The 132,397-nt window shown below is 40.8% G+C and overlaps 3 protein-coding genes across 10 annotated transcripts in view; all 3 read left to right on the top strand.

Moving 5' to 3' along the window:
- Nucleotides 1-28,010: 28,010 nt before the first annotated feature.
- Nucleotides 28,011-109,774, top strand: PHLDB2 (pleckstrin homology like domain family B member 2). Of its 8 annotated transcripts, XM_027680956.1 has the most exons (21): nt 42,442-42,489; nt 51,619-51,728; nt 55,026-55,661; nt 56,151-56,374; nt 65,250-65,633; nt 67,948-68,091; nt 68,959-69,096; nt 79,511-79,639; nt 83,923-84,078; nt 84,565-84,675; nt 85,432-85,521; nt 88,685-88,828; nt 89,655-89,828; nt 90,529-90,669; nt 91,174-91,273; nt 98,593-98,800; nt 100,639-100,729; nt 101,048-101,194; nt 103,646-103,865; nt 107,015-107,100; nt 107,809-109,774. In XM_027680956.1, exons 2-21 carry the CDS (start codon nt 51,680-51,682, stop codon nt 107,947-107,949), a joined length of 3,513 nt encoding a protein of 1,170 aa, XP_027536757.1. In that variant the 5' UTR covers nt 42,442-42,489; nt 51,619-51,679; the 3' UTR covers nt 107,950-109,774. The 8 variants fall into 8 exon arrangements, with proteins under 8 accessions (XP_027536751.1, XP_027536757.1, XP_027536758.1 ...); XM_027680950.1 differs by lacking the exon at nt 42,442-42,489 and adding an exon at nt 28,011-28,066 and having other exon boundaries at nt 55,026-56,374; nt 107,809-107,949; XM_027680957.1 differs by having other exon boundaries at nt 55,533-56,374.
- A 1,959-nt stretch (nt 109,775-111,733) lies between these two features.
- Nucleotides 111,734-119,542, top strand: ABHD10 (abhydrolase domain containing 10). Its single transcript, XM_027680958.1, has 5 exons — nt 111,734-111,837; nt 115,301-115,484; nt 116,224-116,335; nt 117,267-117,404; nt 118,470-119,542. The coding sequence occupies exons 1-5, from the start codon at nt 111,741-111,743 to the stop codon at nt 118,809-118,811; spliced, it is 873 nt and encodes a 290-aa protein (XP_027536759.1). The 5' UTR covers nt 111,734-111,740; the 3' UTR covers nt 118,812-119,542.
- An 8,384-nt stretch (nt 119,543-127,926) lies between these two features.
- The window catches only part of TAGLN3 (transgelin 3), an 11,920-nt gene continuing 7,449 nt past the window's right edge, over nt 127,927-132,397 (top strand). Inside the window, exons 1-3 of the mRNA XM_027680959.1 lie at nt 127,927-128,310; nt 128,731-128,912; nt 129,748-129,922. Coding sequence (XP_027536760.1) covers nt 128,733-128,912; nt 129,748-129,922 — 355 coding nt within the window. The 5' untranslated portion in view covers nt 127,927-128,310; nt 128,731-128,732. The remainder of the gene's footprint in view (nt 128,311-128,730; nt 128,913-129,747; nt 129,923-132,397) is intronic.

Raw genomic sequence — 132,397 nt, 5'->3', positions numbered from 1 at the left:
CCATGCAAAATGGGATCCAGCAGTCCCCGGGGACTTTGCTGTGTAGAGATCAGGCTTTGTTAAGAAGAAAGTATGTGCTTTTTCCTTGGGAGACACATGGCTAAATATGGGCTGTGTTAATAACAAATGAGTCTGTTTTCTGGCAGAGTTACAGATTCCCAACCTCCCTCAAGTTAAAAAGGCAGGCATGCAGCAGCCCTTTAGCATCAAGCTTCGAGTCTGACAGCGACTGCATTGAAAGGTGGGGGGAGTGGAGGGATGTGCCAACATCCGGCAATCATGAAGCTTGTCTTGATTTCAGTGAGAAGTAGTTTGGGTACAAAATAGCTACAGTGTTCTAAAACAACTTGAAATGAAACTGAAGCGGCCAGAGAATGAGAGTCAAATGATTTTTGTGAGCTTGAGACTGTATGTCATATTTTTTCTTTTTTTGCTATGTTTTTCTCCTTTTTTTCTTTAATAGTCTTTCCTGTGCACAACCATTCTCCATCTGAAAAATACAAGAAGACAAAACATAAGGTGGCCAAATAGTATACATAGCTTTAGGGAATAAATATTGACTTAAGATCTGATACGATTGAGGTGTGAGTGATACGGTTGAGGTGTGCCCTATAAAATGTAGCTCTTGGGACAGGAGCAGTATCAGATTAAAAATTGCTGCTGACTGCATGCTTTATTTACTTATTCAAAAGGATTCTGACTAAAATATTGTACCTCAGTGCTTTTTTAGGCATGAAACCTGTTGATGTAAGGTGGAGAGTGTAAGGCATACAGCAATGGAGAAGCATCGGTGTATTAAAGCATATGTTGTATAAAGCATTAACTGTATAACCACTTTTTTTTTTTTAAATCTAACAACAAGGTTGAGGAGTTCTTGCAGGAGCAAGCCAGAGGCTGTCAGGAAGTCATCAGGACTGGAGCAGATGTTAAGGAAAAGGTGTAGGTAGTGAAAGAGCTCCTACTACTTGCTTGGGCACTGCTGATGGGACAATATGAGCTAGATCCTCATGCTAGTTGAACAGTTTTAGCTCTTCAGAAATGGTTACAGGCCAAAATCCTCATAGATGATTCTCTGCTCACAAAAAAGAAAAAAGGCAAGCCGACTTAGAGAAAAGACAGCAAAAGTTTAACTTTTCTGTTAAGTTGGGACTTGAGGTGAATCATGGAGGAAAGGCAGAGAGGGCACGTCCCAATGAGATTTTGAATAGGAAGGCATTACATCTCAAGCTCAGTTGCTTCATGAGCTTACTATGCAGGTGACAAAAACACGAATTATCTGAAATGCTTCTTGAAGATGTTGAGAACAGGACAGCCACAAAAGCTTACAGGCATGCTAATGACATGGTGCCTGTCAGTGTGGCTGCGTCATGAAGAGAAGCAGATGGGGGGCAGTTGCACCACAGTTGCAGCCCTGTCTTGATATCTGTTCCTGAGAAAGTAATTTTAAACTTGCCACAGTCTCCTCTTGTGTTTATATATTACCACCTGGATTATACAAATATTTTGACTAGAGAGCTGGTTGAAATTTTCTTGTAGGAAGAGTCTTGCAGAAAAGGATTTTACTTAAAAATAAAAATATCACATGAAAAAGGAAAACTTTTCCTGCGACATTGCTTTGGAGTGCTCTTGCTCTCCCTGTTCAAAATATTTTCCATGAAAAGAGAAGGATTTTAAAGTTAAGGAGTCTTGCTTTCAGATTTCCTCTGAATATTTGTACTTTGTGGTGGGATGTAGGGGAATATTGGTTCCCATAAGTGTTGTGTGGATTCAAGACTTGGCAGACCTTTGAACATGTGAAGTGTTACAAAACTGTTGTTATTTTTGACATGAATGACATTCTCAGTCATCTTGTAAATAGTTTTGAAAGCCACAGAGCAAAGAGCTCCAAAAAACCAAGTACATTTGCATGTCCAAGAGCAACTACTGACCACTGGGGTTTTTTTACTTGGTTGGTGGTTTTTTGCTGGGTTTTTTTGTTGGTTGGTTTGTTTGTTTGTTTTTCGGCACTCAGGTTTGTGCCTGAATATTTTACTTTGGTTGGAGTTGAAGGTGGTTCAGAACTATCTCAAGTTATGCTGCAACTTTTTCTTACAGCTGGTGCTGTTTTTTTACATCACCTGTGCATGATGGTAAGCTGATATTAGGAGAAGGTAACTGTGACTGCTGAGGACTGATTTCATTTGGCTGTATGCTTGCCCTAATTTGGAAATGTGTGAGCAGTTCAGGAGTCTGCTCTGAACTGAAGTCCTGAGGTGGATGGAAAGTGAAGGACTGAGAGCTGAATATAGTTCAAGTCCCCTTAAAATGGTGGCTCATCTTGCTCTCAATGGCCTGTACCCAAGGCTAGTGAATTTAACTATTCCTTCTGCATCCTATCTATGGACAACTAATAGGATTTTGATAAGTTATATTTTCTCATCCACTTGGAGACTGTCAAGACACTAAGTACCTGTGCAAACATGGGGATGCAGCAGGCTTTTCACAGGGGCAAGGTCTGAGCAGGAGCCAATCTATTCCTCAGGCTTGGGCAAGACATGCTGCAGAAAAGAAACCACTCCTGGAGCCCCTGTGGGCTTTTTAGTAAGATTCAGTAATGCAGTTATCAGATTTCTGTAATACTGATGTTATCGCTGTTCATGCTGCCTGTGTTTTGAATCTGAGCACCGCCCACGTTCTCAGAGCGTGGTTTGTGAGGCTTCCTCCGCCGGCTGGCTGTGTCCACGTACTGGGGTATGCTGGGACAAGGCTGAGATTCATGCCTGAAATGCCTGGTGCATACCAACAAACCCACTCCCACTGCCTGTCTGTTTGGAGGAGGCACTGGCAGACCAAAGGACACTCGTGGCCTCCGATAAGTTAATTACTGGTGGCTTAAATGTTTATAGGGTGGAATGTGCCTCCCATTCAGCATCTGACCTGTGCTAAGAAGCTGCCTTGGACGTGTTGTTTCATGGGTGAATGGTCCAAAGTGTCTGTGCGAAGTAGAAAGATGTTTGAATGATGTGTTATCAGTGCTCCTCTATAACACTGAACCTTCTTTAGTGTCCGTTTCAAAATACAAATAAGCCCAGTGCATTGGAGCTGGGGATGTAAGCTCACCTGGCACAAGGGCTCCTCTGAAGCAACCGTGTAGCCCCTTCAAACCCTGTATTTTGTAATCGTGTTGCTGCTAATTACAAGGTAGTCATTGTTTATAACCTCATCTACCCTTCCGGCTTCCTCTCGGAAGAACGGGCACGGCTCCATCTCCCCGAGGCAGCTGGAGGCAACGTGCTGTGGATGGTGGTGGTTGGCGGCACCAGCCAAAGCATGACACTTGAGAGGGGAATGTCTGAGTCGGGATCCGGCACTTGCCCTTCAGATAGTCCTAACCAAGAGCAGAACAGGGAGGAACAGCCCGTCATGTGGAAGGGGAGGCTTGCAGGATGAGCAGTAGCCTTAGGGAATGAGATCTTGTGCAATGTACAAAACCCCCTTTATTCTGTAGTAAAGTAGAATATGAACTCCAAGCAGAATAGTTGATTGGAAACAACTCCATGGACAATTGAGTGTTGGATTCTTGAATCAGGGAATAGTTTTGATTTTAGTTTTCCTAAAAAAAAAAAAAAAAGCTTTTCAGGAAATGAAAAGAAAGAAGGGAAGCATGCTTTTCTTTTGGAAACAACAATGAGGGATTTGGATTATCAGATAGCAGCTGTATTGATGCAGACACAATAGCTGTCTGTCAAGAGCATGCAGACAGCTTAAGGATGAAATTGCACTGCTCCCAGCAAACACTGGCATCTACTGTGGGAGGAATTGTTGATGGCTGTGGATGAGGCATCTCCTGAATGGAAGGTTTCTGCAGCACTACAGCTCAACATGCTTGGAAAAGTTTTGATGAAAACACTTTCTGTAGAATAGAAAATGCAATTTTATCAACTTCTATGAAATTGTGGATCTTGAAAAAAAAACTATTTGGCAAAAATTGGAGTGATTACTTTCCTCTGTTTGGAGGAAATGAAATGTCTATACCTCATAAATCATGTTTTGGGAAAGTTTCATTTGGTTTGTTGAAGAGAATACTCGACCCCAACTGCATTTGGTATTTTAAGATGCATTTGAAAGCGAAGAAAAAATGTTTGAGACAAGGTTTCCCTTGATTGAAATTGGAAATGTGACTCTAAAAAAGATTTTTACTGGTCTTACTCAGAATTGGGAATTTCCCAACCTTTCATGCTTGTTAAGACTGAATTATTCCTAAATATCATGATGTTTTTCAAGAACAGACACTGATTCTTGACTGGCTTATCCACAATAAATCATTAAATCCATATAGCTACAGAGCTGCTAAAGAGTCTTCAGGACACTAGTCTTTTATTTCATTTAGGCTGCTAACCTCTAGACTTGAAATAGCCTCCTGCTCTCCAGTCACAGAGTTTTGGCAGAACCTTATCGTACCACAGGGGAAGAAGGAACAGGCAGAGGAGACATAACCAGCCCAGCATCACGTCTGAGCTTGATTTGCTTTAGACTCCCAGGAAGAAAAAACAACACAAACGGTGCAGTCCTGGTAAGCTGTATGAGATCAAAACCCCCATTAGTGATCAGAGGGGCACATGGGGTAGCTTTTTGTCAATGTGACTGTGCTAATGCTCAGGTGTCCTGGGCCCCTTGTCTCCCTCTGATACCTGGTGGATCCACCCAGTCTGCTGTGTCTCTCAGGGGTGGTTAACATGGTAAGGCACAAAAGAGGGGAAGAGGGATGGACATGGCTGTAAACACTGAAACAGCACCCATGAGAGACCCTGCAGGTCTGTGACTTGCTTTCTCCATTCTTCTGTGAAAAATGGCATTTGTAATGGGTTGATGGTTATATTAGTGTTATGGCAGGGCACCTGTGTACAGACTTGATGGTGCAGCTCATGCTGGATGGAGCTGTTATTCTGGGCTTTGTTCACATTGTCCTGCTGAAAGTAGAGGGAGCAGAAACCTTAATGGAGAAGCAGAGCTTTTTCCAGAGCTGAACCTTGGGGGAGCAATGCAAGCATCTGCTAGACGTGTTGCTGGGGAAGAGTGGGGAGTGTGAATAGGACTCCCTTTCAGTACCTTCCTGCAACATAAGGGAGCATACTTAAAAATTATCACAGTTGTGGGCACTTCTTTGACTACTTGATATGCTCATTGTTCCTCAGAAGCACAGGAAATATAACAAGGAGGAGGGTCTTCTGTTGTGCTGTAGTGGTCCTGGAGGATACCACGGTCAGATGGAAAAACCGTGAGACTAAAAGATTCAAAGTATGTTTTTGATGGGGAAATGAAGTATGAGAGACAAATCAGGAGTGGAAAGGAGAAACTCCTGACCGGCACACATTGCTTTAGAAGGAGTCAGTGAAGGTTCCCTGGCAGCAGGGCCACTGTCCTCCAGCAGATTGGAAACTTATTATGGACTGAGCAATAAGCAAAACACAGGGCCTGGGAAAGGGCATGTTGTTCTTCAGTAGGGTTTGAGAGTTATTTCCCTCTCTCTATTCCTGTCTTGCATAAATACTTTACACTGGCACCAGCCAGTTACAGCCAATGTTGCATATTTTTCATCCATCGGCTTTTTGAAAATGTGACACAGAACTGCTTAGATCTGAAATTTAAGGTTAATTTTAAAATTGAGAGGAGTGGCTGCTTTTGTGTATAAGGAAAATATACACAAAAGAAGCCTTTGTGTAAAGGAAATGTTTTAGTACACTTTATTTTTAAACATGTTATGGCATTGTAAAGTGGTGCGAATCAAGTGTGATTCTCACATTGTACCCAGAAATAGGAAAGGCTCTGTGGAACAGTCAAATAACACTGAAATTTAGAAGGTTAAGTGAGAAGCAAAAAGAGGGTTAATGCAAGTAAACATTAACATGATTTCTAGGGACGCAGAGCTGTTTGATCAGACCTGGTACTGTATCTGCATGTCTTTTTCTGTCTGAAAACTGTTTATATCTGTTGTGCAACTTTGATTAAGTGTGATAGAGGGAGGAAGGTACTCAGTGTAATTCATTTCTGTCAATGAAATGCAATGAAAGGGTGGAGAAGCCACTGCCATCCCCCAGAGAGAGCTTAGAGGTGATTGCAACTTTTCATAGACACCAGAGGATCAGTGCAGGGCAGCCCTTGTGAATGCCTCTGCTGCAGGGAAAGCCACCTTGGGAGGTTGCAGATGTTCCACCTTTGTACTGGGGTAGGCTCTACTTTTTTAGCATATTTATTGAAAACATCTGTAGTGGTATAGTCACACAACGATGTGCTGAGCAAAGCCCTGTTTGCTGGAGAATGGAGATGGTAGAGCGTGGCAATGGTGATGGGCACTGACCCCCCCATGCAAGTCTGAAGTTAACACATTCCCAAACACGGAGCTAAGACTGCTCAGTTGTCTGAACTCCTATCAGCAACATGGCAGAGGGGGAGAATTCTGCCTCTAGCAACAAATGTGAAGTCAAGATGTGCAAATTCCCACCTTGGGGATTGCTGCTTTAGGGTATAAAATGGTTATTAAATTGCAGAGATTTAAGGCTACTTCTGTGTTTAAAAGTTCTGTAAATGTGTAAAAAAACGAAAAAGAGGAGGGAAAAGAAAGTGTGGCTTTTACAAAATTGCATTTCACTGATGCAAACTGTGACATGTTTCTGCAGGTTTTTCCTAGTACTGGTTTCCCATTACTAGGTGGTGGAGTTGTTCACTGGACCTGCTAAGGAGAGGTGCAATTTAGAAGTCCTGCATAACTTGATTCTCAAGCATCTCATTGCAGGGCTTGGTTTCAGAGCACTTCTTTCTTCTTGCCATGGGGGTTGGCCATGGCTGCTTTCAGGTGGCATGTGTGACTGCAGATTTTCAGTGGGAGAGGACAACTCTTTGGGAGGGGTAAAAATTAATTCTTGCCAACATGTACTGGCTTGTCAGGAGCGTTGGATGACGAGCCTGATTTTGGTACTGAATCTTCCTTGCAGCTGATCTAAGTCTCATCTTTGTGTTTGCAGGGAAAAAACCTGCTCCAAAGTGTCCTGTAGACTGTGAGGGTGGGATGTGACAGTGCTGGGATAACACTCAACATGAATGAACTTCAGGTATCCCACACTATGGTGACCAAGTAATGAAATGGCATAAAGCCTATTCTTTAACAAGCAGAGCTTGCATATATCCTGATGATGGCCAAAATAGGAATATTTTGCTGTGGCAGGAAATCCTCTTAAAGCAGTGGTACAGTGTAAATGGCAGTTTTACTGCTGACAATTTTAACTGTGGAAAAGCTGTGCCCTCTTTAAAGATTCTCAAAGAGGCCAAGTTACTACTTTATAGTTGATTTCCTATACTGTGGAAGTGATGTGTTAGCCATTTTATTTTATGGAGGAATATGTAATGGTGTTAAAAATTTGGTTTTAGCAAAATAGGAAGACTTATGGAACATTGAAGTTTACAAGTGAAGGAAAAAATCATAGGGAATTGCAGTAGGCAGTTTTTAAATCTCCTTGAAACTGTAATGTTCTAAAAGTTTTTGTTATGTCAAGGTGCCTCTTCATTTCCAGGTTTAAATGCCTTTTGAAGGCGAAGATAATTGTTTTTTCATGCAAATCAAATGACCATACTTACTTTGGTCTTCAAAGTGAAAGATCCACTGACCAGTATTAACAAGAAATGGTGTTATTAGAGTCAAGAAATAGTTTCTGCAATGCCATGCTTGACTGTAGAAGAGAACAGTACAACTGTAAGCAGTAAAACAGAATATTGCTGCAAAAGGGGTTAATTAAGTGGCTTTGGAAATCCAGATTTTGAGTTTCTCTGTGTGTGTCAAATAATGATTTTAGATCCAGACCACTTAGATCCTTGGTTTTATTGTGCTGTTGTAACACCCTTGGAAATTAATGGGAAATAAAACTGAGCATGGGCAGACCATGTTGACCATTGACACTACCAACTGATGTTTTTCAGCTTAAGCTGTACTGTATTTTGGCACTGTTCCTTTCCTATTCTTTTTATGTTTGGTTTTTTGGTTTTTGGGGTTTTTTTCTGATCCTGGCTTCATTGAAACTGGTCAGACCCTAAGCCTTTCACCTTAGGGGTGAAATTCTTACACTCTGCCTTTTGCAAGGTGCAGCAAGCAAAAATGTTTTTGTTCCATCCAGCACAAACACCAGATATTACCTGGCTGTGTGTGTGCAAAGGGAAGCAGAATTTGGCATGCAAAGGAGCAGTGACTGCCTGTGAGTTGGGATTGCTCCTTGTGAGTACTGCAGGCATGCCCTTGGTCTGCAGTTAGTGTGAACTGGGCAGTCAACCAAAATCCCTTGAACTGGGGAAAAAAAACAAGTTTTGTATGATGCAGCAGCAAATCAGTCCTCTGTGGTCCTCTTGAAGAATGATGATTATGATGAGGGTGGTGAAGCACAGGAATAGGTTGCCCCAAGGTGGTGTGGATGCCTCATCAATGAGAGTGTTCAAGGCCAGGTTGGATGGGGCTTTGGAAAACCTGATATGCTGGAAGGTGTCCCTGCCCACAGCAGGGGGGTTGGAACAGGATGATCTTCAAAGATTCCTTTCAATTCAAACCATTCTATAACCCTATAAAGAGCATTCTGGGGCCCGTCCTTCAAGGGGACAGTAGAAATAGATAGGCAATGGCTAACTTGATTTGCTTCAGAGATGGCTTGGGAAGAGATGTTAGGAGATCAGGTTTTGGAAAAGAGGGTAAAATGTGGCTGTGTCTTCGGAGAGAGATCATGGGAGACTTGTCACTCTTCCTCTTCTGCTTGGTAAATCCATGCTTGCTGAAGATGTTTTAATCTGCAGCTTTTCAGTCAGTCCTCTGCAGAGGGAAGCAGTTTGATCATCCCTTTTCAACACCACAGTAGCTTACATCAGTCTTTAAAAGATGATACAGCTAATGTGAATGTGTCCTCTATTAATCAAACCTTCTTACTAAGTATTGGTATTGTCTTGCTTGATAAGTCTAGGGAAATATGATATAATCAAACAGTGGATCAGAAAAGTGCTCTTCAAGTGCTAGTCAGGCTCATTATCCAAATGAAAGAATTCATCAGAGAGGTCTCATGTCACTTAGTATTTTTCCTGATGACCTGGATGATGGAACAGTGATTCATGATTAAATATATTTGAGAATGAAAAATTTGAGATGGGAGTGGGGCTCAGGAGTTCTAAGCAACAAGTTTCTGGTTCAAAATAACTGAAAGAAACTGAAAAAATTATTTGAAAATAGATTATAGTCCAGGGAAGACAAATGTGAATTTCTGTATTGTAACAAGTCATAACTTTTCAGTTGGTTACAAGGTGGGAAACAAATGGATAGACTGCAAGTCTGCAGAAAAAGATCTAAAAATGACAATGACTGAGGTGATATATATATATATTATCAATAATATATATTATCAGTTATTCCACAAGGTTAAACAGACAGAGGTGATAGGACATGCAAAGGGATCATACTCCCTGTGGAGGTAATAGTGGTAAGACCAACTGGAGAGGCTTGAAAAGAATAAGAGAGACCAGGGTCCTATACCATGAAGAGAAAGGTATGGGGTTGCGTAATTTAAGCAATGGTAAAGCTGAAAGAAACCAAATGAGTTTTGTGAAGACAAAAGCAATACTCTGTTCTCTGGTCCACGGTGGCCAGAAGAGGAATTAAGATGGTTTCGCTGAAAGTAACAGTCGTGGGGACAGGCAACTTCCAGTAACTCTGTTCATATCATGTAGATGACCATGTCAGTAAGGGGTGGTGTGTGTGCAGCTGATCCTGCCTGGGGGCATGGCTATGTGTTGTGAATTCATGAGGGCCCATTTGGTCTTGTGCTTCTGCAATCAAATTGAGACATGGGGGGGAGGGAGGAACTCTTAACCGGTAGTGATCTAACATTTTGGCCAGTGCTTGCTTCTGCCTTTCTTTGACCTTGTGCTTCGTATTCCTGAGCTCAGACTCTGCTCTGCTTGTGTGTTGACATAAATTATGCAGCAAGTCCTTTCAAGCAGGGGCTTTGTTTACCTGCCTATTTGTCTGGCATCAGTGGGGCTCCAGTGTTGACTGGCGCTCCAAGCATAAACAATAACCATTGTCAGAGTAGGTTATTCAGAGCAGAGCAATCATGAAGTCATTTGCTTATGAAAAGCTCCCCAGAGCATGAGTGCTTGCTGTGACCCAGAAATGTTGGCATGAAAATCGATTACATGGTAGGATTTATGTGGCAAACTCGTGGTTCTTCCTTGTGCAGACAGTGCATGGTGTCATGGAGATGGTGCCTATTGTGTGAAATGTATGTGCAGCCTCCCTAAAGGGAACACAAACTCTAGCCACGGGAAAGAGGGCTGAAGGAGCCCATTTGTTGGGAAAGGCGGTGATGAAAAGTCTTTGGAGTTTTTGAAGTGAGATGATATGAACAATAATTGTTGGGGAGGGAGTGAGATATAGGGGCCAAAGATGTAGGGTACGAAGCCGAGTGACTCCCTTTGGACACATTCTCTGAAGTCATGGCAGCACTGTTGCTTGAGAGCTGATTAGACAAAGCACTGGAGAATACAGAACTGTTTGAAATGGGCCCAAAGCCCTTTCCCTCTTCCATTTCTCTGCCCTGCTGCTTTCTGCCTCTGATGAACATTCCTGCCAGATCCTGCTTGCTTTTTGGTTGGTAAGGAGAAACTGGGCATAATTATTTCATATCATCTGCCCTGTTTCCACAGCTTTGCTGCTGTTACTGCTGCAGCCTGGCAGCAGCTGAAGGTACAGCATCTGTTGAATGTGGATTCAGGCCCTGCGGCTGCGTTCCCCACCAAAATTTTGGAAACTGTTGAGGAGGTCTCCAGCTGTTTTACCTAGCAGGTTACTCAGAGCTGTTAAGGACAGCCACCTGGGCAGACACATTGTGGGAGCATCACACACACAGCCCCCAAAATCTTTATGAAAACTTGGATTTCTCTAAAAATAGCTTTAAAATGTAAAATTTGTGCTTAACAAAAAGCAAAAAAACCCAAAACAATAACAAACAACCCACACACACACGCACACAAACAAACAAACAAGAAAACAAAGCTAACTAAAACCCTCAAAATGGCTAAAGGTCCTAATGGGAACTATGTTAAATCTTAATCTGAAATGAAAAATCAGCCCCAAAGACTAAATGCATCTGAAGATGATCAAAGCCATTCTTCCACTGCATTCTAACTAGCACAGCAAGGGTATTTCCTAGCAAGTCATTATTGGTATGTGAAAGTGCAATGTGTGAAATCTCAAAAAGGCATGCTCAGCTCAGAGCAATGAAACTTGTCTTGATTTCTGCTCTGGACAGGTTTCAAAAGCATAGAGCTAGAAAAACAAAGCAGCAAGGAGAAGATATGCATATCCAGCATTCACACCTCCAGCTGGGGCAAGTACTTAATTCTTGAGCCTACAGCAAAGAAACCACTAACAGAGCTATGAAGTGGTGTGATAGTTTCATATGCGGTGAGACACAGTTTCATTCCTAATCCATATGGTGATCAGTTTAAACCATGAAGTGTGAAATGTGATTACCCTTGTCCAGTGTTTGAATTAGGGGGCTGCAAGTAAAGGCTTATTGCTCTGACTTGCATGAAGGAGGGGAAAACAGGCACAAGGACTAAGAGCAGCTTCTGCATGTCTCTGTGAGGCAGGGCAGAAATAATCCTCTTCCATTTATTCCCTGAGATTTAAGTATGATTAAATAGATAAAATTCTCTCAGGAGAGCTTTAATACAGATCTTTGGTAGGGGTAACAGCTGCTATGGAGGAAAAAAGAATGACATTTCATGTTAGTCTTTCTCCATAAATTGGAAATCAATTCTTGGGAAAAAACAAGACACTTTGAAGTGAACATTTAGCTAGTGCCAGCCTTTTGGCAGTTCATAACCACTTATGCTATAGGTAGGGTCACAGTCTTATATTGGCTTTACCTGAACATGTTAGTTGGCACAAAACTCAGAGTGCAGCTGCCTGTGAATTAACTTGCATTTGCAGATTATTTTCTTCCTCTGGTAAGCTCGTCCATTCTGAGTGGGCCTGCTGGTTATATGAGGAGAGAAGCTGATGGGAACCCTTCTTTTCTTTTTCAGCAGTTGAAGAGATACTTTGATACTGATGCTTTGGCACAGGTTGATGCTGTGAGTAGGAGTAGAAGCCATGATGTGGAAAGACTACCACTTCTATCTGCTGTACAACAGAATTGGGGATTCCTTATGGTAATGCTTTGAACTGACAAACAGGTGTCAGTTTTGCTCCAAAAAGTGTTCCTCACCATGTCTAAATAGGACAAATACAAGTGTTTCTACAGAAGTACAGAAAAGACTATTGATGGTGGGCTGCAATGCGTGACCTGGAGCCCCTACTCTGCCCCAAAAGGTTTTCTAATTAATAGAAAAGCTTCTGTGTTTTGCTGATCTAGCACTGGTACTTTTCACACTACAAGGCTGAGAAATTCAGTTTGGGGTTAGATAAGCTTTTTTTTATTTAAATCTGTGCTGCCAGGCTGTTACCTTCATAGAGAAACCACAGTATTCACTAAACTGCATGTCAGGCTAGAATGTGTAAACAAAAACAGCTGAAAAACAGTGGTGGGTGTCATTGAAATTCCAAGTGTAATTTTCTGTTGCTTCTTCACTTGTTTAACTTCTATAGACCAAATTCCCATTATCTAACCAGTTCTGGTAGCTTTCTAGAGTCAGAAGGGTTGCTGCCCTGCTCTGGAAGGAGCTGTATGAAACGTTTTGATTTTAACAGTGTGGCTTCATCTTAGTGCACTGGCATTCTTTGATTGCCTTTTGAGAGACAAATCCCATCATAGCTCTGTGTGCTGTAATCAACTGCTTGCAAGCGCTTGACTCTGCAGTTGCTTGGACTTGGACATGTTATAATATTCATGAGATATTGATGGTCTGTGTCAAAGGAAAAGAATTCATTATGCTAGCCAAGTCTGGAAGATAGACTTGAAGAAATCTACACAGTACAAAAATCTCAGCTTTAATTTTAGTTTTCAGTTGGGCTCCTAATATGTGGTTGGTCTATTGAATTCTAACAGAATTATCTTCTTTGCCTGCCTATAAAATGCTACAGAGCAAATACATTAGAGTGGTAAAGATTAGTAGTCCTTATTCTTATTCTTAAAGGCTTTCTACTGGCCTTTGAAAACAAACTTATTTTCAATATTTCAGTATTCACTCCATGCAATATCCACTCCATTGTGTAGACTATTGGCAAGCTACCTACAAAGAAATTCCATTCTGGTTGCCTGTTGCCCTTTTCTGTCACATTATTGATGTATTAATATCTTTCTAAGCATAAGTCTGTGCACTGGGGTTTTTTTTAATGGCATTTTTTCCCAGTCTGTTGTGTCCTTGAGGAAATTCTGGAGGGATGCTGGAGAGCTGTTGTCATACTGGGTGTGTCTCTGCTGAGCACAGGGATTTTCACTCATGAGCTGAAGCCTCCTTGACCCAATTCTGTGACTTTGCTGCTCAGTAAGAAAAGACAGTGAAGGAAAGAGTGGTTTCAGGCTGGGAGCCAGGAAAAGTGGGGAGATCCCTGTGTTTGGCCCACTGGGGATTTGACTGGGGTTTTGGGGTGCCTTTTAATGAGGCCCCCTATTCAGCAGCAGCAGGGTGTTTTGTTTGATTTTTTTTTTTTTAGAATGTCCAAGTACATTTCCTTTCTTTCTCTAGTGCTCTTCCATGTATTTCAGTCATGTAGTGGGGGAATAGAAGTAGCATAATCAGGATAACTAGACCAAGACTAGAGTCTGCCCTGTCCTAGACTTGAACTGCCAGCATGGAAGTGCAAGGCTGTGGATCTCATGAGAGTTAGTATTTAAAAGGCCCATTTTTTATTATAAAATAAGCAAGTATAGATAGGAATGACATAGCTTGAGCTATGAATCACACCTGACTCACATTAAAGGTTACAAGTCCAGTTCTACTTTCATCTGTATTGAGTGCTGTTCTGCTATTGGTGCTAATACATGCAAAAACAGGTGTTAGTACAAGAAAGCATTTAATATGAGGGATTCATCTTATCTTGTTTCAGACTAGGTATTTCAACTGTGTCATCACTTGTATTTAACAGTTGTCAAAACAGTTGAATAAGGCAGAGGGGTTGTTTCTCATCAGCAAACTTTGCAGCCTGCCTGACTTCACATAATAAATCCCTTCATAGCATAAGATATTTTCCTATGGAGAAACCAGTTATTAACTTTTGCCTTCCTCAACATTTTAATAATATGCTGCATACAGGAGATATCTGTGGTTTGGATGGGAGAGAGATGAGAAGAAATATAGCAATTTATTTTTACATATTAGGCAATATGTCTGGATGATGGGGGATGTGATAGAATTATTTATGTAGAGCTGCAGTGACAACTAAAAAATGGAGCATACAAATATGGATGAATGTCTTGACTGTTGCTAGTGCTGGCCACCACAAATAACAGACTATGAAGTTGGGCCTGCTTGGTTAGTTCATTATTTTCAATTAACTCTAATTTCCTCCAGATGTATGTGGCATTAGTCATTTTTGTATGGTGTATATATAGTTTGCTTAATATTTTTGGATTATTTGCTCTTCTTACTCTGGGCTTGGTCTAGTTATCCTGATTATGCTACTTCTATTCCCCCACTACATGACTGAAATACATGGAAGAGCATTAGAGAAAGAAAGGAAATGTACTTGGACATTCTAAATTTCATAACCTTGTTAAAATTGATCAATGCTTTAGGAGCCACAAACACTTTTACAAATACTTGGTAATCTTCAAATATTTGCAAGCAATTAATATTCTGGTTTGGCAAATGAACACAAATTAAAGTTGGGTTTAATTGTTTTTAAAGCTCTGTATTAATTTAAGCTTTCTTTTCTGTTCTCATGCTACTGTATTTGATGAAATTGTTGCTAGCCACAGGGGTTTGTGTTTGTCACAGGGTATCATTTTCCACAGGAAGTTAGAAGCCTTTGGGTTCCTGAGGCCAGGAGCTCTCCTGCTGCATTGCTCTGCTTTGTTCCCAGGGTCTCTGCCCTGAGCACAGCCACGCTCACCACTGCTGCCCTGGCTGCTTTTCTTTTTCTTTGCTATTGCACGAGCTCAACATTATTAGATTTGCATGGCAAGGGTTTGGTAGCAGTGGGGTTACAGGGGTGGGTGGCTCCTGTGAGAAGCTGCCAGCAACTTCCCCCATGTCCAATGGAGCCAATGCCAGCTGGGCTCCAGGATGGACCCACCACTGATCAAAGCTGAGCCCATCAGCAACAGCAGGAATGCCTCTGTGATAACATGTTCAAGGAGGGGAGAAAAGTTATTCTGCAGAAAGAAATTGCAGTCAGAGAAGAGAGGAGTGAGAATATGTGAAAGAATCAGCTCTGCAAACACAAAGGGCAGTGCAGGAGGGCAGAGGAGTTGCTCCAGGCACTGGAGCAAAGATTCTCCTGCAGCCCATGGTGAAGACCACAGTGAGGAAGGATGTCCCCCTGCAGCCCATGGAGCAGCAGATATCCACCTGCAGCCTGTGGAGGACCAGAGCAGGTGGATGCCCAGAGCAGGCTGTGTTCCTGTGGCCAGCTGGGCCTTTTGTTATATTTTCTGTACCCTGTCCAGCTGGAGAAGGGAGTGATAGAGTGGCTTTGATGGGCACCTGGTGTCTAACCAGGATCAACCCACAACATCAGCTTAGTGGAAATAATATATTTTTTGGCATTGGCAGCCCCTCTTATGGCACTCACTGGCAGTCACTCTTGTGCCTACTGGCTGGTGTACAAAGCATGGGAAGCTCCTGACCCGTGCCTCCAGGCAGCTCTCGTGACTGGTACCAGCAAGTACCACCTTCCCATATAAATTCTTATCTACTTCTGCCCTCCACCATCTCCTAATTTTTCATCACTGATCCATCTCCACTTAGAAGCATGGTTCCCAAAATTAGTTTACCTCAGTATTGAAACTGGTAACAGCAGCAGGCTCTGGACTCTGGGCTTTGTACACAAGCAGTAAGAGATGGTTGCTGGTTCAAGCAGTTTCTGTAATATGAGAAGTATCTGGCATGCAACTTGTCTGGGAAACCCTAATTAAGACCATTCAGGTCCTGCAGCATTGTTCATCTATGGCTGGATGTAGAGTTGAGGAGATGTCATGGGCCTACCTGGAGCCTCAGCAGTGAACCTCTCACTCTTGGTACCAGATTTCTTATTTCTGCTTTTCTTGAATCCTTGAAAGAAAGTTAAGAAGCAAGTGACATCTGTCTTGCACATCTCTTCTTCACACACTAGTAATGGATCTAATAATTATCAAAGTAGACTTTGAGAGGAACAAGCAACAGAGAGGCACAGGCTCAAAACTTTGCAAGCATTTTAACTGTGTAGCTCCTTCAGATGTTGGCTTCATTTGTGTGGCTCCTAAATTTTCAGGTTAATTACTTTAAATCCAAGCTAAGCAGGACATATAATTGTGTAGCCTTAATAGCCTTTGGAAATAAAAATTGTTTTGCTGTTAGGCCCCTCTAACCTTGTCAGGAAAATCCAGCTTCATAATATCAAGCAAAAAAATTAAACTTTACCCTAGCTGAGGCCTCTTTGGATATTTGTACAACTTTGCGTGATGTTTTGGAAATATCTGATGTAGATGAGCCTAATAAATCTCCTGCAGTGTCTCAGCTGTAGGCAAATGGCTTTGTCTCTGAATGGTCCACGCAAATGATTCGCTATCCTTGAGGGGCAAATTGTATGATTAGGCAATTAATACTAAAAACTGCACTCTTCCCACTGGAGAGAAACAATATTCAGCTGAATGTATTGCTCATTTGTTCCTTGTAGTTTGGGTTTTTTTCTTGCTTCTTAAACAGTCAGCACTGGTTGAGTAATCACTTTTTCATATAAGAAAAACAGCTCTGATTGCAGAGTCATCGCTTTCTGTAGCCCCATATTGAATGCATCTAAGACTCATTTCTCCTTTTGGACCTACATGTAGAAGAGTCATCAATACAAGATACTTTGCAATTACCTCTGCTTGTTCAGAGAAGGCAATTAAGCATGTGATTCTTCATCTTGTAAGGTGATGTTTTGTCTCAATGGACCATTTTGCAAACAAATTCTGAGGATCCATTGAGCACATGGGTTCAAGTGCTGCAGCCATAGGTGGTAAATAAAGCAAAGGAATATATAGGGAGTAGCAGCCTTTTCATGAGGGTATATGATGTGGTTAAGGGAGAAAATATTAGCACTGGGGAAAAAAGCAATCTTCCATTCCTCACAGAGTCACTGATATCCAGAAGTAAATACATCACTGTCTCAGTCTTTCCAGTGTCATCAGTTTTGATAATATGGGCCTGTCTGTAAGAAGCAGTAGAACTTGCCTAAAACAGACTATGCCTTTGACAAGCCATTACTTCACCTTAGAAAGGATTATGTGTATTTGCTGACTCATTTGGCATAGGTATGTGATTATTTTACTTTGTTAGATAGTATTAAAAGATTTTTTTTGAGACTTTGGTTGGTGAGTTTAAATGTCCCTGTGACTCACACAGGAAATGAACAGTCTGGAGAAAGATGTTTAATGTGTTATCATTTTTCATTAATAAAGCAAAATCTAAAGAAAAGTGTGAAGATGGACCCTAGTATGGCTGACTTCAGTCTAGTCCTGAGGTATTGCCTGTTCACACTAGCTTGGGCTTCGCTGGTACCAATCAAAAGTTAAGATCCCCAGCATATGTAAGCAGAACCCCTGCCCAGTGCCTCCCAGCCTCTAGGTATGGCTGCTCCTGATTAATTAAAAATATATATATTTTAGTGATGATTAAAAACTCAGTCAGAAAACCAGTCTCTTCAATTTTATAAGAAATGAAGGTACACCTGCATAAGGACTGCAGCTGACTTAGGATTTGAATATATAGGAATATTCCTTAGGCTATTAATGCTGACAGATTATTTTTGTGTAGGAACAGTTCTTAGCTTATAGAAGATTGATTTTCAGCTTTGAATATAATTTTGTTTTTTTTAGCCAGCTTTAAATATTGACACTTCTAACACATTTATCTTCTTAATATGAATCTTCTCACCCCACCTCCTTTTCTTTGCATCTCCAGAAGATGTTCCAGCATGTCTGACCATGTTATTTGGGCTGCTGGTCGATGTCTGAACACGGGCAGCCCTGGCATATGGAGGAAATAGAAAGGGAGGTGGTTGAACAGCCCCTCTCACCCTGGCTTACAGGACAGGGATGGCCCGAAGCTGGCAGAAGGCAGCACATGTGTGCACACACCCCCGTGTCTCTGCCTGGCCTCTCTGTGGCCCCTCTGTCACTTTTAAGGCCATGGGCATGTAAGAGCTGTCTGTGAGGACAGAGAGGCAGAACAGACATGAGGGGTGGTGGGAGAGGCTGAAACACCCAGTAACTCCCTGCGCACTTTGGGTGCTGTCAAGGTCAGTGACTACACTCCTAAAGGCAAACGTCAGCTGGCCAGAAAATCCAGGACTTGGGCTGGATATCTGCAGGTGTTTTGTATCACTAAGGTAAGTGCCAAGGGCATTCAGCCCACCTAAATAGTGGGGCAAGGCTGGGAAAGCCTTTCCTCACATAGGCATCTTGGAGCAGGAGCATTGCTTCAGTGCAGTATTTGGCCATTCCTGACATCCTAAACATTATGGGCTTTCAGTAGCTGCTGTACAGCAGGAAAGGGCTTAGTTTGCCCATGGCAGCCAGCAGCCCCTTGGGGTTCACACACAGGGTTCAGGCCATGGCTGTCCTAAGCAATCTATCATGAATGAGCTGCAGAAGCAGCAACTTCAGGCTGTCTTTTCCCCCAGGGAATTAAAATCCCCCTTAGACTAAAGCTGTCCCTATTCCATGGCATGGGACGGCTGGGTGGGTATCTGGCAGTTCACAAAGGAAGAAAAAAAGAATTCCCATGACACAGCTCCCGAATACTGAGTTGTCCCTTCTTCAAAGGTGTATTGGTGTCACCAGCTGCTTACATATCCCTGATAGAAAGATCAAAGAGGGTGCATGAGGAGACTGGTCCTGTAATGTAACCTCCTGAGGTAGGTCCCTCAATTAGGCAGTGAAACTACCCCATCTTCCCCTTGGCAATGAAAATAGCTGTTTAAAATTTACTTTGAGAATTGTGACCAAAAACTGCATGTGGATTATGGGTGATCCATAATGTAGTCCCTGCTGAAGCACAGGCTGAAATTGCATGGCATAATTTTCTACAGTGACTATTGGTGTTGTCCTCCCAGTGGTGTCTTCTTAAAATACACCCTGTAGGATCTGGGTTTTCAGAGGGAAAGTCTTCAATACTGTCTGAAAAACAATGCCATCTGAGCTGCTCTGTGTGTTGCATATGCAGAATCAGAGATCCAAACTCACAGTTACTTTAGAAAATACAGACTAGAATATTTAAAAATGAATTCTTCATATTTTTATTTCCAGGACTAGTTCTCTTGACTTCACCACTGACATAGATGTTGTCAGTCTTTCAGTTTTATTACTATTGCTGTGGGTACTTAAGCAATGGGAGCTTTATAATACTTGCAGTTCTTATAGTGCAAGGAAAATCCCAGCCTTTTTTAAGAGACTTGTTTGCTCTGACTGAATTCTGGGAAAAATCCTAGCCTTTGGCTTGGGTATCATAATTAGAATTTTGGTTAACTGGTGACATGTTGCAGTCTTTTTATGGAATCACAGAACCAATTATGTCGGAAAAGATCTCTGAGGTTGAGTCCAACTTTTGACTGAACACATGGTCACCTAGACCATGGCACTAAGATTTTTCTACATGTTTCTGCAAATCTAGATTTTCTGGTATATCACAAATCAAAAACTAAATGAAGTGGAGCAAGACTTCAAAATATTAGTTTTTCCAGATGTGCCAATTGAGCCCAACATGTTCAAAGAAAAAGCTTTTGGCTCTCTACCAAGATGTCAATGACATTTGTGATGAATTAAAATACATTTTGTTAACTGCCAAAAACCAAAAGCATTTTGTGCAAATGTAAAAAATTATTCTGACTCCTTCCCATTACACTGGATGGTAAGATCTAAATTCCCTACTCAGGCTGAGGCAGATCCATAGCTGTTCTTCCAAAATCAATACCTAACTCATATTTAAAGGCAAGTGAACTCAATATTGCTCAGGCGCTTTCTGCAACTTGGATAAACATTCCTGTTTTTGAAGAAGAATCACTTCAGATTAAACTTTTAAAAGGTTTACATAAGTCTTAAAATGTATATTTATTTCTTCAATATTTCAAATTGAAAGTACAGAGCAATCTGTTTGTGGAAAATAAAGCCATGTTTTAATTGATACTAACTCCATCTTGCTAAAATATTTTCTGAAATTTAACGATAAGTGGAACTTTATGGTTTAGAAAAAGAAAAGCTGCTTATTTAGAGATACAGGGAGTTAAATTTAACAGCCTAGTTGCTGGCATGAAGCATTAGAAGTAGTAACCAATAAGCAGAAAGACCTTAATAGTGAAATTTCATTTTGGATTAATCTCTAAAAGGACAACCTGCTAATTAAAAACAAAATACTGGATGTTTCTCCCATTGCAATGCTTATAGTGCTTCCTAGAAAATGGGAGTTACTTCCTTCAAATAAGTCCCTGACTACACATGCTATTACTTTACCAAACTGCCCAGACCCAGCAGGATACACATTGAGCTCCTGTGCTGAGATAAAAGATAACATTTGAAATTCTCTTAAACCACATGGGATGTCAGCTCAGCCAAACTGAAAGTACCCTGTTAATGTTTCTCTGGGGCCAGTCCTTTGTGGCAGAATCCCTGCTTGGTCCCCTGTCTCCCTTTTTGAGCAACAGCAGTACAGCTGTTTGTGTGGTGTCTGTTGATGCTGTTTGTCTGAATAGTTCCTGCTTAAAGATAATAAAAATCAGAGGACTGCTGCTGGAGATACTGATACAGAGCTTCATCCTTCTGAAATGTGACTCTAGTAGACTCTGAATGAGTCAGGCAGTATTAAAATGTCATTAGTTTGCCTTCTAGAAAGTGGATCTAAAAAATTTCCATAGTTTGCTTTTCTTTCTAGTAGCATGCATTCAAAGTCCATCAAGAGAAGCACACAAACATTTTGTTGCTTCTTGTGCTCGTTTGTATTGGACCTGAAATAGTTTAGCAGATTTGATCTGAATTTGTATTTTTAGTTCAAATAAATTTGTAACTGTATTACGTTAATACTTATTTCTCTTGCTAATACTGAGTAAGAAAAGAATTTTATTTGTGCATCAAACTTCATGAAGCAGGAGTATAGAGCATACTGTGGGATTAAATCATTAAATTTAGTGTAAAATACAGCTGACAGAATTAGCAGAGTAAAGCACTTTATATATAGTATTTATTGTATATTAAACAAGAAAAATACTTCAGTCATTATTAATACAGTGAGAATAAAATCAAGCATCAGAGAAAAAAGGGACACAAAACTAGTTTTTTAAATATTAGCTTAAGTTAATGATTAAAAAAACTCCAAATATCTGTGGAATAGGTCATGGTGGGAGAAGAAACAAAGTAATGGTAGATCAGTGGCTGGTATACTCTTAATATGACCTATGGCTCCTTGGGCCCCAAAACTCATCTTTGGAAGGAACAAGTAAGGCTTTTCAGTGAATCTGTGCTGGTTTCACAGGGTCCTACTGGCTTGAGAGCTTCTGGAAATGTTTCCTGTCTTGGTGCCATTTGGGTGCCTGTTACTGATGATTAGGTTTCCAGACCACTTTGGTGTTTTGGAGAAAGCTGAGAATAAAAAACAACTATCTCATCTTTTGTTTTTTTTTCTCTTGAAATGTTTTTATAGAAACTAAAAGAGCCTGCTTTCCAGTTTTAGCTACGGAAGAAGCTGGACTTTTCTGAGGGCCAAAATAGGATGGTGTGAGAAATGGCATGTTTTAGTACTTGTGTTTTACACTAGATGAAGATGACAGATATCACTTTTTTTCACTTAGAAGCCTCCTTCAGTTAGAGCCACCCTTCTTTCTGTGTGGCCTTAACCTATATGCAGCAAGTTACTGTGTGAAATTAATTAATTTAAAACATACTGTTTGTATTAAGGCCACACAGGACAGTTTTTAATCTGAATCTTCAAAAAGTCTTTGACCTGAGCAATCAATCTCTTTCTTGTCCTTTACATTCAATCCAGTTTTCATTCCATTCACCTCACTGCCTCATGCAGATACTAAACACATACTCTTCTTGTTTACCTTTGGCTGCAATTTCTGTATCTCTGTGGGGTTTTTCCCCCCACCCAGCCAGGAAACAAAAAGCAGGGTGTGCTTTTAAAGGCAGGAAAGTGGCTTTAAATATCCTGTTGGAAGAACTGTGAGATTATTTTTTTTTGCTTTAAAAAAGGCATCATTTTCCTGAAGACTCTCAAAATTTGTGGCTTTGTGAAATATTTATTTTAGAGTCTCTTTCTGAGTCTAGCAGTGAAGCTTCTTCTAACAACATAAGCAGGACTTCCTTTTCTCCTCTCATCCCCCTGCCTTCCTGGGGCCTTACAAATAGCATTTTTCCTGTAGAATAAATAACTTCACCAAAATAGATATATAAACCCACTCTAAAACTCAGTTTGTTTATAGGTAAAACCCAACTGTTATTCTGCAGCTGGTCTCTGTAGTTCATGTTTACAGTCACAGAAGGTTGTTAACTCCTCTGAGATCTTTGTTTTACACATTAGTTCCTTTTGAAGGAGAAATCAACCTTGTTCCTGACCTTTCTTAATGATAATTTCTACAAGTAATAGGTACAGGAAGGCTCAATAAAAATAGCTGAGGGTTAGTGAATATTTACAAACTGTTCAGCACATAGACTTTCCAAATGGGGAAGTTCACCAGAGGCAGGAGCTGGAGTCAGGGCTGGAGGCAGCTCTTGCAGTCATCGAGGCAAGGAGAGGAAGGTGATGTGACTGTGTGCTGAGATAATACGGATCAAGGAAAAGCTCCACGTAATTATCATTATTCCTGCTCTACTCAACTATGCTGCTTTGCTTTTTCAGTTTTTGAGGTAGGGGGAGAGAGACAGGCACAAGATTTATGAATTAATCTGTGCAGGGCCTTTTGTGGGTGAGTTCAGGAGAGAGCTTCATTTTGTAATAAACTGTAACTTCTAAGCTATAGGTCATGGTCATAAAAGGTTCATGATCCTGGGGGTGATGTTATGAGCCTAGAAGCATGAATAAGAAATGTATTTACAAAGCAAAAATTTTGGGAAGCAGCCCTCTCTTTCTGTTAGAGCTACTTTTAGGTTCTGACCACAAGAAAGCAAAGTGTGGAGACAACTGTGAAATTATGTTGCTGTTCCAGTTCAGGTGGTGGTGTCAGAATATGCAAGACCTAACAAGATTAGAGCAGTTTTGCCCTTTAATTTGAACAGATGCAAGTTGAAGTCACTAGTAGATTTACATCATAACTCTGGTTCAGCCCTGAGTCATGGGTTTATTTCATTCTGCTATACTCATTCTTGATGAACCACTTTGCTCCTTTTTTTTTTTTGTAAGGGTGGGTTAAACAAATGCTAATTCCTTAGAGAAAAATTTCTCCCTTGTTGAAACTTGAATGGGATATTTTACAGAGTGCAAGATCAGAAACCACCCTTCATGCAATAGCTGTGCCAGAAATGGCTTACCAGGAAAGCAGATTGGCAAGGGGTGGGTAACATTAATGAAATGGACAAGGCGAGGGCTTTTTAAGGAGTACTTTTATTTCGACGTTTTTCTTGTCTTGTGATATTAATCTAATTTTTTTTTTAACTGAAGCAAGTTGGATGTCACGCGTTTCTTTTATCCAAGTTGTTCAAATTCCCAGCTCTTGCTCAAGCACACTGTCATTTCTGCTTTTCATTAAGGTTGTTTGACTATTTTGTGCCATAGAAAAATAGGTTATTCAGGTCACAGCTTTGCTAGCTGTGAGCACCAGATGGGACCATATCTACCTGACTGCTACAGCAAGTCCAGGACCAGGTAGTGAATCTAGATTTTGATAGGAACCCACATGTTCAGCCGCTGACAAGGGCAGGAGTGCAGAACCACAGCATCTACCTCAGCCCAGCTGAGGAGGAGTCTCAGGCCATTTGCGATGTGCGGGTCATCTGTGCAGCTCCAAATTGCAGCTGCTACAGAATCATAGGAAAGCACTAAACTGGAGCTTAAAAACAAGGGAAAAGGACAAACTCTGTGTAAAAAGAAACTGCAGGCTAGCTGAAGGATGCAGAGAGGATTTTAAGAGAGACCTATAAGATTTTCTTGTCATTCCTACCCTATAATGAATAGAAGCATTTGTCCCAGGATGGAGAATAAGATACAGCTATGTATATAGTCAGACTAGGCTTGACTGTGGATTTTATTCTGCAAGGCACTGTATTTAAACCAGAGTTTAAAGTATTAAGAAAAAAGACCATTCGTGCCCAACACTGATTTTCCCCTGTACATTTTACCTATTTTTAAATCTGTCGAGCTTTCTCTCCTAGAAATTAAATCATCCCCAAAGCAGACTATGTAGCTATAGGAGCAAGACTGCACTGCTCTTGGAAAAATCTGCATGCCTTTGTGCTTACATTTCCTTGCTTTTGCGTCTGAGCTGAGCCCCTGACAACTGAAAATATTTAAAGAAGAAAAACTAAAACCTAATGAATGTGAAAGGCATCTGCACAAAAACACAAGCCTTCTTCCCTCTGTTTCAATTGAAATACCCTAAAAGGTTTGTGTAGGCTAAACAAATAAACACATCTACTCATTCCCTCTGTGCTCTTGTGTGCCAGTTTCTGTGTCCTTATTCTTTACCCTAATAAAGATCCCCAAGTAAAATTTCTGCCTGTGTAAAAGCTCAGCAGCTACGTGGTCACATCTTTTCCGTATCATTTTTCCTGTGAACTTTCCGTTCCTTCTTCTTTACTTGGAATAAAATCAAGCACTCTGTTAATGGCCAGATGCCTGCAGCGGGAGGGCCATGCCACAGCTCATCTGGGCCTGTGGATGCAATAGGTGAAATGCTATCAGTCTACTGGAACGGTGATTAGTATCTTTAAAGTCACTTTCCTATAATAGAAACTTAGTTTAAGAGCAGAAAAAGCACAGGGCTGCTTCACGCCTTCTCAAGACCTGCTTTTGCCATGTAAAGTCAATTGGCTGTAAGCTGTGGACCCAGCTTGGCTTCCAAGTGCTCCTGGCTCTTCATTCACAAACTAAATGCTCTAGAGAGCTGCCAAATTGGGGAGATTATTCTGTCTCATTTTCTGGCAAGCTGCGGCTGCGTGTACCACTTAATTTATATGCTAATTGAGGCCAAGCCTCCAAATACACTCCGTACAATATCAGTGTGACTTGGCTTTGACTGTATGGTTATTCTGCCTTCCAGCAGCCTTGGTGTGTGCACTCCGAGCCCGACAAGGTTTAGTATGTTTTCATCAATGAAGTCCTGTGTCCTGACCCCAGCTTTTGGAAAGCGACAACTAAACTTGAGGAGTGCGGGTCATTCACACTGAGGATTTACCACGTCGCTGTGAAGGTGAGTTCATGCCATTTCTTGACTGGGGCTCTACACATTTCAGGTCTGAGGAAATGTTGATGTTTCTCAGGTCAGCTGGCCTAATAAGAGGTTGCAGAGGGCACAGCTAATTACGGGGACAGTGTGTTGCCAAGCCAGCTAAGTTGAACAGCTGGTTTTGTTACCTCTTCTCCTCTGCCAGCTCATGCATGACTGAATGGTAAAAGCTCACTCTCTCCTAGACTGCCCATTTTAAAAGCATAGTAAGGATCCATGCTTTGTCAGTCGTTCCTTGAGGAGCACTGTACTGCTACAAAAAGAGCAGATACAAATATATGCATTCAGGGCTACTGTAAAAATATACACATTAAGGGTTCTATTTGACAGTTTAGGATTTTGTGAATTCCAGAAGTCAAGGATGAACTAGCCAGTAAAGGGACACGTGCCTCATGCTGAATATAGGATGTTTCACTGAAGGCTTCTGAACTTAGGTTGGGAAATGTACATACCTTTTCAGAGAGAAGGATTAGTACCTCATGCTTTAAGGCAGATATGTGACATTGGCTCTCACATGTACTTTACCATTAACTCCACAGATCAGAGGTCTGTACTAGGTTCTGAAGTTTCTATGTGATATTACTTCCATGCTTTTTTAAACTTTCTTTTAGAAACATATCAAGGTGTATTTTTAGAATCTTGTTAAAAGAGAAATGATTACTTGAAAGTTAGAAAATTTCCAGCTGTCAGCCACCTTGTGAATCTTTTGTGGGTCTACACGGCAGTATCATATGTCATTTTGGACAACAGCAGCATGGGAACAATGATTTGCAACATACCTAACTTTTAAAAAGCAAGGGCTCACACTGCAATTCCAAGTCCTAGTCCAGGTGTTCAAAATGGGGCTTACTAGCCATTACATACTGGAGAGAGAGCAAAAAGCCATGGAAAGGCTGTTGACAGGAATAAAAATGTGCCAAAAATTCCTGTGCTCTCCCAAGCTGAATGTATGCTTACAGATTTGAAATAAGGGATTCATGGCTTGAGCTCAGGCACCTGTATTGTGTCTTTATATATGGAAGAATTGCTGTTCTCTTCTGAGTTGTGTCAGTGCCCACCTCTTGGCCAGGAAGCAGGAGTATCACTTCAGCATGAGCCCTTTCCTGAGGCTGCTCAAAATTACACCTCCCGTGCAGGATAATTAGCTTATCCAGTTAAAGAATTGACATAGAGAGGCTCTCCACCTCACATGTGGATGTGAAGTCATGATCTGGTCAGAAAAGGAAGGAAAGACTCATCAAGCCAAAGAGTAAAAACCAAGAGGTAGCATGACTCCTCTGCCTAGTGATGAGGCAATTTCCTGGGATGGAGCAGTTATGGGATCTGGTACTTCCCAGAAGTATTTAAGCATTTTTGTGATCTGCTCGTCATTCATCAGGTAAAAACTTCATGGGATTTCCAAAGCCTGCCCATGCATTCAGTTTTCTTTGTTCCTGTGAACAGCTTGTGCCTGTTCTCAATAGTGTGTTGCCTCCAGGTAATGACCTGTTGGTTGGCAAAAACAGGTGCCAGGTGAGGTACCTGCCAGGGCACGACCTGAAGAATCCCAAGGAAGTGGCTCATTTGTTTCCATGACACTGTGCTGCTTTGTGTGCTTTGTGCAGCAGGTCTTGGCAAGCAGCATTGAAGCAAGTCTCTCTGTTTAAAGTGGAAAAGCTCCAAAGCTGATAAATTTCCTCTGTCAAGTGGGTCAGAGAGAGGACACCCCTGTTCCAGGCAAGGCCGGTGTCATTAGGCAAACAGGGATTGTTCCTCAGCCTTGGAGCTGGCCCAGCCTAGAGTTCAGCATTCAGAAGCTGTGCTAAAGGAGGTGATTGCAAAGGGCAGGATCAGGGTGGGGGATCAGCTGCACCACAGGGAGGAGAACTTGCTGCTGTGCTCAGAGCACCATCCTGTGCTTTGGGAAGCTGTGCAAGGGCCAGTAGTCCTTGTTCCATCACACATCGGCTTTTGCCCAGGAAGCAAAGGAAGTAAAAAAACTGAACAAGCTGTGGAGTGCCAAGTTGGCTCCTAGGAGACTCATATCTGAAGAACCACCCAAAAGTCTGAAAATACCCTGTGAACAGCGGAACCTTAAAGGTTTCTGCCCAAACTCCACTGGTGCTAGTGCTGTGGTTCTGTTACTGCTGGAGTACAATGTTTGGTCCTTAGCAGTGTCAGAGGCTTGAAATTTGTTTATTCCCTGCTGGAGTGAAAGGAGAACTGTTTGAAATGTTCCTTTTTTTATGTATATATTTTTCCTGTTAACTCAGTTATGTTAATGTTTGCTTTTGGATGCTAATGGGATGTTTTAATTCGTGAACCTTTTTTTTTCTGGTATCAGGCACTGACCTGACACAGGGTCCCACTTAAAAGTTCTTCCCAAGTTGGAGCAGAGGTTTTTACACCACACCTGCTCAGATGAATACATCAGGAACTTGAATGTGGGTGTCTTGTTGTCAAGAGCTTTCCAGAGCATGAAACCATCTTCTACTCATTGCCAAAAATGCCAGCTTTGACCAAAAGGTAAAAATGTCTTTATTCCCCAAGATACTCTGGCTACTCTGTCTTACCACATTAAGGCTAGCTGACAATACGGGTTAATTTTGAAATGTGTAGAGTTGTGTTTCAAAGGTATGAATCTATGGTTAAGGCAAAATCCAGATTTTCAGCCTGTTGGCATATTTAACTGGAAAATTGAATTTATTGGGGAGACGAGAATGATTTAAAGAGCAGGAAGAAGAGTGGAACAATTCTACCTTTGTCAAGGAAAAGGGGGCTGCTGCATTTAAACACAGAGCTTCTCTACTGCAGGAATATAGAGGAAGGTGTTCTGCAGCTCTGGCAGTTTCATGGGAAGCGATCTGTGTGTCTGAGAAAACTTGCCATCAGTGGTTAGTGTCCTGTTGAGTAGTTCTGAGGCACACAAACACAATGGCTTGCCTGGGTACTAAAAATGCACATCTTGTGATGCTGGCAGTTGCTGAAGGTAGTGGGTGTAACAACCACTTTTCATTTAAGTCAACTGCAAAGTGCAATTAGGCTTTAGGGAATAGATAGCTGAAACAATAGGAGCCACCACCCCGAAAATGAGGGTATGTACAAAGCTGTTTAAGAATGTGTTGTGTAGGTGGAGGGTTTGATAACAGGCAGAGTTAACATGCAGGTGGCTGAATATTGTTCATGTGTAAGAGAAACCAGAAAGACATCAGGGCAGCATGCACAGAAGGCATCAAGAAAGTCACAGCCAAACAAATACTTTCTGCCTGACTGAATAAAAGCTGAGTTTTCAGAAGTCCGGCACCTGGAGTTCCAAGCAAGCAAGGTGTTATCTGCTCTGAATTGTCACTGATACGTGAGAACTTGTGTTTAAGGAGTTGCTCTGAAATCAGAAAGCTTTGTATCAGAAAAATGCAGTACCAGTTTCCAACATCTGTCTGTCTGCAAGAGAGAGATGATACAAAAGTACTGACCAGGTAGAACGTGGCAATGCTTTATGGATCTCATTATTGCAGTGGCAAAGAAGCAGGTATCTCTGCTTCTAACTGTAGTTAAGCAAGTTTATATTTTATATGGAATGAAACTTCAGATTTCAGTGTGGAAAATATAAATGAACATCAGCTAGAAGGGAAAGGCCAGATCAGAATAAAACTCAAACTAGGCCCACCTGGCTTAAGTCAATTCTACTGGAGCTTTCTACATAGGAATATTTACTTGCTGCAGAGTTGAACTTGGCAAAGTAAGACTTACACTTGGCTTTGGAGGTTTGCTTTTTCTCCCTATTATACAGTCAATTTGCTCACAGTTCACCTTTATTTTTTGATTACTACAGTGTCCCACATGCTCTCTCCACTGAAAGAGCTTTACTTGGTTATTCACCTATCTTATTGCTTAGAAGACACCAGATTTTTTGCACGTTTGCTTTGCTGACTACATTTAGCATGTGAATAGGTTGTCTGGCTATGACAGAAAGGTTGTTCCTTATGTCTTTATTTAAAAAAAACCCAAACTTTTGACAGTCTGTTTATAAGCCTGACCTTAAGAGATTTCTAACATTATGAGTTTGGGCTGCAACTGAGACAAAGTTCAAGACCATCCAAACTGTCCCTTCCACAGATATTTCCCCTGGTTTGAAAGTGTCTGCAGACTCCGCATAATTTCCCGTGCAACTGAGTCTGACTTTTATTAAAGCACTGTCTGCATCTGACTTTCATTAGTTCCATGAATGATCACTAAGTGTAGATTTAGATTCTTCTTATACTTTCATTGCAGAAAATGAAAAGCAAATGGGTTCAAGCTAAAACTGAAGCCAGGCTGCATGTAATTCTGCTGCATTCTCCTGAACCCCAGCTAGCTCTCTGGTGATGCACTGGCCAGACTACTGGCTTTTCTGAGCTTTCCAAAATGCATTATCTAGAGTTCAACCTCCAGACATTCTTTCATATGTATTAAAGAAGTTTTTCATCAACTTTCAAAGTGAGAATATAATCAATGCAATAATTTATTTCTCATAAAATAGTGAGCAGTGTGAGATATCACGCACTGTACATGGAATAAGCCACCACGGCCATCCAATCCAATGCCTCACAAGTGCAGAGGTAATAGTTGGTTAGACCCAAAAGGTCTACAAATCACCCATTCTGCATATACCACAAGCCACAAAACACTCCCCAATGCTCTATAACAGCTTTAAGAGGTACAGTACAACCCATTCAAAGCCGCAGACCATTGTTTGCCACAGTCAGGCTGTTGCAATCACGCCAATCCAGCGTCTCTTATCACATACCACAAGAGGATAGCAAAGAAATCTAAGGCATTTTCAACATCCTAAGCACCAAACACCCTGAAGGCCTCTAAACAAAAATGCACTAAGCAATGTATCCTGCTCCACTCTTTAGCCAGACTTCAGCACCCTGCTGGTGTTACATACACTCAGTACAGGATGCACACCTTGCCCTTGCACATGCCTGCACACAAACACGATACCTGCTGAGCTTTCAGAAACTGCTCTTCTGTCTTCATGGTACATTTCTATTGTGTCTTTTAGCCTCTCCAGAGCCAGAGCTTGTCCTTCCCAAGCACTTCCAAAACCTGTCAGCAAGGCAACTGAAGGTTCAGCAGCCTTGGCCATGACCCAGTCCAGAGGCTAAAGGTTTATTGGTCTCTTTGGTCACTGGAAAAAGACAAAAAGCTCTGCTCTGTGTTTGAGGTGGAGCAAGTTTTGGGTCCTAACCATCTAAGCAGAAACATATCCTAGGATTTTCACTGCTCAGATGCAGAGCTTTTTTTCCTCTCACGTCCTGCTGGTGACTTTTATTTCCATGAATAATTAGGTGTGAATTGCCAGGGATATTTGTCCTCTCATGCAAAACCACCTTCTGTCATTTCAGAAACAGCTGTGTGTGTTAAATGTCACCATATCTGGATGCTTCTAGCAGAGTTGCTGTGTCCTGCTGTCTGTACATGTGCAGAAGAGATACGGAGTATTATAATTTGCTTTTCTTCCCCTCTCAGAGCAAAACATCAGATATAGTACCCAAAAAGATATGTGCTATGCAGGACCCTATAGAAAGTAGGTGTGCTTTCAAAAAGATGCTTGGTTTTAATGTTGAGATTTAGTCCAGTTTAGGTCTTCACTTACCCAAAACAGCTGCATCCATCTTAATTTAATAAATGGAAATAGCAGCTCTACTAAGGACCTAAAGCTAGTTCCAAATGAAATCTGAGGAAAAAAAAAAAAGAAGAAAATCTGAGAGCAGTACTATTCTGATAGCAGGTAGATGAGAGCTTTGCTTCAGATGGAGGATAGGCTAGGACTATTGGCATCCAGGCAGAGCAGCAATGTGACATTTTTTTCTCACAGGAAAATCCTTTCCCTAGGGTAGAGACAGGAAATCCAAAATGAGAGGAGGTAAATACCAAAGGACCACTGAGGAAAGGGGAGGAGAAAGAGCAGAAAGCACGGTGTTCACTTGTGTCCACTAAGGAAAGGCTCAGGAAAGAAAACTGCATGAGAAATAAGTGTTTATTTTGATGTTATATGAAATGCTGTGACTGCAGGATGAACCACTTCCATGCTGCAAAGCTGTAGTGCAGATTGTTGTCCCACTCAGTGAAGTCCTTATTTACTCTGTTCTTTATTTCTTTAAATACCATTGAATTCCTTTGGGGAAAAAAAAAATCAAAATTCACCTTATTCAACTAATGCATGAGACAGACCTTTGAGTTTGTTCACAGCAGTTGTTTTTCTGACTGCTGACCATTGTAGCTTCTGTGAAGTCCTTGACTCTTTTGTGTTAGAAATTTTGGAGCAAACCCAGTGATCCAGTAGCGGGTGAGGATTACAGCAGCACACGTATTTAACTTGGGGAGCTTTTGCCGACCATAGCTCTTCTAGGATAACACAGCCTCCTCAGGCTGCTTGCCTCCGAGTGCAGGATGCAACGCTTCAGATGTAATGAGGGGTGGGAGGAACAGGGGCCAACCCACTGAGCCTTGCAATGGCTCCTTGAACCCACTGATGGGAGCTTCGTTTTGGACCGATGCTGTCACATCAGCCTCCCCCAGAGCTCAGCATACAAATGCTGGGCAGACATGAGTGGGTAACAAGAGCTAATTACTTAAGCATGAGGAACAGGGTAAGGATAATTCACCTTGTAAGGAAGGGCCACGCAAGGCTCTGCTGTGTGGTGCTATTGAGGTGTTCCGTGACAGGGAGACTGTGAAACAGGGACTCTGAAAAGGACATTCTTCACATTGGATTTGCTGACTTGAGGTTTTTGTCAGCTGGATCTTTGGGCTTCTTGCCAGCCCAGAAAAAGCTAACAAAGGCCGTTTCTACTGTTGCACATGATCAGAGAAGAAGTAAAGGAGGAAGAAAAGAAATGAGGGACTGTAATACTTTTAAAAGAGAAACATTTTTTTCCAGAGAAGTAAAAATGTCTTCTTTATATAGATACTCAGCCTTTGGTTACTGTGAGCCCCAGCATAATTCTTAAATCTTTGCAAAGTGGTACAGACCACACTGCCTTAACATTCTTCATATGCCATTTGGTACTACATGGAAAGTTAGGACAGCCTGGAAACTGGAGCTACAATCTTACTGGGGTCGAAAATTAGAAAAGATACAACATTAGGACTCAGAGGGAATTGTTTGAACTGCATTTGTTAATCAAAGGCAAATTTATTTAAAGTGTTATTTTCACTTAAAATTTTTTTCACTCAGTTTCATATGTTTGTGCTGCCTTAAGACAATGTTTATCACGGTGGTGTGATTTCTGTGCTTTCCAATAAAAAAATAGATCGGATACTCATATATCGCTATTTTTCAAAGCTCCCATTTCAGTTTTTCAGCCATTTAAAAGCTGTCCAACTGAGCTCAGTGATTTCATGGTGCTCATAGCCCCTGGCAATGGCATATTTGATGAAAGTTGAGCTCTTAGATAGCATTTCCCAGACAAATTCCAGTACAGCTACATTTTGACATTCTCTTCCTGAGCTGCGACCAGATACAAGTGGCACCATTTCATTGCCAAATTCTATCCAACTTCTCTTAAAAAAAAAAAAAAAAAAGGAAAGAAAGAAGAGAGGTGAAAACAACATTTTTAATAGTGAAGTATAACAAACTGTTGCTGTCCCTTCTCTGTATAAACTGTTATCAAGACTTTGAAGTTCTGCCAGCTTGTTTCCATTACAAGGAAAACCTGATACCAGCTGGAATTTTTGGAGTACAGAGGGTGCAATGGCAGTGGTCCTGCTGACTTAAAAACTGTGCATAATGTCCTGAGGTTTAGGAACACAGAATAAAGAAACTGGAAACAATTTTCTTTTTAGAGGTCTTTGCTTTTTCAAGACCCCTAAGAAGCTTCATCTGTTAAAACTTCTTCCTAACGTGACATCCACAGGAACTTTTCTCATGCTCTCTCTTGTTTTCAAGGCTTTCATTTCTTGTGTCTCCTGCCCATAAGTACTTCAGGCTATCAAATATTCCAGTCCTGTGCTTATCTGCCCCACGAGAAGCTTTCCAGCTCACATAGCGTAACTTCTACTTCACATTTTGGGTGTTAGCTTCTGGGATTTTTCAGACATCACTACCCCTGAGCGTCTTCCAGTTTGCTTAATGCAAGCCTGGGACCGATGAAAAGGGTGATTAACACTTTCAGTCTAACAGCTGGCTGCAGCTAGAGACATAAAAACCAGCTGCCATGTTCTGTTGATTGCACGCATCAGCGGGCAGGTAAAGCTTTATAATCAAGATAATCTGCAGTAAGGGTCCTTTCTTGGATACTCAGTATGCACAAACAAGCTATAGCCCTGCTTCATCTCCAAAACAGCCTTCAGTTTCAGCATGTGTACCATATTAAGCTTTCTTTGCATCAATGTAAAAAAAAAATCTTTTGCAATATGTCATGATTTCAGCCATATGGTGTGTGAGAAACAGGTGGAGCAAAGGCTGAGCAACAAGCACTGAAAGAAAAAAACAACCACTATTTTACCAGTCAAGATAAAGGACTATATTTGTGGCCATCACCCTCCAAGCAATTATTATCAGAATAAATAGACAAGGCCTTCCTAATAAAGAACTTATCTAGAGAATGGAGGCTGAATATAAGAAGTTATCCACTGGTGTGCTGCATGCCTGAGAGAGGTGTTGCTAACAGTTTTGTGGTGTATGTTGTCTATGGCCATAAACTGCTCAGGACTGCTGCCTCTGACTTATATTTTGAGTGTTCACAATCCGCTCCTTTTGTTATGATTTTTTTTCACCTCCATCAAGGAGATTTATTTCAATGCCCCGATTGTGTGATTCTCAAACCCACTAATATCCTTTTCAAAGTGGTCACTGGACCACTTCCCAAGTAAATATTTGTTGAACTGCTTATTAGCAAGACGATTTCCTTGGATATTTTCTGTTTCCATAAACATTCTTATTAGAAATGTTAACAGAAATGAGAGGTAATTTGAAAAATTTGTTGATATTTCTAGTATAGTTGAATAGGATGGTTTAATCAAAGTATTTACAATTGCAAGCCTACTTATTATTTTGCCTTTTGCTTGACATCTGTTTTCTTTTTGTAACAAAAAAATAGTATGCAGTTGTATGTTCCTATGGCGAGTAAAAGCCAAAGCAGTCATCCAGCTGTTAAAATTAGTGTTAAATCTGAATTTTCTATGGATTTCTCACTGCATGGCAGGAAATCAGCTTTCATTGCTGCTTCCCCCTCCTCCCCATCCAGCCTCCTGTTAGATTAATACCAGAAGCATGAAGTAACGTTTAACAGAAAGTTGTTGCTTTTAGCTCTGGGAAAACTTGGCAGCCTCTCCAGAAATGAAGGGGGAGGGGGAACCTGAAACCTCCCTTAACTAAAGAGGAGATCGGAGGCAGAAAGAAGCATTTATCTCCCGTTAAAATCCTGAGGTTTAAAAAAACATGCTAATGACAAACTGTTCCTAAGTTTAATGAGGATCTGCTGTCAGCCCCTCTCTCTCTCCATGCACTAATCACCTGGCTCCTAGGGGCTACTTTTGTGGCCCCATTTCATGTTGCTCAGTAATTTATGTCCTGTTAGCAAAGTGTATCACTGAGATAGTGCATTTCTCTTCTTGGTTAGAATGGGCTTCTAGTTTACAGGATGGTTTGGGAAGCCTGCAACCAAAATGAAGGTTGTTGCTCACCAGCACTGGGATGCCTCCCCCTGAGTGCTGTAAGGTTTCAGTAGTACGAAGAGAAAGAAAAAAAAAGCAACGTGCAAACAAGGCATTATGAAAAAGAAGCCAGACTACCCCCAGCTTCCTATCTCAGATTTCGCAGTGGTCTTTAAACTACAGTACAAAATTATAATTTATTAAAACAATGTGTTAAATATTGTCATATGTTAATTTCCTGTGATACTGTGGGATCAGCAAGCATATTTTATTACTTCCTGTGGGCCTAATCCTACATCAGTCAGTGGAAATTTCATGGGAAGCATGTGGTGTCATGGCCACACCAGTGCAGGCCCAGAGTGAAGAGCACATATAGGGTTCTGTGGCAAACAGGCTACCCAGGCTGCCAGGAACAGTGCTGTGGGATGGGGACGGATGCTCTCCAGCAAGCAGTGTAGACAAGGATATGTGCGTAAGTCAGCAGACTTCTCATGGTCCAGCTCCTGTAAAATAGCATTTCCAAACTACTCGTATTCCCAACATCTCTGTGTTTATTTGCTTCTCAGTTTACCTTGTACTGTTAGCTGGGTGCTGCTCTGTAAATCTTTAGCTTCTGGTTAAAGTGCAGGGTTCCCAGCCGCCGCAGGCTGGGCGGTAGGAGAGGTGCAGAGCTTTGAATCTGAAGTACCCAAGTGCTTTACTTTCTTTACACAAAGATCATGGTACCAAAAGCTCTTCCAGCAGTTTGCAGCCTGCACAGAGGCTGAGGTCATCTGGAGCCCTCCCAGCTTCATCCCCTGCCCTGCCTGCCAGAGCCCAATCCTGTAACTAGCATGAGGACAGACTCTGTGAGGAAGGTGGCACACCCAAGAGCAGGCAGAGGGAAACAGCGTTACCAGTAGGATGGCTGGGCATGGTCCCCCATTATTCCCCAGGGTAACCCAAAATGGGGCTGACATAAGGCGGAAAGGGAAGGACAGGATACGGATTAATCTGGCACAGGGCATATATGATGGGTATGTGCCACATCCTGTCTTATAGTGCCTTGCACACCAACAAGCTCTCTGGTACAGAAGCTGTCCTGGCCTCAGGAGCCAGATTTCTACAGCACCCATCAGTTAAAAACCTGTGGGGAGATGCTGAACTACCTTCCCCCTTCCCCTGCATATTCTGATGGGAGACTTGCTCTTCCTTTGTGCTGACTGCCCAGCCCAGAGTATGACTGTATTCCATTCTGTGACATTCTCTATTACCCTGTTATACTTTTAGGATTTTGTTGAAGGGGGTGCAAGCACAGCGGGGAAGCTAGATGGTAGGTTTTCACTTGATTTCTATTTTGGTTTAGGTTGATTTTGCCTTGGGTATTAATGCATCTTCAGGATGTTTGTCATTGGGTTTAGTATATTTTGTCTAAGCATTTAAGGCAATTTTAAGTAGACGCTTCGCAGGGAGAGAATGGTTATAATTTGCATTTTGCAGTTGCCTATAATCCTTCCTCTATTAGGAGGAAAAAGAAACAGAAATCTGAGGCTAAAATATATCTCTGCATCTTACTCTGCCCCTACTAGTGTGAGAAAGTAGTAGCGGTACTGTGTCTTCCTTTGTGCTGTTAGTGGGACATAATTCCACATTTGGGGGCCATCTGCTGAGAAGAAAATCTCTACAGCCCTCCTCAATGCACATATAAAAACTTGCCAGCAAAGGCAGCTTCATGAATCAGTTGTGAGAATATATTTTATCTCAACTTTGTTAGGCAAAGCTTTTTACTTTACAAAAGACCAAATTACTCTTAATAGAATGAAGTAAGTTTTGGCAACCATCTTTCCTTTTGGTACAAATACACTGGTTTACCTCTTTTGACTGTACTAATTAATTTAATTCCACTTGAAGGGGATGAACACTTTTTGCAGGAGGAAGAAACCAAATGAGAATTTATTTCAGCACAGAGAGATCTATCTTTACAAAGATTAATTGTGAAATTAAAGTAGTAATGTTGGTTCTTGTGTTCCACACTTTGCCCCCACTGAGATTTCTCATGTAACCCTGGGCAAACAGCTTAAATTCTTTCAGATTTCTTCTCACTTCCTACTAAAGAAAGTACTATCTCACTGACATGATCCACAATATTGTTATATATGCACGCAGATTTGATAAATAGAGACCAAAGGAGAACAGAAAACTTCCTGGCTTGGCATCAGAAGCAAATCATAAGGCCCCAGACTAACGTACACGTAGGAACTTTTGTCCTGTGCAGGGTTAAGATTTGGACTCAATGACCCTTGTGGGTCTCTTCCAACTCCGGACATTCTGTGATTCTATGAGTAGCTTTACTGCTTGCTGGGAAGAACACAAGACTAGAAGGGGCAACTGTAAAGTGAAGGTGCCCATGTATCCAACCACTGAGTACAGAATGATTAGCTGCCCTAATCTATGACTATAATTGTAAGCCAATGCAGCTACAGAATTCGCACCATGTCTTCTGCCAACTGTTTTCCTACTGTTTTGGCATCTATGAGGAGCGCTGACCAAGGTTTTGCCTGTAGACCTGATGCTTGCAGTTTTCAACATGTTTTCTCACAGATCATATGTCAAAAATGTACTTGTGTACAGGAAAAAAACACTTTAGTACCACTGTAGAGAGCTTAGCTGCTGTAGCAGCTAATGAAGCCCTAAGCCACCCCCACTCACCAACACACCCTGATTGTAGGAAAGGGAAGCAATTAATCAGCAGTGAAGACAGAGAGCCATACACAAGCTAACAGGGGAATGCTCTTGTGAGCTGAAGCAATGTCTGTCCTGTGTTAGCAAAAATTCTTTTGATCGCTAAAATGCTCTATTTAAAGAAGAAACAGCGTGATCTTTTATTGCATTAAATGGTCTAGTTGCTTAATAAAAATGGTTACCTCTCCAACAAATCTTGTCTTGTTTATATCTTTAGGCCATTATGGCTACAACACTGCTGCTACTTAAATGAGTCATTATGAGTTGTGCAATTATTGACAGAGAGATTTTTTAAGGTAACTACTCATTATTAACAGAAAATTAACTGCCTAAATTAGTCTCGCTTTAATGGTAGTTCTGCAACCCAGTCATACTCCGGACTAGGCAGTCAGCACAAAGGAAGAGCAAATCTCACAACTGCACTGCAACTCCAGGCAAAGCCTCACAGAACTGCAACAAAACCCACCTACCAGACCTGTCCCTTCAGCTCTGAATTCAGCTGCAAAAGCAGCCAGTGCCCAATGAATCAGAGGAATGCAAGACCTAACTGCTTTCTTGCCTTGCAATTACAACCTAGTTAATTGTGTACAACTGTGCAAAGGAAGAGAGTGAGGAAATTCCTTTCTTGACCCTTCCAGCAATTGACTTGCGCCCTGGAGCATGAGATTTGATTACTCATGTAACTTATTTTCCCCAGGCAGTTTCTTCTTGATAGCTCTTGTGTGACGACTTAGGTTTCAGGCCGAGTCATAAGAACACTCCTCTGGTTTGACACCAACTTACATTATTATATTATTGTTTGATATGCATCCCCTACTGTGTGCTGCATTTACAGATTTTTAGATTTTTAACTAGGATGACCACTGTAACTATTGGGTGTGATTTTTTTTTCCCATTGGAATGGTACTGATGAATGCAGTACCATTCATGTTGCCTTTTGATTTTGCAGAGATTCCCAACGACCCATAACAATCAAGTTTCTTTCAGTATCTAGCATCCAGTCTTCTACACTGCCTCAAAATGTCTTTGAGGAAGTTATAGCGGAAGAATCAGTGCTTGCTTTGAAGTTTCACCAGAAGTTCTGATTGTGACGATTGTTATTATTTTCAAGCTATAAACAATTGTATAATTTTATTCTTCAGTGGCAAACAACAGCTGGGTTTCTTCACAGTGGTTCAAAATGCTCTGGTTAAATGATGAAAAGCACTGAACCTTATGATTTCATTTGTTGTGACATGTTTGTTCAAAAAGGGTGCAATTTAATAATCCATTAGTGTGTTGGTGATGCCAGTTCAAGAAACAGAGGTTTGGTCTCAAGCACAGCAGCTCAGATCTATTTGTTTCTCTTCTCATCAATCACTCTAATGCAAGTACTGTTTGGAAATTTGTTGGAAGGGGTAAAGGTGCAGGGAAGGAAGAGGTTTCTCCTGGATCATTTTCTTGGTCTGGTTTTCACAAATAACTGCATCAACCCTCCAAAGAAGGTCACAAACCATAAATCAGGAACCCAAATTAATAGTTAAGGCAGGAAAGGGAAGAAACCAGACCAGTTTTGCCACCAAAGAAAAGACTGGGTGTAACAGCACCCAGTCATCAATGGGTAGCTTTATCTCAACCAATTTTGTCAGGCTCTCCTCCTGCAGGTAGCATAAAGCCTGAACCAACTCCCAGCTGTGGGCTCTAGCTCATTTGACAGAAATGCAGTCATGTCCACACCTGATGTGGATAAAATCTGTAAAGGTAAGGGACCAGGTTGTGATTGTGGGTGCCTGCTCAGAGGTTCTGAAGCAGCTGATCTCTCCTTCCCTCTTACAGGAACATGACATTGAAATATGGTAATAAAATATTTTATTACCATTTGCAATGCTCCCGATTAAAGCATGATTTTTGCAAACATTCCAACATTTGATTTCTACTTATATGAATTACCATGGAAACTAAACTTTTATTGGGCATGCTTGCATGCTGAGGGGTGGAGAATTTTAAAAGCTCTATAATATGCAATACAGTTGTTGTAGCTGAGCAATTGCCATGAAAACAGTTTATACTAGCTAGGTGGATTGTTGAACCCATCTATGGCTTGTAGCTCTTGTGCCAGGTTCCATACACTTTTTACTGACTTTCTTTAATAGTAGCATTGTTGCTTTTATTTCAGCAAGAGTTTTCAGCTCTTTAGTTTTTGGAGTTTCACTTGTTTGCTAATTTTTAAGTGTTTCCCACTCATAAAAATTCCAAGACAGGGGTTTTTTTGTTGTTGTTGTTTTAAATTGCCAGAGTCTTACCTGTTAGACATTACAACCCACCAAGTTATTTTAGGGCCTCAGCTATGGCTGGTTTTAAGTACGTCTTACTATTTAGAGATAAGTCCTATTCCTTATTTTTATTTCCTTTGCTGCCAAGAAACAGATGACATTTATTCAGATAGAGTTGTCGAATCATAGAGGTATCAGGGGAAGCACATGGTCTGCCTTATCCAGGTGTGCTGCCACCTCTTGTGTTGTGTAGGAACTAACTGAAGTTGTGTTTCAGCTGGCATATCCAAAGTCCTTCAGAGTAACAGTTTAACGGCAAGAGCAAAGTTACAGCTTTCCGTACTATTAGGCTTCGTTTTCTCCAGGGAGCTTTTTGCAGACTGTTATCTAGAGTTTTCCCACTTAAAAGGAAAAAGAAGATCGTGTTAGATGAAGGGAAGGCTGGCTGCTTTTGGTTCTTGCTATGGCAGGGTTAAGAGTCATTCTCACCTCTACCAGCTGTGAGCATGCCCTTAACTCTGCATTAATTACATCCATCTACTTTTATTTTTTTAACCATGTGTACTCCTTCTTTCTTGTTCAATGAACTAAACAGAAAAGCCAGGTTCAATGCTAGTGATAAATGAAGCATTGGGATGTTTGTAGAGGCATCACAGAAGAGCCCATCAAGGTTCTGGCCTATTAGTGTAAGTAGTCTCAAAGCGTGTCTTTTTGCATGTAAACTACAGTAGACATCAGGACAGCCAAGGCTGTTGGTGTTTTTTTTTTTGGTTGGTTGGTTTGGGGTTTTTTAAATATTCTCTGGTATTTTGGGTGTTACTAGACAGATTCCAGATATTAATGAATTATTAAAACATTTATATTGTGGTAAAGTAACCATTCTAGCCAAGTAAAATATCCTCTGGAATATGCCAGGTAGGAACTGGATCACTAGGGCCCCCATTTCCTCGTGGCTTATAGGAACAGTGAGCAATCACGGTAATGGGTTACCTGGCCAAGGGCTGTGTGAGCTTTGACTCATCCCACAGGACCCTTGCACAGCAGGTGTGTGCTGCGACGCCCGAATTTCCTCTTTGAGAAACAAACGGGAAAAGGTAGAGTGACAAGGCCACACAGCATGAAACAAGATCGCTATGCAGGATACTCTGGCTCACTGCCCTGAGCACAGCCCTCCAGGCTGGCTCGCATCTCTCATCGCCGGGCTTTGCCTTACCAAGCTGACACTACACGAGAGCTTGGAAAGCGAAGGTTGCTTATACGCCCTGGGCTCCCAGCATCCAGTGATCCCAGGGATGGCATGACACCTCCCTGGAGGCTTTGTCCACTTTTCCCTGTAGCAGCTGCAACCCAGTGGTCAGCCTCGCTGCCTCTGTCAATGAGCAGCCTCCAGAGCCAGGAACTCTGAAGGGTCCAGACTGGCATCCCCAGGCACTTGCCAAACATGGGATGGGTGAGATATGCTGATCTGGCAAACATGCTTTGCCGAGCCAGTGCTGGTTCGTAGGCTTGCTTTGGTGCGAAAACCCCTTCAGCAAGGGCCGGACGGGCTCACCGGCCCATTGCCCACTTTGGGACAGCGAAATGCTGGTGGTGGACAGCTGCCACCTGCGTGCATCCTTCGCTGATGCATGGGGCCTGGATGGGGGTCTTTTGGGACCCCTGTGTGTGCATACACGCACGTGTGTCTGTTTGCACATACACACGTTCAGGGGCGTACTTTCCTCAGGTAAGACTGAATCGCGGGACGCCTCTGGCAGGTGGCAGCAGGGTGTGACCCCGGGCTGGGTGAGCGGCAGGGACACCCCAACCAAGGCACGGAGGCAACCCGGCTCCGCTCCGGAGTCAGGAGGTCAGAGGGCAGCCCCCTCTGCAACACGGCTCCACCGGAGATGATGAAGAGAGGAAGATGAGGTGGAGGGCGAGCGCAGATAAAGGCAGCCGCCGGCACGGAAAACCGGGCCCGCGCCCTGCCAGCGCCGCCCTATTTGCTCAGCTAATCTCGCGGGCAGGAAATTGCCTGGCGACTCATATTTATGGATCGTGAAGAGCCCGCGGCAGCCCCTCCGGGGGTATCCCTGTGCCCGTTTGCCCCTTCTAGCCCGTCTACCCCCGCCCCCGGCACACCCCCATCCCGGCTGCCCTTCGGCCGCCCCGCTCCCGCGACCCCGGCCTGAGGGGAGCGAACCATTCCGCCCGCGGGGGTGTCCCGGCCGCGCCGGGGGGCGGGCGCTGCGGCGGGGGGCGGCTCCCGGGGGCGGTGGCGGCGCTCCCAGAGCCGGGCGGGCAGCGGGGACCGGGATGCGCGGGGAGCGGCGGCGGCCGGAGCCGGCGGTGAGTGCGGGGGAAGCGCCGTCCCGCGGGGCGGGTGAAGCCCACCCGGGGCAGCGGCGGCCCCGCTCTCGGCGGCGGAGCCCCGCGGGCGTGGGGAGAGGGTCCCTCCCGCGCGCGCAGAGCCCGGGCTGACGCCGGCTCAGCCGCTCGCAGTCGTGCCCTGGTTTTGGCTACTTTTAGGGGAGTTTGTGCCACCCCCTCGCCTCCGGCCCCCTCGCACGTCTGACGGGTGTGGGCGGCGGGGTCCCCCGCTTGCCGCCCATCTCGGCAGGGACCTCGCAGCTGAGAGAGACGGGGCTCCCCCCGTTGTCCCTTTCGTCACCGGACGCTTCTCCCTCCCTCCCTCTTCGTCCGGGTGTTCCCCCCGGTTCTGCCGCGTCCCCGCCGATGAACAAAGCCTCTGACCCGGGCGGCGGCGGGGACATCCGTGGTCCGAGGAGGCAAGGGAGGAACGGCAGGGCTTGGCTTGGCTTGGCTTGGCTTGGCTTTCCATCGCCAGTAGTCTACCTGATGGAAGACGTGGGACAGGGCTCTTTGTCCGCGCTCCTTTGTTCGGCTAGTGGCTTTTAAAGGCTCCTGCGGCTGTGCGAGGGCTGCCGTGCCCGGCGGGGATGGGTTCCCGGGGCTGAGCCGGTGATGGATGCCGTCTCGGCATCACTGGAGTTTAGCAACAGGAACCCGGCGTTACGGCTGATCGGTTTGCGGACGGAAATCGAGGGGTTTGGGCTCGGTCTCCCCTGACAGATTTAGACCTCGTAAGTCCTCCCTCGTGTAGCCCTGTCAGCAGCCGGGGTGGGATTCGGTGGCGCTGGGAGCCGCGCGCTCGGCGGTGAATTCAGCTTGGAAATCAGAGCTTTCTCGGAAAGATACCTGCTGCCCACCAGCAAAAAGAGGAACGGGATGAAAACTACAGCCCCCACTCCTTCTCCTCCTGCTCCAAAGCTGCCCGAGGAATTTCCCCCTGTGCAGAAGTGTGAATAGACTGAGTGTGCTTGCATAGAGGCTCAAGAGATGGGCTTTCTGCTCCTGCCACAGTGCTTCCGTGATCTTGAACACATGGCTTTTGTCACCAGTTCCTTTTCCCCCAAATGCTCATCTTGTCAACCTGTCATCTTGTCTCTGAGCCTTGACTCCGCACGTGCCCAAATTCTCTGTCTGCATCTCCAGGGCATCTGCGTGAACATGTTGCCAGTCAGAACATGGTGAATATTTCATCTTTGTGCCACACCTTCCCTCTCTTTTGGGGGAAGAGGGACACAGGAGCAGCCCTTTTTGCAAGTTTTCATGTTGATGAACTTCTCAGTTTTTCCTTTCACTATAGTCTCATAGATAATGTCACCAAAGATAAGGTATTAACATGGGAGGAGGTAAAGCATGATAGTGCCAAATGGAATTTCAGAGGATGAGGATGGGATCGCTTTCCCGCAGTAGAAGGAAGCAATGTAGGAAAGAAAGAAGATGAAGTAATCAGAAGATGGGAGAGTGCCTACCTTTGCTGTCATGGGGAAGGGAAGTCTGAACTGAGAGGATAACAGAGATTCTTTTCAGGCTGTCAAATAGTAATACTCTATCATTTCTAGATAGTTCATTTTGCACACTTCCTTTTCCACACCAGCAATTTATTTCCCTTCTATTTTGACAAATGCTAAATGGACTCACTTGTGTGTCAACATTTTTACTGAGGGAATGGAAATATTTGCCAGCAAGCAGGAGGGGAAGAGTAGTAATTTTTTCCATATCAGTAACTGTCTACATTTATCAGATGCAGTTATCAAACAGCTCCTTGAAAGTAGGCAAAGGCACCAGTTGACCATTGTTGGGAAGGAACAAAGACCATCGTGAAAAATTTGAAGTATTTTGTTTGTAGATAGGAAGCTGAGAATATGTGAGGTAAAGATTGCAGATCTGTCTTGAGGCTGGAGTTGGATCAGAAGGACTAAAAGGGTTTGGATAGGAAGATTTTTTTTTTGTCTTTTTCACTTGAAGATCCAGAGAAAAGCTGAAATAAGCGAAGTGGATGGGGGGAAGTGCTGGTGATTGTTAATGCTGTGTTCACTGCACATGGAGTGTATTCTTTCCATTTTAATTTGTTAAAACAGTTAGTTCTGATGTGTAGTAGCTGTCAGTGTAGAAAGCAGTGTTTCCTGTTGAATTAAATGACTACCTATAAGATGATGCCCTGCTCTGGGGTGTTCAGAGCAGGTGCTGTTCATTTAGGTTTTCTTTTAGACCAGTGGAACACACCCAAGATGCCACAGAAATTGAAGGGGAGTTTTCTCCTGTAGAAAGGAGGTCTTCCAGAGACTGTTATATAGAGTGAACTCCATAAATGTGACCAAGCTTGGTTTTTTCTCTACTTAGATCTCATGCAGGGATCAGTTGTTAAGTGAACCATTTTGTTTAAGTTCCTTAATTATAGTAAATGGTGTAACTGCAGGTATAGTACCCACATTCCTTGCTTAAGGGAAACACAGTCCTGGGGCTTGCTGATAAATGCTCTCCTGTGTTTGTGCAAGAAGACCCATGGCTTGGTAGCACAGCAGCTACAGCAGATGCCACTTGAGCTATCACTGTCATGATGGGGTTTGCCAAGCAAGTGTGATGAGAAGTATTTAGTCTGGGGGCATGCTTGCTACCCTGAGAGTGCTGGAAAATGAAGAAGCGTTAAAGAGCTAGAGGGGACGTTTGCAAATATGGGGCAAGCATTTCAGAAAGGAGACAAATTGAGGAGAAACGGAAGAACAAAATGAGGGACAGAAACTGTCAGAATAAGTGGGCACTGGAGAGAACTGATTAACGAAAGGAAGTGACAGGCACAAAGTGGCAGTGAAAGAAATCAGCACAGAGGAAAGCAGATCGTGGGAGAAATTTGTCTGAGAGAGTGGGAAAATGCAATATATGGGGGGAAAATGGTAAGGCCATCGAAGATAGAAAGAAAAAAGAAAAAAGAGTAGATGATCTGATTAGTTTTTCTATCTGCTTAGATTTTCTACAGCTTACTTACGTGCTTACCTTACTTACCTGTAGCAAGCTCTCACTGAATTTGTTAGGGGCGTCCCAGAGGCAAGTTGATCATGTCAAGTAGGATGGGAAAAAAGGGAAACTTTTCTTTAAGGCCTTTGTGGTCTTGTACAGTGACAATTGCTGCTCCTTTATGGTATGAATTTGGATACATAATTGTTTTGTGCTCCATCCCCTTCCTGAAATTTTAGATGACGAAAGTCTGTATTTCTTGGGCTTCAGGAGTGAGAATTATATTGATCTAGATATTACTACGCCAGCTATGTTGTTTGGTTTGTTAGTGGTTGTTTTGTTTGTTAGTCTGCACAATGAGATGTGAACAGTCACAGCCCACCAGACACCAGCAGAGCTTACTATTTGCCACTCTGTGTGAAATTTTAAAGTCTCAATTTGCAAATCTTTTGAGCATGCTCACAATTTCAATAGGAAAGGAGTTAATGAAATAGCCTCAGAACAATACCAGGGAGCTTGTCATTACTGTCATGAGATGAATCAGTCATTGGTCAGATTCTTTAGCTTAACTACTAGAAAGGTTCCGAGATGGAAAAGAGGCGTATGAGTGGCATTAGGCTTGTCCAACCTGTTTTTCTGTGTGAAGAAAGGAGTTAAGTGTTTAAACGGAGATCTCTTTTAGTATGTTTCTACCCTCGGTGGCCTTTATTTGGGCAGAAAAGAACTAACTCTCCTTCTTCCTTTAACTTCTCTCGATGAACTAGTCCAGATGAAACAGTGGTTTGTGTGACTGTAAGATAAGGAGGAGACAGTGATGTCTACTAAAATAATGTGATCTGAGTAGGTGGTATAGTCTCTCGTCCTACCAAATGCGTAGGAATGAGGTTAAATTCATTGAAATGTGTACTTTAACAATTTCAATTTCAGGTAAGAGTACCTATTATGGCACAAAAGTTATAAAGCTTCAACTTTTCCCCAGTCATCACTCAGCAGTTGGTGTCTCTTATATCAGTGGCTTAAATCTCAATTTGTAGTCACCAAACCATAGTATTTACATGATAATGAATTTTTTCATTTTTGATGTGCGTTTAAAATTGTCAGCTGTCGTGACCTGATTAAAATGATTACATCTGTCTACTGGAAAGAGCAATTGATGTGACAATGCCTACAACATCAGTCCTTATCAAATAAGAGAGAATCATGTTTTAACAGTAAGAGAGAATGGTTAAAAATGTCGTATTTAGGTGCAGGTTTTGGAGTAGCTGGGGTGGTTATTACAGGAAAATAGATGTGGTTTATGAGGGGAGTAAAGTTATTTAGGGTGTTTTCTGTTGTATTGTTTTATTTCTGCTCCTTCTCCAATATCCAACACGATAATTTCTCAGAGGAAGAGGTAAGCCATAAGAGCAACTTCCTGTGCCACTCCCTTTTCCACATCGGAAACCTGCAGGATTGCAAGAGAATGACTTAGTCAAATCTGATTCACAGATATTTGATTTTTAACTTATTTAGTGTTGCTGAAGGTGCCAAACTGTGAATTTTAGCAACTAAAACACCCTGTGCCTGTAACCAGACCTTGTGCTCACTTGCATGCAGGGACCTGTGTGTGGCAGGACTTATATTGTGAAAAGTCAGGGACTGAGCAGATTTCAGGGCTATGGTGGGAGGAATTAGCTGTAGCTTTTGGGGTCTAATGTACTGTGTTGTGGGGGAGGTGGAAATGAAGAAGGTTTAAGGTGATCTTTAGATAATGGCTTTGCTGAGTTGTCCAGTTTTTGGCAGAGATGGCTTTGCTCTCTCTGAAGGATGTGTCCATTCAATAGTTCACGGGTACAGAATCTCCACCAAATTATGCAGGTGCCTTTCTGTGAATATATTGTTTTAGTTTGACAGTGGGCTTCAAGGGGTTGGGGAAAGATGGATTTTCACCTAAGTGTTTTGGAGGTAAACAGTAGATCCCAGTGAGTTTTACTTTGCCATCAGATTGAGCCTGTCAAGACTTTTGTTTGTAAATAAGCAAAGTAAGTCAGGAGAGGGAGGGAACAGGCTTGATTTAATCAGGAGCAAGTACATTGTCCTCAAATTATGCAGGAAAAAGGTAAATCAATTTGGTAATGGAACAGTCTGTTTATGCACGTAGGTGTGCTATACTGTGGAAAAACAAAATCTCTGGATACTGAAGCTATCAGCACTCGTTCACCAAATTTTGTTCAAGGTGTGAAAATTCAGGAGCCTTTCTTATTTCCAAAACAGTGTGTGTTTTATTGGAATAAGTGGAACAGACTCTAATAATTTGAAAATCTTGTTGCAGAACAAATGAAACTCTAATGATGAGAAGATGGTGCCAGTGCTGGGCTTTTGTCCTCACTCTCCACCACGGGGTTTAGTCTGTTTCTAAGAGTGGCAATACACTGCTGTAGGAGTTTCTGAGAAGCGTCGGAGATAGAGGTAACAGGAGCTGTTTTGAGAGAAACTGAAAATGAAAAAACAATGAAGAACAGAAAAACCTTAAAAGAGAGATGGTCAAGTTTGAGAGCTTTGTTTAAAACTGACTATTTTCAGTCAGAGGATTGCTTTAGCGATGCTTGAGGCACTGCAACCCACTCCCTTGGTAAAGTAAGAGCCAAGTGGGTGCTAGAGCAGTCTCTGCTAAAGGGAAGTGGGAATCAGTCCAGGCAGAAGTAAAGGAAGAGGTGAGACACTTATGCACTGAGAAACATCGCCCTAAATCTATGGACTAACTGCTGTGTAGAGCTGTACCTGTAGCTTAGTTGAGCTGCAGCTTTAGGCTCTTAAGCCAAAGTGTCCTGATTTTGGCTGGTATTTCTTCCTAGTAGCTGTTACAGCATTGTGTTTTGGATTTAGAATGAGAATAATGTTGATAACACACCAATGTTTTTAGTTTTTGCTAAGTAGTGTTTCTTTTAAGTCAAGGACTTTTCAACTTCTTATGCCACGCCAGTGAGAATGCTGGGGACCACAAGAAGTTTGGAGGGGATGCAACTGTGACAGGCTTACCCGAGGGATATCCCACATCATATGGCATCATGCTCAGCATATAAAGCTGGGGAAAGACTGAAAAAGGCAGTGCAACATTCAGAGTGATGGGTTTTGTCTTCCCAAGTCACTCTTACATGTGATGGAACCCTACTTTCCTGAGGATTTAATTCCTTGTTTTGCTTTGCCTTGTGCTTCACTTTTGTTTTACCCATTAAACTGTCTTTAACTCAATCCATGAATTTTCCCTCTATTACTCTTCTAATTCTCTCCCCCATCCTGGGGGGGAAGAGAGCGAGCCAGTGGTGAGGCTGAGTTGCCAGCTGGTGTTAAACCCTTGCACAAGGGAAAGGAGTTTTTACTGTAGAGCCACCTGGTGTTATAATGCCTTAAAATTGGAATCCTTTGTTAGACTTGCTGCCTGTTTGAGTCGTGAATCACTGTTTCTTCTGGTCGTTAGTGGAACAAAACTTAATTTGGCCTGGGCTCTGTAGAGATGAAACATGATTGGTAGTGCTGTATACATTCACTTCAGATGACTTTATAAATCCCAGATGAAATCATTTTGCTTCGTTCCAGACAACGCAGAGTGCAGCATGTGCTCTGTAACGAGAGTCAGCCTTGCTGGAGGCCTTGTTGGAGGCTCTGTATAACCTCATCTGAAAGCATATGATTTCATGAGAGCAGATATACTGTGGATTTTGAGCTGTTATTTTGTTTGTTATTTTAGCTCATTAATTCATTAATTGTTTCTTTTTTTTGCTCACAGTGGAGAGTTTTTAGAAAGTTCTCCCCCCTCAAATCCAATTATTACGAGGTGATGACTTCTCTGATCTCTCATCCTCTAAGAAAAGAGATGTGTAATGAGTTCTCAAACTCGAACTGAAACCATATAAATATTTAACCTTAAAAAAGACATTTTTCCTTTTAGTTATTAGCAAACCCAGGTATTCACCAAACTGAATTGAAGATTGAATTTTCAATTGCATAGAAACCCTTCCCTTCTAGCCGTGCTCTCCGTAATGTTTGTCACATTGATTAAGTGGTAGTCGTCATCTCACGAGATAAAAACGATGGGGTTTTTTTGGTGATCTTAACCATAAAGCAGCAATATTAGAGACACAGGAAATGCAATTATATCTTCCTTTCTTCTGTCTTCCAAGTTGCCTATATTTTGGTTTTTTCCTGTTCAGTGATATAGTGACACTTTTTTTGCAGAACAGTGTGAAATGTTGAGAGTCACTAGTTTTCTGTGTCAACTTGAACACGTTCTAAAAAAGTTAAAGTTTTGGTTGTTTTCTGGGGAGCTCTGGGCTTGAAGTGCAGTATTTTTAATAGAGATTACACAAGCAAGATGGCAATGTATTGGCAGTATTAACTGGATTTGTGTCCTAGTGCTTCACGTTTGGAAGGCAGACGAAATGCAGAGACAAGTGGGAGAACCACTGTTACCTCTTGCTGGGCTCAGCTGCCTGTTGCCACAGCCCTGCTAGGGGTCTCTGGGCAGTCCCCCAGACCTGTTCCAGCAAAGTTAGGCTCCTATGTTGCTAGGCAGGTTTTGAGTTTGGAGGAGCTGAGGCAAACTGGGAGGAATTAGGGAGGGAGTCTGTCTGTGGGGTGGAACACCCAGTGAGGTAAAATGTTTCATGTCAATAAAATAACCTGTTGAGCGTGAAACTTGGGTGGAAAAGCTCTCTGCTGTCCAGGTTCTTTCCCCCCATCTGCTTTGGAGAATTTCAGTCCTGTGATGCTGGAGAGGGTGGACATGGTGGGTGAGTCCCCTCATGAAGTGTGGTGCTCCAGGGATCTCCCTCCTCATCCTGGCTCCTTGAAAAGCAGTGCTGTTTTTGGGGAACGGTGGATTGCGTGATCTTGGAGGAAGGCCACTTCTCACTGTGAGGGGGATGAGGTGCCTGGTGCGGTGGAAACTCTCCTTAGGACTAAGAAGTGACCTCTGCAGAGAAAGAAAAAGCACTGCAAAGTGAGACCAGCACAGAGGGATTCCTGGGGGAACAGAGCAAAAGGACAGGGACTGGCTTCCCTTTGGGAGAGCAGCTTGTGAGGAGCAGATGAGGTAAAAGCCAGAGGTCACAATAAAGGAGCCCCCTCTGCAAGGATCAGCAGTCAGCTCCCTTTTCCCAGGGCTGTCCTCCCAGGAGACTGATATGAAAAAGCATGGCACAGAAAGTCTGTGCACCAGAAACCTGGAACCTCGGGGCTGTGATGACTGTGGTTAATTAAATAGGTGGCTTGTCTCTAGACAACCCCAGACATCTGTCTCCATTCTTCACTTGTTTTACTGACGCGTTTCTATTTGCTTGTCCAGAGTTAAAGCCCAGAGGACCTACAGATGGTCGCCATTAAGTTTGTCACTTGATGCAATTTAAATTTCTTTTTAACCAACCATTTAAAAACAGATGTGTGTGTAAAAAAATAAATCTTGTAATGGATCAACTCACTAGAGATCTTCTATTTGGATTTAGATTTAATTTTAGTCTTTAGTGGATGGAATTTAATTTTGGCATTTCTTTTAAGCCAAGTCTCTCTTGTAGCCATATCAATTTTTTTTTATTTTTTTTTTTTTAACAAACTTTAAAGAATTTCTTTGCATTCCTAGTCTAGCTTCTTTGGAAACTCAGAAATCATTGCATACCAAAACGTTTTCTGTGTTTTGGATCACACACCTGGTTTTGCATAGGTTTGTTCATGATTGCAGGATGCTGGTGTTGCATGGGCTGAAACTGAGCTGTTGGCTTTCAAAAATAAAGTCTTCAGAATCAAAGTCCAACCATGTTAATGATTTCTTAAGGAAGCAGCAGGATCACAGACAAAACTCAGGAGCTGTGACTAGTAACTGCCTGTAGAGAGTGAGGATCATAGATAATAGCTGATTATCAAATCAAATTATATGTACTTTTAAACTGATAAACCAATTGCAGACAGGTGTTTGTTTTGGTTTTTTCCCCACAGTCTCCACATTAAGCACAGTGTCCCTTCCAAATATCCTTTTAACCCTTTTTTATTTTTTTTTTGAGGCGTCTTGGGAAATTTCCCTTTAAGAAAAGCCAATTGTTGTCTATATTATATACTTCAAAAATGTTCTCAGAATGCACTTCTTAACACAATGTTTGTTTGTTTTCTTTTGTTATTTATTTGCAGGTCAAAATTTATCTGGTTCGTTCTAATTAGTGTTGTTTTAACCATCCTGTAGAAGACGAATATGATGCCGAACAGAAGTAACCTCTCCTCCTTTCAGAATGTTGGATCAGGTAATCAATTAAAATGAAATTTGTTCGTAAATGTACTGAGATCTTTCAGCATTTCTGATTGATTTTGGTCCTTTAATTCTCCTGACACATGGATAAGATCAGCGCTCTGTTCTTATTCCATGCCTAACTCCATTTACCAGGCAGAACAAGGCCACAGCTGGATACACTGCAGACAGCCAACCCTCCCCCATCAGTTTAATGCCTGGTTGGAGTAGATATCAGTGACCCCCAGCTAAACAGCTCAGGAGAGGAAGAAAAGGAATGAGGGGGGGAAAAAGAGAATATAAAAAACTGGAAGAATTTCCTTCTGTAGCTCCAGGCAGCAAACACTTTGCTAAACAGAGGACCCTTGTGCTGTGTGTGAAAGCTGGGGCTGACCTGGATGCAGGATGGGTTCAGGGCATGTCATGTCCCAATGCTCCTGGCCTCAGTCTCTATAGCTGCATGCGAAGACAGCATCAGTCAAGATGTGTAATGCATCCTGGCATATTCATAAAGTCTCTACCCAAACATTGTCCTAAAAATAAACAAAACAAACAAGATCTGGTTTGCGGGAAGCAGCTACTTTTCATCTAAACATGTGCTGTCATCCGGTTGGGATTTAACCACTGTGGTGCTGGAACCAAAAATGCAGAGGAACTGGTGTAAGGTGTAGTAGAGAAAAGCTGAAATTGAGTGGCTACATGAAGGTATCGTCACCTTTTCATACTGTACTTGTTTGGATTTCAAGTACAATGAACCCTTCTCTGCTGTGGTGAACAGGCATGCAAGTTTCCACGAGCTAACTTGTTTTTTGGCAAAAGCATCCAGTCTTTGTAGGATTAAATGTGCCCTACTGGTGTAGCAAGAGAGTAATGAACAATTTTTAATGTCCTAATAATGTGTCTGCTAAGCTATTTATATAGGAGCCAGTGGAATTTATGCAAAAATAGTTGAACTTCAGCTGTGTTCAAGTCAAGGTTTGGACAGTAAACTTTTGATATGGGATTAGATTTCAAATTTAAGAGAGATTTGGAAGAGAGGAGGAGAAAGAAAGATGAAGATGGAAATTAGATTGGGTTCCACAATGGAAGGCTAAGTATAGAAGGCATATGCATTGTGCTTTGTATCTGTGCTCTTAAATAACTTCTACATCATATTCTTCTTCCTTAAAACACCACTAATATGATGAATGCTTGATTTTCCAGATGATGTTGTCTTGTCCCGACAAGAGTTCTTTTGAATGTGGTTCATGTTCCTCCTTTTGTTCATTTGAACTTAATTATTGCTGTTACCAAAATTTATGAAAGTAGCCAAAACATGTCAAGTAAAATGTCTTATTATAAGAAACTGCAGTTTCACTGCTCAAAGTGTGAGGAGGACTCTGTGAACTCACTGGTTCAAAGGCAGCTTAGATAGCTGGATCATCATTACAAATGTGTTAAAATTATAAATATAGTATAAATCACATAATCACAGCCAGTATAAAAATATTAAATTCTGTGTAGTAGTAAACTTGAGGTTTAGTTTTGAAGGTGCAAGTTAATGTTTTTGGCCATTACCAGAGCTTGTAATTAACAGCTCCTTAGCCAGGTCCACTATGGTCAAGAAGGTGTTTGATTTAATTTTGGGGTTTGTGTGTACATTCTCTAATGCTGACTCCTTTTATCTTCTGCCTAATCAATTCTATTCTTAGTGATGGTTACCTTTGTTCTTAAACTTCTGGGTTTTTTTCCTTAAGAATTTAGGAGAATGTGTTGTTACGTACTTGGACTTACCGCGGTTTGCACAGAGGAAGCCTGTGCAGCAGAGGTCTGTTGATGCCTTGGACAGCAATGAATTCCATGGGGGTTTTGCCTTATTAGCAAGGAAGGTCCCAGAAACAAGGATTAGCCTGAAGAATGCATTGCCACCTTCCACTAGATATTTGAACCTAGTGATCCTCAGTGAAACCAGATCATATGAACTCTGGTGGGCGGCAGGAATCCCATGTTTTGTTTCTAGGTTCTTATAATTGCCTGAAGTGGTACTTGGAAGAGGACTAAGATGTTGCCTCCAAGGATTTTAAGGGCACTTTGCACATTAGGTTTTCCTGCTGAGTGACAAGCTGAAATTAGGTTTCTCACGAGGTGGCTGAAGTCACAGGTGAAATGTGACTGAGCCAAGAGTAAATCCCAGAGCTGACCCTTATTTTCGAATCAACACTCACTGGCACTGAAGGAACTGACACTCAAGTCCTTTATTAGTTTGAAGCACAGCCTAGCACATCCCAGGAGCTGCTGTAAATGCTAAATAATGTCATATCTACATCAGCTGAGGTCTGAGTGTAGGCTTGCTGGGGGTCCTGGTTATCTCCTGCAGTGACTGGCACTGTCAGGAGCTGAATTCCTTTCTTTGCTTTTGGCAAAGTGGAGCTCAGAACTGTAGGCTGGAGCTTGACACATCATTGAACAATAACATTCACCACAGTAAAGACTTTTTTGGCCTCTTCCCTCTTCCAGAATATAAATTGTAGTTCTGAACATGAAACATTAGGACCTGTAACCTTAACCCCCATCAGTATTTTTAACAGTCATGTGGTTTTGTTGTTTTAAATGAAGTCATGGAGCCTAGCGTTATACTTCCTTAAGGTTATATTTTAACCAAAGTGCTCTTTGCAGATGTAGTTACAGCTTTATATTTTAAGAGCAATGAGCTGAAACACCTTGAAAAACGTGCCTTGATTTTTTACTTTTCCCATTAAGCTTTGCAGGATAATCCACAGGGTAAGCAAAAGGGTGACAAACTTCTACTGAGCTTTGAATTGAGCTCATTAGTATGTTGGGCTTGGATGCACTAGCTGCACAGGTTAAAAGAAGAGGTGATCCAGAGCAGGATCTTATGTCCTTGGCCCTGGGAAACCTGACCTTGGTTCTTTACTCTGCTGTCTGCTTTGCATCTTCTCCCTGAGCCTCAGTTCCACAACTGCAATACATCAGGACAGTAATGCTTCCTTACATCATGGACACCTTAAGAGGCTCAGAATTATAAAGGCTAACCCACAGACTCCTGCAATGGATAGAACAGCACAGGAAGAGTATAGCATCTTTCCAATTGTGTTGCTGATTTGTGGTATGAATTTGGTGATGCACCTCTGCCTTTTTCAGTCTCTCATCTTTTGCAAAAACAGAGATGGGAAAATTGTGCATCCCCACCTTTTAGTACAAGCACAGTAATTACTCCAAGAAATGTTCTTTTTAAGTTAATGTGAAGGCATGCATGTGCAAGAGGGTACTTCCTTGCTAAAAACTTTTTTTTCTTCTTTTATCTTCTTTACAGATTCCAGTAAGATTATGGCAGAGTATAGCCACGCACAAAACCAGATGGAATTACAAAATGCTAGTTTGGGAAAGGGTTCTGTGGCAAATTCCCTTGAAAATGGTCTCCAGGATATTATGGAAAACCTCAATACGAAGAAATATTCATCAACTCTCAAATTTAAAACCAATGGGGACTATGCTGGCTCTTATTTAACCCTTTCACAACCTATGCCAGTTAAACCTAATCCTTCCTCCAGTGTTAAAAATACACACTCTATTAACAAAATTCAAGGAGGCAAGCAGTTCCCCTGTGAAAGCCCATATCTTCCAGATAAAAGCATCTTTGTAAAGCATTTGGGTTCCATGTCAGGTGCATCACCATCCCTCAGCGGGTACAATTTAGGAAGGACAGACTTCGATACTCATGCCAGCAGAGAAAATGAAAAATCCCTTGGACACATGGATAAGTTTCACTACTCAAAGTACAGTCAGAAAAATAAATCTTATGACAACATCTACTTCCCAGGAATGCTGGAGACAAAGAAGATCTCAGGCTCTCTTCTGACTATGTGGAATGGAAGCTTGGGGAACGAGCTGGTGCTTTCACCTGCGACCAATTCGGGGGCAGCCAGCATGCCTTCTAGCCCAAAGCAAGGTAGGAGGATGAATGTTGAAAACAGCCTGGCCCTTCACATGAAGCCAGTTAAGTACAAGGATGTGATGATGGAAACTCTGGGTTCACGGCCTAGGAAATACTCTGGTGGATCTCTAAGTCATATGGGAGCATACAGTCGTTCCCTACCCAGACTTTATAAATCAACAGAAAACCAGCTGGTGCCATTAAGTTTGCCCCCCAGAAGCTCTCTGGGTAATAGTAAAAGGAAAAAACTTGGAGAAAAAGATCTACCTCAGAATGCTTTAGATGCTGATAATTACCTGAATTTTTCTTCTTGCAGCTCAGGGATTTCACCGCATGCAAACTCTGTCTCTGGGAGTAATCCCTATGTCAGTTCAACTCTTAGTGTTCCTGCAAGCCCTCGAATTGCTAAAAAAATGCTTTTAGCACCTTCTTCCCCATATTTACCTGATGATTTTGATAGACTTGGGCTCTCAGGAACAAGTCCCAGTAGTTCTTTCTCCCCAGTGGATTTTGACAGGTCATTCTCTGTCCGAAGAAACCTTTCCACCAGTTCCATGGAACTTGATGACCCAGATCTGGAAAGTTACAGACAGATGCCAAATTCTCTGCAAACGTCCATGCGAGAGCGGAAGAACAGCATTAGCTCAATTTCAGGAAGAGAAGATCTCATGGACTACCACAGGAGGCAGAGGGAAGAGCGACTTCGGGAGCAGGAGATGGAACGCCTGGTAATTTTTTTTCCTCTTAGTTTTTCATGACATTTAGCACTTGCAAAATGTCCATCCCAGGTACCTTTCTGATGGCTAGACAGCAAAGCATAGGCTGCTCTGTTCTGAAATTCAAATGTTGTCTGCTTCAGACACGTCATTTATTATCGCACTACACAAAGCTAACGCTTAAATAGCTTGGTGCAGTAACAGCTTGGATAGTACTATTCAGCCATCCTGAAAAAATGTTGGAACTCATGTAAATTGCATTCAGTTATCCTGCGGGCTCTGTTAAAATGTCTATGTACATAAAACCCATAAATTACACTGCAGGGATCCAGGACTTTTAGTTTTAGATGATGGCACTGTTTTGTGGTAAGTGGGGGGAAAAAAGGGATTTTGCTCCAAGCTGCTGAGCCATGTGTGCTGTGGAGTTAGGTATACATTGGTGTGGGCTCAACATCCATCAGCAGAGCTTCTTCTGTTTAGTTTTTACTTTTCCTCCTGAGTATTTTCATTAAAATACAGGCCTCCTTGCTTCTCCCCCTCCCAAAATGGCGAGTAGCAGAGAGGGACAGGGTTTCTTTCTTTGCCTCTAGTCGGTGTAAAGCAGTGCATGCTGCTTCAGTTTGGGATTAAACTTGGTAGTAAAATGTAATTTATGTATTACAGAAACAACTTTTGAGTAGGAAAAGTAGAAAGGTCTTCAGAGCAAACGAAGATCTTTGAAACAGCTTCTTATTGAAACTGTCTCTGGAGGAATACTTAGTAGTTCTTCAAAAAGGTTTTCTAAGTGGCTCCAAGAGTCCCTGACCCTGTTATCATGCATTGATATTTCCTGATTTTATCATTCACATAGAAACAGAGCTCATTAGATGGGCCAGTTGGTATTCCTGAGTCTTAGATTGGAGACATTACCTTTACGTTTTTGTGCTTTAATTCAAATTACGAATTTGAGCAAAATGACAGTAGGATATTCTTAAACCTGTCTAGTTTGCATACAGACACTAAGGCTGCAGGAGAATTCACTTCCCGGGTGGACTGGGGGTGAAAAGCCATGGGGAGGCAGAATGCAGGGGTAGTGGGAATGTGGGAGCAGGGGCTGCCTGTAAAGAGCCACTAGCAATGACCCAGTGCCTGTGCAGGGCCACTGTTCCCATCTCGAATGGCACAAGTGAGCAGGTTCAGCTAAAGAATTGGAACCCATTCAGATATCTCCCCTGCCCTGTTTCACGGATGTCCTTGATGCAAGTTGGTGAGGAACCTGTTAAACAGGCAGGAGCCTTCCTTTTCATCCCTAACCCACTCAGCGCCGTAGTTTATGAGGTACACACTGTTGTTTGCAAGGTGTGAAAATGTTCATCTTTGCCTGCTCAAAGCCAGGGCTGTGGAGATGAGGCATGGGTGTGAAAGGGTGGCAGGCACTGCCCCTTTCACGCTCCATGAGTGTCAGGGCATGTGGACCCCTGCCCTGCTTTGCCCCCCAGAACCTCTGCTGGCTCCCCTTGAAGCTGCGGCTTCTCAGGAGCAGGGACTGGGCTCCCCAGGGTGAGAAGGACCAGCTGTGAGTGGAAACGGCTGGATGGCTTAGGAAAGGTTGTGGGAAGCATCAGCAGAAACGGTGGTGGGTTGTTTCTCTCTCCTCTTGCTGCCTTTGTCCTGCCGTTCTTCTGCTCCTTTCAGATCTCCTTCCTTCTCCCTAGTCCTGGTATTTTGTATGTACAATGTGGTGATTTCTTCTTTGCTTCTTATCAGAAGGTTTTCCAGACAATCATGCTGTAAAACCTGAGATAATCAGTCATAAAAGCAACGTATTTGTATTTCAAAAAGAACAGCTTTTTTTTTTTTTTTTTTTTAATTTGTGGTGAGGGATGAAAGGTACAGGGTTGTTTCACTATTTGGCAGTGGTAAAACTATTCTGATTTTATATTTGGATGTAATGGCTACATCCTCTCCCACCCCCCAATATTTCTTCTCTTGCTGAATAGTACTTCCTTCAAGTCCTGATTCTTTAAAAAGAGAATTTGCATACTGTGTTTCCAAGCATGGAAAAAAAATGATGTTTTATGTGTTGCATATAATTTGAACATGAAGGAGCCTCCTTCTGCTTGAGTTCATCTTGTACTCAAGATCCTGCTCAATACCTTTTTTTTCCCCTTGTTAGAGCTATCTGGTAGAAGAGGGGAATATCTGGAGAGTGCCCCTTTCCAATGGTTTGAGAGTCTGAAAAACACCATGAACAGGTTTTTAGATCTCTGAGAAGTAAAAATATATATTAAAAAGAAATTCACACATTAGCACTTTGTACATTAGGGCCTGTCCTGTTTTCCTGTTTTGGTTTTGTTTTATTTTTGTCCTTCTGTGTGAATCCCTGCCCAAAGGACAGTCAAGGATCTGTCCAAACAGGGACTTGATATATTCAGCCTGAGCTTCCAAAGAAGTTTTGTTTGCCCTTGCCTGTACATGGACAAAGGTTAGACAAAGGTCAGAGATCCATATCTGTTCAGGTCTCTCTTTTTTGAGCGGTGGGGGAAGGTGTGAATAAAAAACCCCAACTAAACAAGCACTCGTGGATATCAAACCTGTGTGCTCTGAGCTTTCAGTGCTGTGTAAAAGTTCAGGTTGAGTAGCTGGTAGGTAAATGGCAGGGGAAATGTAGACCCTCTGTGCACAAGTGTCAGACCCTTCCATACTGGGTTTTTGAAGCAAGGTAGGCAGAAGAACCGTATAACACTATTCAGGCAAGTCCATCAGAAACATAAACCTTTTTAGAGGACTAGACTGCTCTATGGCTCAGATATGAAGTGGAGAATATCTTTGTTTGCACCAGCACTGCCTCTGTAGCTATCGTGCTTGCGCAGGGTGGTTTGGGAGCGTTGTGTTCAATAGCTGCTATTTACTTCTGGATTTTTTTGGGTAGTAAAATCTATGCACTTATTGTAATCTGACCTAGTATCTGCCCTTGAGCTCTGCTGTTTACTTTACCTTGTTTTCTTTTTCTTTTCCGTATAAATTATTCTATGAGTTTTACTTGTGCTTAGTTTGCTTTTTAAGTGACAGAGGCTCCTCTGGAAGTTTGCGTTTTGAGCTGCTGTTACAGCCGGCATATGAAACCAAACTATCTGCTGTCATTGTCCAAATAAATAAACAGAGAATAAATTTTAGAAAAGAGGTACAAATAGTGAAAATATGCAAGATTTTTTTTAAAAAAACGTATTTTAAAAGTCCGAGTTGTATTTTGTTTCTGTGCACCAAACATAAAAGACATGCATGTACTTGGGTAGGATGTCTTGTTTTTCCCTATCACCTTCTCTAGATTTGCTTCCTAGGCTGGGTTCACTCAAGCTAGCTGAAGACTGATGCCATTTCTGTTTTGCCAGCCTGTTCCTCTGTGACTTGAAGAGTGGGAGGAACTGGAATTCTCGTGGCTGCCATCCCTCTGGCATTACTGCTGGGGGCTAATGGGCTATGGGAGCAGGTGGGACAGCATGGGGTTGCTCCTGGAGCTGGCACAGGCATCAGGCTGGTGGGTCATGATCTGCTTCTGCTTCCTCTCCAGCTCAGCTGACCGGACATTGCATTTTGGTGTAGGGACAAGTAGAAGTGAGAGGAGCTATTGCTGATGATAGCCCAGGAGCCTCATAAACAAGGAAAAAATTATCACTCTGATTTAATAATATTCAATGTGATTCAATTAGCTATTGATTTTTTTAATTTTTTTTTTATTTAGAGAGGAAATCTCACTCTTTTTTTCCTGTCTGAGATGAAAGCCCAATTGTGGTTGCTGCTGGAACTAAAAGGCAGTCTTTCTCTTCGGCCCATGGGGAGGTCAGGGGTGGAACAGCACAGGCAACATAGCTGGGTAGACATTAAGGGCCATCTGTTTTCTTTGATAGCCGCTCATTTAAATAGCACTGAAGCTGAATTTTCTACCGCTGGTTTTTAGGCAGTACAACTTATTTCCTCTAGATGGTGGTAGGTACTTAAAAATTACATGTGCATTAACTGTGTGAGGTCTTCCTAGGCCAGCTGTCTGTATGAATCTGTAAACATATGCTTGTTAATGAGGTTTTACTGGATGCAGGAGTTGTACTGGGAGAGATTTCAGTTTATCAATACCTGAACAAGCAGTAATAAAATTCACGAAGCTTATTCCATAGTCCACTTTTTCACAGTCAGAAGAGCACCGAATTTCATAAGTTAATTTAGAAGTAGGGAATAATACAGAATATCCCTGTGCCTGGTTTGCATTGGCGGATTACAACTTAGTAAGATGTGCTCATTGTGAAGGGAAAATGAAGTGAAAAGATTTCTGAGTTTTCAACATGGTACTGCTTTAAAATCATGGTTAATAGAGCTTATGTAAATCTCCAATACAGCTTATGGAAAACATCATATACATGTTTTATAAATTTATATCGGTACTCTGTCTTTAAGCATAAAGTACCCAAGCTGTATGTAAAACTGTAAGTGATTAGCTCTTACAGGAACACCAGCCAAGTAGACAAAGGCTATCTTCAAGGTAATTTTTCACACCACTGGTATTTGACAGTCTCTATAGTGTTACAGAATAACCACTTAACATCAGTTTAGTTTTGTAATTGAAAAGGTGTTGTATAATAGGATAAAACCTCCCTGCAGAATATAACTAATATTGATGACTCTGTAACTTTTCAGGAACATTCAGTTTCAATTGTGTTGTAAAACATTTCTGTGGGATCTTTAATAAGCCAAAGTGTGGATTACATATGCTTAATTTTTGCAGCTATGTTTTATGCAAACTAACAGTATGGGCCAGGAAGAAATCAATTTCAGGAGACCTGTTCTCATTTACAGAACCTAAATACTGCAGTGCAGCTTTAGTCTTCAGGCTCTTGCCTTCAGTGTGATTTGAAAAGGAGCATCTGCATAGGTATTGTAGGGACAAAAGTTCTGTGCTGAACAACACTGTTATTTTGGAAGCTGATGGCATTCCCTCAGGAGCCAAATACATGGCTGCAGATATAGGAGCTAATTCTGCAGGAAGTCATCTGCTCAGCTCCTCCCTGAAGGCTGTCTCTACCCTGTGCCACCGATCTCTTCTGCTTCTACCAGTCTGTTTCTTCTGTGCCTGTACTGGGAAGGTAAGGATGAGGCACACCCAGTCCTTTGCTGTGATCTGGGCTGGTCTTTCCACAAGCTCGCTGTGCAGGTGCCTCTGCTGTCAAAGGCTGCCTGTGAGAGACAGACACGAAATACAGGTGCTTTTTCTGAATTCTGTGCTGTTAGTGGTAACCTCAGAGCCAAAACACTAACTATAGCGAAGCAAGGACTGAAAATGAGAAAATAAATGAGGCTGGAGTGAGAAACTGGTGCAAACTGGAGGGAAGGGGAAGAACAGTTGGCGAACTGTTACAAGTTTAGCTTTGAAATAATCTCCTGAGAAATGCAGGAAGAAAAGAGATAGCTTCTCCTGCCTCTTGTCTCTGGGGCACTGAATGTATTTGTAAGAAAGTAAGTTTGGGGAGTTTCTGCAGTTCTCTTCCCCAGTCTCTCTACCTCTCTCCCCACCATCCTTTTTGACTAGCTGCTGCTCCAAGCTTTTGCTGAGAAGGTGGTTGGTTGTCTGCAGGAGCAACAGTAGAAAATTGCTGTTCTTTGGTAGCTGAATAGAGCAACAGCCACTTCTTCAGGCAAAGGAAACCTGGCTGCACGGCTGTAATTCATGTTAGTGTTTGCCACAAGGGATAGACTGCACATGTATTTTTAATGAAATGTGAAGTTATTCAGTTGCTAATGGCACTTATCTAAAAAGCTTCCTGCTTGCCATAGCTGATTAACTAAGTCTTGCCTTGATGTCTAGATATAGTATCCCCTCTACGCATTTGTAAAATTCATAAACGTGAATGCAGCAGATGAACAAATCCAGGAATCATCTCTTGGTTACTGTTAAAAAAGTGGGATATTTATCTCTGCTGTTTTGGAAATTTCTTTTAACAGTGTGCCAGGGGTGTCTCTTAATGTCATTGTTAATCAATAGCAGAAGAGAGTTATTATCTCCTTATCCCACCCTTCTCCTTCAGCACCTAAATTTGCGGCCAACCATAGGTGATGTGTAGCTTTCTCAAAGCCAGGAGTAGTGAAACTGCTCAGGCAGAAAGCACACAAGACCTGTTACCTCTTTTTGTGGCAGGGGAAGAGAACCACAGAAAATACACAGAGGTATTTTAGTCTGTTAGAAAGAACATTTTATGGGGAAACACACTGGCAGGCTTATAAGGCTTGATTCAACACTCCTCCCTCCCACCAGAGGAAATTTTAAACCCATTCCTGCTTTTGACATACCTTTTTTTTTCTTTTTTTTTACCTTTTTTCTTCCCCTCTGCTGTGTTCAGCATCACAAATAACTTGTTTGGTATTTCTTGTAAAATTGTTGACTGGATTTTCCATTGGCTACTCCTTCTGCACTTCTCTTTGCAGGGGTACTTTCCTAGCTTGCTGCTTCACTGAGAAATTTATGCTGGAAACAGTTAAATGCAGGTGTACTGGAGCTGGAATGAGTTGACTGAGATGAAATGATGAGAATAGAGCGTATAAAATAACCACAGAGCTTCCTGTCCGTAAGCTTCTCAGCCCATGTCAAAATAGAAGTGAGAGATATCAGTATTTCTGTAATGTGTCTGAAAGCTCATCAGGAATTTTTTGAAGACTGACGGAGGTTTTCCTGCAATTTTTAAGCTTTTTCTGAGCATCTGAGACTTGGGAGAAAAAGAAGTCCCTTTTTTTTCCAGACTGCTCAGCAAAGGGCAGGTTTGCAATGAGAGCCCCTCACCTGAGAACTTCAGCTGGGATGAGCAGGGGCCCTGCTTTGAGATTTGCCATTTCCTATTATTTATTACCAACGGGATGGAGGTTTAACATGGAGTAACCTGATACAGCCTGTTGTTGCAGGGAAGGATGGGACCTCATGTCCTGATGCCATGTTTCCTGTCTATAACCACTATGAGAGGCCCGATGCCGTCACAACAGGGAGAGCTGCATAATTACTGGCAGTCCCAGCCAGCACTTGCTCAGCGCTTTAGGAATTGGGTTGCGTGGCCAAAGGACTTAGTAAGAGGGAGGATAGCGGTGTTGGAGGGGTAAGGGAAGAGTCTTAGGGTCTGGCAGTAGTTGCCTGGAGGGAACAAGGCTTTTGAGAGTTATAATTATGTCAGTCATTTGGGGTTGAAGGATGTCTGCAGAATCTGCTGGACTATTTTGTGGAAAATAGAAGCTTGCAATTGCTGCCCCAGGCTCCGTTATTTCAGCGGCTCGTCTCTGCTGGTGCTTCAGGAGGCTTCAGAGGAAACCTGCAGTGGGAACCTGGGAATAAGCTACCCAAAGGCAAAATTTCTCTCTCGCAGTGCTCTCTTGTTTGGGTAGTGCTTGGAAACGGGTGGGTTCAGATGGGTTCTCCAGCTCAGAAACAGAGCTCTTAACTGCGGGTGATGTGGGGTGATGTGAACATGTGGTGCATACAACCAGCTAATCTCTTGGTAGCTGTATAAAAAGCTGGGTGCTTGTAAACCAGTGTTAAATTTTCATGCAGTCCAGTGGCTTGCTGTGGGGAAAAGGGCAGGCAATGCATTGCCCCAACTGCTTTGCTTGATCCTTGTAATCACTTGCTGTTGGGCATAGGAAGTGTTTTAGGGGTGTCAGAAGTAGCTGCTTTGCAAATCCTGTTTGCAAATCTAATGCCAGGTAGAGCTTGGAAAGCAAACATGTCTGTAGTGGTTCCCGGGGAAGGAGGCTGAGGCTGTTGGGTTTTTTAGATTTCTTTTTAAATACTACTAAAAGTAAGAAGGATTTCCTAGAAATCAGAAATGAGATCATTAGTGCAGGTATTAATGCCAAGCTTGGAACTCTCACAGTGGTCTTTTTTCCAGCAAAATTTTCAATAGGCTTATGGTAAGCAATTTTTTATTTACTTTTTGGTTAGCAAAGGTAACATGAAATTGCATAAAATCATTACCTCTTAAAAGCAAAAGGGTAAAAAAATTTCATCTGAAATAGAAGTTACAGGAAGCTATGCATACAGTAACATAAAACAAATATAGTTTTCTGATAGTTTATAAACAGTATTATAGAGATCTAGAAATCCTATAGGAATTAAATGTTTATAGCAACTTGAAGCATATCAAGTTAAACTGGCACAGGTATTCAGAGTCTCATGTTTGAAATGTTGGTATGAATCCATAGGGAATTTGAATAAGCTGTTAAATAAAGATTTCCCCCATTCTGTGCATTTAACAGCTGTTGTATTATAGATGTGATGTCTGATTTTTCTCTTAATGCTTCTAAAACTGTGAGTTTCAAAATGTGGACTAATTCTCTCAAAAAAGGGAACCATAGTTAACAAAATGGAAAAAAAATCCAAAAAAGTCAGGAACGAGTGAGTTCATGGAAAATCCGTACTAGATTTTGCAGCTTGGTAGGAATATAGCGTAAGTGTGAAGTGGAACCCTTAGTGATTTACGCAGTGAGATCACTTGACGTGTATATGTACAAATGGGGTGTGGAGACAACAACCCGAATAAAAAGTTTAAAAGTACATTTCACAGAAATTAATGGCTACTTAAATATGTCCTAATACTTATCTTTCCAGTTTAGAATATTTTAATATTTTTTAATTATTCTTCCATGTTAACTTTGATTTGTCACTTACACTGTAATTTATTTATGTATCTATGTTTATTAGCTCCAAGTGGGAGATCGACTTTACATGGACTTTAATCCTTCAGTCTGAAAAAAAACAACCCAAAACAAACAAACAAAAACCCAACCCGAACAAAACAAAAAAAAACCAGCAAAATTTTATTTTTCACTTCATCTTTAGCTCACATGTGACACTCAGTGCTGTTATCTTTTTTTAAACTAGGAACGACAGCGGCTCGAGACAATCCTCAATCTGTGTGCAGAATACTCCAAATCTGACAGCAACCCTGCTGCAGCTACCACAGTTGCTGATGTTCAAAAAATTAACAAAGAACTCGAAAAACTTCAGCTTTCTGACGAGGACTCAGTGTTCGAAGACTCCCAGATGAATCTGGAAACAAGGTTCAGAAGCCACTTGAAATCATCTGCAAGCGATTCAGATTTCTCGGAGCTGAGCAACCACAGCCGTGGCACTGCTGCTTACCTTCCCTCCAGGGGGTTGAGAGCTGATGAGCCCTTCAGTGAAAGTGGGAAGCCTCCACCTTTTCCTGCTCCCAGCTTCCTGAAGGATGCCACTGAGTCATCCTACCTAAGCATCACACCAAAGGTAACACTCTGTAGAAGTAGAGAGTATAAACCAGGCTTTGTTGTTTGAAATCCTCCTCTAGACTGTCCTGACAGGGACAATGATTAGGCTGGCTTAGGTATGAGAATTAATCTCAGAACTCATACAGTTTTATAAGCCAGCAAGTGTAGAAAATATAGCCAGCAAAATGTAGCAGCCAGCACATCATTATTTTGTATTTTGTGGAAGCTAATGGTACTGGAAGTTTGGGGTTTTTTCACAGGGATGTATAGTTCAGGAGGAGTTTAAGGAGAGAAGGATTTGCTTGAACAATTATAGCTACTTGCATAAGGAAGGTTTCGGGAACCCTGCTTATAGCATCATCCTGCGATGTAGGAGGGAAGGGAAGCTCTGCTGTTTTCTTCCAACCTGAGGCTCCTGTGTTCTGTAAGAGGAGCATGTTTTCTCATTGTCAAACCAGAACAGTCACATGGAAGGTTGTTGCCTGAGCTGAATTTACTGTCCTGTCTCCTTTCCCAGGGTTGGACTTGAGCCATTTGTTGGATCAGCTGTTGTCTCTCGGGGCACATGGCAGCAGCCAACCTCCCGCCCCTCTAACCCAGCTCCTGCATTTAATAAGCTGCACCTCCTTTCCTGTATACTTCACACTGCTGTTTTCATTACTGAAGATAAATTGTCCTTTAAAAAATGAACTAACAGCATTCCTAACCATTTGCTTGCTAGAGCAGCAGGAGCCTTCCCTGGGCTGGGATAAGAGCCTTTCCTTTCCTTGCGTCAGTTCCTAGGCTCTGCCGTGCTGGAGCAGCAGCACAGCAAGTCCTAGAAACATTATTATGTTAGAAACTGGATTCAAGAGTTAGAATCAAGAGCATAATAAGACCAAGCAAAGCTATAAAAGCAAGTTTCTGTTTAACAAATTCACACCTTCAAAATACTTTGTTTCTCTTCTCTTTGATGTTATTTTCACACTGTATGATCTCCAGCATGCTTACATGTGAATTGTATTTAACCCCTGCTTAACTTACAACTTAATAGAAGTATGTGTATGTAGAAGAAGGAGGAGGTGTGGTAGAAAAACATTTTCTATTCTAAAAGGTTATCTCTCTGGAAATCTGTCTGCCGAGTCTTCTGGTGTGAAATTGTGTTGAACAGAAACGTTCAACACAATATAGAAATAGAATAGAAGGCTATTATGGCTTTACTTGGTCTTTCCATGTTGAAAAGGTAGTAGGAAATTTCAAGTTGCTGTGGTCTTGCATTTCTTTCCCATTTGCTGCTTTCTTCATGCAAGTCAGAGATCCTATTTTAAATCCTTATTAGGAAGTCGAAATCAAAGATGTTTTGTCAGCATTATCCGAACAGGAGACCGGACAAAAAGAGGCTTTCCTGCTAGGATTACTATTGCTAAATCAAGGAATACCATTCATTCATTCATTGTAAAGGGCGTTCTGCTAAGCCCTTTAGAAAAGCAGCAGCAAGCAAGAACTGTGTTAATGAAACACAGTACATTGTTTTAAAATATCGAGCTCAGATTTGTTCAGGATAAAACGGCTGCTCTCAGAATAGCCATTCAGTAGCTGAGCTGAGCCCCTTTTGAGCAAGGCTGTGTGGTCCAGGGGTTACTGTGAAGCCCTGCACGCAGCCCACCTCTAATTCTGACTGGGGACAATGAGCGAGCAGCCTTACCAGAGTGATTGGATCACAAACCCCTGGGGTCAGGCGAACGTGAAGAATGCATGATCTGCTTGATCTAGCATTTGCTACTGTAAGATCACAGGTATTTTCTTCATAAAGTTGTTTAATTCTTGGCACAGTTACTGGTAAGTAAATGGCAACGAAAAGAAGAACATTAAGGCTACTACTTCCTCAGCGCTACCTGGGGGGACAGAACCAACTTTTGTCCTTATTTTATGTAACCTGCCCATCTTAATGGCTGGTTACAAAATGTCCTATCCTACCTCCTAGCCTCTCCTAGCTGACATAAAAAGCATCTTCATCTGCGTTATTTTTATAAGGGAAAAATTAGATTTTTACCACCTATATAGCACAACATGTAAAGTATTTTCAAAGGTTAACTTTTAGTAATTCCTTTAGAATGAATAGTATTTACTGTTAAGTATAGTATTTAATTTCAATGCCTGGAAGTAAAGTATCATGTTTGTTTCTCTTGTACACCTTCTAAATATAGAAATAGCAATACAGTAGATGAGAAATATGTAATGGGTTCAAAACCAGCAGTACTGTACTTGTCTAAAATGAAAACTATATGAAGAGGGGAAGAAAAGACAGTGTTTAACTCTTTTTCTAATGAATCTCTCATGGCATGCAACTGCAGATACCAGAATGCACCAGTGATGAGCAAAGAAGGCAGGAGCTTGTTCGGCTGGAGGAGGAGCGCATAGTAACACTAAACAACTTGGAAGAACTTGAGCAGAAGATCAAAGATTTAAATGACCAGATGGATGAATCCTCAAGGGAGGTATGAAATATGTTTTGGTTTTAAATGTCTTGCTTGTTACGTATGTCTACATAGCACAAGTCTGATGGGTCCACTAAGTATATGGGGAACTCACTGATGTATGAAGCCTTCATATTCTGTGATTTTCACCAGGATTAGGCACAGAATCACAGACCTGGCTGTCTCCTGTTATGAAGGTTATTTATCCCCAGCTGGGAGATGGACATGATGGTCAGGTTAGCGTTTCCCAGCTGTAACCATTACACTCCTAAGTGGAATTGGAACAATCTTGCTTGTTTAATGGCCACTCAGCTGATCCAAATGCCTTGTGTCACTTGGGAGTTTTATGGTGGTATCTCCTATGACTGTTTAAAGAGAAAGGAAGTGAGACAACTTCCTTTCAAACCTCCTTGGCTTTACGGTGGCAAGGGTGTGTTGACACCCCCCTTGGCTCCTGGAATCTCTCAGTTGCAAACTAAGCTGACCAGGCATTTGGGTTTTGCTTGCTCCAATTATCAGCGACAGGAAAGGAACAGCTGTTCCAGAAAGGTTTCCTGACTGAGCTGGGCACAGAGACAGTACAGTATCATAACAGGAGGGAGCACAGAGAAGAGATAGAAAATAAGTAGTTTGGGAAAAAAAAGATCTTCAAGCTAAAGTTGGTTTGGACTTTATTTTGCAGTATTTTGTGTTTCAGTTTTACTTCTTCTGAGATTTGTGATCTCTTTTTAACTTCTGTGGCAGTAAAACATTTTTCCCCCCTCCCCTCTTTTTAAAATACTTCTCTTGTGAATAATCACCAACTCACTCCCCTTCCCCCAGAAAATAATGTGTATCAAGATTTCTTCTGAATCTGGACTGCTTCTGAAAGATGTTTTGTGTTCCTAGTTGGATATGGAATGTGCCCTTTTGGATGGGGAACAGAAATCTGAAACAACAGAGCTGCTGAAAGAGAAGGAAATTTTGGATCATCTAAACAGAAAAATAGCTGAACTGGAGAGAAATGTTATTGGTGAAAAGACAAAGGTAATTCAGTTATCTTAGCTGTGTGCTCTGTTCCCCTTGATCTTCAAAATATATTTATATGATTAACATTGATGGAGGTTATTTTATGAAGTACTGTCTGTAAGTAAATTTACTTGATAAATATGGAAGAAAAAAATAGTTGCTTCACCATCATTTCCCTTTAACAGTAATGTGTTCCAAGGTATGCTTGACAACCAAAATATAGTATGCTTAAGTAAAAAGACCTGATCTACCGTAAAGAAATTTTTATTAATAAAAAAAATATATATAGGGCTTGTACTTGGGTTATCTGTTGTTTAAAAGAACAGTACTAATTGAGCTGTTCCACTACCTTCCATTGTAGGTTATATAATTTGGAGAACAAAAAAAAAGAAAAAGAATCCTTTCTCAGCAAAGAAACAGAATGAAAGAAGGCTGCAGGTTTTTCCTGTTATTGTATAGAATGATGTATAAGACATCTGTCAATTATGTAATTTTAAAGCAATCTTTTTTTTATTTTGTTTGCTGACTGACAGTTTTAGTACTGTAGAATATTCTCTCTGTTATTAAGTCCCAGGAATTAATTAGCTTTCCTATACAGTCAGATACTTAATTGCTCTCAACTATATAGCAAAACATGTTCCAAAATAGGATAGCACTATAATAAGATTTTAAGTGAAGAAATGGAAAGGGCCTGCAAGATGAAGTTGTCCCCCTCAAGCCACGGGGTGCCAGTTCCCTCCACCAGGCTCTTCACTAGCCTCTCCAGGCATGCAGTTCTCTTCTCCACAGGGGATGTGCCAGGGCCAATAATACTTCAAGGTCAGGAAGTTTTTCCAGGAATTTCAGCCAGTGTTGTTTCCTTTTTAAATTTCATCCTCTGCCTCATAATTTAGACCTGTCACTTGTGGAAATGCTCTAGCTAGTCTCTCCTCCTTTTTAAGCTTTCCAGGAATATCTGGAAGTCTTCTGCATTATTTGCTTTTTTTTTAGACAAGCTGCACATTTTTAGCACTTTTGCAGTTCTCACTTAATTCACACCTTACAGCTTGCATTGTGTTATTCTGAGCTTTTTGTCTTTGATTTCTGCTTGCCCTGTCATGAGCCTGACTGCTGTTTTGTGGCTGTGCTCATCAAGCCTGTGGTTGAGAAGGAGAATGTTGCTCCCACTTCTCTGCTCTGTGGGGAGACAATCCAGTTTAAGTTTGAACTTCCCTGGACTTCCCTGCCTGCACTTTTTTTTGTTCGTGTGTACTCCACACAGATCCTTCAGCTTTCAGTGTTACCTGTGGTCATGTATTAAGTTGCCTATGGGAGATGTTTCATTCTTGCTTTTTAGTATAAAGATGAGTTTAAAGTGGGCAGATAGGATCGTGTGAGCAGATACCCTCCAAAAGGATGCTGCTAGAAGTTTTGGTTGGTAAGTGGTAAAAAATAACATGTCCTGAAATTCAAGAGATCTTTTGCCTTTTATATTGGTTCTCTAGTAGCCTCGAAGTTGAATTAAGCTAATGGAAATTACTGTAAAATCTGTAGGTCATTTAAATTTCCTTACAGTCATATGATGGAACATTAGTATGTAGCAGTCAGAAAATAAAAGTGCCGAGTCTAGTTTAGATTTTCAGTTGAACTGAAACATGGAAAGCAGCCTAGAAAAAGCATGTTGTTGTTTAGAAGGCAAGTTCACTCAGAATATTTTTTTCAGTATGAAGCATGGCACTAGTCAGATCAGTTACAAAATAATAGTTGTCTTGTCTTTTGTGTTTCTTTTTGTTTTAAACAAACAAAGAAAAAACCCCAGCTGTGAGTGTGTCCTCTAAACTTAAAGCCATGGCTCAGTTAATACTGAAATATTCTTTGTAGGAATAAAGCATTGCATAAAAGTGAAAGTTTAAAATAGAAATGGGACATGAGCCTCTGTGAACAGGCAAAATATAAAGTGACAGCTGAAGGGTTCTGGAGAAAGTAGTGTCAGCCAGCAAAGCAGATGGCACTGATCATGTCAACAAATAAAAGTTTGGGCTGGCTTGAAACAGTAGCATTTTTTTTAAAGCTTGATCTGTGTGACTACGTTAAGGTTGCAACCCTGCAGATCTGATGCAGGACAGGCAACATCTTGGCTCTGTAGTAGCACAGGATCAGCCCTCCACCCCCCAAAAGGGGCTCAGGTAGAGGCAGTAAGTGGTCCTTTTTGCTGAAATAAATCATAACTTAGGACTTCCTCAACAGAATTAAGGCTCAAGTTTTGGCCAAGAGTTGCCACTCTGCTGATGGTACTTTTTGTGTTGTTTTTTGCAAGAACGAGTGTCCCAGTGTCCATAGGGTGATCACAATTTCTATTAGTTGCCTGAATATTTCACCCCTACTGATACCTGGGTCTTGGTTTTGGTGGGGCTTCAAGGCAAGAAGCTGTTGGGGTCCCATATTTCAAACAGTGGTTATGTTTCTGTCAGGGTAAGGGAGTGATACCCTAATACACCATGTGGTGTGGTTGTCTGGAGGTGAGAGGGAGAGTTCATTTGACTTGTGAAATGATGGTGGGGCATTAGTCTCGTACATGATGGCACTTGTCCCTGAAGAGACTTGAGCATCTCATGGAATTTGCCACTGATCTTGGCACCTGTTTGACAGGAAACCCATGCCTGGCTGTGTCTCATCCTTACCCATGTATCTGTTTGAAAAACTTGTGAAATTCTTGAAAAGAGGGATCACAAACTACAGCCTAACTATTGGGCCATGTTATGTACCTAAAATTCACTGCAGGTAGAAGCTCTTGTACTACCTTCTACCTGATTATTGGATTTTTTAATGCCTCATGCACAATTATTTTGGTGAGGACACAAAGTTTTGCTAACTTTTGCACAATTTTAAAGCCACAGTTTCTAGTCCTTGTGAGGCAAAAGAATTGACTGGAAGACATACTTGAAGGCAGATGGCAGGAGAGTTGTGAGTTCGGTTTCAGGCTGTGTCGGCGTGCTCTTTGCTCTGGTACAATGTCTGTGTGTCCCAGCACCTCAATTGTACATCAGGAATGTGTTTTGTGAGTGGGTTTGTACATTATATGTTAAACTGCATAACACTCAACAACATAACTCAACTGCATAACAACTTGATCTCATTCAAGTCCTGTGCTCAACCCTACTGAACACATGGCAGGACTAATGGTGAGGAGGAATGAATGAATTGGTGGGAAAGATGATGTAGCACACACCCTGGGGTGAGTTGGGAGCATTTCCTTTGCCTTCGTGACTATGCCACCACTCAAAATGTAAGGAGTGAAGAAATTAGTGTTGATTTACTTGGGTTTTAGAAATAAGAGCTATGAGTGGTGGCCATTTTGAAAAGATGGTAGAACCTTTTAGCACTGTTGCAGGACTTGGTGTAGTTCTGGTTGTGGTGCCTCTTTGTCAGGTGTAAGTGCTATCAGGACTCAGTTGTCATGACTGGGGTAGCTACTTCCAGAGCTGCTTGGTATGGCCTGTGCTTTCAGCTCTGCTGGAAATCATGCTAGGGTAATGGAGGAAGGTACCACTTTGCCTCCATGGCTGTGCTTCTTGAGCAAAGCTTACAATCTTTCATTCTTTTTTTTTTATTTTTTCTTTTTTTTTAACTATCTTGCACTACATATTTGGTTTTATCCACAGAAGAAGGTGACCAACTACATCACAGAATCACAGAATATGCTGAGTTGGAAGGGACCCACAAGGATCGAGTCCAACTCTTAGCTCTGCACAGGACCATCCCCAAGAGTCACACCATGTGCCTGAGAACATTGTCCAAACACTTCGTGAACTCTGTCAGGCTTGGTGCTGTTACCACTTCCCTGGGGAGCCCATTCCAGTGCCCAATAGGGACATATGGGAATATCAACATTTAAGCAATTAATCACAAACTCCACTTATGCAGGGGCAGCCCTGATAAGTCACTACTAACACAATTTGACAGATACAGCTTGAAGTTCTGAGGGAAAGAGCTGTGCTACAGATATTGAGAAAAATACCTTGAGCACAACCTGTTCTGGAGAGAGCTGAGCTGGACAGACCCAGAAATAAGCAAGCAGGTGAACCAAGCTCCCTTTTCCCTGCCATCCAGGCCCAGCTCCCTGTAGTTACACAGCAGGCATTCATGTTGCTGTACTGTCGGTGTACAATAAGGATGGTATTGTTTGCAGTGGAACAGCACCTCAGGCCTATGGTGGAATTTACATTTGCAACTTCCTCCCAGTGAATCTTCACCCGTGAGACTTAGTTCAGGATTGACGTTTGTCTGTAAGGGAGCTGGAGAAAATTGCATTTGCCTGCTTGAGTGTTATCCAGTTCTGCAACGTATTTTCTTTTCATACAGTGCTTCCTTAGTCTGTGCCATTTTAAAAAATGCAGTCCCACATATGTGGAGAAGGATGCTTAATGATCCCCCATGCCTGAGGTCTCCCAAGTTAAAGCATGAGGCTGAAAGTAATGGTGTAGCCAGGGAAAGAAAGAAAAGATCAGTGAGCATGAATATACTGGAGTAACTGGAAATTAGTAATGAATTCAGCAGAAGTGCTGTGGGAGGCAATCATAGCTAAACGGGAGTTTTGGCATAGAGTTTCAAAACAATTATTTATGCAAAAGTTGAGACTTTTTTAGAGAGAGGGACATTATTCCTGTTCTTCTGGAGGAGCGTTGCCTTATGTCATGGTGCCTTTGGAACTCTTTTATCAACCAGGGTTTCCTGTCTCTCTTCAACGGCAGAAATCAGGAACAGCTGGCAGCAGATAACTCATCTTTTTTTGGAATACATTTAATTTTGTCCACATGCTTTTGTGGAAATGATTTTCAGTCATGAACAGAATATCCCAGACATGCCAAAACACTTAAAACTCAGCCTCTTTGCTGAATTAGTACTGCAAAGACTTCGAAGAATAGAGTCAAGGAAAGAACATGTTAAATATACTGGTGGTCTCTCCTCAGTCCTTTCTCTTCTGAATGCAAAATTCCTGCTGCTGTTATCCTGATAAATCTGGCAAATTTATGTCTCATAGCATAGCCTTTTAAATATATCCTGGTTAGATTCCAGTTCAGCAATATATAAGCAAGTGTTTCACATGGATGAGTTATCATGTCCATAACATTATCTACCTCCGTAAGACACAATACAGAAGATTAAGGGTTTTGAGGCATAGTTGCATCCACTGGATGTAACCACATAAGGATATCCTGTAGAGAGAACACTGATAAAGAAAAAGACTATTACAAAGACCAAAGGAGAAAAATCTGAATTTGCAAGCTTTCTTTTAAAACAGTCATGAGAGAAATAGCAGAATGGGTTATACTGCTAATGGGAATCCTCCTATTGTCATCTAGATGTTAAAGACTATACAGAATTTGAATGTTCTAACTTGAAATTTTTTTTTCTTCTGGTTGGATGATTATTTTCTCTTCTACACTCATGAATCAGGGATTTTCTTTTGCCTCCCCATCTGTTCATTAGGACAAGACATTACAATGGTCAGAGAATGAGCTTAGAAACTGCAAAAAACTTGAGTTGTCTTAATAGCAAGTTAATGTGTGCACCTATTGTGATTTTTTTTTTTTACTTAAAGCAGAGAGATTGCTTACTCTAGTTTGAAATGCTTTTTAACAGTAGCTTTATGCATGCACCCAAAACAAAAATATTGACATCTCTTGTATAGATGCCATCACTGAATACAGTCAGTTATATAATAAATTAGTTACCACTCATACAGAAAAAAGATCTATTGTGAAATACCTTCTTCTGTCTTATTATGCTCCTCTTAATACACCTGACATACTCTTTCCTCTTAATGGCTTCTGTCATGAAACCCACAGGGATTTAATGGCAAACAGTTAAATTGTTACAAGTTTTATGCTTCTGTCCTGAAAGAGACGGAGGAATGCAAGAAAGAGTAGTCTGAAAATATAGAAGATGAGCACCTACAGTTTGAACAGGAGGTTCTCTTTTATTTCAACAGTATTTTTTTTTAACAGTTGTATGTGGTCTGATTTGTATCAGGCACAGTATTGTAAATGCTTTTAATTTGCCAGAGTGCTGGACAAGTTGGTAGACCTCACGTTTAACACTTTCCCCAATTATACCACTTGCCCTCTTCCTTCAATGGATAACCACTGAAGAGCAGATGATTTTTTTGTTGTTGTTGTTGTTATCTTTGTATCTGCTTTTTTGTTAGAGAGTAGACTATTTTCTTACAAATTCATGGGAAGGGTTAAGCCAATTTCATCAGTGTTCAAGTCAAATTTTCTTACTTTTCCACTTATTCTCCATTTACTACTGAATAGACAAACCCTGCAGCACCACACCATTTCCAAGTAGAAAGGAATGACTTCTGTAGTCTCCTCTTCCTCTTCCACTTTTAGCTTTTGCAGTAGGTTATTTTGGAGAAGGGGAGGATGTTCTTTTGCGGTGTAAAGAAAAAGGCTTGGCTAGAGGTGAAAGCGTGAAGATGAGGTGGAGAAGCTTTTCAAAGAACTGCATGTGCTTCTCCTTATTTCTCAGAAACCCATGAAAATTGTGAGACTGATTCTGTAATGAGAGACAGAGCATGCATATGTGAAGGTTAGTGTGGATTACAAATGTTGTTATCTTAAAAGATGATTTATAGGTGGGTTGGACTGAGAAAGATTGTGGAGTACTTCGGACTGCAGCATTGAAAGTTAAGAGCCTATTAGATGGGAATACATTCAGGTTTGGGGTTTTTTTTCTTCCGTTTGTCTTGTAGGTTTATTTGCCATTTCTGTATGAAAATGACACATCTTGATTTTTGGAAGTTTTTTTGTTCATGTGTTTTTTTGTGGAGTGATTTGGAAGGTTGTACAGTGAACCAAATCCACTTAGCCATACAATCCATTTCACGGTAACCTGGTAAAAATGATAGGGTTCTTATTTTTGGGGTTAGGGTTTGTTTGGTTTTTTTTCCCCACAGTTTTTATCTGGGTTTTTGAGAAGCTTTCTGTATTTCATCAAATTTACTCCCATTTTTGCAGACTTCCTACCAGTTTATGCAAGAAGGTTGGTTCAGAGGGCACATGTGCATGCACCCACATGTTGCTCTATAGTTTTAGCCGGCCTGCCTGCAGTAGCAGATAGTGATGAATGACAAACTGAAAAGCAGAAGTTCTCTGCAGAAGGAGTGTGGAGATCCACCAGGGCTTTAAACATAGCAGCACTGATCAGGCATAGAGCATCTTTAACCACCGGAGACAACACTGAAGCAATTTGTTTCGCTTTCTTTCTGTTGTTCCCATGCAGCTAGGGGCTATGTTTGTCTTTAAAACCATCCTTTTATCTCCTCTGTGTCCTCATCATCTCTGAGATGTGTTGAGTATATATTCTTTTTTTTTTCTCTTTCTTTGCCCTAAAATAATTTCTGCCAGATCTAAAGATTAATTTCCTTTTGTGACCCGTGTTAATCAGTTATGGTCTGTGTTTGTACCACATGTGCTCTGCTGACATCCCATGTCTCTGCTCTTGGGGGACAGTGTGACATGTCAATTCTTTCTACTGCTATCCTTCACAATTTTCAGAAATCCTCCAGAAGTGATCCAAGCTGTGCCCCAGTATCATCAAACCCCAAATCAACCCTGCTCTGTATCCTGGCTGACCCCAAGTTCATTTAATGTGCATCTAGAGGCAGACCATAGGGCAAGTTGGGCAGTAGGCTAAGACCAGATGTTCTACTTTTTTTCCCTGGAAATAGGACTCAACCAGACTGTAGTTAATGTGCATCTGGCATCAGCGCTGGGACTGGGAAGCGATTATCTGCAGAGAAATACTTAACAAGTACAAGCTCATGTGGTTAAATGAGGATGAGCAGCAGGAACACATGGATTCTGTTCACAGCTCTGCTGCTGGCTGCTCTTGGGCAAACAGCTCGTGGAGTCAGCCACAGACCTGCCTCAGCTGCATCTTGCACTTGGCTTGCAAACTTATGAATCCTTTCCCTTCTAGAAGAATTTGCCTGGATTCATTTGTGGAAAAGACTGTATGAAAAAATTATTATTATTGATTTATTTATCAGATTACTTTTTGTGAATGAAATGGGCTTTACCAATGCACAGCCTGAGACGTCAGCAAACTTAACTCCACAGCTGCAAAACATATAATGCATCTTGTTGCTGAAAGTGATATTTCCTGTTAAGACTGCACATTTTGAAGGGAGCCAGTTTGGTGAGATGCTAGCACTTCCTATGCTATAAATAGACCAGATGAGTATCGCTTTCAGTCTCAAAGGAATACATTTCTAGTTTCTTGAGGGATGTAACAGTATCTCTGGCAAGATTCTCAGGGAGTGTTATACTTGCTGATGATGTCTCCTCATGCTCGAGATTTGACTTGCTTGTTAATCAATGAGCACACTTGTTGCAGAGCATAGACATTTAGAGAGCTATTAATGGCTTCAGAGGCACGATACTGCAGCTAAGGTCAGAGAAGTCCTTGCTGCTTTGGATGGTAAGGTGGGTAGAAAAAGAAAGTGTGAAATAATGTGGCAGACTATAGGTTGCATGTTAAATGGTCAACAAGGTTTGTGAGGAGAAGAACTACCAGTTTATCCATAGATTTCCTTCCGTGTTGGAAGTAAGGGTGATTCAGCAAATGGGGCTTCTTGGGAATAGAGGTCTAGAGCTGATCTCAGAAGTTGCATGATTCTCCCTCACTGTACAGCTTGCACGTGCTACATCCTCTGTATTTCTGATCCCTGCTGCCGCTGTTGTAAGACAGAAGCTAGTACAGGAACTCCAGGTAATAGAATATTCATGCTCCATTGCTCATTTTCATAAGCTGAAAAAAATATATTTGTGCTCAGCATTTTGTTCATCTGCTTGTATGAACTGAGAAGCTGCATGTGTAAGTGAACATAAGGGGGCTGGGAATCTGGTTGACATTGGACTTGAATAAAATGTTTCCTGCTGTTGTTTTTAAATACTGGGAAAATTAAATCCCAGCCCCTGTTCCCACTCAGATTTAGAGATAAAATCATAAAGACAGCAGGCAGTTAATACATGTTACTATGCCTCTGCCATGCATAAGGGTTTGAGAACCTTGTCAGGCGTAGCAGAGAGTAGGTTTGGGGAAATGCTTTCCCACAGTTTGAAATGGCAAGTACTGTATAGTAAAAGACGTTCCTTCTCTATGGCATGTGCCATAAGAGTGATGCAGAGTGTCTAATCATATAGCACCTGTTACACCACACATTTGATTTTAGATACTAGTTGGGACTGGAAAGAGGAGAAATGAGTAGATGCTGTGACAGAATTGAACTGTTCTTGGAGTAGCCAGAAGATGCTAAAATTTTGGGGCTGATACTGTCAATTTTTGAGTGTTAAGGAGAGTTAGAGACCGTCTGAGAGGAGATGCATTACTACAGAACAACAAGGAGGAAAAGAGAACCATACGAGTGTTATTCTACAAATTATCAGAGAGCCAGGCTTCAGGGACTTAGTTGATTATTTATGCCTGGCATATCAGGCATATTGTTTTTTCCAGTTACTAATTGCTCATTTGAAGAAAATACATCTGCTGTGTTGGCCAGCATAGATGCAAGTGAAAGGTGCTAAAAGAATTCTCTGTGCTCTGATTTATTGTTTCCCAAACTTTGATCCCCAGATAAATAATAGTCTGCAGGGTAGCTTCAAGTGATCTGCAGCCAGTTTTTAGAGCAGCGTTGCACAGTAAATCATGTAGTATTTGATTACAAAGATTAAAAGGCCAAAGGCTTTGGAGGGTGCGAAGTAGTGTGCTGAGTACTGCTGCTTGAGTGGAACGAGAGGAAAGCTGGCCTAGTTGGTGGAGACCAGGGAGGTGAAGCTGTCACCTTTGATCCCCATGAACAGGTTACAGTTCCTGTCTCCTGAAGCAAAGTTGCTGGATCACTTGGTGTTTCTGCTGCAACAGGACTTCCTGGCCCAGAGTTATTTTTTTATAAAGCTCTGTCTTGTTCTGGTTTTTCACTGCTTGCTAAATGTACTTGTCTGTACAGAGCCACACAGGCATGTAATTCGTTCTCCTGGGAAGATCCATTTATCCCTCACTGCCAGACTACAGTCATTTTCCATCCATTTTGCTTTCTAAAAGCTGCTCTTTCTCTCTCAGCTTTACCAGTTACCTCACTAACATGGCAACTGTTTCCTTATTTTTTGTTTTCATTAGGTGAGACAGGCATTGGGCTTTAAAAGCATCATCCAGGCACGGGTACAAAACACAGTGACAACGGAGAGAAATAATCACCCCACTAAAATGATTTATGTTTTGTTTTGATCATTTTGCATCCCACCGTTGCATTTCAACTAACAAGAGGTTTCTGTCTTTGACCAACATGCTTCAACTGTTCATTAAGGTTTTGCCACGCACTGTCATAATCACTAACAACTGCTTGGGTTTGAAGGTAATTGTGTTTATTTTCTGGTTCATGCTTCAGGAAAAATTAAAACTTGATGCTGAGAGGGAAAAACTAGAGAGGCTTCAGGAGCTTTACTCCGAGCAGAAGACGCAGCTTGATAATTGCCCTGAGTCCATGAGGGAACAGTTACAGCAGCAGCTGAAGAGGGTTAGTAGCAAGCTTCAAGAGTGCACTTTTTTATTTTGTTGATTTTTAATTTTTTTCTTTTTTTTTTAGATAAGTGTAACATATTCTCTTTCAAGTTTCCAGTGTCTGAACATATTTGCAACTTAGAATTTTTAAGAGTCAGGAGGGTGGGGTTTTTTGTGGAATGGTTGTAGTAGATGATATTCATGATGGCAGACAAGTAGAGTGCAAATGGGTGGATTAGAAATCATTTTGTGTTGAATGTTTTTAAAGTTTTGGGCTACTTGCTTGTAATTAGCCCCTTAGGCCAGCTGAGTGATGTGGAAGCTGTTGAGATGTTTAGATGAATGGTGGAGCATCATTCTTTACCTGTGTGAGCAAAGACAGGAATCAGCCAGTAAATGTCTGTCTCAGTGAAGCCATGGGTAACTTCTTTTTTTCAGTATATAACTTAGCTGTTAGCCTGAACTGTATTTGAAAAATTAATCTTGAAGATTTTGCCACTTAGTAAAATACTTTTTTTTGTCCTACATTTTCATTTCCAAGAGTTACACATTGGTATAAACTTTTCATACTGTCTAACTGCAACTTGATTTTAGTTTGTATAATTTGTAATTAAAAAAAAGCTGCAATACTGTCTATGAAGGTATCATTAGTTTCTGTGGAAAAATCTTGGTATTCATTAGCGTGAAGTGGGTTATAGAGCACATGTAGTTAGCTTTAGTGGGGGAGGAAATAATTTTCAAAGCATCAGTACGGCAAGCTCAAGAGACCATATGAAAGTCAAATCTTTTTTTCTATCTTGATTGTTTGTATCAGGAAAAAGGGCTGTAATAGCACTGATTTTAAAAAAAAGGCTTTATAGGAAATACTCATTATATGTTGTTTTATTTGCAGAATTCATTTTGTTGGGGGTTTTTTGTTTGGTTTTTTGTTTGTTTTGGTTTTTTGTTTGGTTTTTTTGTTTGTTTGTTTCAGAGAACAAAAAGTGAAAAAGTCCAGCTTTGGAAATAACAATGTTACATTCTCTGTTAGTACAGAAGAAGTTTCCTGGTTTTGAGACGCTTAAAGATTTTTGTGTTACCTTTAAAAAAAAAAAAGGCAGTGTTATGTAATGTCTCATACATATTAAAAGGAAAGCAAGCCTTTCCTCTGCAGTCACATACTTAAAGGTATTAATTCATGAGAAGCTGCAGTATTGTTGCTATGGGAGGGTAGTAAATCTTTTTTCACTATTGACCATCAAGTGGCTTCTAGAAATATGTTTGGTTAAATTTTGTTTGTTTGTTTCTTCCAACTTGTTTTAATAACAATTTTGGATTTGAAAGTGGGACAAAACTTGAAATGTGGCGGTGTAGTTAAGTGTCCAGTTAGTCCTATTGCATATTATTCCAGGCCAGTTGTGGTGATAGTTAGCAGTGGCTGCTGTGGTCAGTGCAGTAGAAGTTATCACTGAATTAGCGCACAGGAGCTCTCTAATGGATATCAAGTGTGAGACCAGTCACGAAATGACTCTAAGTATTGTACCCAAAATAGAAAATCTTCTTCCTCCAAAATAAGCTCAGCTCTGGGGCTCCCAACAAAAGAAAGACATGGACCTGTTGGAGTGAGTCCAGAGAAGGCCACAAAGATGACCAGAGGTCCGGAGCGTGTCTCCTATGAAGACAGGCTGAGATCTGGGATTGCTGAGCCTGGAGAAGAGCAGGCTCCAGGGAGACCTTATAGCAGCCTCCCTTGTAGCAGCTGGGCTACAAGAGAGCTGGAGAGGGATCTTTTAGTGATAGGACGAGGGGTAACAGCTTTTAACTGAAGGAGGGCAGGTTTATATCAGATATTGGGAAGAAATTCTTTACTCAGAGGGTGGTGAGGCACTGGAACAGGTGGCCCAGAGAAGCTCTGGACTCCTCATCCCTGGATGTGTTCAAGGCCAGGTTGGATGGGACTTAGAGCAACTTGGTCTAGTGGAAGGTGTCCCTGCCCACGGCGGGCAGGTTGGAACCAGATGATCTTTAAGGTCCCTTTCAACCCAAACTATTCCATGAAATACCTGAGTCTGCAGCTGCTGATGTTGTGCTACTTTACTGCCAACAAAGAAGGTGTGAAGATGAATTCCCTTCAGGGGCTTCAGTAGCTTAATAATTTGTGCCCAGGGGAGTGGGCAGCCAGTTTCACTGCAGCAGCTGGCTGCAGGGTGGGTCTGGAGTTTGGTTTGGGGTGTGCAGCTGGCAAACTTGGCTTTCCTGTGACCAAAATGCATATACACTCTCCCTGTTGGGCAGGAAGTGTATTTTAAATGCTCCCAGTTGTCTTTGGCTATCAGTTGCCTTCCCTGACGTCTGTTCTTCTGCCTCAGTAGCAATTAATGTGGTCTGCAATAGGCTGAATTATTGACTTTCATGGCCCAAGCAAAGCCCTTCTGTTTGTTTTAGATGCTGAAGATGTCTGACCAGTTTGAACAAAGCATTTCTGTATTGTAGGTAACTGCTTTCCTGTAATTTTTATTCCATGCCTTTGCTTTTGATCACTGTCTCCTACAATTCAAGGGCACATCTCTGGAGAGTAATGGGAAGATTCTGGTATTTCATATAGTAACTTGGATTCTTCAGTTTCTGCATCCTGTGTCTTTCCCTGGTACATTGGAAGCTGGATTTGAATGACTTTTATAGGGACCTATCTGCTTATCTCAGTCACTAACCTTTGCTGTAGGTTGAAATTAGAAAAGTAGAAAGTTTGCATTCCTCTAAAATGATAAATTGCTTCTAGGATGTAGGTTTTCTTGTGTAACAAGCTATGCACAACATGCTTATTTTAGAGAGCCTTAGCATTTACTAATGCTGTGATTATTAAAAAAAACCTTTTTCTTCAGAACTCTAGAACTTATAAGCAGGAATTCATATTATGAATGCACAGATGTTTCAGGAGAAAGATTAGCATTCAGTTCTTGTGCTGAAAAGCACCATGAGTTTTATCTCATCATCCCTAAGTGGTGTGTTCTTATTTCATAGAATCACAGAATCAGCCGGGTTGGAAAAGACCTCTGAGATCATCAAGTCCAACCCTTCATCCAACACCACCGTGGTTACCAGACCATGGCACTAAGTGCCACATCCACTCTCATCTTAAAAACCTCCAGGGATGGAGAATCCACCACCTCCCTGGGCAGCCCATTCCAATGTCTGATTACTCTCTCTGTAAAAAATATTTTCCTAATATCCAACCTAAACCTCCCCTGGCACAGCTTAAGACCGTGTCCTCTTATCCTACTGCTGGTTGCCTGGGAGAAGAGACCGACCCCCACCTGGCTACAACCTCCTTTCAGGGAGTTGTAGAGAGTGAGGAGGTCTCCCCTGAGCCTCCTCTTCTCCGGGCTAAACAGCCCCAGCTCCCTCAGCCTCTCCTCATAGGACTCGTGCTCAAGTCCCTTCACCAGCCTCATTGCTCTTCTCTGGACTCTTTTCTTGGGTCTTTTTTGCTGCAATCAACTTTTTTTTTTTTTCTGACAAAACCTGGTGTCATTTCAGGGAAATGTCTAAAAGTGGGCTGATACCTTTCCTGGAGTAGTACACCTACTGGCTGGAGTGGGTGACTAGAGTCCTTAATTGCACAGAGAGCACTTTTCAGCTCCAGTTTGGTGTCCATGATCAGCCTCTGGTTGAGCAACTTACACGGTTGGACATCACTGCTGAGGTGCTGGCAGTGTGCTGAAGGCACATGGCTCCACGTATCTTTTGTCTTATCTGACTGTGTCTCTTAATAAAATCAGTGCTGGTACTTGGGATAGACCTGAAGAAATTCTAACTGCAGTCCAGACTCCTTTGTTTTAATGTGATTTCCCATAATTAGTTAATTCTGTGTGCAGTTCTCTGGTGTTACTGGCATGATCCTTTCTGTCCTTTTCAGTTGGTAAGCAGATGCTCTCCCGGTTTGGCATCTGACACCCTCACCAGATGGGTTCATGCTTTGTGGGTGTCCCAGTTAGGCTACAGCAGGGAGATCTGCCCAGCCAGTTTGGGAGGCTTCAGCTTGCTCTGAACATGGCAAAACAGCTCCCTCACTCTGAAGGTGCTTCTTAGCAAGAGGCACAGTAGGAGTGATGGAGAAAGCAAAATAATAATTAGCCCTATTTCCTCTCTTATTATGACAGTAGGTCACTAAAAGCATTGAGCTCCTGGTGGAACATGTTGTATGAGATAGGTAAATATCATTTTAGGTTGATTTTTGTGTTTGTTTGTAAGTACCTCTGGTGTCAGTGAAAGCACAATTACTTTTTTTAATATATATTACCTTTTTTTTCCCCCCTTAAGGATGCTGATCTTCTGGACATAGAAAGCAAACACTTTGAAGATTTGGAATTTCAGCAGCTTGAACATGAAAGCAGGTTAGATGAAGAGAAAGAAAATCTGACCCAACAGCTCCTGCATGAAGTAGCTGAATATCAGCGCAGCATTGTCAGTAGAAAGGTAAAAGCACTAATAGTCGATTAATTTGTTCTTTGTTGTTGAGTATAAAGGTAATGAAATGGCTCTACAACCTGCCTGTCTGTGGGAAATAATGCAAAATGTTCCTCTTTGAAAAGGTTTTTGAAGCAGAGCAAAGACAATAGCCCAGTGACATCCCACACATATCAAATCATTCACTTTTCCAAAAGAAAGTAAATCAACAACATTTCCTGCCCTGTTTGTATATTTGCATATGAAAATCAAACCCTTTAATTTGCTACAAAAAAGCACCAAAGCATATTTTTTTCTTCTTTAAGAAAGGAGATTTGTACACTCTGGACAAAACTGCAGTTATTTCAGGGTTGCTATTGATGTTGATGTTAAATGATTTTGTTAAAATAATAATAGAACATCAATGGTGAACTCTTGTGAATCGGATCCTCGATGCAGGTTGTTTTGTACTTTGAAAATGAAACATAAATTGGGATTATTTTCTTTTTATATTAGGAAAAGATTTCTGCTCTCAAAAAACAAGCCAATCATATTGTCCAACAAGCACAAAGAGAACAAGATCATTTTGTAAAAGAGAAAAACAACTTAATAATGATGCTGCAAAGGGTAAGTATTTATTGTCTTTCAAACATTTTTAGCATGTAATAAAAGAGCATTTCTTAGAATAAAAGAATGTAGAGCACAAGTAAAGCATCAGTTCCACAAAAGCTGACAAGTTGGTATAATGTGAGACAAGGTTTATATCCATTCACCTTTTTTAAAAAAAAGAAATCTTTTGCAATTAATCGGCAGATTTCTTAAGAGAAAATGCTAGTGTCATTAGCTAATTAAAAGGGTTTTAGAGGTGCCCCCTTTTCAGAGGGCTCAACCTGAGAACTCAACTTCACCTGGATGCTGAAGCTGGAAGCTTGTGCTCCCTGTGTGGCTGCTGGAACTGTGCACAAGGAGCTCAGATTTTTGACTTGTAATAGCCCATACTTAGGCCACAAGATGAGCTCCTTAATGTCAGCTAACAGCTGGGTAATAAGAAGCTGGTGTGAACCCTTCACATCCATTTTATGTTTTGCTTTTAATTATGAGAAAAATCACATTAGTTTACTGAGCAGAATCATCATTTCCAAAATGTTGAAGGAACACTTATTTGGTTTGGCTGGGTTATTAAATAAAATCTTGCACTAACTTTTCCTTCTGCACCTCCCTTTGTTGTTCAGTTCTACTCTAAATGGATGAAGCTAAAACTCTGCTGTGCAGTTTCAGCCTTCCATCCCAGTGTGTTTCTTCATACAGTTAAGAAAATGACTAGCATTTATTTTTTACTTACAAAACTGTTGGCATTTAACATAAAATGTCTGGTTTTAACAGGAAAAAGAAAATCTCTGTAATCTGGAAAAGAAATATTCCACACTTTCCGGAGGAAAGGGATTTCCTGTCAGTCCCAATAGTCTAAAAGAGGTAAAGACTTTCACTGTCTTTGACTTTACCATAAGTAACTTTTAATAATACTTCATACAAAAGCACTTTAGTATTTAGTGAAGTCCTAGTCATCACATCTTTCCAAAGTAATTTCATACAATTTCAGTTTTTTTAAGTTATTGATGGAAGTCCAGATGAATGAGTGAGCAAAAATAGCTTCTCTTGACAGTCTTCCAGATATGACTGGTATCGCCATAATCTCTTGCTTTGGAAAATTGATTGTTTTTATGTGTGTGGAGTGTGTGTGTATGTCTAATTTTCTCAAAATAGACAATTAAATCTCATTGAAATGAAGAAGAATGAGTCTGGGAATAACTCTGTTCAAGTACAAATACAGTTCAGTCTTATTTTTGCACTGTAGATTTTATCATTGCATCCCCTCCCCTATTCTAAGGCTCTGCATTAAAGCATGACAAATGTACATTCTGTTCTTTTCAAAAAGCACTAAATTGAAGACTTCAAGCTATTGCTGTTGTAAGATACCTATTGAGATATTTATTTATCTTAATAGCTAGAGTAAGTGGAAAATTTAGCATTTAAAATACACTGACAGGTATTTATGGCTGCTTCATTAACTTCTGCTTAAGAGGACTGACTGGACTTGCTGGATCTGCTTGTATCAAAGCCCTGAACAAGGTCTGCCACATCTAATGATGTAGGTGTCACTGTGGGAAGCTGGGCTGTTGAAGTCTAAAGCACCCATGTGTCCTTTCAGCACCTGGGAATTGGGATCTTGCTTATGTGGTCTCCAAGTTCCTGGTGTGCAGTTTCACATGCCAGTGGGGTTGAGCACTGTTCCCTGCTGCAAGCCATATTGCAGATGCTTAGACTTCCAGTGCCCTAGGGTGTGTTCTGACCTGGACATCTGATCTCCCACCAGGACATCTGGCAAGTCTAAGCTTCTTTTTTTTTTTTTTCTTTTAGAGGTGGATCTGTTTGTTCTCTCACTAGAGTGGGTGCTATCTCTGAGTTTTTTTCTTCATATCCACATAATGGCTTGTTTAATCACATATTTCAAAATGCAACTACATTACGTGAGCCTACACTCTTTAATGAAATGGATTATTCAGTGGTGTCATTTTGTTCACTGCAGTGAAGTCAGTTAGGACTTGCTCCAAGGCAAATAAGAGAAGCAACAGCATGAGTTATCTGTTTCATCCTCAGTGTTCCCATAGGTTCTGTGTTATAAAAGAAATGCCTTTCTTTGCCAGATGTTGTGTTTATCTCAGTCCAGTTTAGCTTTTCTCTGGCTGTTCTGGCACTTTAAAAATCAGGCACCAAATGGCACACAGGCTTAAACGGTCTGCTGGCACACAGCAGTTAATCTCACCACGCAGTTGCTCACGCATCAGTCGAGTCTGTGGTCCAGCGTTTCCCAGGCCCCCTTCACCAAAGTACACATTTGTAACTCTCTTCCATCCATTGTGAAGCTTATGCCCTTCCTGCAAAGCAAGGAAGTAACGTGACCTTACATGAGGAGGCAGGATGCTTATCCTAGTACTTAAGCACAGAAAATCAATGCTGTTTAAAAGTTCAGCATTGACAAAATTACTTGGATGACTAATCTGACCTGAAACCATTTATTTATCTAATGTAATAGAGGCCTGAGCTAATGAACAGCACAGTCATTTGTTCTTTTCTTTGTCTTTTATCTCATGATGAATCCTCATTGGCATTGTAAGTCAGAAGTGAATGTTTTTCATACAGTGGTGACAGTGCTTTTGTCTTTAAAAAGGAACACAATATTGTATCCATAGACTTGCTGAGTTTTGGTTATTGCTACTATGAGATGATTAAGCAAGTTTTATGTTAATTCATACTGGACTCTATTTTACTGTAGTCACATGTTTTGAGAGATAAACTTCATGAAATAATCATGAAATAATATCAGCATTAAGATTTGCCTCCTATTTGTATAGTGCTGTGTTCACTGTATGATAACTTATCTTCCAGAATTGTCTTATCTGCTTGAGATAACTGATAAAATACATTGAAAATTATGCCAACAGATAGCAATGCTGGTATTTTTTTCAACTTGCCTTCCATGATCATTGCTAAATTTAGGCATTTTTAAAAAGAAGAAATACTATAGTAGTCTGTGGCTTCTCTTACTGAACTGCTGAAGTAGACATACTGATATGTCACTGTGTTGGTGCAGTAATAGAAACATAGTCCCTTCAACACATTCTCAATGTGAAAGCAGCTTACCGTCTTGATTTAAAAAATAAGCATATTTCTATCTCATCTTTATGACATTGCTTCAACAGTGATTTATCCTTCCTTTTGTATAGCCTTGTTGGATAAGAAATTAGGACATCTGACTTTGTTCAGCCTGGAATCCTATACGCAATGGATTAGAATCCATATTTTATTTTCTAAATAACATTTTTTCAGCTAACACCAAAACACATCCATTAATTCTGTTTTGCCAAAATCTGCCTGCACACATCTTCTCTGCAATCAGCAGCACACTCTGATGTCCCTGCCATCCCTCAGTCCATCATGTCCTGTATGACTGTTAATTAAAAAAAAAAAAGAAGCAAATCGTAATGGCTACAGAGCTGACAATAACAGCATCTTAACTGAGTCTTCTGGTAAGATATAAAAGTCAAAAGCACCTTCCAGACAATGCAACTGAAAGGTGCTGTGTTAGCATAATTTAAGGGATGGCTTGTCCTTACGTAAGTTCCTCCCAGTTTCATTAATCATTTGATTTACTCAAATTAGCCTAGTAGGTAGGCAAGAAACAAATCAGGCTATTTTATTTAAACATGGACAAAAAAATTAGGATATAAAAATAAGATTTGTTCTTCCTTTTCCTCCAATTTGCTTTCCTGAGAAAGAGCTACATAATTTCTAATGGGTATTTACATTTTAGTAAAATCTTTTGGACACTTAAAGTACATTTGGGTTTTGATTACACAAATGTTTTTGAAAATAAATTAAGAACAATTTTCGGAATCCAGATATTTAATGCTTAAAAAGCTTGATGCTAATTTTATTTAGTTGTGATTAAGTATTTAATTGATAACAAATATTTGGCTGTATCACTCTAAACTAACTTTCATTGTACTGGATACATTAATACTCTTGCACGTCTTTTGGCTTTTGCTCCTTTTAACTTCTGAATTCCTCCTTTTAGGGCTATATCAGTGTAAGTGAAATTAGTGAGCTGTATGGCAGTTCCACGAATATATCCCCTTCCACTCAGACCCCCACAGATGCTGAAGCAGTTGCCACTGAGCCTTCCACGGCTGTGCTGACGAGCCAGCCACAAAATAAAGAGGTTTGTTCGAGAGACATTTCCCTTTGTTTGCATTGTTTTTTCATGAGTGCCTTTTTATTTTATTTATTTTTCATTTTTTTGGTAATTAAACATGTAACAAATTGACCCGAAGGCAAACTGCCATATGGCAGTTACCAAGTCAGGTAACAGGTTTAATAGTAAAGCTGAAGGACTGTTCCAGTTGTAAAGGGTCTTTGATGAGGTAGATGGGACTGAAGGTCAAAAAAACCTGAATCCTTATGACCCAAGCAGCACTAAATGACAGTCTTTGCCTGTCAAACACAAAACATCTTTGGGAAACGGTCTTTGGACAAGCTTAATGATGACTGGATCAGTGATGCTCAGGTGTTCTTTTGGTAGGTTTTGCAGCTTCTTCTTGTTTTGTTTTTTTCCCTGTAAGGTGGTAGAAGTATATCTCGAATATTTGTGGGAGATGGATAGCTTCTACCTATCTTAGCTATTCCATGCAGTCTGTCCAGTCTGTCTTCTAGCTTATTCTCCTTTCCTCAGTCTTTGTGATGTTTTTGGCTTTGTAATGACCATAGCGAATTTTTAATAAATCCCCTTTTAAAGGAATAGGCATAACCTTATAATTGTAAAGCCACCTACCTTTATGTTGCAATAAGGCAGCAACTGGTTTAGAATTTGGCATTTCTGTGCTGCTTCTCTTAGCTCAGTATGCCTTGAGAGTTGCAATACAACACATGTCCTTTCCTGCTAAACACTGCAACAAACACAGTGCTAGAACTGCAGCTTGTATGTGCCGTATCTTTTGAGAAATTCCAAAAAGAAAACTCTGTGTGTAATTTCTCTTTTTTCTATAAAGCTAAGATCACCTCTCTGTTCTGGATTTGTGTTTCCTCACTCTCTTTCTCCTCGCTCTATTGCTCAACTTCCATCAGTCCATTGGCCTGAGGTCATGGCTACTCATGTAGATCCTATTCCTTTATCTGATACACCTCCACCTCTGCCAGCTAAGAAACACCGCAGGCAACAACAGGTAACAGATTCAAAGCTGGTAACTTGGGATTATTTTGTTTTGTTTGCTTTTCTTATGGTGGCCATGAAGTTGATTTACATGTGAGGTTTTTAGAGTAATATGATAGATCATGAGTTGATCGTGCTTGCAGAGTGTTGCACTTAAAGGCAAAAATCATTAAGGCAAAAATAATTTAAAAATCAACACAGTGTATTTTAGGATATTACTGAACAAAATTTCTCCTTATATGAACAATGCAGAGGCAAATACTAATATTTAAGAACCACTGCTACTGTCAGAGGACTTGCAACAATAAAGTTCATGTGCCTATATTGGAAATCCTAAATTATTTTTCATATACATTTGCACAATGCCTTTCAAAAAGTGTATTGGTTTTAAGCCACCAATTCATTAGAATAACTTGTAAATAAAACTTCTTCTTTGTAATTGGGTTCCACTTGTATGCTAGACTTGAATTTTTAAAACAAAAGGTCCAGGGACACGTACACAAAATGTGCACGTGAATTTAATGTGTTTTTTTAATCAGTATTCTTTTAATGTGATATTTGTAAAACTTCTGGAAAGTGCTGCGAAGTGGGATGTACTCTGTATTTTAGATTTTGTTCTTCCCAGGCTTCTGCCTTCAGTATTTTCATATAGAGCATAACTGAGCAAGTATGTCAATTCATTTTGTCAAAACTGTAACAAATTGCATTTGAAGCATTTCAGAAATCTGGAAGAGCGCAAGAAGCAGCACAGGGAATGCACGTACATGAGCGATACTTTACCTCGCAAGAAAACGACTCCGTCTGTGTCACCGCACTTCAATAGCGCCACGCTGGGACGGAACACCGCATCCAAAGTACGTGGCTGCTGTTTATAGCCTTCCAGCATCTGTATAAAACCTGTATCGTGTTACAGGGTAGGTCGGGTCACACTGTAAGCATTAGGTAATCCCCCAAATTCACATCTCAAATTACTGTGAAAGAACTTCAGGTTTAGTAACATAGAGGAGTGTACACAAAGCCTTCCATTCTTCCAGCCATTCTTCCGACCTGTGGAAATGCCGTGCTGTAGTACAGTAATCACAAATGTATGATTTCTATCTCAAGGATTGTATTTTCAGACTAGTTTAAATTCATTCTAGGGACACAACATGTCGTTTTCTTTCCTACCTAAGGCCTTTAAATGGTAAAGATAAGGTTATGTATAAAGTGAAACACTCTTCATTTGTAAATGAACAAACAGCAGGAAGGTGGAGATACTACTTTGAAAACATGTTGATACCCATGACAAAGCAAGTTGCTGATACAAAAAAAAGTCTTGTAATGTAGTTTTAAGCATGTATGTACAATATTTCCTGCAGGGACATTTACCACTGGGACAAAGCAACAGCTGTGGCAGCGTACTTCCTCACTGCCTGGCAACCATGACCAAAGAGTCAGAGTCAAGAAGGATGCACAAAGGTAAGACCTTTTTATTTGATTCATTTCTGTTTAAAGTCAGTGTTCAATTTCTCAGGAAATAAGCCTGAAACTGATGTTGTTATAATCAACAGATATGTAAAATAAATTTACTTCTTGGTGAAAAAAACAATTTCTAAATGTAATTTTTTTAAAGGCAAAATAAGATATTAATATTATGACGTAGGTGCACGTGTAGTTTTGAAGTACATGGTAACCAAATATAATCCAGTTAAGAAGAAAAGTATATTGAAAAATACACATTGTGTTAATGGGTAATTTCTCTGAATGATTTTGAGGCAGTATATTACATGTTGCTTTTTTTTCCTTTTTTTTTAATGTTGTGATCTTAAAAATTGTTTTTCACAGGCATATATTTTTGCCTGCGTAAGTTCCTCAGACAGGGAATTGAGAAGCTGCGACTGTGGTACTGTAAGTGGTCTCAAATATTTGGACCACAAAATAGGAAGGGAGATATGTTCCATTGTGGATAGATGGCTGATAGGGACACGGCAATTCTGGATCCACAAGCAAGTTACATCTCTGAAACATGATCTTGTAGTCTATGGTATTCTGTGTCTGTTTTTTGTTGACTTGAGTCAATACACTTATTTTCTGCTTTAATAAGATAGATTATTCATAAGTGTCCCATCTTCAAATGGAGTCACTCCTCAGTGCCATCTGTCCATTTATTTTCTTTCCAGCATCTGCACTGCTGTTATGGGTATTAGAGCAAGAGGCCCTTATGTAGAATTGCACTGACTAAGGCTGAGCTGAGATAGGATCCATCCCGTTGTTATAGGACTTGTCAGAGCTAGCAGCTGTTAAAGGTCAAAGCAGATGACTGATGTTAGTCATAAGCACCAAGATGACTCAATACAGGGATGGAACAAGCATGCTGAGAAAGGATCATGACCTAATACATCCCCTTTACAGAGCTGATACAGTTGTGGTTTGTTGGTTTTGAGCTTTAGTTATGCAGCAGGCTTTCTACAAACCTACTGTGTTGTAGCTAACTTATCCTGAGGTATTTTAGATGCAATACAAAAAGAGCTTCATGCTCAGCTTCAAAGTAATGTGTGTGCAAGGGTGGAATATCTTGCAAGTACATTCAGACTCATCGTTGGTATGTTTTTTCAGTTCGAAAATCAATTAGAATGTCTTGGCTAAACTTTGACAAGAGATCATGTTTAAAATTGGAAATACTTCTGTAAAGTCGTTGCAAAAGCGCGTTAGTGTGTGACCTAAAGCATAATTACAAAGTGTTACCAAACCTAACACAGGCAAGGAGTTTTAAAAATAAATCGGTTTTAATATTTAATTTTTTGTCACTGTGCAACTAAGACAATCTAAGAGTGGGGTCAGATTTCTTGTCACAAGAGTGAGAAAGAGAGAAACCTCATGAATCAAAATTGAATATGGCCTGACATAGAAGAGAAGCAGGGGAGAATGAGAGAAATGTATTCATTAAGGCACTTGGCACAGCACTTTTCATATGCCATTGAGGAATCATGTGCTATACTGCTTCTCATACTAGGTGACCATTATTTTTTGAAAGATCCAACGGTTTGAATGGAAATAGTAAATTATGAAGAGAGCCTTAAGGGATTAATTTGTTACTGGGAAAGAGGACGGTTCTAGATGTCCTTTTGTGAAACATCAGCTTTGCCAAAGGGAAATAATGCTGCTGACAGGTGCTTTATTTGAACTGTCACAGGATTTGCAAAGTAAGAGAGTTGTAACAGGAAGGATAGAGGAGCACAAGGATTGTTTGTATCCTCTCTTAGTAGTTAGTGAAGGGTTTATTTCCTTTATGTTCAACATTGAGCTCCCTGAATTTATTGCTATTGGAGGAACTTGAAGAGTGTAACTGCTTTTGCACTGAAGTGCCATGTTTGTAGGTTGGGGAAAGCTCCTCTGATGGGGTAACACACCACAGAAGTGTTTGCAGGGCTCTTTCTGCCCTGCAGGACAGAACACGGCAAGGACAGAGATGTCCAAGTCAGGTGGCTGGAGTCAGATTTCTATCCAGTATTTCTATCCAGCTATGCAGAAGGGCCAGACAAACAGTCTTCAGGCACCTTTCATTCAGCATTATGGGCAGAGCCTTAATAAATGTCACAGTTTGAGCAGGGAAGGGACTGAGTTTCCCCTAGCATTTCATACCCGTGCTTAGCACACAGAGGGAAAGTAAACTTTCTTCAAGGTCACAAGTAAAGAAAGCGCATTTCTGTGGAATGGTGAGATTTGGGTAATGTTCTGAACACAATGTGCTATTTAAACCACACATCACACAGTACAACTGAAATGGAATACCACTGTTAATTAAAATTCTGAAATCTTACTTGTCTTCCACTAAAATCAGTGCAACTTGTCTGAGTAACTAGGATGAATTTCAGCAGGCTCCCTTAAATACATCATTGAAAACCAAGCCAAATGCCATGTCAGCGGACATACTTGGAGAAGTTTTCTTATTCTATCACTGAATGACAAATGTTTATAATAAATACAGTGTATTTATTACAAAACCATTCTTGAGGCAGGTCAGATTTGCCTTTTCAGACTATGTGAATATTTTTGAGGAATAAGATTTGCTATCAAATCAGTGGAACTCTGCAAATGTATAGAGACTGATTGTACTGATAAATATGAGCTCACTTCTGTTCCTGCTCCAGAAATTAGTTGTTCACCTAAAAAAGGTGATGAATAGATAAAGTGTTCTCTACCTGTCATGTATTGAACCAGTGCTTGCTTTCCTTGGGTCTGTTTTCCCACTTGACAGGTTTTTCACTCCGTCAGTTTTCTGTGTTCAAGGTGATCTATTGCAAATGACACTGGAATCTTGGCTTCCTGATGCCTTGAGCATAGAGCTGCACCCAATGCCTTGGATCTGGGGGTACTTGGCTCAGTGGAGAGCCAGGGTCTCATGGGTTAAATGCCACTTCATCCCCTTAGTCTGGAGCCCTGGATATCATGCAGTGGCCCACAAACTGCTATCCAAAGAGGATGGTGCACTCCTGAAGTGGTATTAGTAGCTTCCTGTGTTCCTTAGGGCTTGATAGCATTGAGCAAACTTCTAGACCAGATGTTTTTGGGGGTGTGTATAGATCTGAAAACAAGTATAGTCGACGCTGGCTGGAGGAAGTGGCAGCTCAGCTAGTTTTAAGATATTTTCTGAGTGTTATCCCTAAACTAGTCATGGTTTGAAATAAGTCTCCTCTAATATGCTTTCTCTGGTTTTTCTTCTTTCAGTCCAAGAAGGTAAACGTAAAACTCTGAGATGAAAAAATGAAAATTAAAAGTGAAGTCAGGAAATGAAGAACAGCCACTTGAGTTTGAATATGAATTTCAATCTTGTTTTCTTTATGCAGGAACAAGTAATATCTATGAATAAATTTTAGGCTGAATGCAGTAAGAAAATAATTTCATAGATTTTTAAGTACCAAATAGCCTTAATTCCAGGATTACCAAAACTGTGTTTAGTCAGTCATGTGAGTTCAAGAATTGTTATTGAAAGAAAAGGTCACTGTCAGTAATCATAGCCTGAGTTAAGAGCAACTTATAAATTGTTTCAGAGGATGCATATTGGTTATAAATCTTTAGTGGAAAAGCTGTTTCTTAGCTGCCATTCATAAGGTATTTTTGAAGCACTGTATTTATAAATTCACCTCCTGTGTACATGCCTTTGTAACCAAACCACATGCAAAAAAAAAAGAATGAAGAAGCTGCTGTTTGGTACAAGCTAGAGACCTCACACTGCACAGACTGAGACTTGGCCACAGGGAGCTCCCATGGAGTGCAGGGGGGCCAGAAGCCTGCACAAGGACAGGCAGGAGTGAGGAGGGAGAGTTAGCCAGTTCAGTCCCATTGACTGCAGGATTGACTCCAGAAGGGAAAAGGGAATGGCTAGCTGGGAATTAAAGTGTAAGACCAGACATAGCACTGGGAACAAAGCTGTTGGGACAGGGAAGTGAGGTACCAGCACAATGATTATTTGTATTCTTTCTAAGCTCTATAGAAAAAACAGTATACTGCAGGCAAGGGATATTTGTACAAACAAATTATAAGCTTTTCAAAGCAGTTTGCCTTTGTTGTTGTTGTTGTTGTTGTTGTTGTTTGTCTGTTTTTCACTCTTTTTCTTACCAAACTCAGGAAAAGCCAGAAAAGGTATGAAACAACTCTTTACCTGGCTTAATCTACCATGTCATGTTTTTGCAAAAGTACGAATTGCATCAGCACTGTCAAGTAGTTCCCAAAATATTGCAAAACTTTTAAATAATGATAGCACTTCAAAAATTCTTTTCTTTGTGCTGTCAAATAACCTATCACAACAAAACTTCTGATTTATGCTAATATCTGCAGAGCTATGGCTTTGCACAGGCCTAATTTTTCTTCTTTGCTCATAGCAAGTAGAGCAGAAAATTGAGAAATCTTTGCAGCTCTATGGGTGACAATGACAAGGTAGACAGACTTGGGCTTCCTACTTTGGCATGTTTCCACACAACAAATGTATCTTGACATGTTAATGTCAGTCTTTAAAAAAAAAAGAAAAAGAAGGGGGAAAGAAGGAAGAATAGAAATAAAAGAAAAAGAAAAGAAAATGTAATGGGATCTTTTGCATGAAATACTGGTGGGTTTTTTACATACTTGACAGTGCCACTTTCAATAATAGCTTTCACCTTTACTTCTACCCTCACAAGAATTTTGTGGGGGTATACCTGGTTTTTGTGATTCTGCAGTAACTCCTTTGGAATATTTTGCTTTAATGATATGGCTTTATGGATATTTGCAATATTTTGCTCAACAGTATGGCTGTTAACACAGTTAAGTTTGCTGGTTTACTACAGATCAATGGATTTCTGTAGTACAGCCAATGCAGCAAGAAACATTTTAGCTTTTGTATCAGATTAGACTTTGCTGGTCTAAGACAAATCTTGTCTCGTGGGAAAATTTTAGTTAAGTGCTGGATCTTACAAGGAGTCTAATATTTTTAAGTGCATGTTGTGTGAATAGGTACCTGAGCAGTTCATAATTCCTTGAACAACAGATGGTGCCTGCCCGCTGTGTAAGTGTGGCTGTAATGGGGGCAGGTTGGTTGTGAGGCCCTTGGTGTCCGTGCTCAACTCATCCTGAGCTTTGAGCTGCCTGTTGCTTACAGCATGAAGAGAAAAGGAGAACACTGAGTTATGCTTTTTTTTTCTGTGAATGAGTCTCACTTTTTGCAACGAAAAAACGTGTGTTTCTTACAGTGTTCATTTACATTTGCATGAGTACAAAAATTTAAGTGATAAATGTTTGACTTAAAAATGGGCTCTTTATCTTAATGGAAAGTTGACTCCTTTAGGAGAGTGTAGAACTGCTATGCTTCTCTATGCCTTTTAGATGGATTTATTTTTCAGTGAAATATAAGATGTGGAATTAAGATTTCTGAATAGGCAAGGTTTTGCAGAGAGCTCATTAGAAAAACATGCATTTGAATAAAATTCTCACAGTAATTTATTTTTTTTCTCTTTCCCTAATGAATAATTGATAACCATTTCACAGGAGCAATTAGTCATTCCAAAGGTTTGCGTATGAAAGGTAATTGCTTATCTGCAATAACAGCAGCATCTGCCAAAATAATGGGGGGGAAAAACAAACTGCACATATGAATCAGTAACACCTGTGTTGTGTGACGCTGTTATTTATGGCTGCTGAGGTGTATTTGTGTCCCCTTTGTCTCTTTTACTAATCGATGCAACTGAACTTTTATTGAAATTTAGTGTCCTTTTAAATGGCAAGTAAAGTCCCATTAGTTCCTTAGAAACCAGCTTTAACTGTGACAAACCTTTGTACTGTGCAAAGGGAAGTGAGGAGGAAACAATCTGCCTTGAAAATGCTTGTAGGGCACAATTTCTTTAATAATGTGCTTTAATTATTCAGCTGCAGACACACTTTTCAGATACCTGCAGCTGTTGTCTCTCTGAACTGGGACTCTCCCCAGTCTGGCATGGCAAAAAATACCAGAGAGTGACCTTGTATGTGCAGATAGAGAAAAAAGACAGGAAAATATTCCCACTTCAAGCATGTTTTCCTAACATCAGTGTCTTAATAGTGTCTAGCAAACATTTTTATCTGGACCTTGCTGCGTTTCTGCAGTTGTCTGCATTTTTCCTATGTCTGTTTATCTTAAATATGTGGAATGTCAGTGGCTGCCTTCCTGTACAAATGGGAGATTTTCATGTAGTCTGTCAGTCCTTTCTAATCTCCAGCTCTGCCAGCAGCTCAGAATTTGGGTCAGGAATGTGCAGAGAATATTATAAACCTGACGGAGTATCAGAACTGTGAGAAAGTCTCACTTCTTGCATTCACTGAAGGAAAAGATGAGCAGTACAGTTGGATTTGTAATCACATAGATTTAACAGCCCTTAAAAGGGCACTGTAAAATACTTCAGCAGTTAAATTGACAACTGTCATTATACTCTCCTCTTCATCAGGCAAGCTCAACAACCTCTCTGTAAGTCTGTATAAATACTGCTGCAATATATTGAAAGAGAAATGGAGACATGAGATAAAAATAATTCTGAAGAAATATTTTCAAAGGACACATAGCCAAATAAAATTCCCTGTGTTCAAGAAGTATGACTTTTCAGAAAAAATGATTTTGTGGAAAAATCATGATTGTGTGGATAAAGAATGTAACCATTGCATAAACCTGATTTTTCTTTACAGTCACTGAGCTATAAGGATCTGCTTCAGTCATGTAGGGTGAACTGCAGTTTCAAAACTCCAGGAAAGTACCTCTACACTAGTAACTACAGTGATGTGACAAGCAGCCTGTATTATTTCAGCTGAAACTAAAACTTCAACTTGCAGTTAACAGAAGGCAAAGTTTCCCAAATAGACAAAAAATAACTCACATTCAATAAAATCAATCAGACAAGTACTCAAGACCCTTTTTTTTTTGCCTAATTTAATCAGTGTCAGTTCTCCTAGATCCCTGAGTTTAAATGCCTTACTTTCCAGATTAGGCCTCATTTTCATTTTAAAATGAAAATGTTATTCGTTCAAATTAGATTTTCATCATACACATAGAAGAATATTTATTGAAAAGTCAGCTGTATACTAATCTGCATATATTTGCATACACTGTAGATTAAAACAGGTATTTAAAGCTTTTATTGCAGTTATGATTAACTTGTGAAATTAACTGTAATATTGTAGCACCTTGGTCACAGTGCAGTTAAGACTGAGGTGATGTTCAAAATGCTTGTGCTGCTAACAAGTTACGTTCCAGTCACAAAATTTTTGTGTAAAACAAAGGTTTTCTCTGTCCTTTATAGGGTATAACCATCAGCGCATCTGTGAAAACCAAAGGCAGAAGTCTCCTGAATTCTACAGCAGAACAGCATCCGAATCCAATGTGTATTTGAATAGTTTCCATTACCCAGACCGTAGTTACAAGGACCATGCCTTCGATACATTAAGCTTAGACAGTTCTGACAGTATGGAGACAAGCATATCAGCATGCTCACCAGATAACATTTCCAGGTAAACCATCTTTCTTTTTGGTCTTGTAATGTCACAGGGTCATAATGAAAAAAGAGAATATGCACACGTTGATACTATGGTAGCGTGAATGCTGCTAACTGGTTAAGAAAATAGAAGATCATTAGACAGGCATAATATCTGTGTAGCATCTCATAATCAGGTTTAACTACATCTCACCTGTTTATCTGAAGATGCAAAATAAAAATAGGGAAAGGTTAAGTGATAATGTTGAAGCTTACAGAGATATCCTTACAGTGCTTCCTCCCCTAGTCACTATAGGAAAGGAATTTCCTCCGATAGGAAATTTCTCAAAGACATATGCTGTCGGTGATGTACACTTGTTCCATAAGTCCAGCATGTTAACTTACTAGATGCTTAAGATGAAACACTTAGGACTCCTCCAGGAGTCTTTTCTGCCCTCTCCCTCTTCTGTGTCAGTAAAAACGAAGAGATTACACAGAAAGGTTTAGAGCCCTTGACTGCTTTTCTCATCCTCAGACACCACTCCTCAGATCAAAGGAACATCCTCGATCTGTGTTAAAAGTCCAGCCAAGTCTCAAAATTGTGTGCAAACAATTTTCTTCTGACAGTCTGGTTTTCATTTCTGATAGTATGGTAGTGCTTTCATTCCTCCTCACAGTCTTGCCCCAGCAGTTTCACAAGCAGAAGTGGAGGCTGATAATTAAGTACAGCCTTGTCACAGCATTATGAATCCCTTGTGAACACAAGGACAGCTTTTTTTGGCTAGCATGTTGTGTTTTGTACAGCATCTGTTTCCTGTAACAGGGAAGCCCCCTGATTTCCCCTTGTAGTCTTTATCACTGCAATGTTAAGTGCTTCATAAAATACCAGTGGCATTCATTCTGCTGGCTTCTTTGTTTGGGCTTTTTTGGGTTGGTTGGTGTTGGGTTTGGTTTTTTTAAAGTAAAAACATTAGGACTCAAGTTTCGAGCATTTCTGTTTTAAATAGATACAGTCAGCCAGTTTCTGATAGCTGGAGATAGGCTGGGAATTAACTCTATCAATGCAGTGATCTAATGTGGCAGTGGTATGAGATCTGTGTCTCTGAGACTTGTTGCTCTGAGCATTCTGGAGGAGGATGGGGTGTGTCTGAGCTACATCAGGGCCATTTGGTACACGCAATCTCCAGCCCAGGATGGGGGAGCCCCAATGGCTGCTGAATTTCACTGATGCTGTTTGTCCCTCTGCCTCGTGCTGGTTCTTTGTAAGATTCCAGCCAACGCTGGAAGAAACCAAACCAATAAACAAAACCAACTGAAAAACCAGAAAAGGACCCAGTACAACAGATCTTTCAGTTTCTCACAAGGCAGATTTTGGTGAGGGAAGAAAAAAGTGTGGGCTGATTTTGTGGATAAAATTTGGAAGATAGGCAGATAATTTTCCTTGACAAAACTTCCCTTAAGCAAAATTATTTAAATTGTTTTAGATGGTGTTTGACAATATTTTCTAGCCACATCAGACTGTAAGGGAAGACAATTTATGATGCTTTGTTCTGACATATTTAAAATACTTAAATTATATTTTACCATGTTTAAGGTGAGAGAGACATTTTTTTCCTGGAAATGCATAACATTTGTCAGTGCTCAGGGTACAGAAGAAACAGAACTGTAGTCATTCATCAATGTGCCAAACAGTAGTACATCTTTTTTTTTTGTTAGTGGCTATTGCACTGAATTGGATCAGAAACTATCAACTCCATTCTTAAACTGTCCAATGTTGGACTGAAAAATACTTCTTTAAATACCAAGTATGCCTTTAAATAACTCTGGGCTTCTTTTTTATTTGTTTGTTTGTTTGTTTGGGATTTTTTTGTGCAGTGCTAGCACTTCAAACGTTGCAAGAATAGAAGAGATGGAGAGACTTCTGAAACAAGCACATGCTGAAAAGACTAGGCTGCTTGAGACCAGGGTAAGCATAACTCTGAGTAAAACTAAGACTAGTTAGTTTAGATAATATCCTCCTAAATGCAACACTGAACCCTGAATAGTTTACACCTAATAAACACTTAAACATTACCTCTCTCTTCCTGGTTTCACCCTCACACTATACCTTTGAGCCCATATGCAATATCTGCTGTCTCAGTGGGCGAGTTGATGGCAAAAACCCATAAGAAGCTAGGTCATCCTACTTAAGAGGCAAAAAGGTACTTAGCCCTAGTTTAGAAATTGCATTACCAACTATAAGTTTCACATGTAACTGAAGTTCTGCGTGTGCTGTGGTATTTAGGAACGGGAGATGGAAGCTAAAAAACGAGCTCTGGAAGAAGAAAAACGCCGCAGAGAGCAACTGGAGAAAAGATTGGAGGAAGAAACCAGCCAGAGGCAAAAACTAATTGAAAAGGAAGTCAAAATACGTGAGAAACAAAGAGCACAGGTGAGATGTGTTGATGTGAAATAGTTTTGAAGTGCAAGACTTCCCCTTGATATACAGAAAGGACTAAGTGTATTTCTGCCAGTGATAAACAGAACAGCTTTCAGCTGAGCAGATGGATTTAGTATTTCTGAGGTACAACTGTTTTGCTAAAAGTATGTTTGGGCTCTTGGAGCCTTAGATGCCCAAGTATTCATTTAAAATTAAATAATAGCATAGATATCTATTTAGCATCTTACATATAAAGTATAAATATTAATCCTATAAGGTTTGTTACTGAAGAGGGGCAGAGCAGATTTTTTTTTTAGCCAGAGCAACAGAAATGTGTGAGTTCGTTAATTTTGTAAATCATTGGTGTGGGGTTTGTGGGGTTTGTTTTGTTTTGTTTTTTCTTTTAATACATTAAATACCTTGGAATGTGAATCATTGCTTCCAAATAGTTAACAAAAAACAAAACAAAATAACACCAAAAAACAAACCAAACAAAAACACCTACAAAACAAAACAAACCCACAAGAAAAACATAAAGAATCTTTTCCAGCTCCATATCTACCGTAGAGAGGAAACAGTATTTTTTCTAAAGTTACTGAAACTATACATGAGAAACACTACTGAATTTAAAAAAGTGTTACCTCTTATATGTTTTTGCTTCTCTTTAGGATTTAGAGGCATCTTGAGCTTTCTTTAGGCTTAGAGGTCTTACCTATTTGTTTATTCTGCCAAAACTAATAATATCTATAAGGTACAGCAAATAGAATAAGCAGTCATTGTTAGTATACTAGAGCAAGAAAATGTCTCCACCATAATAGATGTATTTGAGTGCAGAAGTTTCTATATCATATTTGAACATCTTTCTGGTTTTATCTGTGCTACCTTTGCTGGTATTTAACCAGCTGTTTCTAGTTAAATAGATACATTCCTTTGTTTTAATATAAGATGTAAGTACAGATACTAAATTTTACTTACTTGATGGCCTTTTTTGCTAAGAAATTTTGATGACAACTCAAGTAGGACATAAACAACAATGCAATGCTGATATCTTTATCCCCAATTACAGTGTGCATGTGTTGTAAATAGAATGCCCTATTAGTTACTGCTGATTAGCAGAGTTGGCAGAGGCGCTGAAGACCGAGTTGGCAGGAAGACAAAACATATCTGTCAGAAATGACTACAATTTTTTTGCTAACTTTTTTTTTCCTTTGTAGAGTGAGACCCAATTTTTTTTCCAGCCGTTTTTGACACTTAGAAACATAAGCTAGAGGAAGGAACTCCACCTTTGCACTTGCCAAAGCTGGTGCCAGCTTGTATCATACAGGACTGCATAATTTTAGAAGGGTGCTAAGAGTTCTTGCGGGCAACACAGCTCCCATTGCGTCAAGAGGTTCTTAAGAATGCAATGAGGGAAAGTCCCTTCAATTTGAGAGTCACAGTGGGATTTAACAGGCTAACTTTAGGAATGAAGAAGGAGCAGATTAGTTTCTCCAGGTCACTGACTTATCTGGTGTCCAGGGGAAGAGAGAGAGGGAGATGCTCCTTTCACAGATAATTCAAAGTGCCTAAAATCAGCTTCTGTTCCAAAGTAGCCTCTTTCTGCCTTGACTGCAGCAGGAGCCCTGGGAGACAAGTCTCTTTTATGTTTAAAATGAGCAGAGGTGGTTATGCATACGCCCTCCAGACACAGAAAACAACCATATTCCCTCAGCTGGCATAGATCCCAAATTACTATCTCCTCCTGCTTGTTCTCCCAACTGACACTATCCAGGCTTGATGTGCAGTCAGAAATGAGGCACCATCTCCTGCACTGCTTTGCTGACTCTTGCAGAGGGATGCGTTTCATCTCTCTATACCATGTTGCTGATTGTGAACTAGATATCATATTTCATTCATTCAGAAGAAAATAATTCTATTTTGTTCACTGTAATCTCTGAAACTAACTAGTGATTACAGTTCACTCCCATTGTTAATTTTTCGTGTAATATCGAGTTCTTATTATTTGTATTAGACTTTGCATGAAAATACCTGTAGCAGTGAAATATTAAAGAGTGAGATACGTGCAATGAGTATTTAGCCCAGAGAAATAAAGGATTTACTTAACATCATAGAAGTGAAGTTCTTGGACTTCATCTAAAGCAGCAACACACCTTTAAATTCAATTAGCATCTTAATTCTAAAACAACCTTTCTATGCTGTGTTTACCAGCTTATCAGCTGATGATTTCAAGAAACTACCATGCTCTACCTGGCTTTTATAAAGTTCTCCAACACTGTAAAGTTAAAAGTTTAAAGCATTTTTCTTTTAAAGAAAATTAGGGCTGCAGCAAAAAACTCTTTATTTTTCTTATAATCATGCTTAGAGTCTACGAGCAGTTTGCATTTATGTCCTCGCAGCAGCAAAAGTGAAGGAGAAGTTAAGACTTCTCTAAAAAAATAATATGATTTCTTTTCTTTCCTGTAGGCCCGTCCTTTGACTCGCTATTTGCCCGTTAGAAAGGAAGACTTTGACCTACGTAGTCACATCGAAACAGCTGGGCACAACATCGAGACCTGTTACCACATCTCCCTCACAGAGAAGACCTGCCGAGGCTTTCTGATTAAAATGGGAGGAAAAATTAAAACGTGGAAAAAACGATGGTTTGTTTTCGACAGAAACAAGAGAACTTTTAGTTACTACGCAGGTAGGTTGCAGAATCACTGCTAGGGTACATCTGTCTCTCTGTTTTCCTATCAACCTCAGCTGTGTTATGAATGTAGGGAGTCCAGATAAAACATTTCCATTTCATGTGGTGTTTTACACATCTACTTAGAGCTCATGCAATCCCTTCCCTACAGTGTTCAATCCGAATGTCAGGTAAGGCAGAACTGAGCAGGCGAAAAAAAGGAAGACATGCAGATAGGCAAGAAAAAAATGGAAGATGATCAAGTTCTAAGTACACAGAATAATGGCTCCACATAATTTATTTTTAAATATTACAATGACAGAATGATTTCTTGTACCCTTCATACAAGAATATAGTTTATTATACTTACTGTGAGAATTGATTGGAATGCTTCTGTAGTCCTATTGCTTGATGTGCTGAAAAGACTTTCAGGAAATTAAATATACAGAAGTAGACTTTTGAGTTTGCTTTATTTTGAGAGTCTAAGGAATTTCAGATGAACATGCAATACTCTAAAGAGGTTTCTATACACTAAGTTGTGCTCTACAATACCTGGAAACATTATAAACAGTACATTGCTTTGTTATCGTGGGGTAAACCCAGAAATTTGGAATTTAGGAACATACATGTTTCTCCAATTGCTTTGCACATGGTTTGACTTTGAAGTTTCAGAGAAAGCCAGAAAAATGACATTGTGTTCTGAATATTTATTGTTAAGAGAGGCCAGACCTGGGCATATGTAGGATAGTCATTGCTAAAAAGCAGAAGAAAACATAAAGTACAAAACCTATCCAAACACTTTCATTTATTTTTATGACATTACTGCTTTCTAGCAGCTCATAAGGAACTTAAAATTGATGGTAGGGTTATGCATTGCTCTCTGTCTGTCTCTTTTAAAATATATATTTGAATTCATTATATTCATTCATTACATTCCCACTGAATATTTCTTACTAGTTTGCAGTAATACTATGAAGAACGTGACAAACATTTTTTATTTTGTTCTTAACATCTGTTTTTTATTGGTTAGCAAGGTCTTTGACATAGTGTTTCCATGTGCTACTGATCTCTTTTTTTTTCTTTTTTAGTAGTTATGTTAACAGTTAACAGTATCAGTTTTGACTGCAGTACAGTTGCCATAATTTAATTTCAATTACAAAAGAAAACTTTTTATAAGGGCTGAAGGACTTCAGCCCAGAAGAATAGTTTTATGAGAATTCTGTACTAGCTGCACTAAAATGCCACTGCTTGTATGAGTGAGGATCTGTCTAGATCTTTAAATACATAGTAGATTTACAAAATAAATATTGATGCTGTAAACTCAGAGTATTTCAACACTAAGTGAATATACTGGTACATTGCTATAGTTCTGCAAGTGCACTCAACAAAGTGCACTAAACTCTGACAATTTAGTGCGGTGACTGAAGCATCTGCACTTTCTGACCTGAGGAACACAGGGAACTCTGTAGACTGTTGTGGTGGGAGCTTGTGGGTGCCTGAAATAATCTTGTAACCAAGTTCCCAGGTGAGGCTTGAAAGGAGAGTGGATCCACTGTTTGCTTGTACTGCACAGACAGTATACTTTGTGTAGTATTGCGTTTAGTTGAGTATAATCTGTGCTATAATCTCATCATCTGATACCTCAGTACTTCTCCTGGTCCTCTGGGGGCTGGCAGAGAGATTCCCAACACTGTATCGTTTGCTCTCTGGGATTTCATTTTGCCACCATATGTAGCTTTCAAAACTGCCTGCAGCTACCGATAGGATGTAAGCTGAGTGCTGTGAGTGTTCAGAATGACAGCAGGATCTCTCAAGGGACTGATAAAGATGTTCTGTTCAGTGATAAAGATGATAAAGATGACTGTTCAGTGTTAAGGTGATACTATAACTTGAGGTCAGAAAGCAGTATACTCCCCTAATACAACTGTACTGGGAGCGGGAGGAAGTTTGCCCTTCACTGTCACATGTAGTTGTGATCCTTCTTAACAATTTCTTATCCCACAGCAGGAAAATGCAGGGTAGATGCTGATCTGTCGTGCTCCTTTTTCTTGTGAAACGTTATATTTGAGACTGGTAAGATGTTAAATTCCCAGTCTGTACCCTCCCTGCCCTAATGATTCACTAGGGAATGATGGAACAAAAGGCAATATGAGATAATGTCTGAAATAGTTTAGAATTGACCCCCTGCAAGTGTCTGCTTCTTTCCATTGCCTTTAAAGGGAGATTAAGTCAACCGTGTCTCCGTTGTAAGTATCAAAACTCGAGTGAAAAAATTCCCTGCCTGTATTTCAGCTTTGCTGCAATGGGATATTGGTACATAGTAAAACAACTGGATAACAACTTAACTCCTTGTTAGCTGCCTCCCTAGAAAACTATCCATTCAGGCATTCCTATTTCAGACACTCTGAAGCAAATGGCGAGTTCCCTTTTGCAATAGGAGCAAACTGTGTGTAATTAATTTGGCTCTTACCTTGGGTGTCAGCGTAGGAGAGCACAGATGATTATGATGCTGGACCTGCTGCCCCAGAACTTTCAACCTCCTGTAAACTTTTCCATTTGTCAGAACCCATAGAAACTTGCTTACAATCTGCTAACCCCACATTTGAATAATAAACATTAGCTTGAGACTGAGGGAGATTATTATAAGTATGAAGAAGCCTTTTTTTAAAAAGTCCAAGCACAAAGGATGTTCTAATGTAAAGGTTTTGCCATCAGATTGTATTGAAAATTTGCTTATCATAACACTTTTCCTTTGAAGGCAAACTGGAAGTCTTAACCTGCAAGCTGTGTGAAGTCTGGCTAGCTTTCATGCAGTTGGAAGACTGGATGTACCTGAGAGACATCTGTCCTTCTGTGGGCTAATACCAACCATAATGTTTAGGCACCTCAGTGAAGGAGTTACTTGCAAATAGAGGAGCAAATTGCAGAATCTTTTTTCCTTTGAAACCAGGTGGAAAAGAAAACATAGTAAAATCAAAAATGCATTTCTCAAAAAACCCGACAAACTAATAACAAAGGTTGAAGGTTTCTGTGGGATTTTACAAGCAGGACTATTGAGCCAGTTATTTATCAGCTGAACACATATGGAAATGAAATTAAGATTTTGTTTCTTAAAGTACTGTTTATTTAAGTTCTCAAGTCATTCTATTCTCTCTTTTCTATTTTAGACAAACACGAAACTAAATTAAAAGGTGTAATATATTTTCAAGCTATTGAAGAAGTCTATTATGATCATCTAAAAAATGCATATAAGGTAAACTTTGTTATTGCTGTTTTAACTACATATCATAGAGCAATACCCAGAGTATGGTAACTGCTGTGAAGTCAAAGGGAGAGTTGACATTATTTGGGGGGAAAAAAAGCACCAACAAAAAAACAAAACAAACATTTAAAAAAAAAAGAAAAACTGGAGTGGAGGAAAAGGAAGAGGAAGCTAATCAGTGATTAACACTGGGGGGTTTTTTAATACTGATGAAAGCAGAGATAAAAGTGTCTACCTGGAAAGTGGGATTTGCTGCAAGGAGTTCCTTAGTCCAGTGGCAGGACCACTGAAATCAGTGGCTTAGGCAAATCAAGGGATGCCTCTGTCCCCGGGAGGGAGTTAGCTGGCATCCCCTGCCTCTCATCTGTAATTTAGGGGAGTTGTGTGTGGCTCAACGGATTTGTGAAAGCCACTGGACAGTGGGGGGCGGAGTTTAGTTATTTGGGCATGAAACAACAATGTAGAACCCTGTATTGCTGTGTAAAAGTCTATTGGAAACACGCTGTAAAAAGTGTTTATGGTGAATACAAACACTTTAAACACATCTGCTGCACGGTAAGATGCAGTGGTACAGCATTTTGCGTTTTATCATCTTCTTAACCCTATTCATGTATATCCCTGTAAGCAATTTCGCTTCTGGTACCAATAAATGGCTTTGATTTCATTCTTTCTGATATCCCTCTTTCTGTTCTATTTTAGAGTCCCAACCCGTTGCTCACTTTCAGCGTTAAGACCCATGACCGCATATACTATATGGTTGCTCCTTCTCCAGAAGCCATGAGGATATGGATGGATGTCATTGTCACAGGCGCGGAAGGCTACACCCACTTCATGTTGTAATAACAGGGGAGCAGTAGGGCATATTGCAATAACATAACGAATGAAGTTAGCCATATGTAGTGAAAGCTGAAAAGCCAGTGAGTACCCTGAAATGTCCTCCTTATGATGTGCACCCAAAACCTCAGACTGAGAGGGGTTTACAAATGCATTGAAAAGGGGGGGTGGGGGTGGTAGCTGTTTTAGTTGATATTTATAGGAACAAAAGAGCTAAAGCTGTTGAGAGAATCATAGTGCTCCAAAACGGATAATCAGGCAATTTTCATTACGGCATCTTGATTCAGCGACAAGTTTCTGCAAATTCTCTTATATGGAGAATGTCTTCGTAAACTCTTACTGAACTGTTTACAAATGTGTGTGTTGTCATCAGTATGCAAAAATTCTAGTACTGGAACAAAAAAAGGTGTAATAAGCATATATTTTAATATGCAGCATTTGACATTTATAGATGATTAGGTGATTTTTTTAAAAGTTTTAATCAAGTATTTTATAAAAATACAAACAAAAAAGGCAACGCTAAGGTACACACAGTTCTTGCCTTAGTAGTTAAGTGTCACAACAGAGCCAAAGAGTTATAAGATTCCAGTATCATAACGTCTTCATATTGTTAGTCCTACCTAACTTCCTGTAAGGGGACAGTGCCAAATTCCTTCACGACTTTTAATGTAATTAAATTGTTATGATATTCTGCGTGTTTGAGCACTCAGAGGCACCAACTGTATGTTTAAAGTCTGCATCTATGGAGCTTGACAAAAAAAGAGAAGGATAGCCTTATAAAGATGCAATTGTTTTCCACAAGGATGTTAAATGAAACACATGTATTCACTTCCTCGTAAGGAGCGGTTTTTTTAATCTTCACTGTTGAATAGAATGAGCTGATTCTGGACCCTACAGCAATTTTCTTTTATGTAGTAAGGTCCCAGTGTGGTTCTGATCTTACTCTGTGCCAAGTGAACCCTCTACTGAAATCTCTCAGACATTGCCCACCTTGAAGCCAGGACCACAATCTCTATCTACCTAAATTCTTTGGAGCCAGGTTCTCAGCCCCAGAGAGTAGGTTTGTTGTATTTGTTTAATGTATATCTGCACATAATAATGCTGTCAAATAGAATAAAAAGAGAGAGACAAGTTCTAAGAGTTTACACTAAGCTATATGAATAAAAACCCTGAAATTTTTAAGTAGCAGGGACCGAGAGTCCTCAAACAACAAAAACACTGAGGGTGCAGGGGTCTCCCATTATAAAATCGCTTCCAAGTCCTTGACTAATATTGCAAAAATGTAAATTATTTAATTGAACTGAACTTCAAGAAAGTCTTTTATATTATGACTTTAAAGAGGTTCAGTTTCTGTAATCGAAACTTACGTGCTCTGTGGTTTGTGTACTAGAAGAAAGCACATTAGCCTTCTTTTTTTCTTGAGGAAAAGTTAATGGCTTTTGATGGAACAAACTGAAAGCAGAATAGAAGTATCCTGGCAGAATATTTTTTTTATATTTTTTAAACCCTATATCTAATGAGTGGGTGGAATTTTTTCTGGTATACACAGGTGATGTGGTTGCTCTAGCATGACAAACATCAGTTTTGACTTGACTCATGAAAGAAGGGACTGTTATCACAAGATAATTGTTATCATCTGTGCAGATCACAGCCTGTAATCTAGGATTTAAAACACTATCAGAAATAAACTGGTTTTGTTTATACAATTATTATTTTTCCCTGATGTATCTTGATTTTACTCCTAAGTATGGTTATAAAGGTTTTCTAATAATAATTTTTGTATCCTGCATGATGCAATGAAGGCATTTCAATAAACATTTTTAAAAATACACTTGTTTCAAATGTTTTCTTGCTGCTTTATCTTAAGACATTTCTGCTTGTCTATTAAATTGTCATATACAGTTGTGCAAGCAATAATATGTTTCATAGTAATGCTTAATTGAGCTGTTCCCTGTGTTTCCCCATAAAAGAGCTCTGCAAAATAATCTTTCAGATGGCAGTGAAATTAGGAGCATAGTCTGTTTATTGCATGTATGTATTATACTACCTTTTTAATTTTTTTTGAGTCTGAAAAATTTATCACCAGACTTGGATAGAGACAATTTTTTTGTTAATCTGCAACCAGAAATTGCTCAAGTTTGAGGTTTCCTAGTTTTCACAGTATTTGACTTAGACATGACTTGAATTGCAGGAATTATTAGCTTGTTGGGGAAGTCCATGCAGTTTATTATTTATTCCTTTTTTTATTCTTATGATTTATTTCATTTCTGTTTGCAGTCATCATCGTGAAGTGTGATGGACTTTGTAGTGGTGGACATCAGGACACTGTAAGCAAAGCATGGTGGTAGGCACCATCCTTTATTATCAGTCTTCAAGCTCTCCAAGCTTAACTCCCATGGGAGTCAAGCCCCTGCTTACCCTGAAGGATCTTGGGCAATTGCAAACTGTGTAGGCTGCATTTTAAAAACCTCAGCTGCTGTGTCCCATGACCTACAGGTGCTGGCCTGGCTGGTTGGACTCAATCTTGGAGATCTTTTCCAACCTAAATGATTCAGCAATTCTATGATTGCTTTCTTCCTTTCTGGGTGTCTGCCACAGGCTGTATGTAAAAGGGTATGATGAAGAAAGACCTTCTTTTGGCTACCATGCCCATACAGCCAAGGCAGAGGAGAGAAGGTGAGGAGGTGTGAACCTGTTCGGGGGCCCTGCAGGCTGACAAACAGCCACCCACCGATAGTGCTGGAGAGGTGACTGAGGGAGGGAAGCTGGCATTTCAAATGCCCTTTCTGGCTGTCTATAAGGGGCAGGTAATTAGTATAAGACTTTTTATACATATATATATATGTATATGTAATTACAAAATGTTTCCTAACAGATACAGAACCCTAACAGATTATACCTACATACAGAGAGGCAACCTGAGGTACAGGTGCATCCAGCCCTGCCTGATACAGAAGCCCTCGAGGAGGGTGCCCTCTCCAGAACACACACAGGATCAGAGAATGGGTGATGTTGGAAGGGACCACAGTGGATCATCTGGTCCAACCTTCCTGCTCAAGCAGGGCCATCCCAGAGCAAATGGCACAGGATTGTGTACAGACAGTTCCTGCATGTCTCCAATCAGGGAGACACCACACCCTCTCTGGACAATCTGCTCCAGCGTGTGGTCACCTGCACAGTAAAGTTCATCCTCATGTTCAGGTGGAACTCCTGTGCATCAGTTTCTGCCTGTTGCCTCTCATCCCAGTGCTTGGCATCACCAAGAAGAGCCTGGCTTCATCCTCCGAACATCTCCTCTTTAGGTATTTATGCACATTAATGAGGTCCTCTCTCAGTCGTCTCTCCTCGAGGCTCAACAGGCCCAGCACCCTCGGCCTTTCCTTGTAACAGAGATGCTGCAGTCCCTTAATCATTTTTTTTGTTGCCCTCCGCTAGACCTGCTCCAGGAGCTCCATGTCTCTCTTGCCCTCAGGAGGCCAGAACTGGCCACAGCACTGCAGATACCGCCTCGCCAGGGCTGAGCAGAGGGCCGGGATCACCTCCCTCGACCTGCTGGCAGTGCTCCCCCTCATGCACCCCACGATTCCGCTGGCCTTCCTGGCCACAAGGGCACACCGCTGGCTCAGGGAAACACGCACCTAGGGAAGCGCACACTCGGTGCTTTCTCGCTGACAAAACGCTGTTTCGTGCTTCCCAAGGCGCTTCCCGGCGCTGACCGCCCGGATCCCCGCCCGCCTCACAGCCGGGGCAGGCGGGAGGCGGGGCGGCGCCTGCGCGGGGCGGTGGCCATGGCGGCCATGGCGGGAGCGCTGCGGGCGCTGGTGCGGGGCGGCCGCGGTGCCTCGGCCATGGGGGTGTCGCTGTCGCCGCCGAGCGCGGCCCGGGGGCTCCCGGGTAAGGGAAGGGCCCCGGGGAGCTCGGAGGAGAAGGGGTGTCAGCGGCAGGGCAGAGGATGTGGGTCGGTGCCGGCTGTGCTGGCCGCGGGGCGGTTCTCGGGCAGCTGGGGGTGACACTCCTTCAGCGCCGTCTCCATCGGGAGCGGCCCGGGCGCGTCCTCCGGGGTTGGGATGGGCATGTTAGAATTCGCTCCCCTCTGGGGGGCGGCGCTCCTGACGGGTTTCCCGCCCCCTGCCAACCCTGCCCGGGGGCGGTTCGGTGTCTCCGTGCGCAGGGCAGGGCAGCTGCTTTCCCGCGTGTGTTTTGGGGGCTCTAAGCTCCTCCTGCCCCTCTGCGTTATGAGGAGCCGGGAATCAGTGTGCCAGTTCGTTTGCTGGGATGTGAAAGGCGCCTGCGTGCAAAGCTTCACCAGGCACCTGAAAAACTTTGCTGGCATCCACTTCTGAGTGAGATTGTCCTCTGCCACAACGCATAATGCCCCCCACACCTTCTTGCTCTTCCAGATTCTGTGCTTGTCTGACTTGTTGAGTTTATTCATTGCCTTAAATTTGACAGAATAGGTGATGAACCTCATCTGAGGCTGCTCAGTGAGTAAAATTTACTTGCCACTAAAGGTGCACGTTTTGTAGCTGCATTAAAACAAGACTACAGTGGGGTTTTGCTGCTGTTTTTTCTGTGGGTTTATAACGATAACATGAGCAGAGTGTCTGTTTGCGTGTGTCTTTGGGTGCTCTGGAACCCGGCTAAGCAGCAGTTCCTGCTGGCAGAGCTGGTCCTGCCTTACTCCTGTAGCTCAGGAGATTGCATGAAACCAGGTGTGGAGAGGGTTTAGTCCATTACCTGTCACAGCTGCGTTATTCTGCTCCTGTTGGCAGTGGGTAGATCGCAGTGCTGGAACATTCCCAAAGTTGCTCAGAGGACTTCTTTGGTTTTGACATATAGCACTGGTCTCAGTCACAGTTTCTGATGTTCATAACACAGTTAAAATTGCACAGGGATTCCGATATGAAGAGAATTCCATAGCATCAGGCAAGAGTCCTGTGGTATTCCTATAGCTGTCTCCTTCTGTCTGTAACTTGGTTTTGTAAACACTGAGTACCACCTTACACCCTTCAGAAATGCTTCCCTGCTCTTAGCAAGGTCTTTCACTGAAATCAGGAGGAGAAATTACTGGGTAGCTACTCCATTATTTATGGTTTTGTCTGTCGCTCCAGTGAGCTTTACTTTTGGGTTGGCTGAGGTGGTTGCTTTAGGGTTAGGATTGCTGCTAGTGCAGTAGCTTGTTAAATGCAGAACAGTTTGTGGAATAGCTTAGACAGTGGTTGTGTCTTGTAGCTGCAGTTTAAACCCTGCCCAGTGTCAAACCAGCTTGAGGACACCTCCAGGGTGCTGCAGGAAGGAAAACCAGTGACTTCAGAGATGGTTATCAGGGTTTAAGTGAGAGAAAAGTACTCCTGATTATTTTTCTGTTAAATTTAACACCTCTTGATGTATCTCCTCTGTTACTGGCAGGCAGAGAAGTGACTAATTTAGTGACAGAGACACACAAACTGAAAGCCTTAGCGTGGATGCATCTGAATACCTTTACTGTGGCATTTATTCTCCTTTATAATAATTTATGCATCAGTAGGATAAAGAATTGTCCTGTTATGTGAGGAGAAATTTAATGGTTCTGATCTATAGTTCAAATGATATAATTTGTTAGACTCTAGGAAAGTGCCAAATGCTAGCAGCATCCTGCATCTGTTACGCACCCACGTTTATTCACGCAGATGCAAGTTTAACAACAAACAGAACCCCCCAGGCCCCTTGAATGTAATCTCTCTGATAGTGACAAAACAGAACTCAAGGCAGCACTGTGATACTGTCGGGGTCTGGTTTTGCAGTATTTATCCTGTTATTATGCCACTAGGAAGCCCTGAAACATTATATCGGGTTGTGTAGTTTCTCTACCCCGCTACTGAATAACTAGTCTTCTAATCTAAGAATTAAGCATATCAAAGCCTTAGAAGACTTGACCAAGCTTTTAATTTAACAAATTACCTTGCTGAGTGGGATAATAGAGTGGATTAAGTCTCCATAACACCTCTCTATGAATTACTTGTTCCTCACCCGCAGAAGAGGCACAATTGCCTGCTAAAGTTAGATTAAATACTGTAGCAGCTGTTGAGATCAGCATAGTTATTAATTAGTTAACATTTCCTTTGTTAATCCTCTTTTCTTGCTTGAAAACTTGGGGGGGGCGTGGTTGATGTTTATTAATGTGAATAACAGAGTCCAACCTAGTGTTTGTTTTCTAAATGTGTCTCATTTGTTATTTTGAAGTAAACCAGAACAAAATAATTTTAAGTTTATGCTCATAGGAAAGCTTCTCACTCTTATAATGTGTTGCAGATTTCTTTGACAGAATTTGCATAAAATTATTTTTCATTTTTTTAATATTTGCAAACTGCTTAGGGTTGCAAAGTGCTTTTTTTTATTCTGGATAAAGAACAATCCAAGTCCTGGAATAGTTTAACCTTTCCAGCAAGAATGCACCAAACCATGCAATAGGGTATCTTTTGAAAAAGCATAAGAAAATCACAGCTCTACAGAGGTCAATTCTGTTTCTTCTTATGGGATGTGTTTAATGTGTTGCTCTTTGTTTACAGAAAATGTAGCTGTGCTTCCTATGTGAGAAAACGGCTGATGTTATCATAGCATAGTGTTAAAATGATTCTTTTTTTTCAGTGTTCCTGGCAATATCCTTTAACTTAAGCAGAATAGCTGTTGAAGATATCATGACAAGGGCTGGATGTTACTTATTTCATTTGGTTTTGAGCAGTGCTAATGTTGTGTTACGTTCATTGTGTTAAAAAGCTTAGTCACAACATTCTTTCCCAATTCTTGATTTTGAACTTCCCCACTGTACCTCTCCATATATGGTGTGGGTCCCAGATTTTGATACAGCTGCAGTTTTGTCCTTCAGTTTTAATTTTCATGGAAAATTTGTCACCTCATGTACTTGTAAACTTAACATTGCATAGCGTACTCTTGTTCCAAAATTATACTTTTTTGAAATCCAGTCCAGAAAAAAATAAAAAGGTGAAATAAAAAGTTAAAATAAGCAGATAAAAAAATCTTAGCATTTCATGTGAAGTGATTAAATCCATTCAAGATGGTATAAAACGTGAGGACAGATGAAGTCTAGGAAATCTTAGTGTTTGTCTTCAGTCAACCACTTTACTAATTGCTGACTGAACTCTGTATATGGTTGGCATTTAATAAGTTGAGAATGAATCATAGTCAGCTTTCCCTTTCAGGTTCATCAGTACTTGTCAGTCATTAAATAATATAGGAGATGCTTTATTCTTCTCGAGCCAAAATACCTTGTTTTCACATAATGTGCCCATATTTCGTGAACCCTAATATTTCTGCCAAGGTTATCATGATGATTCTACTAAATAGCTCTTTTTATTAGTTTGCAGGCTGAAGTCATCAGTCAGCTTTCTTACTCGACCTGATCGACCCAACCTTGCTTATCATAAAGTAAAAGGCAGGAGTCCGGGGGTTATTTTCCTTCCAGGCTATAATTCAAATATGAATGGTGAGAAAGCAACTGCCCTTGAAGACTTCTGCAAATCACTCGGTCATTCCTTCGTCAGGTACATGCGGAGTATTGTTCTTGAGAAATGTAAACTCTGGCATTTGGATTGGAATGCGTCCTGTGCTGTAGATAAGCTACGAAGTCTTTCTTCTGTTTCCAAACTTAGGATTTCTGTCTGTAGGTAGACTGAGGTAAATCAAGAGAATGTATTCTGACAGCAATTCAGAAAACTCTCTAATAAATTTCTATAGTCTATCTAGTGCTACACGTTACAATCAGGATATAGGCACAGCAATGAAAAAGGAAGGACCTGGAATTCTCTTTTTTTAAGTTACCACTGTCAGCATGGTCCTTACCTGCCAAGTCTGACTAAGTTACCCTGTGTCTTCTGTAGTTTTGGAAGAACATGCCTGTGGTCAATGATGCCATCCTTTGATAGACTAGGCTGAATGCTGAGTGTCCTAAATTTTCCTATTTGGGTAGAGTGTTTGAAAGAGAGTTTGTACATGTTAAAAATACCTTTAAAATTGAAGTATTTGGGATTTTTTTGTCTGTAAGAAAAATTGCCTATTCTTGTAAGTTAAGATATTATTATATCAAATTATAAGAGAACGCTGCATCACTTAGTTGGGTATGCTGTATTTAAACCTCTTTTTAAGTAATAAGCGGGATCAAGTAAGAAAATATTAAATGTGTTATCTTGTCCCCTGTCAATTTGATTAAACAGTAGTGTTTAGTTAGTGTCTATGTTGCTGTAGACAGTACTATGACTTTCATTTTGATGGTTACTTTTTCAGATTTGATTATACAGGATGTGGAAGTTCAGATGGTATCTTTCAGGAGTGTACAGTTGGGAAGTGGAGAAAAGATGTTCTGTCTATACTGGATGAACTTACAGATGGACCACAGGTAATATTTTATTTTAAATCCTTTTTTTCCCCTCGAGGTAGAACATTGATCAAAGATATGCCATAATAGCTCTGGCAGACAGTAGCTTCTGCTGAACAACTGACACTTGCTCACTTTCAAGCTGAATCATTGGAGAGGTCCTATTTGTAGAACCTTTTTTGCAAACAGGTAGATCGTAAAATTACGGAAGCATGTGTTGGCAGGACCTCCTGGCAGCTTTTTATTAGAACCTCCTGCTCAGAGCAGGGCTGTCATCCCAGAGTCTCAGAAAGCCTCATGATGTAGGTGCCACCTGACAGGGGACAGGGAACTGTTCCAGTGCAGTGCAGCCCTCTTAAGAAAAAGTGTGTTGCTGTCCCATGCTGACACATTAATTGAAGGATTTGCAGGAAGGTTACAAGCTAAGATACTCCATATGATTAAATAGCTTTAAAAAAAAAGTCAAGCAGAAGCATTATTTGACTTCTTCACTTACTTTAGAAATTACTGTGAGAAACTTGGAATCTCCTTCAATCTAGAAATACCTAGTATTTTGTTTAAAACAATTTTGTATTATGAATTGCATTTGTTTACTTCTTTCGCTGCACTGAGCCTTTCCCATGTGCCTTTATTTTAAGAAGGAAACATGAAGTATGGATGTGATACTGAATTGTTTCAACTCTCATTTTGTTTTCAGTGTTTCAGTCTCAGACAGCAATAACCAACCATGCCAAACAGAATAATAAATACCAGATCTTGTGGTGCTTACTCAGGCAAAATTTCCACTGGAGGTGACAGCAGTTCTGCCTGGGTAAGGACAGCAGGATTATGCCCAAGGTTTCAGTAGTTAAACAAAGTGAAAACTGATACTTTGTAAAAGAAGAAAAAACTTATCACCCTTTTCCCTGTAAAACACTCTATTTTCTTCTCTTTTTTATTATTTTTTTTCCAGATTCTGGTGGGCTCCAGTATGGGTGGATGGCTGATGCTTCATGCTGCAATAGCACGCCCAGATAAAGTAGCTGCTCTGGTTGGAGTAGCTGTAGCCGCAGACCACCTCGTAACAAGTTTCAAGAGGCTTCCCATTGAGGTAAGTGTTGATGATTGGCTTTTGTGCAGTCTGAAAATCCATCAACTGTTTAAGAAACCCTCTTGTTCTAACTGTATTTTTCCTGCAGATTTGCAGTTAAGTTTTCTGTGTTTGTGGTGGATGTAAGTTAAAAATTAACATTAATCTAAAAGTCTGCAAAATACTGTGCATTGTAGTATGAGACTAGTGTGAGCACCTCCCAAAATGTGTTTATATTACTGTGCCATAGGGGATGTGAAGTCAGATCCCTGCTGTTAGCAGTCCATTAGATTTCAGCATTGAATATCTTATATTTGCATTGAAATTGAATCCTTGTGCTTTCAGGGATGGAGAAGTGGCTACTAATGTATTTGACATGACATTGGATGAGATGAGTATGACATAGGTTGTGTGTGTACGAAGGAAATTCTTCACATTAATGTGTTTGTAAAGACTGTAAGATATAGGTAGTGGGAACTGCCTTTCTGAGTTTCTTACTTGATGATAATGATGTCCAGTCTTTAGGAAAGTAAATCAGGTGTTATATGGCAATAAATAACTTGTGCTTTAGAATAATTAAAATATTTTCCTGATTTTTTTGGTTTTTTTCTAAGGCACTTTGTAGTGTCAGCGTTACTACTTAGGACTAAGGTGAAAATCTGGAAGTACAGTATTTAGGTCCAGCAATTGTGCCAAATACTGAAAGGACTGATCAACAGAAAATTCCTTTTCCTAGGATTCTCCTTGGTTGGTGTTCAGTGAACTGATTGAAGCCAAGGAGACTTACTGTTCACAGTGTCTATGCATCTTTTTTTTTTTCTGATAGATTCTGGCTGAGAAACTTAATTTCATTGATGAATTTTAACTAGATTAATTTGCAGGAGAGATGTGCAGAGCAGCTTTTGTGGAATGGTAGGGGGTTAGTCTTCTTAGATGCTTTGAGATGAACAGGAATACACCTTTGCTAATGAAAACAAACAAGGTGAAATCTAATGATTCGAGGAGTTTTAGAACAGAAATAAGTAGAGGCACTCTAAAATACTCCTAACATCTGTCTTGTCTATTCTTTGCTCTCTTTTTTTATAGGCACAAAAGGAAATAGAAGAAAAAGGTGAATGGAAGTTTCCAACAAAGCATAATGAGGAAGGATATTACTCCTTGACATATGACTTTATCAAAGAAGCAGAAAATCACTGTGTGTTGAATAGTCCTATTCCTATAACATGTCCCTTACGACTTATTCATGGCATGAAGGATGGTGATGTCCCTTGGCAGATCTCTATGCAGGTTGCTGATCGCGTGTTGAGCAAAGACGTGGATGTCATCCTGCGCAAAATTGGCCAACATCGGATGAGTGAGAAGGAGGACACGAAACTCCTTGTGAATACTGTTGATGATTTAATTGACAAGCTGTCAACACTAGCATAAGCTGCAGAGTAGCATTAGTGCATGAACTCTACACCTGACTCTTTTCCTTGAGTAGCAGAAGCCCTGTTCTTAACCAGATGATGGCAGGCCTGTGACTATCACAGTAGGAACTGAGCTTTATCTGCTGTTTTCTTACCTCTGTATTGTAAATACAGGTATTGTATTATTGCTGCATTTGCACACAGTCCAAAATGTAAAGGAGTGCTGCTCTTGTGTTCAGAACCTCTCCTTCAGCACTTAAACCTTTTTTTTTCCACAGATTTCCTACAATTTTGTACTGAAATGTTGATTAATTTTTGTTACTATTGGCCTGTACAGTAAAACTTTATTTTCACATCTTTGAAACCTTTTAGTATTGTCCTTTTGCTGTAACAGTATTGTATCTTATGTCTGAAACCATCTGTGCAAGGCAAAATACAACTTGTTTACTGAGGTTAATTATTAGAAATAGTGAATACCATGAAGCACAATAAACAGATTTCAGACAAATTATTATTTTGTTCTTAAGTACTGTTAAAATTAAAAAGTGGAAGGCACACTGGTGGTGTGCTTGGGGTGCTACGTAAGAAAGAATTTATCTTCTAAGAATGCAGGGCCTCAAAATTTTAAGACTTCTCTTATCTATGGTTATTAGGAGGGTATATATTGTCTTTTCCAGGCTGCCTATTTGTAATAGTTCATTGTGGGCCTCCTATTAAGGGAACAATATATGATCTTGGTGTGAACTGAAACTGGATCTATATAGTGACTTTTATAGTAACTTCTTTAAAGTGGGGGTACAGTGCCATAGGGCACTACTGCCTCTTTCCCATGACTTGAGAGCTGTAGTTTACTGGGAACAGTGTCTTCTGAGTTAGGAATTTGAGCTGCACAAGTGCAACCCTGAAAAGCTGTAAATGCAATTGGATAGTTGGATAAATCTCATAATATAAATCCATAGAATTTATAAGTGAATGGATTTAATTGCAAACATGGCTATTACCTGTTTTTTGTCCAAGAATACAGTGCCATTCGTACACTTGAGAGAGAGGAACTTAGGTGAGAGGCTGAAATGAGTTCAGGCTGGCCCTAATGTGAAACATCAGTCAAAATTATATAGTTGTTTTTCTGGTTTTATTATTTTAAGTAGTAAATGGCATCACTATTGTTACCTTAAAAGAGTAAAGCACCTGGGGATATGATATTTCTAGAGAGTTTGTTTTTTTCTGTTTTAGTTGTGTCACTATTAGTGTGCTGTGTGGGGCTTTGCTGAGGTAATGGCTTTTAATTTAAAAAACACAAATAACTAAAGCAAAAAAAAAATCCACAGCAACAACAACAACAAAACCCTAAATTTCAGATGAGTTTCTGTAAAGTACAGTTTTATTTAGGCTTCAATACTGCAAAAAACAAGAAGCTGTCATGTAAAAAATTTGAATTTTGGTAGCAGAGTAAAAAAGATGGCTCTTGCTTAGATGCAGATTTTCTAATTCAACCATACCAATTCCCTAACTCAGTCATAGAATCATAGAATGGTTTGGGTTGGAAGGGACCTTAAGGATCATTTACTTCCACTCCCCCTGCCATGGGCACGGACACCTTCCCCTAGGCCAGGTTGCTCAGAGCCCCATCCAGCCTGGCCTTGGACACTTCCAGGGATGCAGCAGCCACAGCTTCTGTTTGCAACCTGAGGTAGGCCTTATGCAGGCAGACCTTTTTCTCTAACTTTGCCCTGGTAATTCCACTGGTATTTTTGCAAGCATTTTCCTTGTGTTCATGCTGGAAATTACCAAGAGTTTTGATTGTTGTCAACTTGGCATGTTCAGGTGCCTGAAAGAAAGGATAGTGATAACCAGGGAGATTTACATCCTCCTCTCACTAGCTCTTGACCTGTCAGGAAGTTCTGACAATCTGGAATAATGTAATATTCACATATTATGATGTCATTCAAAATTGCTACTGTTATGTCCCCTGATTTAGTGCCCGTGGCATTGCTTTTGTCTTTGCCAGTAGATGCCTATATAGTAAATTATTTTCAGTTTAGTCATGTTTAAAAACAAGTATTTCTTTCCTCTGTAGAAATACTGTATTAAACTAGGGTGTTGCACATTTGGGAAGCTCTGCAGGGTGCAAACTTTTTAAATTCTTTGTAATGAATTCTTATGTTCTGTTTTGGTTTTTTTATTAACAGCTGATTTGTTGCCAAATACAAAGTATATTTTGTGAATATATAATATTCACTCAAATATACATTTCCTCAGCAATAAGCTTGATTCTCATTAAATAATCAGTGTCTTATGCTTTCAGAGTTTTACAAACTCTGTCTTGTACTGCCTGGGGTGAGGATTGGCTTTCTCCAAATACCTTAATCTATGCTTAATTATTTCCAGTAGTGCACTTAGCTGAATTTGTTAGTATTCTCATTGTCTTTTGCTTTTGGCAGGTCTGAAAAATTACTTTTGGGCTCCTCTGTCGTTGAGTGTACTGTGGACATGTCAGGGCTGACACTGCTGTCACAGTGCAAGGGAACTCTGGACGCTAATCAAGCAACTCATCTGGTTGTGTTGTTGATTATGATCAAACAATACCACTTGAATAAGCACCTCGAGGTATTCGTCTTCTATGTAAAGCTTAAGCTACATAATATTAACTTTTGCCGAGGAGTTATAATCATTCACGTTTCATGAGTAAATAACAACAAGCTGTTGTAGCTAGGCAGGATGTTTGATTAGCATACCAGAGGAGCAGGTAGTAGTTTTCATGTAAAAGAACCACAGACATTACCAGCTGGCCTTGACTGTCCCTAGTCCTTATCAACATTTTCTTTCTGAATCTGTTGCAAAAGCAAACTGCTTGAGATTTAACTTGTGAAGCAAACTCTTCTGCCTTCTGAAAAGGAAAAAATTATGAGGCAGGCTTTCCTGTGTTTGGGATTGAACTCTGCAGTAAACCAGGATGTGCTGAAAGTTTCTAAACGTTATTCAACTTGTTTCCTAATAAACAAGTGCTCTTATTCTGCTTATATTGAGCTGTACTTACGTGGTTTTAGATACCTGTATTTTTATCTTGTTAAATATTCTACTTGTTTTGTCTCTTCTGTTGTTTGGCTTTGTTTTTTTTTTTTACTTAATTGGTATTAAGTATTTCATGTAGTTTCAGTTTAGTTAACCTATTTTCTCTTGCATCAACACTAAATGCAAACAAATCCGTGTTCACAAAAAAACCCTAGCTGCATAGGCCTCAGAACTAACTCCTGCTGTTTCATTTTTATGTTAATTTTGATTATGTGCTCTCTTGGACATGCTGTTATTCAGTGGGACTAAAAGATTTATGGTACCATACTTTTCATATCAAATTAAAACATGCTTAGAGAGAGACTTTGAACCAGTGATTTGTCTGCAGCTGCTCAAGTATTTTCAATGCTCTGGTCGTGCTGCAATACAGACTTACAACATTTTCTGAACCACTGCCTCTACATTAGGATTGTGCTTGTCACTTCTCCTTGGCCCCATCCTGTCCTCTATGGCAGGAAAAAAACCAACAACACAAGTGGGAGGGAAAATCATGTCCTGGGGAGATAATGAGATTTCAACTTCCTTGGTTTTTAAGTTACTCAGTTGTGCTGTTATAAAGAGGCCTACCTTGCCCTGTCAGATTTTTTGTTTGAAGTCATGAAAAGTTACGTTAAAACTGAAGGCTTCCCTGGAAATAGAAGAGGGTTATGTGTTTCACCTGTCTCTAAAATCAGCAGTCTGTCCTTTGAGCTGATGAACTAATTCATTATGATGTGTGTGAATGTAAAATTTCACTAAGGCTTGGTGACTATTCATCAGCTGTATAAGGAATGCATATAGAAATACCACAAATCAGTGCACATTCTCACCCTTCTACCTTTGTTCTCCAGCCCAGCAGGGACAGGAAGGGCAGAGGGAACTCAGCCATTATGTTAAATAGCAGGCAGCTTGCTAAGTATGAGGTTTTCATGCCACTGCCCATAGTGCTTTGCTCCTGGCAAGTGTTTTCTAGGGGAAGATATTACTGTTGGGAAAGAGAGGCAGAGATGAAGGATGAAAATACACTGCTCGTAGATTTACTGCTTGTTGGTCGGTTTCTGTAGCTCAGATTGACTTTCTGACTGTAGGACCTCATCTCCCTTCAATATGTATTTGCCTAGAACACAATAATGTTACTTACAGCCCTGGCCTTGTAATGGATAAATCTAAATTACAGGACTTATTGCAGTCTGGTTGCAGGCTTGACCTTGTATTTCTCTTTCAAGTCCTGCATATGTATGTTATATGGTCCAATGCTCCTATTCCATTAAAGAGAAAGGGGCGTCCTCCATCTGACACAGTAATTGTAGCTTGTGATCTGCTCACGGGTGAGGAATAGGCCTGTTCTCAGCCTGCTACTGTCCCTTGATTTGTGTTTGGCAACGGGCTTCAGGCAGCTCTGCATTCAGATTTGGAAGGAAAAGCAAATGGCAGCTCCTAAAACTTCCAGCCATTCGGTCCTGAAATTAAAATACATATTTAAAATGTTTTCAGGCTAGCACGTGAAAGGCTGTGTTCTTTTTGGGTCTTCTGATCTGCACCACGTTGTCCACTGGCCTCCCACATGGCAACATGAGAAGGTCACTGCTGCCTGTCGGGGTGGAAGCAGGTGCTCATATCTGTGGCAAAGGTATGCTGAACAGTAGCACGCCTAGGCACTGGAGGGATGCAAATGGCCTGCCCGGACTTTAGTCTGGGAAAAGCAATCCCTGAAGGCTGGCTAGGATTGAGTCTGATCCTTACAAGAATCCTCACTTTTGAGTTTTTATTGGATACAGTTTGCTGGCAAAAAATGTGCCAGTGTGTGCTAGTCCTTAGGACAGTAACTCTAACAGCAAAGCTAAATCCCTAACCATAAGAAGCAGCCTTTATTTAGTTAGGGGATTTGATCTTGTTTGTTTGTTTATTTGCAAATCTTGCTGTCTGTTTTGACCTATGTTTCAGAGAAATAAAGGTGATACTTCCTTTCTGTTCTACTGGTAAATGTGTATTGCAATGTATAATTTTCAAACCAAAGTAGTTCTCAGGAGGTACCGTTTTTGCTGGGGACAGATGAACAATTGGTATAATGAAACGTATTGGTTTTCTTTCACAGGAGTCTGTCAATCCAGCACAAGACTTTAGAGACCATGAGAACTAAAATGCACAATCTACCTTCAAGATCACCTTGAATCGTGGGAATGCTGACAATTATATCCACAGGAATTGGTTTCCAGTGCTAAGCTGGCAAGCTGCATGGAAGGTGGTCAGTGACTTACAAATTCCAGAAACACTTCCGGTCATAGCAGTCTTGGGAGCTGCCTTGTTCCGCAGGTTGCAGTGTTAGTGCATTCTGTTCTGTCACACAAATATGAAGGTCCTTCCTTCCTGAATTACTTTTCTTTTAATCACAAATTGGAGGTGTTCAAACTATGTACTTGCTTGGGGATTAACATCTTCAGAGCTGGCAAAGGGACCTTTTTGCAGGTGAAAGGGAAGACGCTTGCTTAAGTTAAGTGCTTTTTGTCTTTGAAGTTCTCTAGATTGTAGATTTCAAAGTAATGGGGAAGTTATCATTTTTAAAATTAATGTTGTCCCCTGATTCTGATGTCTCTGCCACTTGTTTTTGCACAGTTAAAATGATGGCAATATTCCAGTAGCTACTTTTTCCCCCTAGTCTGACTAGTTCTCTTGTGTAGAACATCTTCAGGTATCTTACAACAAAGCAAGGCCGTGAATAAAACCAAGGGTCTGCAGAGCACTTTCCTGCCTTGCAACTCCCTGAAAAAGGCCCTGTACTTTCACTGAGCTTGTATTGGACCTGAACATCCTCTGCAACTCTAGAAAACATGACATCACACATAGACGTTCATGTCTATTCTCAAGGAGGATCTCTGAGCAGAAACTTCTTCAGAAGTTTTCTTGTGAAGGGAGGTTCTCTAAATTTTAAAGCTTTGGAAAACTTCCTGGTTTGTTTTGTTTTGTTTGCTTATTTGTTTTTTAACTTAGTTATGAAAGGTCCATTATTTTACAGTGGCATACCAGGAAAATGAAGCCTGGCCTTCCCAGCTATTCTAATTGCTGGATAGCTTTGTCTTATGGGGATTGACCTAGCATACCTTGTAAGATAGTGCTTTGGAATGGTTGAAATACAAGGCTCTTTCCGAGAAGTGAATCACCAAACAGTGACTAGCAAAGATTAAGGGTTGCTCTGTGTTAGGGTAAGTTTTACTTTTCCCTCTATGTTCCAGTTGGAAGACACTGAAAGCTATTGAGTTACCCTGGATCTAAACGTGGGTAGAGAGCTAGTTAATGTCAGGTTTGTTGTTGTTGGCATGACTTGTTTATAGACTTAAAAGGATTTTTAAATTTATAGGGTAATACTGTGATTATCTGAAAGCAGAAGATGAGCCATAGTGCTTACAGGCATGAAAAGCTACTTCAGTTATTCAAGCTTCAACTCTATTTTTAGTCATAAATTCCAGTCTTGTGTTGCCAAGAAAAGTGAGAGAACAAAATCCATCAGAAGCAATAAGCTAAGTGTTCTAATGGTAGTATTTTTGCAGCTGAAAACCTGTGTCTGACAGGTATATTGTAGGCACCTGCACTTGCCATTTCTTAACTGCTGGTTTTGGTGAGCTAAACAGATAATCCTTTTGAGGCGATTACTGTAAAGGCTCTAATTTTCAGTCCTTTGGTTACTGAAATAATTATTTGAATTTACTTCACTCTTCCAACACTTTTTTTGGAGAGTGATTTGTCAGAACTGGATATAATATTCCCATTGCTGTTGCTGCACCTCCTGTCTTTCATTCAGCCAAGCCCTTCAACCACAGTGTCTTACCCAGCATCTGTGCCCACCTGCTTATCTTCATCACCCTTTGCAATTTTTTTAGCATCTGTTTTGTCGTAGGACAGGGTGCTGCACTCTGAAAAGCACGTTTCTCATGATAGCTGGACTTCAGCTGCAATGAGACATGTTTTTGCCTGCTTCCAGGTAGACTGCTTTCAAGGAGGCTTTTTTTATCTTTTTTGCTTTATTCATCACAGCTCACATGAGCTGGGATCTTCTTAGGAGCCTGGATTTTTTTGGTGTCTTCTAATAACATATTAAATAGTTCAGCCCTGGGAACACATTCTAGTACAAACTGAATAAAATATACACCATCATTAGTGATTTTTCAGTTACAGTAATATTACAGTACCTAATAGTTACCAGGTTTATTCTCTAATGTGTCTTATTGTTTCAGAATCAGCTTAGTTCCCTAATTAGTGTGTCATGCAGTAGCCAACTCTAATGTAGTACCAAGCTTTTAGTAAATTGCATCAACACTACCACTTATAAAAAAAAATAATTATTCCACTGGTTTTCCCCGGGTTGATGGCACAGAAGCAGGCCAGATGATTTGTTTAGTGATGCTTTGGAAATATTGGTGAGGGGCTGGTGTTTTTCCAATCCTCTGGAGTTTTCTAGATTTTCAAAGCCTTGTTAAAAATTTATACTGATGGACAAGCTTGCTTTTCAGCTTTCACAGTACGGAATGGTCCCTCGAGAACAGGTTGCATAGCCAACAGCTGTGAAGGGGGAGACCTCTGCTCTGCAGCTTAGGAGAGTTAAATTACTCATCCCTGCCCCCAAGTTAGGAAACAGAGTCAGAGGCTGATGCAAAGGTGACTTTCGTGAGATCTTAGTGCCAGTGAGCCTGAACACCCTGGTGTGACCAGAAGCAGTGAAGCAACCTCAGTAGTTCCCTTCTAAACAAAAGAACACAAAAAGATCTGAAAATGCAAAGTAAAGCTTATTCTTGGTAGGACTGGCCAAAGAGTGTGAAGCCCAGCCTTTAACAGTTGCTGGAAGGGAAAGGATGTCAAATTCATGTTCTGCCTCTTACTGTTGCAGCTGCAGCTTGGTCCTTCTCTGATCTCCAGGCTGGGTTTGAAGCCTCGGTTCCTGCGTATTTGCTGTGCCTTCAACAGCATGTTCACTGAGGTGGAAAGTGCTCAAGTGGTGGCCCTGTCACGTAGCACTCTCTGAGTTATGTAACCAAGTGTTTCATAGGGGTTTAAAACTACCAGTGCAGAGAAGAGAAAGCACTAAATGAAATGCCTGTGGAGGACAACAATGAATTCGGTCATCTATTAAATTTTTCATCTCTTGAGTCTGTCAAGCCCAGTAGCATCTGAAGCAGTATAAATCTGATAATTTAAGGTCCTAAAATGAGAAAGTAATGGATGAAGAGACCATTATGAAACAGATATACAAGGAACTGTATTCCTTTCTCCCCCCCTTTTTGTTTTTTTTTCCCTTCCAAATGCAGCAGGAGGACTTTTCTTGGCAAAACTGATTGTGAATCCACCTCAGGTTTATCAACCTCCTTGCATATCAAGCTGAACATGAATCATTTGCCAAAAAGGAACTATTTTGTCCCAGGGTGGATAATACAGCATGAATGAAAGACATTTGACAAAGTCTTGTGTAATTTGAAAAGAAGCAAAGTGATTTTATTTAATATAGGGTTAAATCTGTATAGATCAGACCACAAGAAGTCTCTTGTCTTAATGTGCCTTGTCTCCCCTTCCACATTGTACCACTGCAGTGGTATAATCAAAATTTAAACTACTGTACATGGGCATAGTTCCCTTGCTATCTCTGGAGTTTAGCTGACTCATACCAGCAGAAAGTAAAATCCTTGTGCTTTATAGTAGGTTTGCTACTTTTCAGAGATTTCCCCTTGTTTTTAGTGGTTCCAGTTGTTTTCTTAGGACACTATTGCACTATTTGATAGCCTAATATATACTAATGATAGGGTGATAATATTCTGCTACCTGCCTTCTCTTCCTTGACTTTTCATCCTGTTGTCCCCTTGTTGAAACTTTTTATCAGCATTTGAAGAGGGAAGAAGAGAAATTATTTTTCACATTCTAAGCCTGTTAGCATCGGGATGCAGAACAGGGAGGAAAAGGGTTTGCTTCTGCTTTGTGATTAAAAATAAATTATATTTGTGGTAATTTCTGTTTACCTTCATTTAGCAGAATGCCTCTGTTTGTATCTGTAACTATCTGTATCGGTGGGATGCTTGGTGCAGTTTGGGTTGATGCAGACTAGGTGGAGTAAATCTGAGCCTGTGGGGTGAGCAGCGCAAGGCTGAGGAAAGATTCACGAAAACAGACTGCAGATGGGTGAGATAAACAGGATCCCCGGGCTGTGACTGAGTAGGCAGGCCTCTTTAATGGCTCTTAGCAACGCCCCTGCTCTGACCCTCCTCATATGTGAGGGAAATCAAATCAATACACTGTTCTTCAAACCACGATGCTGCAGCAGCAGCAGGGCATTGTGGCAGCCTTCGTCTCCTAAATTCATCAACGCTTCTCAGTTTGCTGATCTCTGGATATCCATCCTTGCATCTCTGCTGAGGAAGACTGACTGCATCTTTAATCGGATTGCTTGAGCTCCCATGTACAACCTTCTTCTTCTTAGCAAGTATTAGGTAGGCAATTTTAAAGTGCTTTTGGATTTGCAGGCAGCTTTAACACTGATCTGAGAACCCTGTTGTATTCTCTGTAAACATAGCAGAAGCCTCTCCTTAAACCTACTCTGTTTTAAATTTTGCTTTTCTTCTGTTTTTGTTGTTGGGCAAGGGGCACTGCTGTTTTTCCCTTCCTTTAAAAAAAATGTTGTAGCTGATTTGTGCTTTTGGAAAAGGATATTCCCTCGTTGATCCCTCCCCTGTTCTGTGGAACAGCTATAACCGGTGCCATACAGTTACTTTCCACGTTCATGAACATCTGTTCGGCTCTCTAACATTGAGGGCAGGCTGCTCACTCTGTTATTCTTTAGTTTTCTGGTGCGTACTTCAAAGCTGTAGATCAGGACTCTGCCCACTAAATACGTTCTACCTTGTTTCCAGAGATGGCTAACAGAGGACCAAGCTATGGCTTAAGTCGAGAAGTTCAGGAAAAGATTGAACAGAAATATGACCCGGAATTAGAGTCTAGGTTGGTGAACTGGATTATTGTCCAGTGTGGAGAACACATAGAGCACCCTCCTCCTGGAAGGCAACATTTTCAGACCTGGTTGATGGATGGAACGGTAAGTGTTTTGTCCAATTATACATTTTCATATGTTTATATGCACAGTGTCCTTATGTTCTGTCTTCATCTAGCTAAATTCATCACAGCTCATGGTTGGTGCAGAAATATATATCTTAGTATCTGATTTATTTCCTTTCAACCAAGAGTCTTAATCTCAAAAGATAAATTATTCTACTAGTGCACTGGGATCAGTACAATATTTATGATTCTTGTGAGTCATGCATGTTATGACTCATTCCTTCAGCATCTTTTCTCATACAGTTAAATTCATTTTAAAATCAGATGCATACTTTTCTCTTTAAGAAATAATCAGTGTTGACAAGGGAAGGCAAAGAGACAGCAAATTTGAAGGACTGAATTGTGTCATAACTGTCTTCTTGGGAATAATTCTGTAGCTAAAACATTGTATTCCATTTGTTTATTGAACAACAGGCAGATGCTGCTGTTTGCAGTGGGCTGTAAGACTATGCTAATCATTGAATCTCTGCCAAAGTGACTTTAACAATATTTCAATTGACATTGCTTATTTTTGGCTTGGGCATGAGGTTTCTTCTCTGTCAGTTGTTATATAACCTCTACCAGTGATTGCTTTGTTGTTTCTAGCAGATTAGGATTTATATGGTCAGGCTATTGCCTCAGTTAATGAAAGCTTTTATGCTTTTCTAATATACTGTGATTATTATCAATTCACTTCTTTGTTTTTATCTGAAGAAATTATGTCCCTGACAGAAAGTTGCCAGGTCAAAAACATTTTGCAGCATCATTTCATGTGCAGAAATTGCCTTCTAGGTTGATGACTTTTTTCTAATTTTGTTTCTGTCTTTATTTCTCAGCTGTTATGCAAGTTAATAAACAGTTTACATCCAAAGGGAAATGAGCCCATCACAAAGATCTCTGAATCAAAAATGGCTTTCAAGCAGATGGAACAAATATCTCAGTTCTTAAAAGCTGCTGAAATCTACGGAGTAAGAACAACAGATATTTTTCAGACAGTGGATTTATGGGAAGGTAAAAAAAATAAACTGGAAGTCAGCTTGCAGTCTTCATTTTACTTTGATCTGCATTTTGTCTAAGACATATTCTCTAATGTAATTATCTTTTGTTTCTGTTTGCCTTACCTCATTACCATGTTCTTCCTGTGCTGCATTATCTCCTCTGAGGGATTTATATCACCCTGAGGGCATAACGGAACCTTTCCAAGCTCATGTGTTATCCAAAAGCCCATCATTCTGATAGAAATCCACAGACCTGATAAAACAACTGTTCTCTGTGCTAATTATTTCGAAGTAAATAGCTTCTAATAACAAATATGGAAACTTCTGATTTTCTGATGACAAGATTTTATTGCAGTTTTCAAATTATAAGCAAAGCTTTAATTGGAGCTATAAAATGCATTCCCAGGAGCATGTATGCCTCTGTGAAGCTTATAAGACCTCATTTATAATTAGTGAGAAGCAAAACTCACTGCTTAATACCATGTTAGCTGAGCTTCTGTCTCTAAGGAGAGAGTCTTTTAAGAGAGGTCACTATGGCAACAGCAAAAAAATTCAGGGTGCTCCTGTGATTTTGCAGTAAGCCAGGTGAAGGCTGTCTCCATCCCATGTTCAAAATGGAAACTGCTTGTTCTAGTTGCTGAAGAGCTGAGTCATTTGTACGTTCATGTGACTGGCTTTGCCCACTTCTGTGGTGTTGATGCATCCCTTCATGGTGCTTTAACCAAGTACACTCTATATTCTGCATCTCTCTGGACAAGGTGATGCAATGCTCTGGATGAGGGCTCAGAGCAAGGACAGCTGCAGGGTAGTGAAAGGCACATTTGAAAGGGTCAAAAATCTGCCTTGAGAATGAAACACTGGAAAGAGGAAAACAATCCACTGGGAACGCTGGTCAGCATAGTTTGTGTAGGAGCACACATCGAGAGAAAAAAGTGGGGTTTGTTTTCACAGGCAGTCGGGATATGTGGAAGAGATCACTCCTATACAGGACAGCTGGAGGAATGAAATACTAGGGAGCTCATTGTGAATGGGTTAGAGGGAAGGGATATACTGACAGCTGGAGGCTGGAGTTACTGGGATATATAATGGTCTCAGAGTGCCAAAACCATATATTTGGGGGCCAAGGGCAGGATTCTTTCTTCCAGTTCAGTCTTTATTGTTTCATCCAATCTACCTTTAAATGTCTTAAATGAAGGGATTTTCACTTCCCTGACGTAGCACCTTCCCACCCCTCGGCCTAGCAGACTGTTGACAGAGAAGCTCCATCTATCTTGTAAAGGATGACAATGGCTCATTTCAGATGTTGGTCTTTGCAGTCTTTTGCAACTTACAATGGCTTCACACCATGCAAATGAAAATATAGTACTTTGATCCTTACTAGGAAAAGGACTTGCTTTGAAGACAAAAAGTTCCTAATGATGGTGACTGTCTCCTAATTTCTCTCTTTCACTCATCACCTTTTCTCAACAGATGTAAGGAAAAAAGGTAGTAACTTCAGAGGACAGGAAGTCAAAACACAAGTTGCAACCTAGGAGGAAGACATATAAGACTTTTCTTCACTGTTATTTTAAGACTTCCCAAAGCTAATCTGTCTCCTCACTTTCCCACTCCCTTTTCATTCTTCCTGCTGCTCATTTCAGTGCTGAGATGAAACAGTATGTCTCTCCAGCAGTGAGTCACTGCAAGCTTTTTGTGTCTAACTGTACCTCTGACCTGTAGCATCTGTCCTTCTTCAGGGATGAATCATCTGAACCTGGATGCATCAGCTGGACAGAAAGGACAGTCTCTTTTTCGCTATTTCATAATTGCAGCACTCCTACTCCTCACACCATAACCTCTTTAGAAAGAGAGATGTCAATGTTTATAGTGAAAGAAAAGCGTGTGAGTGAAAAACAGCTTTTCCCTGGCACTAATTGTTTTCTGGGAGCTTCTGCTTTGAAATTCTTAGCAATGATTAATGAAAATGTTTTAGGATACAATTTGCTGTCAGCTGTTTCAAACTCACTGAGTCCATCTGGTGCATTTTTCTTCATCTCTGAGACTTCTTGATCCGGGGAAGTATCACCTCTCTTTTGGCCCTTTCTTACATAAATGCATTGTGCAGATACCTCCTTGGTATATTTCCAGGCAGGCAAGAGGCAGCTGCACCTCTGGGTATTTGTTCAACCTTTGCAAAAAAGCATTTCAGGAATACTAGGCAGAGCAGTTCTCCATCTTTGTGTTTGAACCTTCCCCTTTCTGGACTTGTAGAAGAGGCCCTTCCAGACAGGTTTCCGCCAAAGAGAAAGGCATAAGACATGAGCAGAGGCCCCTTCCTCCTTGCACTGGCAGTGCCAAGTTCCTCTTTGAGGCTGTGCTATTCCAAGCACACTGCAGAGGACACTGAAGATGCAGGCGTGCCATCAGCGTGGGTCCCTGCAGCACAATTCAGGGAGCTGAAGCTGTGGGCCAGGAGGGCAGCCCATGTGGCTGCCAATAAACAAGTACT

This window comes from Neopelma chrysocephalum, unplaced genomic scaffold, assembly GCF_003984885.1.
Source record: "Neopelma chrysocephalum unplaced genomic scaffold, ASM398488v2 Primary Assembly neopelma1_60, whole genome shotgun sequence".
Classification (NCBI taxonomy): Eukaryota; Metazoa; Chordata; class Aves; order Passeriformes; family Pipridae; genus Neopelma; species Neopelma chrysocephalum.
Note: the sequence above shows the minus strand (reverse complement) of the source record. Positions and strands in the feature narration are given on the sequence as shown.

Excerpts from the sequence above, each read along its gene's own strand:
- PHLDB2 (XM_027680949.1), top strand. The coding sequence starts at position 51,680 with ATGATGCCGAACAGAAGTAACCTCTCCTCCTTTCAGAATGTTGGATCA. Across the intron at positions 90,670-91,173 it reads GACGGAACACCGCATCCAAA|GGACATTTACCACTGGGACA; the intron begins GTACGTGGCTGC and ends TATTTCCTGCAG. Across the intron at positions 103,866-107,014 it reads AACTTTTAGTTACTACGCAG|ACAAACACGAAACTAAATTA; the intron begins GTAGGTTGCAGA and ends TTTCTATTTTAG.
- ABHD10 (XM_027680958.1), top strand. The coding sequence starts at position 111,741 with ATGGCGGGAGCGCTGCGGGCGCTGGTGCGGGGCGGCCGCGGTGCCTCG. Across the intron at positions 116,336-117,266 it reads AACTTACAGATGGACCACAG|ATTCTGGTGGGCTCCAGTAT; the intron begins GTAATATTTTAT and ends TTTTTTTTCCAG. Across the intron at positions 117,405-118,469 it reads TCAAGAGGCTTCCCATTGAG|GCACAAAAGGAAATAGAAGA; the intron begins GTAAGTGTTGAT and ends CTTTTTTTATAG.